General features: G+C 34.5%; 9 protein-coding genes and 4 pseudogenes across 9 annotated transcripts in view; 4 read left to right on the top strand and 9 right to left on the bottom strand.

Annotated features, from left to right (window-relative positions):
- The window catches only part of LOC131395827 (olfactory receptor 8J3-like), a 27,228-nt gene extending 3,294 nt beyond the window's left edge, over positions 1 to 23,934 (top strand). Inside the window, exon 3 of the mRNA XM_058527642.1 lies at positions 22,445 to 23,934. Within this exon, the coding sequence (XP_058383625.1) occupies positions 22,465 to 23,412 (948 nt within the window). The 5' untranslated portion in view covers positions 22,445 to 22,464 and the 3' untranslated portion in view covers positions 23,413 to 23,934. The remainder of the gene's footprint in view (positions 1 to 22,444) is intronic.
- On the bottom strand, positions 4,459 to 5,391 carry LOC131395828 (olfactory receptor 5T7-like). The gene has a single exon (XM_058527643.1). It carries the CDS (start codon positions 5,389 to 5,391, stop codon positions 4,459 to 4,461), a length of 933 nt encoding a protein of 310 aa, XP_058383626.1.
- Positions 23,935 to 32,983: 9,049 nt separating the features above from the next.
- Positions 32,984 to 33,955, bottom strand: LOC131395826 (olfactory receptor 8K1-like; annotated as a pseudogene).
- A 4,285-nt stretch (positions 33,956 to 38,240) lies between these two features.
- On the bottom strand, positions 38,241 to 39,416 carry LOC131395824 (olfactory receptor 8K5-like). The gene has a single exon (XM_058527641.1). The coding sequence runs from the start codon at positions 39,216 to 39,218 to the stop codon at positions 38,277 to 38,279; it is 942 nt and encodes a 313-aa protein (XP_058383624.1). The 5' UTR covers positions 39,219 to 39,416; the 3' UTR covers positions 38,241 to 38,276.
- A 10,387-nt stretch (positions 39,417 to 49,803) lies between these two features.
- On the top strand, positions 49,804 to 50,782 carry LOC131395823 (olfactory receptor 1052-like; annotated as a pseudogene).
- An 8,382-nt stretch (positions 50,783 to 59,164) lies between these two features.
- On the bottom strand, positions 59,165 to 60,106 carry LOC131395822 (olfactory receptor 8K3-like). Its single transcript, XM_058527640.1, has one exon. The coding sequence runs from the start codon at positions 60,104 to 60,106 to the stop codon at positions 59,165 to 59,167; it is 942 nt and encodes a 313-aa protein (XP_058383623.1).
- A 9,128-nt stretch (positions 60,107 to 69,234) lies between these two features.
- On the bottom strand, positions 69,235 to 70,176 carry LOC131395821 (olfactory receptor 8K3-like). Its single transcript, XM_058527639.1, has one exon. It carries the CDS (start codon positions 70,174 to 70,176, stop codon positions 69,235 to 69,237), a length of 942 nt encoding a protein of 313 aa, XP_058383622.1.
- A 12,326-nt stretch (positions 70,177 to 82,502) lies between these two features.
- On the bottom strand, positions 82,503 to 83,442 carry LOC131395820 (olfactory receptor 8K3-like; annotated as a pseudogene).
- Positions 83,443 to 92,131: 8,689 nt separating this feature from the next.
- Positions 92,132 to 93,067, bottom strand: LOC131395819 (olfactory receptor 8K3-like). The gene has a single exon (XM_058527638.1). It carries the CDS (start codon positions 93,065 to 93,067, stop codon positions 92,132 to 92,134), a length of 936 nt encoding a protein of 311 aa, XP_058383621.1.
- Positions 93,068 to 98,547: 5,480 nt separating this feature from the next.
- On the bottom strand, positions 98,548 to 99,475 carry LOC131395451 (olfactory receptor 8J2-like; annotated as a pseudogene).
- Positions 99,476 to 104,225: 4,750 nt separating this feature from the next.
- On the bottom strand, positions 104,226 to 105,158 carry LOC131395818 (olfactory receptor 5T2-like). Its single transcript, XM_058527637.1, has one exon. The coding sequence runs from the start codon at positions 105,156 to 105,158 to the stop codon at positions 104,226 to 104,228; it is 933 nt and encodes a 310-aa protein (XP_058383620.1).
- Positions 105,159 to 120,633: 15,475 nt separating this feature from the next.
- Positions 120,634 to 121,620, top strand: LOC131395450 (olfactory receptor 5T1-like). Its single transcript, XM_058527321.1, has one exon. It carries the CDS (start codon positions 120,643 to 120,645, stop codon positions 121,618 to 121,620), a length of 978 nt encoding a protein of 325 aa, XP_058383304.1. The 5' UTR covers positions 120,634 to 120,642.
- Positions 121,621 to 143,809: 22,189 nt separating this feature from the next.
- Positions 143,810 to 144,179, top strand: part of LOC131395817 (olfactory receptor 5T2-like) — a 966-nt gene continuing 596 nt past the window's right edge. Inside the window, exon 1 of the mRNA XM_058527635.1 lies at positions 143,810 to 144,179. This exon is cut by the window's right edge and continues 596 nt beyond it. Within this exon, the coding sequence (XP_058383618.1) occupies positions 143,825 to 144,179 (355 nt within the window). The 5' untranslated portion in view covers positions 143,810 to 143,824.

Here is a 144,179-nt window from a genome sequence, read left to right as displayed (position 1 = left end):
AAGAGATAATCATAATATCATATTACTGGATAATCAGAAACCCTATCAGAAACTATCACTCTCTGAGGCATAGATGCTCATGAGGCATCAATAACCCCGACCTGATGAACAACATTTTTACTTAGACAACATTCTTGGTGGAGCTTTCAAAAAATACTTAGTCCCCCTTCAGAATGTTTATTGTCTAGAATCCCAGTGTAAGTATAGAAATAATAATGAATAGAAACAAGGCCCCTTACTACCCTCAAGCAACATAATAATAGTGGTAAAAACATATCATAACTACAGGAAGTATAGTTATGAAAAGAGATTATTAATATGTAGTATATAATATATTGAGTCTGGCACTGGTGACTATGCTTATATCTACAATTTAAATTGAAGACAAGTGTCAATAAAAGTCATTTAGTAATCTGCTCACCTAAAATGAGGATGAGTCTGGTTCCCTCAAGTGATTAACAGCTGAACTGCAGCAGAAGAATTTATGAGCGTCTCTTCCCTTTGGACACTCCTTTGGGGGCTTGACTGTCCCTTGAGAGCCTGAATGTAATTTCTTGCTTATTCCCAAAGCGTGTGAGAACAGGAAACAGCTCTTTCACCTCTTAGGTTAAGTTTATTCCTAGGTATTTTATTCTTTTTGTTGCAATTGTAAATGGGATGGTATTCTTTATTTCTCTTTCTGCTACTTCGTTGTTAGTGTACAGAAATGCAACTGATTTTTGTATGTTGATTTTGTATCCTGCAACTTTACCATATTTTTTTTATTACTTCTAAAAGTTTTCTGGTGGATTCTTTAGGGTTTTCTATATATAAAATCATGTCATCTGTAAATAGGGAGAGTTTCACTTCTTCCTTTCCAATTTGGATCCCTTTTATTTCTTTCTCTTGCCTGATTGCTCTGGCTAGGACTTCCAGTACTATGTTAAATAGCAGTGGTGACAGTGGGCATCCTTGTCTGGTTCCTGTTCTTAGAGGGATAGCTTTCAGTTTTTCACCATTGAGGATGGTATTAGCTGTGGGTTTCTCATATATGGTCTTTATTACGTTGAGGTACTTTCTTTCTATACCCATTTTATTCAGAGTTTTTATCATAAATGGATGCTGTATCTTGTCAAATGCTTTCTCTGCATCTATTGCGATGATCATGTGATTTTTATTCTTCATTTTATTAATGTGGTGTATCATGTTGATTGATTTGTGAATGTTGAACCATCCCTGAATACCTGGAATAAATCCCACTTGATCGTGGTGTATACTCTTTTTAACGTATTGTTGTATGCGATTTGCTAGTATTTTGTTGAGGATTTTTGCATCCATGTTCATCAGTGATATTGGCCTGTAGTTTTCTTTTTTTGTCTTGTCCTTGTCTGGTTTTGGTATCAGGGTAATGTTGGCTTCATAGAATGAGTTAGGGAGCTTCCCCACCTCCTCAATTTTTTCGAAGAGTTTGAGAAGGATAGGTATTAAGTCTTCTTTGAATGTTTGGTAGAATTCACCAGGGAAGCCGTCTGGTCCTGGACTTTTATTTTTGAGGAGGTTTGTGATTACTGTTTCGGTCTCCTTACTGGTGATTGGTCTATTCAAATTCTCTACTTCTTCTTGATCCAGTTTTGGAAGGTTGTATGATTCTAAAAATGTATCCATTTCTTCCAGATTGTCAAATTGCTTGGCATATAGCTTTTCATAGTATTCTCTTATAATTTTTTGTATTTCTGAGGTGTCTGTTGTAATTTCTCCTCTTTCATTTCTGATTTTACTTATTTGTGCCTGCTCTCTTTTTTTCTTGGTGAGTCTAGCTAAAGGTTGGTCAATATTGTTTATCTTTTCTAAGAACCAGCTCTCGGTTTTATTAATTTTTTCTTAATTTTTAAATAGTTTATGAAATAATTTTGAGAGTATGTTCCATTAGTCTGTAACTGTAGAATTTGTCTGAAACTTATTTAAATGTGGATTGTGTTAGGGACAAACTGTATCTCGATATGAGTTCTCAGTGTCCACCAGCAATATAGAGACTGACAGTTGACACCAGGAATCCTTCTATCAGGATCTATCACCCTGGGCAAAATAATTACTTGCTTTTACTGATGTTAAGTCATTTATTAGTTCTTGGGGACAGTATATCTTATATTTTAAAGAAACTTAGGAAGCTTCTTATCTGGCCTAAAACATCCATCAATTCTTCCAGTTTGAAGGCAGGAAACATTCCTTTTTGTACTAAGATGAAATATACTCCCTGTACTGATGCCTCATTATTCTATATAAATGTTCAAGCAGTCTAATTGATCCATAGGGATGCTGGACACAATTGTTTAACTCGTGTCATCATCACTTCTTCTTTACCAGAAGTAAACCCTGTCTACAATTTGTCACTATAATTTTGCAGATATTTTAATCAATTTATATTATATACTGAATATTTTATTCTGTAAAGTTTTTTTTTATTCAGATGCCTGGTTTTGGTCTCACCCATGTTAACTTGTTTAGCTATAGATTGTTCCCTGATTTTGCTGGGGATGTGAACTTATTAGACATTTAAAAATTGTTTCCCAAAGTGGTTGTAACTTTTATACTCCTACAGCAGATTAGGAATATTTCCTTTACTCCATCTCCTCATCATCACTTGGTAGTCCCAGACTGTTCAATTTCTGTCAGTGTTATGAGTATTAAAGAGTGTTTTATGTCATTTTACATTCACATTTTCCAGATCGTTATTAAAGCAAAGTGCATGCATTGGCCTAAAGAGGTATATTCTTTTGTGAATATTCTGTGTGTATTCTTTGTCCATAGTTCTATATAATTTTACCGTATTATTTATTGTTTCAAAAGATGTGTAATTATATCTATTTTCTCTAGTCTAAGGCTATTTCTTCTACTACATTAGGAATTATTTTTTTCATTCAAAGCCTTAAAATTTTAGAGCATAAAATTTATCTATCTTAGTGATTTTAAGTTGTGTTTAAGGATCTTTTCAATGCTGAATCATACACACGGACACACACGCAGACACACACACACACACACACACACACACAGGTTCAGTCCTCGTTTGCATGGTTTGGTATGCAAGGATAGTGAATCAGTGACCAGGGTTTCATTTTGAGATTTGAAGGAAGGAATCATTTGAACAGTAGTGGGAAGAACCTTTCAAACTGGAGAAAATAAAGGCAGAGAAATTGTGGTAGGAATATATGATGGTAAGAAATGTTCTGAATAAGAACTCTTGAGTTATTATTTAAATTTAATAATCCCAAATTAGGGAAATATCCTTAGGTTGGATCTAATTTTGAGGAGATTGTCTCATTGGAATTAAATAATGATACCCCTTGAGGGAGAGAATGAGTTTTCACTAATAAGCAATAAAAATTAATAAATAAAAATGAAGGAGGGAAGGGTGAACACTACAACTTAAAATTTTCTTTGAGGGAGACATCTTTGCAATGAACATGAGGTCTGATGGATGCGAGGCTTAAACATGCACATAGGAGAGAGTCTCCTCTCTGTCTTGGTTCTTGGCTGGGGCACCGAGGACTGTGGGATCCGCAAGGGCATCAGAGATGGGTAGGGATCAAAGGAAAAGAGAGCTAAAAGCTGAGTCAGGGCTGGATCTTAAGGAACCCCATAAAGATGGGCCAGGGCTTAGTTGTGGGAAGACCTCAATCTGCCTGACAATTACGGCTTTTTCTCTGAATTGTGCTTTACTTTTGTTATACTTGAGTTTAAGTATGATATTCATAAATGCTAATGCCTACACTTTGTTTTCCATGAGAAACTAAAGATGGGTTTATTGCCTATGCTCTGGATGAAATAACAAAATGAGGAGAAATGCACCCTCACAAATCAGCATGGTAGTGACGCCAAGAATTTGAACACATTCTCTGTGATCCTCAAACCACTGTCTGTGATTAGATGGGTGTCAAAGTATAAATCTAAGGATGGAGGCAGAGTGCTTTGAAGTGGAGTCAGAGAGCAATGACTCAATGGAAAGTGGTCTCTGATTATGTGAGCTATGATTTTCCTATTGATTAGGTGGTATTTGATCAAGCTAGTCAGATATAATTATAATGCTATTTATAATTGCAACTACGGGAGCATATACATTTGAATTATCTGGAGATGAAAGAAAATAACACACAACACTCTAAAGTAAAGATTACATACATATATGCCTGGGTGTGCGTATTTGTGTTATCTACATCAGTATAGCTTCTCATACATATATGTGTGTATACATATATCAGTAGAAACATATTAAGAAGCAAATGGATGATACAGTTTTTTTCTGCATATAAAAACAGCATAGGTAGACTGTTAACGCTGATCTTTATTTTAAAATATCCAGGGAAACAGAAAGACATGAATAAATTAAAACAAAAGATGTTCATCACATCCTCTTGATATTGAGACACAGAATATCACTCTCAATTTTTTTAAGTTCAATTTTTACTGTGAACATTTACTTTATTGATAAACTATTTTTTTCCTAAACAACTTTTGCATTGCCTCTTTTACATCTTTGTTCCTCAAACTATAGATGATGGGATTCAGCATGGGAATCACAATGCTGTAAAATATTGACACTATCATGTCATGATCAAAAGTGTAGCTGGAACTTGGTCTCACATACATGAAGATAAGTGTACCGTGAAAAATTGACACCCCAGTTAGGTGAGAGCCACAGGTAGAAAAGACTTTTTGTCTCCCTTCAGCAGAATGCATCCTCAGAATCACCACCAGAATGAAGCCATAGGAGATGAGGACGATCAGGATAGTGACTATCTCAATAAATCCCGCAAAGTAAAAGAGTAGAAGCTGGTTTGTGTGAGTGTCAGAACAAGAAATAGCGAGGAGAGGAGGGATGTCACAAAAGACATGTTTAATTTCATTGGATGCACAGAAGGATAGACTAAAAGTAGCCACTGAGTGTAAAGTAGCATGCAAGATGCCACCAACATAGGAAGCAATGATGAGTGGCACATAGACTCTGGGCGACATGCTAAGTAAATACAGGAGAGGGTTGTAGATTGCCACATAGCGATCATATGCCATTGCAGCCAGGAGAAAGCATTCTGTGGTCCCAAAAGTAATAGCAAGAAACATCTGTGTTGCACATCCAAGGAATGAAGTGACTTTACTCTTTGACATAAAATCTACTAACATATTCTGAGTAACTACTGAGGAAAAGCAGGCATCCACAGATGATAACACACTCAGAAAATAGTACATGGGGTTGTGGAGCCGGGAATCCCCAATGACCAATACAATCAGTCCCAAATTTCCCATTAGAGTAAACAGGTAGATGGCTAGAAACAGGAAGAATAAGATGCTCTGCAGTTCAAGATTGTCTGTGAAGCCTTTCAGTACAAATATAGTAACATCAGTGACATTCTTCATGTTGACACCTCATGGAACAAGTTGAAAATATTCATAAAATTAAAATGTATTTCCTACAAAAAAAATAAACAATATTGTGACTCAAAAGATGGTGAGCTATGTCTTCATGTTTATTTTACAGCAATGTGTAATTTCCCGGTTGCAGATCAGGAAACAGTGACAAGACAGTGGGTCAAGTGTTCATGCCACTCATTGCAGAATCAAAAGGAAAATATGGGTGTTCACTTCCTGGCTGATTTCATGTAATTTTTAAAACCATCAGGTCAATTGGTTAATTTACCACTCTATTCTGTTAGCTGTTTTCATATTAAATCACATTAAAATACCAAGTGATTGGCTAAAATATAATTTCCTTCTGACATCCAAACGTTTCAGATAGTATATCAGTGTACAGAGCATTAGAATAGACTATAAGCAGTCTAGACCTCTCACTAATTGTGTAAAATGATTTGTGATAATCTCCTCACCTGTAGAATTTGAACATTAATATTTATTGTACAATATTGGAGTAAATTATGAAAGACAAAGTGTTCTAATTAAATTGAATTTTTACAAATACATTAAATATAAAATGGTCTGAATTAAGTTAGTTCTACAGAGCAGCAGCGTCTTGGATTGTAATATTTTATGAGCTAATCTCTAAACATTTTCTAACTCTGATAGGTCTTCTTGGGTGTATCTGAAAGAACTAATCAAGATTTTTTCAGGACGATGGGCCATGATTGAGTTAAGCAATTTTTTGACAACTTATATTTCATTCAAATTTATTTCTCAAATACTAAGAATTACATTATCCTTTTGTTGACTAAATAATTGGTCATATTAATTACTTTTGGATATCTAAATTCTATATGCTTTTCAACTCCCTTAAAAACTGTGGTTAAAAAGGGAAAAATTATTCTGAAAAATATATGATTTTTTCAAGGCATTATACTTGTTTAGGTATTTTTTATTATGGATTCAGTGAAATAAATATATAATTATTATTTGAGGCACAAAGTCATTCATAAAAAACAGTAATTAAAATATAACAACAAAAGTAAACAGTGCTTACATCAAGACATAAAACTTAATATTTAAGAGCAAAAGAGTAAACAGAAATAAAAGAAGAAATTGCATAAATATTTCCTGGATAATCTCATTGTTAAACAAATTAGGAGTCAAACTTATACTTGAATCCAAATTCTCAATTATTAGCCCATAATATAGCACAAGGTGAAGAATAGATTTTATTCAAGTTATTATTATTTTTTATTTTTTTTTATATAACCACCACAGGAAATTTAAGTCAGTCTTGAGGGCACACAATCTGCTGCAAATAATATTGTGCACATTATTTAAATTCATAATAGAAGTCAGGCTCCAGCTTCAACACGTTGACATGGATCCCATCAGTAAGAGAAAGAGCCATTTGGATTAGAAATAATGATGGAAGGAGAAGAAAGCACAGACCAACAATCTTCTGGGAAAGACAAAGTCAGGATTCCCTAGAAGAATTGTCAACATAAGGAGAAATTATTTTCATAGAATTATTGGAAAGAAAAAAGGCAGAGAACACAGGAAATACTCACATGCAACATCAGAGAAGGCAGAATTTAGGTTGAATCCTATGCATTGGAAATAAATTTACAGAAAAAGAAATTAGGGCTCTCAAACCACCTACTATAAGTAACTGAATAATTTGCATAACTGTAACACTATAAGATGCTTTTAAATATACCATTTAATTAAAATTGTGTTAATAATTTGATTGGAAACCTCCAAATATGTGTTTTTGCTTATTTTAAAGAGCCATGGGAAGAGTGACATGAATATTACTGAACAGAGGTGAGACTAGTGTTTATACGGGGCAAAAATGTTTATGGACATGAGACACAAAAGCAGACACAAAAGAAGTAAAATACTAAATTTGATGGGTATGATGAAATCTGTCTTTTCAAAATGTGACTGGGAGTCACAAGAAAACGGTCAGCCCCAACTCAATTCTTGACATCAGTTCAATGATATGCCTTGTTCAAGACAAATAGCATAGGATTTAGCATCTGAAAGTATGTGTTTACCAGCCAAGTTTATGATTAAAATCTATGTGTGATGTTAGAGTTTCTCTTCAAAGGTTAATCCTCTTTAAATAGTAGTATATTTGAATGACCAAGCAGAAAAAATAATATACAGCCACATAGACTAAATACATGTATAAAACTATTTCCTTTAAATATGCCCATTTCCAGTTACAAATTTAAGATGACCATAAAATTGAACTTTTGTCATTTGATGTCCATATTTTTAAAACATTAGCAGCTATTGGGTCACAAAGTTAATATTATAACTAACCATTGAAAAACATTTGTGACCAGAGCCTTGAGCCAGATATTTCATTCTTTAGCTACCTGTAATATATCTGTTTTGAAATTATTAATACACACAAAAACCAATGAATTAAATAAGGATTAAATCCAATGAATCATATTTTAGGATTTTTTCCCTATACTCAGTCTTTATGTTTCTGGACTATGCTTTAGAGAAGAAAGAAATTTTGTGAATTGTGTGATCTGTTGATACCAAAAACACTCACAGGTCACCACAAGTTCATTTGTTACATTACAGTGAGCTTAAATTGACTTGGGTAAATAAGATAGTGAAAGATGACATGTTCTACTTCTGCTAAATTTCTCTTGAAGCAGGCATTTCTACTAGAAGCCAAATAAATCTTATACGGGGTATAACGAAGTCAATATTAGAATATATTGAAAAGACTCAGAGGTATAAAGAGAAAATGACTATGATTCTTGAAGTATTTACTAGTATAGCATCAACTTTTTAAAATAATGTAAAGCCACTTGTAAAAATACAATTTTAATAGAAGGTAGAAAATTCCAAATATCTTTGGCTCAGCATTAAAACAGTGTTTACAAAGGAGAAAAATAATTACAGCCATATATTGAGCACATGCAGCAGGACTGGACTTTTATGCACTTTACTTTATTTCAGGTTTATAGCAACTCTCACAGCTAATATGGACCAGAGCCAAGATTCAATCCCAGGTCCCCCTCACAAGGATGCACTTTCACTATCTTGCACTGCCTCCTGTAATACCACAACTTCATTCTGTAAATGACTTCCCCACTTGTCACCCCCAATAAAATAAAAGATGATTCTTGATATATATTAAAATATTTTTTTAAACATTCTGACTAGAGAAACATTATGAAATAGTGGTAATCTGAAGTGGCTTCTACATTGCAAAATGAGCAAAATAAAAAGATAATTATAGTCATTATCGTTATAGCAAAACTATAGCAAAATATAAGCCCCCAGATAGTTGAATAATCAAATGTTTCTTGCCCTCCATTGAGAAGTTTTTCTTGTTGCTCTTGCTTTACTCTGATCTGCCCTCTTATATCAGGAAATGAAAGCACACACTCAATCTGGAGCACTCTCACTTAACTCTACAGACATAAAGCCCATAGTTTCTATTTTCTCTGTTATATTTATTCACCTGCAATAAGCACCAACTAAAGGGTTTAGTACTGGGGATTTTGTAACATATTTGATGTTGATATTTTAGGATCTGTCTCCTAAAATATTCTGCTAATGATCTGAAATTTTCTCTTACCTGTGAAACAGCAAAAGTAGGTTTAGATAAACTATGACTATGATTAATTTAAATTGTTTATATCTACTTACTCAACTGTTGATGAAACCCACAGGAGATGCTTCAAGGGGAATATGCCCCAATTCTCTTCTGATTCAAAACTGCAATATGATAATTTACTCAATAATAAAAAAGAAAATGGTTCTGGAATGATTCACTACACGTTGATACTTATTGAATAAATAGAACCTTTTATTTATTCAATTTATTCATATTTTATGTCCTCTGATTTATAATGATGCTTCAGATTTGCATTTTCCTAATGATTCATGATGTTAAGTGTTTTTTTCATATTGACATGTTGAACATTTGTCTGTCTTGTTTGGAGAAAAGTCTATCCAAGTGGTTTGGATTTTCTTCCACTCCATAGGTTGCATTTTCACTTGTTTGATTTTGCCTTTGCTTACAGTGTCATACTCATGATCATTGCCAAACTCAATGTCATAAAGCTTTTCCCTTATGTTTTCTCCCAGGAGTTTTACAGTTTCAGGTGTTATGTTTAATTCTTTGAGTTGAATTTTGTACATAGCATAAGAAGAGAATTGAATTTTATTCTTTTGCATGTGAATATCCAGTTTTCCAAACACAATTTGTTGATGTGACTATCCCTTCTCCATTGTGTATTATTGACACCCTTGTTGAAGACTAATTGACCATAAATGTGTGGGTTTATTTCTGGGCTCTTCGTTTTGTTCTATTGATCTATATGTCTTTTTTTTTTATTGCAATACCATACTCTTCAATTACTATAGCTTTGTAATATACTTTGAAATTAGGAAGTGCATTGACTCCAGCTTTGTTCTTCTTGCTCAAGATTTGTTTGGACATTTGAGGTCTTTTGTGGTATCACATGAATTTTCTACTTCTGTAAATAAAATAAAATACCATTGGCTTTTTGATAAGGATTGCGTTGATCATTTGGGTAATAAGGACACTTTAACAAATAAAAATTAACAAGAATTAGACATCACTTCTCACCTGTTAGGATGGCTATTATTAAAAAAATAAGATCACAAGTGTTGGTGAGTATATGGAGGAGTTGGAACCCTTGTGCACTGTTGCTGGGAGTGTAAAATGTGGCATTAATTATTGAAAACAGTATGGAGATTCCTCAAAAAATTTAATAACTATTTAATCCATCAATCCCATTTCTAGGTATCCTTCCAAAAGAACTGAAATAGGGATCTCAAAGACATATATGTAGTCCCATGATTATTGCAGCATTATTCACAATAATCAAGGTATGGAAACCATCTAAATGTCCTTTGAAAGATGAATAGATAAAGAAAACATTATATATATATATATATATACACACACACACATATATAATGGAATATTATTCAGCCTTAAAAAAGAAGAAAATCTTACCATATGTTGCAAGATGGATGAACCTGTAGAATATTCTGCTAAATAAAATAAGCCAATCACAGAAGGACACATACTGCAGAAGTCCACTTATATAAGGTATCGACCTTACATGTAAATTATATACCTCAATCAAGTGGTTTTACATATATATATATATATATATCTCAACACTTTTCTTTTTAATTACCATCCATCACCATACACAAGTGTCCTATCATCCCTTTTGCCATACTCCCTCCACCCTTCCCTTCTGGTAACCACCAATCTAATATTTGTATTTATGTATTTGTTTGTTATTGTTGTTGTTTTTATCTTCCACTTATGAGTGAAATCTTATGGTATTCGACTTTCTCCCTCTGACTTATTTTGCTTAGCATAATACCCTCAATGTAGATCCATGTTGTTGCAAAAGGCAAGATTTCATCTCTTTTATGGCTGAGTAGTATTCCATTGTGTATACATTCTTCTTTTTCCATTCATCCATTGATGGGCAATTAGGTTGTTTCCAAGTCTTGACTAGTGTGAATATTGCTGCAATGAACATGGGGGTGCAAATATCTTTTCACATTCATGCTTTGTGTACTTTGGGTAAATACCCAGAAGTGGAATAACTGGATCATATAGTAGTTCTATTCTTAATTTTTTTGAGGACTCTCTATATTGCTTTCCATACTGGCTGCACCAGTTTTCATTGCTATCAGCAGGGTGTGAGTCTTCTCTTTTCTCCACATCCTCTCCAACACTTGTTATTTCTTTTTTCCTTAATTATAGCCATTCTGATTGGCATGAGGTGATATCTCATTGTAGTTTTGTTTTGTGTTTTCCTGATAGTTAGTGATGTTGTACATATTTTCATGTTCCTGTTGGCCATCTGTATATCTTTTTTGGAAAAATATATTTTCAGATCCTCTGCCCATTTTTTAATTGGGCTGCTTTTTTGTTGTTAAGTTCTTTATATATTTTAGATATTAGCCCATTATCATACAAATGACTGGCAAATATTTTCTCTGAATTGTTAGCTTGTCTTTTCTTTTTGTTCATGATTTACTTTACCTAGCAGAAGCTTTTTAGTTTGATGTAGTTCCATTTGTTTATTTTTTCTTTTGTTTCCCTTGCCTGGTGAGACACGGTATTCGAAAATATACTGCTAAGACTGATGTTGAAGACCATGCTACTTGTGTTTTCTTTTAGGAATTTTATGGTTTCAGGTCTCACTTTCAAGTCTAATCCATTTTGAGTTAATTTTTGTGTATGGTATAGGATAATTGCCTACTTCCATTCTTTGCACATGGCTGTCCAGTTTTCCCAACACCACTGACTGGAGAGACTTTCATTTCTCCATTGTATGTTATTGGATCCTGTGTTGAAAGTTAGCTCTACACATATGTGTGGGTTTATTTCTGGGGTCTCCACTCTGTTTTACTGATCTGTGTGTCTGTTTTTGTGCCAGTGCCATGCTGTTTTGATTACTATAGCTTTGTAGTATATTTTGAAATCAGGGATTGTGATGCCTCAAGCTATGTTCTTTTTTCTCAATATTGCTTTGTCTATGGTGGTCTTTTGTTGTTCCATATATATTTTAGGATTCTTTGTTCTATATCTGTGAAAAATATGGTTTGGACTTGGATAAGGATTGTATCGAATATGTAGATTACTTTAGGAAGCATAAACATTTTGACTATGTTAATTCTTTCAATCCATGAGCATGGAATATCTTTCCATTTTCTTGTGTCTTCGATTTCTAACATCATTTTTTTTTTTTTTTTTTTTTTTTTTTGGTGTTCAGTGTACAAGTCTTTCAGGTTCTTGGTTAAAGAAGTTTATTTAAGTGGAAAACAAAATACCACAAATAAGAATAAGAAAATTATCAAAGAAAAAAATCACTGGTAAAGGCAAATATACAGTAAAGAGAGTGAATAAAACCCCTAGAAAGCTGGTATGAAGGTCAAATGACAAAAGTACTAAAAACATTTAATTTCATGATAAATGGTTAAGGAATGCACACACATACACACAAAAAGGCTACATATGATATCAAAAACATAATATGTGGGAGGAAAGGAGTGAAAGTGTAGGCTTTTAGTAAAATGTGAAACTGAAGAGACCACCAACTTAATACAGATTGCTATTTACATAGGTTATTATATAAGAACCTCATGGTAATCACAAACCAGAAACCTAGAATAAACACACACAAAAATATAGCAATTGGAATTCAAACATAATACCAAAGAAAGCCACCAAATCACAAGGGAATAGAGTAAGAGAAGAATTAAGAAGAACTACTAAAACACCCAGAAAAAAAGTAACAAAATGACAATAAGTACCTACTTATCATCTGCTACTTTAGATGTCAACAGACTAAATGCTCCAATAAAGACACACAGAGTGGCTGAATGGATTAAAAATAAGACCCATATATATGCTGCATCCAAGAGACACACTTCAGACCTAAAGACACTCACAAATTGGAAGTGAAGGGATGGAAAAAGATACTCCATGCAAATGGCAATGAAAAGAAAGCTGGTGCAGCAATACTTATATCAGACAAAGTAAACTTTAAAACAGAAACTGTACCAAGACACAAAGAAAGGCATTACATAAGGATAAGGAAACATTTCAACAGGAGGATATAACACAAGTAAATAACTATGGACCCAACGTAAGAGACCTAAATATATATAGCAATTAATAACAGACATAAAAGAAGAATTTGACAGCAACACAATAAGAGTAGGGGACTATATCATTCTACTTACATAAATGGATAGTTCATCCAAACAGAAGATCAATAAGGAAATATTGGCCCTAAATGATACATGAGAGCCAATGCACTTAGCAGATGTATACAGAACATTCCATTCAAAAACTACAGAATACACATTCTTTTCAAATGCACATACAGCATTCTCCAGGATAGATCACATATTAGGCCACAAAACAAGTCTCAATAAATTTAAGAAGTTTAAAATAATACCAAGAATCTTTTCTGACTACAACAGTATGAAACTAGAAATCAACTATAAGAAGGAAAATGGAAAAGCCACAAATGTGTGAGAATAAACAAAATAGTACTGAAAACTATTGTGTCAAAAAAGAAATGAAAAGGAAAATAAAAAAATACCTGGAAACAAATAAAAATGAAAATACGAAATGCCAAAATTTATGGGATACAGGAACAGAGCTATTAAGAGGGAAATTTATAGCAATACTGGCCTACCTCAAGAAACAAGAAAAAATCTTAAATAAACAATCTAACAATACACCTAAAGGAACTAGAAAAAGAAGAACAAAGAAAACTCAAAATCAGTAGAAAGAAGGAAATCATAAAAATCACAGTGGAAATAAATGAAATAGAGACTAAAAAAAGCAATAGATGAATTATTGAATAGATGAAATTGATGAAACTGGCTCTTTGGAAAGATAAACAAAATTGACAAACCTCTAACTAGACTCACCAATTATAAAAGAGAAAAGACTCAGATAAAATCAGAAATGAAAGAGCAGAAATTACAATGGACATCACAAAAATACAAAGGTCTATAAGAGAATACTACAAAAAGCTATATGTCAACACATTGGATAACCAAGAAGAAATGAATAAATTCTTAGAATCATGCAACCTTCCAAAACTGAATCAAGAAGAAATAGAGAATTTGAATAGATCAATTACTAGTAAGAAGACCAAAACAGTAATCAAAAAATTCCAGAAAAAAAAAAAAACAAAAGTCCAGGACCAGATGGCTTTTCCAGTGAATTCTACCAAACATTTAAAGAAGATTTAATACCTATCCATCTCAAACTCTTCCAAAAAATTGAAGAGGAAGAGCCAATTCCTAACTCATTCTATGAGGCCAACGTTACCTTGATACCAAAATCAGACAAGGAAAACACAATAAGAGAAAATTACAGGCCAATATCACTGATGAACGTAGACACAAAAATCCTCAACAAAATATTATCAAATTGAATACAATAATACATTAAAAAGATCATACATCATGATCAAGTGGGACTTATTCCAGGGATGCAGGGATGGTTCAACATATACAAATCAATCTACATGATATGCAACATTAACAAAATGAAGAATAAAAATCACAAGTTCATCTCAATAGATGCAGAGAAAACATTTGGCAAGATACAGCGTCCATTTATGACAAAAACTCTGAATAAAATAGATATAGAAGGAAAGTATCTCAACATACTAATGGCCATATATGGCAAACCCACAGCTAATATCATTCTCACTGGTGAAAAACTGAAAGCTATCTCTCTAAGAACAGGAACCAGACAAGGATGCCCACTTTCACCACTCTTATTTAACATAGTTTTAGAAGCCCTAGCCAGAGATATCAGGCAAGAAAAAGAAATAAAAATGATCCAAATTGGAAAGGAAGAAGAGAAACTGTCACTATTTACAGATGACATGATTTTATATAGAGAAAACCCTAAAGATACATCAAAAAACTTTTAAAAATAATAAATGAATATGGTAAAGTTGCAGGATACAAAATCAACATACAAAAACCAGTTGTGTTTCTATACACTAATAACAAAGTAGCAGAAAGAGAAATTAAGAATACAATCCCATTTACAATTGCAACAAAAAGAATAAAATACCTAAGAATAAACTTAACCAATAGGTGAAAGATCTGTACACTGAAAACTATAAAACATTGCTGAAAGAAATTTACAAAGACAGGAAGAAATGGAAAAACACACAGATCAACGGAACAGAATTGAGTGGACAGAAATGAACCCACACATCTATGCCCAGCTCATCCTCCACAAGGGAGCCAAGAACATACAATGGAGAAAGGAAAGTCTCTTCAATAGATGATGTTGGGAAAACTGGACAGCCACATGAAAAAGAATGAAAGTAGACCATTATCTTACACGATACACAAAAATTAACTTAAAATGGATTAAAGTCTTGAATGTAAGACCTGAAACCATAAAACTTCTAGAAGAAAACATAAGCAGTATGCTCTTCAACATCAGTCTTAGCAACATACTTTCAAATACCGTGCCTGACTGGGCAAGTGAAATAATAGAAAAAATAAACGAAAAGAACTATATCATAGTAAAAAGCTTCCGCACAGCAAAGGAAACCATCAACAAAATGAAAAGACAACCTAACAATTAGGAGAAGATATTTTCAAACCATATATCTGCTAAGTGCTTAATATCCAAAATGTGGAAAGAACTCATACATCTCAACAACAGCAAAACTAGCAACCCAATTAAAGTGAGCAAAAGACCTGAACAGACATTTCTCCAAAGATATGCAGATGGCCAACAAGCACATGAAAGGATGTTCAACATCATTAGCTATCAGGGCAATGCAAATCAAAACTACAATGAGCTATCACCTCACTCTCTTCAGAACAGCTACAATTAAGAAGACAGGAAACAACAAGTGTTGGAGAGGATGTGGAGAGAAGGGAACCCTCATACATTGCTTGTGAGAGTGCAAACTACTGCAGCCACTATGGAAAACAGCATGGAGATTCCTCAAAAAATGAAGACTAGAACTACCATACAATCTAGTTATTCCACTGCTGGGTATTTATTCAAAGAACGTGAAAATATAAAGACATACAAATACATGCACCCCTACGGTCATTGCAGCATTATTCACAATAGCCAAGACTTGAAAGCAACCTGGGTGCCCATCAAGGGACGAATGGATAAAGAAGATGTGGTATATATGCACAATGGAATACTACTCAGCCATAAGAAACAATGAAATCCAGCCATTTGTGACAACATTGGTGGACCTTGAGGGTATTATGCTAAGCGAAATAAGTCAGAGGGAGAAAGTCAAATATCATATGCTCTCACTCATAAGCCGAAGATAAAAACAACAGCAAACAATCACATAGAGACAGAGATTGGTTTGCTGGTTACCAGGGGGGAAGGGGAGAGGGAGGAGAGTGAAAGGTATAATTAGGCATGTGTGTGTGGTGACAGATTATAATTAGTCTTTGGGTGGTGAACATGATATAACCTATACAGAAATCGTAATATAATATTGTACACCTGAAATTTATATAATGTTTTAAACCAATGTTACCACAATAAAAAATAATAAAAATAAAAAATAAACCAGTGAACAATGAAAAGAAAAAAATTTTGTTGCAAAGAAGACTTAAGCCCCAAAGAAGAGAATTGTCCCAAGGCAATTTGCTTTTTACACAGTTCTGTTAGTCATAGGTTTGCTTTAGCAACACATATACTAAAATTGGAATAATATAAAATTCTATTCATCATTACACTCATAAAATATATATATCTAAAATATTCAATATTTAAAAATGCATATGCGGGGGCGGCCGGTGACGCAAGTGGTTAACGGCGCGCACTCCGCTGCGGCACCGGGGTTGGCCGGTTTGGATCCTGGGCGTGCACCAACACACCGCTTGGCAAGCCATGCTGTGGCGGCGTCCCATATAAAGTGGAGGAGGATGGGCACGGATGTTAGCCCAGGGCCAGTCTTCCTCAGAAAAAAAGAGGAGGATTGGCAGATGTTAGCACAGGGCTGATCTTCCTCAAGAAAAATAAATAAATAAAAAAAAAATAAAAATGCATTTGTGTGACAGGGAATTTATACACATGTTCAAATATAACAGAAGGGCTTGATTTTAAATATTCTGTTTGGCTCCTCTCTCGTAGGTATATTCTACCTATCTCAGCTGAAATATAATCATAAAAAAAGAGTAAAAATAATAATTTTATTACTTAGAGAATGGTTTCTTGAGAACACAACCTCCTTTTAAGATCCACTTTACCCCATTCCTTGAGATAATGACTATGCTAATTGTACAGTAAAAGTGGAAAGTGAAAGGGAAAAAACAAGAGAGTAGCATGATACATATACTATTTATAGATAGAGTTTGTCCTAATTTCACTGCTAGACCATTGGTTTCCAGCCCTTCAATATTACACTTTTGCAATAATTAATTTCTTAAAGCAAATGAGTTAATTTAAGAGACACACTTTAATCACCGTGCCCCTTAGCTGTCATAGAGTTGAACTCACTTCGATAATGTAGGCCCAAATTACAACAAAGACTCCTGGGGTATCTGGTTGAACTTCTAAAGGAAGACCTTGTTGAGAAACCAACCCCAGGTGGCATCTTCCCCAAGGACGTAAAAGGCAATTTGTGGATCCTTGACTCTCTTGTGCTTCAGAGTTTGGGTCTCAAAGGTTTATAAAGCCCCATAAACTCTCATGTCACAGCCACGTAGAGATTCTCGCTAAGAACCTGAAGCAGATTCTCCAGTACAGGTGTGTATACAATATTTGTCTTATTTTTGTATAATGGCTCATAAAAGATCCAAAATTCTACCTTTAAATAAACCACTTCACTTTTACTTTAGAAGGCATTGGGTGTTATATATAGCCAAATAATACAATGTTTCCACTAAGGTTTGTTTCCAAGATTTATAACTGTTTTGGGGAACACAGGGTGTCAAATATGATCCAGTTTTTATGTTTCCAAATTAGAACTGCTATCATTGTATCATATTTAATTAAATAAATTACATCACTGCTGAAACAGCGGGTTTTGCTCACTGAGATTGTTCATATCCTAGTTTTATTTCCACGATATTACCTAAAATGGGAAACAGTAACTCATAGAATATCTTGTGAAAGAAACCTGGATACATAACCACCCAAACTCCAAATGATGCTCCTTTTTAGAGAATATAACTCTGGATCACAAGTTTTCTCAGAAAAAAATTTTCTATTAACTCTGAAAACATACAGACAAGTGTATATAGAAGCATGATAAGTAATCAACGCAATAATGAAACACGTTTAGATAAACCATCTATCTAATAGTAAAATAATCTGCCAACATTTTAGGTGAGAAGATCTCAAAAAGAAGGACTGCTCCTTGAGGAAACTCACTGCATAAGCATGAGTAAGGCTTTAAGAAATGCAGACCTGTAGATTCCTGATTTGATAGAACAGAATCTCTATAACGTTCTCTAGAAGGAAATAAAACCCAGAAGAAAATGCTCATTTCCTGCATTGTTCTTCGTTCCACTGAACTAAAATAGGATGTTCAAAAATACATTTATTTTCTTTATATTCTGCCTTATCATTTTATAGTAAAAATAATTGTAAGTACATAGAAACTATTTCTACAAGCACTTTTTAATGCTACAATTATTCCTCATTAGACAGAAAACATTGATGCTAATTAAAAAGCAACTCATTTATCACTTTACCCTCCCTTTACCCATTAGTATTCAAAAAGAGATTGTAAATGCCTAGAGAATGATCAGGAATGACATTCTTAAATATGCCAAAATCAAGTTTGTTAGCCTCATTTGACACTATGTTCATTTCCAGTTTCTGATTGCATGGAGCCACTGCTACAAATGGTGAGTAGACTCCTTTGAAGATAATATGCCACTTCTCACAACAAAGTGGAGAAATCTCAGAGGAATTAATATGAGTAAGGACATGGAGGGTCAAGGTGAAAATATATGTTCAACATGTGCCTGAAAGTGTAGTATGACTAGAAAGGGATTTGGACATGATATGTGGAAAGCATTGAAAATGAGGCTAAAGCGTATTTCAATGATCCTAAAACATAGCTCAGATTTCGTTATCTTAATTACTCAAAATCTTTAATGACTGTCACTTGCCTATCAGCTAATGTGAGAGAATCATGACATGGAGACCAAGAAGGATACAATAGTCAACGACAGTGTTGATGAAAACTTGACCTGAGGAAGTAGAAGAGAAGGATGCTTAGGACAGTATAGTATTTATGGAAATTGGCAAATAATACCCTATGGAGTTTTGAAAGAGAAAATTAGAGGATGGATGCATGTTTGTTCTGAAAATTTTTTTTTGAAAAAAAAAAACTTTTGAAAGTTTTTGCTTTTGAAAGTTTATTATTGCAATTTAAAATAACGTATATAACCAGCAACACACTACATTCAGCTGAAATAGAGGAGCTGATATAATTTGGAAGCATTTCTTTTGGGTGATAGATGATATGTTTGCCAAGGGAGACAAAGGAGAGACTGAAGGCTGCAGACAAAATATTAAAAATTGTAAACACAGAGAAGGCAAGATGAGAAAGAGGCATGGGAGGGAACACAGAAGGAAAATTCTCTAGTGTAGTGTTTGGGGATAAAAGGAAAGCTACAATCTCAAAACAGAGGGTGGTCCCTCAGTGGAAAAAAATGCAGATTCATTGAGGAACATATTAGGAATTTTGTTAAAAATTTTTAAAAAGATTTTGAAATAGATGAAAAAAATATGGTACCATCATGTAAGTTGAGGTCTCTTAAGTTTGCAAGCCTAATCACCAATGTGCTCCAGATGTAAATATAAGCCTCAATGATTGTTTAAATGTCTCCTTAGCACAGATAGCTTTACTTGTTCAAAATATCACTTTGACCACTCCATCTTAAACCATATCCTCTGATATGCAAAAAATGTCACGGCCATTGACCTAAATGCAACAAAACGACTGACGTCTTTCTTGATCTACCCCCCACCTGTCATTCCTTCATATCTCTCTCATGTAATTTATCAATATGAATTATTTAAGATATCACGTTGTCTCTGCTCCTGACTGTTCAGTGTGTCTTCTCTCTATAACCAGCTTCTCCACTTTGGCCCAAGTCTGCATTATCTTACACTGGGAATCCTATAACAACTGCTTGACTCATTTTTTTTTTTATTTCCACTCATAATTTCTACCCCTTTAATCCTATAATTCATTTTCTTCATAACAGCAAGAGTAATCTTTTTAAAATTTAAAGCTGATCATATTCACCTTCCTTAAAACTTATCAATGCCTTACAATTCACTTAAAATGAAATCCAAATATTTATTGTGACCTACATTATCTGATTCTGCTAATTCTCCACTTCCTCATTATTTTCCAGTCACACTAGCCTACATTAAGTTTCCCCTCAAAAAGAAACAAAAAAATCCAACTTCTTTTCTACTTCACAGCAGCATTTTCAAGAAATACACTTCTGCCTGGAACCTTGGAATGTTCTTCCTGTGATTTGTTAAATAGTTGGTTCCGTCTCATTTTTAAGGTTTCAGTTCAAGTCACCCTTCAGAAAGGTCTTCCCTTAACATGCCATGTGAAACAATTCTCCCAAGTTATCATGATGCATCTTTTTGTTAAATTTTCTTATATTTACTACAATTTACAGTCATCTGTTTATATGTTCTGTTACCAGCTTTTTGTCTCTTTTATTACTGAAAAAAACATCCATGAGTTGAGGAACAAATAACCTATCTGAAGCTTGAGCATTGCCTGGCACAAGTAGGAAATCAACAAATACTTGGTAAATAAATAAATAGGAGGATGATTCAAAGAAACTGAGGGAAAGAATGATGTTTGGAGTCAGAAACAAACTGATATCATACACTCAACAATGTTAGAAGTTATTTTGGTTTTATTTCTCCAATTCTTTTTGCATTGTTGCTTCATTCTTTTTTCTCACAGCAGAGTAATTTTCTATTTTTCTTTCTGTTGTATCCTTTTTTTAAGAGAGATAATGTCAGTAACTTTGGGTTGTTACAATTCAGGCATTCATGATACATAATCTTTTTTTTTAAAAAAAGACATTATTGAGGTAAGATTGACATACAAAAAGCTATACATACTTAATGTATGCAACTCGATGAGTTTGGAAATAAGTATACATTCCTGAATCCTTCACCACAGCCACTGCTATAACCATATCCTTCATCTACAAAAATTTCTTCTTGCCCTTTTAATTTATTTTCATTATTATTGTTTTGTGTGTATGTATACTTCAGTTTTTGCTAAAGGTTAGACCTTACATTAAATGATGATGTAGTCTTGGCTCTCTGGAAGTGAACTCCAAATCCTCAGATAAGAGGCTAGGACAGGACTTTCTTTGGGCCAGGTGTCCTTCACGGGAAATATCAATTGTGACTGGAAAGAGACTCTAATTGGCTTAAATAAGAGCAGGTGACCATCTTTCCAACAAACATCCCCAGAAAAATACTCAATCATATTATAATAGCATAATGATTCTACTGCAAATATAGGCAAGGTAATTATCATAGAAACTCTATAAAATGAGGATGTTTAATATTGTGACAATAATGAAAAATATCAAAATGTGAAAAAATATCAAGAAAAGATCAACTAAAAATTAAGGCAGGATACATTTTATAAAGTTTTAAAATAATATAAAATTATATAAATAAAAAATACCGATCAAAAATAAAAACACAGTGGATAGAATGTTAAGAATTGGGTCAAATTTGGGGGCAAGAAGTAAAAGAATTATGAGAGTGAAGCAAAAGGAAGTTGAATCCAGTAAAGCATAGTGTGATGGAAATGCAAAAATGATAACATTTTCACAGATAGCATTTTCTCAAAGCTGAAAAGGGAATCAGCAAGCTGAAAAATATATATGAAGAGATATATTTGTGGAATATTTGTTTATTTCCAATAAAATTGAAAACTCGAAAAAAGCAGTTAACAGATATGCATGGTAGAATTTGCAAGTTCAATGTACATCGATTAGAAGTTATAGAAAAATTGAATGAAGAAAATAGACCAGGATTGTGGCTAAATCATCTATTCTTGAGATAAAGCAAGAAATATCAGATTGAGAAATCAGTAAACGATGTTGAATTGTTTGGGGCATACAATTCATCAAGCCTTGCTCACACTGAATGCAAGAGACATAAGAAATGAATCATGACTTCTATTGTTTGTGAACTTACAAGATATTCATAATTTAATAAAATTGTGATGAAGTAAATCTTCAAAATATGCGTGATGCTGAATCATCTAATTTACTGTACTTGCTTTTTCTCTCTCCCAAATGATTGCAAGATTTATTTATTAGACCTAGAACCTTGAGTTTAATCACTGAGTTAGATTACTACATGATTGCAGGAATTCTCACCCAAGGAATTGCCCTTGCCATCTAATGGCAGCCCTGGAAAATAATTCTTGACAGTTTCTAACCAATTCTCCTTTCCTTCCCCAAACAGATGAATTTCCAAGCTCTTGCATGGCTCCTGGAAATTTCACCAGGGTCACTGAATTTATTCTCACAGGCGTCTCAGAGCGTCCAGACCTCCAGATCCCACTCTTCTTTGTGTTCCTGCTCATCTATGGACTGACCGTGGCCGGGAACCTGAGCATCATCACTCTCACCAGTGTTGACTCTCAACTTCAGACCCCCATGTACTTTTTCCTCCGACATTTGGCTGTCATCAATCTTGGCAATTCTACTGTCATTGCCCCTAAAATGCTCATCAATTTTTTAGTAAAGAAGAAAACCACCTTCTACTATGAATGTGCCACCCAACTGGGAGTATTCTTGGTTTTCATTGTAGCTGAGGTTTTCATGTTAGCTGTGATGGCCTATGACCGCTATGTGGCCATCTGTAATCCCCTGCTCTACATGGTGGTGGTGTCTCGGCGGATCTGCCTTCTGCTGGTGTCCCTCACACACCTCTACAGCTTTTCAGTAGCTGTCGTGGCTTCATCTTCTGTATTCTCTGTGTCTTATTGCTCTTCCAATGTCATCAATCATTTTTTCTGTGATATTGCCCCACTATTAGCATTGTCCTGCTCTGATACCTATTTTCCAGAAACAGTGGTTTTTATCCTTGCAGCTACAGATTTGATTTTTTCCATTGTCATAGTTGCAGCATCTTATTTCAACATTGTTTTGTCCATTCTAAGGATACATTCATCAGAAGGAAGAAATAAAGCCTTTTCCACGTGTGCTTCACATATGATGGCAGTCACAGTTTTCTATGGGACAATGCTATTCATGTATGTGCAGCCTCAAACTAACCATTCAATGGATACTGATAAAATGGCTTCTGTGTTTTACACAGTGGTGATTCCAATGTTGAATCCCATGATCTACAGCCTGCGGAATAAGGACGTGAAGGCTGCCTTAAAGAGATTTCTGACAAATTCATGCCGTTATTTTAAATCCATGTGAACTCTGTAGGTAAATGAATAGAAGGTTAAGATAGGCTGCCGTTATGTCAGAGAAAGCAAAGAGTAGGCGGCTGACTTATTTGCTTTACAAGTACATAATCCTGGGAATTAAAAGGGGCTAGGATTCAGGAAGCAGTGAATTGAAAATTAAACTGAATTTCTAGCCGTTATGTGGTTAATAAAGAAACAAAGCATTATTCACTAATTTTGCCAAGAAATATGCCGGTAGCTAAATTGAAAGAAATATTTCCAAGAGTCAGGAAGGATATAAGTTAAAAAAAATTAAATAAGTTACAATGGAGCAACAAAATATGAACAAGAGAAGTCAATCCATCTTTCTTATTCTTTGGCCTCCTCTTCTGCTCCTGTCAATGCACCTTGAAAACCTGTATTTACAGTTGCCTAAAAACGTTCTTAAAGCTAAGTTAGCAAAATTAAACTGACATATTTGAAGGAAAACTCCCTCTTTCTTAATATCATTTGAATAAAAAATGTACACTACAGATGAATTGATGTTCTGAAAGCTAACCAAATATAATTGAATGTATTTTTATTTCAATTGATATAGTTTATATAATTTGTACTCTTTGAAAGACACAGAGCACCATCATTGAGTATGCTTTCCCGCTGGGCACTATTTGATTGATATACTTTGTGGATTCTGTGAAAGTTTTCCTTTCTTGTTATTCTAAGTATCAGTCTTCTTTAGTGTGTGTAATAAATGTACCATATTGTTGTATTATTAGGCATTCACTGGACCATATTTGTGAAAATTCTCACATCATTAGAGGAAAAGCTTAATTGATTTATAAAATTTTTATTCTGTTTCCTGATAGATTTTGATCAGGAAGTGTACACCAAAATCTACTGTACAAGTTTGAATATATAGAGGTGACCATATTACCTCTCAGACTTAGCAAATCAGAATTGGGTTAACCAATGTGATTATAGATTAATGGAGTACTATTTATATAGTACATGTAACAATGTCGGGCATTTCTGAAACAGAACAGTACTCCTTTGAAATTAATTTACTAGGGGCCAGCCCCGTGGTGTAGTGGTTAAATGCGTGCTCTCCACTGCTGGCGCTCCGCTGCTGGCGGCCTGGGTTCGGATCCCAGGCGTGCACTGATGCGTTGCTTGTCATGCCATGCTTTGGCCGCATCCCATATAAAGTAGAGGAAGATGAGCATGATATTAGCCCAGGGCCAGTCTTCCGCAGGGCTGATCTGTGTATTTATTATAGGTTTCTGGTTTGTGATTACCATGAGGTTCATATATATTAAGCTACATATATAGCAATCTATATTAAGTTGATAGTCTCTTTAGTTTGACCTCTTGCTAAAAGCTCTACTCTTTTACTCCCTTCCTCCTGTTTTTTATGTTTTTGATATCATATCTAACCCCTTTTTAATGCATATGTATCTGCTGCCCTCTTATCATGGAAATAGATATTTTTTTTTCCTATTTGTGGTCTCCACTTTCCCCCATAAATAGGTCCCTTTGTCATTTCTTGTAGAACTGGTTTCTTGGTGAGAAACTTCTTTAATTTTTGCTTGTCTGGGAAACTCTTTATCTCGCCTTCCATTCTGAATGATAACCTTGCTGGGTAGACTGTTCTTGGCTGTAGGTTTTCTCCTTTTAGCACTTGAGATATATCGTGCCACTATCTTCTAGCCTGTAAGGTTTCTGCTGAGAAGTCAGCTGATAGCCTTATGATGTTTCCTTTGTATGTAACTTGCCTTTCTCTTGTGGCTTTTAGGATTCTCTATTTTTAATTCTGGACATTTTAATTATGATGTGTCTTGGTGTGGGCCTCTTTGGGTTTATCTTTTTTGGTGCTCTCTGTGCTTCCTGTACCTGGATGTCTGTTTCCTTCCTTAGGTTAGGAAAATTTTCAGCTACTATTTCTTCAAATATATTCTCTGCTCCTTGGTCTCTCTCTTATCCTTCTAGGACACCTACGACATGGACGTTAGTGTGCTTGATGTTGTCCCAAAGGTCCCTTAGACTGTCATCACTCTTTTTATTTCTTTTTTTTCTTTTAGCTGTTCAGCTTGGGTGATTTCCTCTATTCTTTCATCCAGCTCACTGATCCATTCTTCTGTATCATCTACTCTGGTTTTGAGTCCATCTAGTGAATTTTTCATTTCCAGTATTGTACTCTTCATTTCTGATTGGTTCTTTTTTATATTTTCCAATTCTTTGTTGATGTTCTCAGTGTGCTCATCCATTCTTCTCCCAAGGTCAATAAGTATCCTTATGATTTTTTGTTTGAACTGTTCATCCGGTAGATTGCTCATTTCTGTTTCATTTAATTCTTTTCTAGAGTTTTCTCCCGTTCCTTTACTTAGAATGTATTCCTTTGCCTCCTCATTTTGCCTCTTTCTCTGTGCTTATATCTATGTAATATGTAGGTCACCTACATTTCCTGATCTTGGAGAGGTGGCTCTACATAAAAGATGCCTTATGAGGCCCTGCAGTGTTCTTACCTCTCATCACCAGTTCCAAATATTCTAGGAGTGACCTCTGTGTGGGCTACATGTGTCCTTCTGTTCTGGCAGGGTTGCTCTTGCTGCAGGTGCCCAGGAAGGCTAGGCTGTCCCCCTGGCTGGCTGGTTGTATTGCTCAGTGACATGTGGCTGCTATGGACCCTTCAGTCACTTTATTGGATGTTGGGTGCTCCAGCACAGTTAGCTGCATGGTCGAATAGCACAATCCTGTTGCAGTTTTTCTGTTAAGTGAGTAGGCCCCCAGCGTGGCTGGTTGTTAGGCTCCGGGGTTTACATTTGCTGTAGGCCTCTGGCCTACAACGATCTTTTCACTTCTCTCAGAATTGCAGTTGAGTGGGGCTGGCCCCAGGCATGGGAGCACTCAGTTGCTTCAGGCTTCAGAAGGTGGGCTGATGCCCTATGTGGCTGTTTTAGAAGCACAAGTCTTCTGCAGCTGACAAGCCCCACCACACACACAGCGTCACACATACCATCAACACAGTCCTGCCCCATGTATGCACCCTGACCCCCTGAAGTGGACCCAGTCACCCCACTGCAGAGGGCCTACACACTCCACCCACTCCTTGCACCTGCCGTACCCCTCAGAGGTGGGCCCATTTGCTTGGCTGTAGAGGATCCAGGCTCTCAGCCTATTCAGGCCTACCAGGTGCCAGAGGGCTTGCTTTTGGGTTAGGCCACTCCCTAGGGTGGGCTGCCTGCCCTGGATGAGCTGGATTAAATCTGTGCTCTAGTGGATGGTGCAGACTCTGGGTTAGCAGGCCAGGGGAAGAACTCCAGTGGTGTCTACCAGTGTCTGTGTCAGCACACTGGTGCTAGGTCACAATAATGGCTGTCACTAGTGTCTCAGTCCCTGGAGAGGCCTCATCTCTCACCAAGATGCACTGAAATCTTATCAGGTGAGTCTCCTTTCACCAAAGGACCGCGTACTTCTTTCTAGTGATTTTAGTTTGCTTTCCGAAATGGGTGAATTTGTACATGGGCCATTTAACAGGTTGCTTTGTTTTCCTTATGTCTGATAGCTTTTCTGAGGGTATTCTCCATTGTTGTTAGTAACCAGAAAAGCCAGATGTTATGATACTGATCTCGGTTGTGCTGGGACCAAAAGATGCTTATAGTGGTAATGCTCCGCCACTCAGGTCTCCCACTCCTCTAGTGGAGGCTGCGTACATTTGGATAGCTCCCAGGCGGCTGTGAAGCACTGTGGCTTGTGAAGGTGGATTGTTTTCTCTCCAGAAAGGAATTTCTGCCTCTCCCACCTCAGTTAGGACTGTCTCTTGTTGCGGGTTTTCTTTAACCCAGTTTTCAGTTCTCTCTCAGGGGTAATTGCTCCAAGAGTGGCTGTAAATTTTTTGTGTCTGTGGGAGGAAGTGAGTTCAGAGTCCACCTACATGGTCCTCTTGACACCAGCCACTCAGCAATACTCATTTTTTTGGCATAAGATATTCCTCTATAGGCTTTAAATTTAAAGCTGGAAGTTGAGATATACGGCAAAATGATGTTTATATAAACACATGCACATGGAAGTGTAATGCATATTTTGTAAGAACAGGGGAAAATAAACATTCACCTTAAATATATTGGGATGGTTACTGGTTGTGTTAGTGGGAGTGGTAAAGAAATAAAGAGCAAAGATGTATTAGTTTGCTAGTTCTGCCGTAACAAGATACTACAGTCAGAGTGGCTTCAATAATAGAAATATATTTTCTCAGTTGGAGCCTAGAAGGCCAAGATCAAAGAGTTGGCAGGTTTGGTTTCTTCTGAGGCCTCTCCTTTCAAGGGAGCCACGTGCAGAGGGCCACCTTCTTGCTTTGTCTTCACATGGTCATTGCTGGGTCTTTGTACATGTCTAGTGTCTCTCTCTGTGTCTTAATCTCCTCTTTGTATAAGAACATCAATCAGATTGGATTAGGTCCCGCCTAATGACCCCATTTTAATTAACTACCTTTTTTTGTGTGTGTGTGTGAGGAAGATCAGCCCTGAGCTAACATCCATGCCAATCTTCCTCTTTTGTTTGCTGACGAAGACTGGCCCTGAGCTAACATCTGTTGCCAATCCTCCTCCTATTTTTTTCTTCTTTTTCTCCCCAAAGCCTCAGTAGATAGTTGTATGTTATAGTTGCACATCCTGCTAGTTGTTGTATGTGGGATGCCACCTCAGCATGGCCTGGCAAGCAGTGCGTTGATGCGTACCCAGGATCCGAACCCAGGCTGCCAGTAGTGGAGCACACGCACTTAACTGCTAAGCCATGGGCCTGGCCCCGATTAACTACCTTTTTAAAGGCCCTATCTCCATTCTGAAATACTGCAGATTAGAGCTTCAACACATGAATTTTTGGTGGGATATAATTCAGTCCATAGCAAATTGGAACAAAAAATAAATTAAGAAATGAGTGGGCCTTTGCCTGGCCCAATAATGATAAAGTGTCATGAACTGAGCAATGTATTTATTCTAAACGTCTTGCCTTAGGTCCAAAAACAGTTAAAAACATGCATATCTTTATTAGATGGAAAACTTGCCCTTGGAAATCTGTTCTGCAGATGTAATACAAGTTATTAAAATATACAAAAATTTTATAACAGTCTTATTATTATGGTGAAATACTGGAAACTAAATATATAGGTTGGAAATTTATCAAGTAAATTATAGACGTATATTTTAGTATAATTTGATATGTCTTATAAAACATTGTCCACATGGATTATATAGAAATTCAAAAGCTTCTGAGAAACAAATTAAAAATAGCATTAAAAAGGTGATATTGCATTGGTTTCTTTTCAAACAGCAAATTATTAAGTTATATTTTAGGTACAATAATATGCCAAGCATGCACGGATGGCACTTGAAAAATGAGGTCACCTGTGTTACTACTGCTTTGAATAAGACAGTATTTCCAATACCTCAAAATGGTCTTCAATGTATCTTTGTAGTAAATTGCCCCACACTGTAACACAGGCCCCGTTTACTAGGATTTCTGTCATCATAGATTTATTTTACTTGTTTTAGATTTCATATAAATGAAATAATATAATATGTTTATGTCTGGTTTCTTTTGCTCACCTTAATGCTATTGAAATTCATCCACGCTATTGCATGAATGGGCAGTTCATTCCATTTTACTGATGGCAGTTTTCCATTCTATTTGTATATCACAATTCATCTTTTTATCTGTTGATGGATAGTTGAAATATTTCCGTTTAGTACTATTATAAATAAAGCCATCAGTAACAACTAATATACACATATTTTTCTGGATGTGTTTTCATTCATCATGACTTAGTATCTGTGAGGGGAATTCCTGGGTCATGTGGTAGTAATGTGTTTAATTTCTTTAAAACTGTTTTCCAAAGTGAAGTACATTTGTGCACTCCACTCAGCAATGTATGATAATTTCATGAGCTGAACATAGTAGCTGATATGATACTTTGTATTTGGTAATCTAGTATTTTTAATTTTATCCAGACTAGAGGGTGGGAAGTCGTATCCCATTGTTATTGTAATTTCACTTCCCTGGTGGCTAAGAATGTTAGGCATTTTTTATGTGTTTATTGACCATTCATGTTTTCTTCTGTGAAATGACTTTTCAGATCTTTTTCCCACTTTCATTAGGTTGTCTTTTTGTTATTGATTTGCGGACAATATTCGTATATATCTTGGATCCCATTGAATTACTTTGGCTTCTTAGCTGATAATCAATTGAACATACATATGTGAATGTGTTTTAGATTCTCTTCTTTTCCATTGTTCTATTTACTGTCTTTATAAAATAATGGTCTATCTTGATTACTATAGATTTATAGTTAGTCTTTAAATCAGTATTATAAGTTCCCCAATTTGGCTCTTTTTAAAGATGTCTTGACTATTCTGGATATTTTCTCTACTGTATAGAGGCAGGTGTAAAGCCAGACACAGGGAACTTTGGGTTGGCAAGGGGAAACCTTACCTCTCTATCCCTCTTGAATTCTTACGGCTGGACTAACAATAAAATTGACACAAGACCAGTTCAACAGGAGAAAAAACAATTTAATATGAGTGCATGGGAGATCATAAGAAATGATGCTCATAAAGTAAACAAAGCAGGTAGTTTATATACTTTTTTCACCCAAAGTAGCAATAAATTTGTGATGATTTGACAGGACAAATAAACTGAGATTTGAGTACTCAATTAGTAAGGAATTTCAGCAGAGTTTGAGTTTGGGGTAGTAAATTAGTAAAGAAATAATAGTGCTTGTTTGTATAGATTCGTTGGCCCTGATTCTCCCACTTTGGTGATAAAAATGTAGAGACAGCACCTTTCACGTTGGGGATTTATTTACTGCTTTCAGGAGGAAGAGAGAGAGAATAGTTAAAATGCCTCTTTTTTTTTGCATTAACTGCTTCTCAAGTAACTCTAATTCAAAATAATCAATAGGCCTTTGTGGGATATTTTAGAGTGGCCTGCCCTGGGCCGCCACAACTGTATACCATAAGCTTAGGTCCATACCTGTCTGCTCTGAGAATAATCACATTTGGTAATGGTTATTAAATGAATTGAATATTAAAATTTGATCTGTAACTTAAAAGTGTGTCTTGTTAAAAGTTTTACCTTGGCCTCAACACTACAGTGTTAAATATAGAGATGAGCCACTTGGAATCTTAGGATAAGATATTAAGAGAGATAATTCCTTTTTGAGCCATCTCTCTCCATCATCTTAAAGCCAGAAGGCTTCCTGTTCTCTGCGGGAAATTTGAAATCTTTGAGATAACCCCGTCAAGAAAGAGAGTATGTCTTGCCACCTTCATAAGGAAGTCATGAGATAGGAATTGAAGAAATCACTGCAGAATCCATGTAGGAAATGCACCTTGAGGCAGCATTATTTCTAAACTATTTATCATTATAGTGATGATGAGAAAATGTGCTTTGTGGCAATAAGGGACAACCGCCCTATGCAGGGAGGTGGGGAATACTATAAGCTTTCTGTAGAAAAGAAAGAAATGTTTTAGAACCCTTCATATTGTATCTATGATATGAAATAGGTGATGCTACCCACCTGTTATCACCATTTTGCAATTTTGTCATCACACAATGAAAACAATATTTCAGTAAATCTTAGTATCCTTTCTTTGAAAATAAAAAAAAGAGAAAATATTACTTGGCAAAAAATCATAATGCATAGAACTTTTTTTCAATGTTTTCTTTTTATTTAAAATTATTACGGATATTTGTAAAACATTGATCCAACAACGCATCATTAGCATATGGAAGAAATCTTATACATCTATTTTAGAAATAAAAAGCAGTGGTATATCATGTTATAAGCACAAGGCTACTTAACACAGCATTTTTCTATAGTGGCAAAATAAATAAAAAGCTGCCAACAATCAAATGTTCATCAGTCAAAGAATGGCCAAGTACCAAGTTTTTGATCTATACTCTACTGTATGTTGAAAAAGACATTTATGCTGATATTAAAATAATATTTAATGTTTATCGGCTAAGAAAGATGTTGACGATGGATTCTCACATAAGAAAATAAGTTGCAGGGAAGATGATGCATTATGATTTTTTTTAAAGCCTTTTCTATATGGATGTTCTTGGAAAATGCTGTTAATATTATTTTACTTTTGGTTTCTGAATAGTAATAGAAATGATAGAATCTGGGAAAAATATACTAATGTGGTAAACAAATTGATGTGACTGGAGAATGTAATTTTGTATTTCTTCTACTGTGTTCAATTTACATTTTATTTTATTTTTTGATTTAAAAAGTTTTTCCAGCTTTGCTGAGGTTACAGGCAATAAAAAAATTGTATATATTTAAGGTGTACAACATGATGTCTTGATATACGTATATATTGTGAAATGATTACCAAAATCAAGCTAATTAACATATCCATCACTTCATATAGCTAAAATTTTTTCTTTTTGTGGTAAGAACACCTAAAATCAACTCTCTTTAATAAAGTAAACTCCAATACATTAAAAAATGGAAAAAATAAATAAAATACATGTGTCAGGGATAAAGAGACTCTGGTTCATATTCTGATTTAATTCTCCACAATTTTCAATTTGAATACTAAGGTAGATTGAAACAAGCATGATTGGGGTAGTGTATATATTTTTAAAAAACTAAAAAATGCCTATTCAAATCAGGAGCATACTAAGACGTAAGGAATCCGTGCGTTTGCTGAATGAGTATACAACCTGAATGAAGCATTGTGTTAGCCCAGAATCCATGCAAAATATTGTCACTGTGTATAAAAGCTCACGAAGGAGTCAAATAGACACGAAAGAAAATGCAATTAACCCCTGAGTGTATCATTTATCTTTAATGTTTATCACTGCTATAGATTTTTCAAAATATTGATATCATTCCAGTAGGTGACCAGATAACTCGTTTATTTTGACTTTGCCAATCCAAAGTCAGCTTGTTTATCAAGAGCCTATCATAAACTGAAATTAGCTATAGCGAGGAGATCTGTCAAGGGGGACCCACAATTAGCCAATATTTTTCTCATGGTTCCTAATCAAAAATTTTCCCAAATGCCCACTCTATCCTTGAGATATAAAATATTAATTCAATCTGATTGAAAATCTCATTTTGAGGTGGCACAATTTATTTTCTATTTAGCCTAGATTCTTGGATCAGTATTTTCATGTTATGTTATAATCACATATTTACTTATTTTGTCTCCTATCAAGTCTACATAGCCTTTATATATTTTATAGTATACATTACTAATTTTCTGGTTAATTTTGCCCTATTGTGAGTATTTAAGACTTTTTTATCTCAGCAAGTATAAGTTCTACCAAAAATTTAGTATGATTTACCTTACTTCTAAATAAAATAAGTACCAATATGACCTTAAAAATCACTTGGGACTTATATTAACTGGCTACAATATTTATTTATTCTACTCAAGCAGAGATGAGTACATTGAGATATAAGAGGAAGTATTTTGTCTAGAAGGACAAAAGAGAAAGAGGAAAAAAATCTAGTAAAATCTTCCTACTTTTTGATGCCATAATTGGTCTGAAAAAGGATTAAACAAAGATTTTTGGACCCACCTTTGCAACTGGACATTAAGATTACATTAAAAGGGAATTTTGCATAGATTAGTTAAATTGGCCTTCAGAGCATCTTTTACTTCTTTGTTCCTTAGACTGTAAATCAATGGATTCAGCATAGGGATCATTAAGTGTAAAACACAGAGGCCATTTTATCAATATCAAAAGTATGGCTGGATTTGGGTTGCAGGTAAATAAACAATAATGTTCCATAGAACACAACCACCACTGTCAGATGGGAGCTACAAGTGGAGAAGGCTTTGTGTCTACTCTCAGTTGGGTTCGTTCTGAGAATGGCCGCAAGAATAAATATATAAGATACAAGAACAATCAAAAGAGAAGAGAGCAAGTAACAGCCCGAAAAGACCAAAATGATCAATTCTAATTCATGTGTGTCAGAACAGAGCAGGGATATCAGAGGGAGGTTGTCACAGTAAAAATAGTTGATGATGTTAGAGCCACAGAAGGACAAGTTAAATAACTTAATTGTGAGAAATAGTGACAAAAATGTGCCGTACAGATAGGGAGTAAGTGCCAGCCCCCAAGACGCTTTCTGTGCCATGATGACCACGTAGAGAAGAGGTTTGCACATGGCTACATAGCGATCATAGGCCATCGCTGATAGAATAAACAGTTCAGTGATGATGAAAATCTCAAAGAATGCCAGCTGGGTGGCACACCAATTGTAGGAAATTATATTTTTGTGTACCACAAAGTTTGCCATCATTTTTGGGCCAATGACAGTGGAGTAACCAAGATCAGTAATTGACAAATGTCTATGGAAGAAATACATGGGGGTATGTAGCTTGGAGTCCAAACAGGTCAAGATAACCATGGCCAGATTACCCATCACTGTCACCAAGTATATGATGAGGAAGACTCCAAAGAGAGGTGCCTGCAGCCCAGGGTTGTCAGTGATCCCCTGACTGAATAAATTCAGTCACTTTTGTCACTGCAGTATGATTCTGTTTCTCCATATAGTTCATCTTAGTAAACTATGCAAGGGTCAAATCAATAATTATTATATCTAAGATGCTATCTTCTCAGAGAATTTAAAACATACATACAATGATATATGAAATAGAGAGACATTTTGTCTCAAATTATAAATAGAGACTCCTCTTCCCATCAGGGCAAAGCTACACATGCCTGGACTCACATTGTAGTGTAAGTGCCTGAAAAATACCTTTTTGAATATAACATAAGTGCCTGTTATTAAGCTTCTGATTGCCATGGCACCCATTTCAAAGATATGCATCTCTAAGAAACATATTGCCAGCTACACAATTAGATAAAGAGGCAGGCTGCTGCACTCATGAACTTTCTCTTTTAGAAATCCCCGGGTGACCTAGATAACTGAGTGCTTGAATGGCCCTGCTCTTCCCTTCTCATGCATTAATTCCTGCTCTTATGTTTTAAATTCACTAATAAAAAGTAAACCCAGTGCAAAACCCTAGGTCCCCACCCTTAATCCTAATAAAGGCAGAACCCTAAGTTTGCACTCTCTCTCTCTCTACCTGCAACCCCACTGTGTGGCCCCAGTCATGCTGTGCACCCACCATGATCTGGGTAATAAATCTCGTTTGTTCACGGTTCCCTGATTGTTGTTGCTGAGGCATGTCTTATCATCATAAGAACCACTAGGGTCACCACATTGTCTAGTACACATTGTCTAGCCACGATATTGTATCTGGTTGGGGGTAATGCCTCTGGGGGCTCACCACAACTAGTACAGGGCTAGTTGAGTACCCCCAGGCATTCCTAGCTGATAGCATCACTTCCCATAGGCAGAGACTGATACAAAACACACATTCATTGAAACTTTGATAAAGTAGGCTTTAAAAGGGGCAAGATTGGCGGCCAGCCCTGTGGGATAGCAGTAAGTTCAGTGTGCTCCACCTCAATGGCCTGGATTTGGATCCGGACATGGACCCACACCACTCATCAGCCATGCTTTGGCAGTGACCCACATACAAAATAGAGAAAGATTGGCACAGATGATAGCTCAAGGCCAATCTTCCTCAAGCAAAAAATTGGAAGATTGGCAACACATGTTGGCTCAGAGTGAATCTTCCTGAGCAGAAAAAACATACAAACAAAATAAATAAAAGGGGCAAAATATTTTGAAGTGGTTGTTTTGATACAGCTACTATGATCTGTTCCATTTGATCCAAAAAAATTTTGAGTGTGTCAAAAGACCTATTATATTTCAGCTTTTTAAAATTTTCAAGTAATTTGTAAAACAAACATCTACACGTAAACTACAAACATTAAATAGTTGGCTATCATCAAATGTGTTTAAAAGCAGCAAGACATAAATAAAAAGACTTTCTAAACTGTTGGAGTGACCAATCAGGTGGTGATTAGGAAACCTCCAACCATTAAATAGATGTTTCTATACTTCTCACTATAAGTTCGGCTTGTTTACCCAACACAAAATCTAATGCTATAATATATTAACTTTAGAATTTTGTTATTAATATCTTGTCAACATTTGCCACAACGGTCATTTCTGCCTATTGAATCACTTCTAATGATCTTCCAATCATACATCCCTCTTCCGCATAAAAAGGACTTGGCCATTCTGATGATTTATGAACTCTCAGTGGAGATTCATGTAGAGGCGCAGCAGGAAGAATACAAATGACTGTCAAGCACCAATAAAGAACTCATTATATACCAGGCACTTTTCTGAGCACTTTACATGTATTAACTTATATGATCCACACAATAACTCTAGGAAGTAGATAATATTACCATCTCCTTTTGAGAGTAGAGTAAACTGAGGCACAAGGTGTTAAATAACTTAACCAAAGTCACTCAGATCGCAAGTGGTGGAGTAAGTAGTGGAGTCAAGATTCAAACAAAATCATTCTGTCTTCAAAATATGTTCTCATAAACATAAGACAGAGGTATGAGGCCTTTCCATTAAGGTCACCCTGAGTAGACAAGAAACGGAAAGTGGGACAGGAGATTCACCAGGTAAATAAGGATGGACAATGACCCTTGTTAGAATAGATGACTGAAGCTGTAAATGCATTTGAAAACTAAGATCTAAATGCACAGCACAGAGTATCAGGGACGCTCTCACAGGTCTGTCCCACACGTTAATCCTATTGATGACAGAACAGTATATCACAAAGGAAGAACCTGTTCTTCAGAGCATAATATCCTTCCAGATCTTTGGTGATGATCCAGTTTAAGACATATGCCCTGAGAAATTTTCAAAAACTGATCCTTCCTACTCACCTTAATAGAGAATCTGCTTTGTCTTGCTGCTGTTTTAGTCTTTATCAGTTGTTGCAGAATGGATTTAAGTTTTTCTATATCCCCTTGAGACTCATTTTGTGGAAACTTGAATCTGATTCAAGGATAAACAATCTGCACATAATTACCGGAGGGAGAGTACTTGGGTTAAATGTTAATTATGCTCAGACTGTCCCATTAGGAAAAACCAAAAGTATTTCATGCCTGAGTCTAACTGAATAAATAAATTATGTGATATCACTAAACACTGGAAATCATAAATATGTCTTCGTGGGCATCTCATTTGCACAATATCATTCACATATTAGGTATATTATACACACATACACACACACACAACATGTGAGTAAATGAAAGAATGACTTCCTAGAAAAAGATTATGCAGTATTTGATAATACAACATCCATTGACCAAGGATATTTTTGCTGGATGTACAACTATAAGTTGACATAAGACAATGCCTTATGACTTGTATTGTTTCTGCCAACAAATCAATGGTAAATCTTTTCTTCATCTGTTCATAAACTATTTTTTATCCCTTTTTTTAATGATTTCTCTTTGTCATTGGTTTTCAAAAAGTTGACTGGGATGTGTGTGCTTTGGCATAATTTCCTTTCTCCTTATTTTGCTTAGAATTATTTTAGATTCTTCTGTTTTTGGATTTATAGTTTGTTTCTTTTTAATAAATTTGGAAAAAATTCTGGTCAGCATTTCTTCCAATGTTTTTTTCTGCCCCATACAGTCTCTTCTTTCTACTTGGACCTACATTTAAATGTACAGTGTGTAGCTTGTCATTGTTCTACAGATCACTGAGACTATTTTCACAGTTTTTGTTCAGTATTTTGTTTTCTTTCTGGCTTCATTTTGGGTAATCTTTACTGTGATATGTTTAAGTGTAGTTATTTCCTTTCCAGTGTATAATCTGCTGTTACTTTCATTCAAAAAATATTTGTTCATATCTAACATTGTATTTTAATCTCTACAGGTCCCATCTGGTTATTTTTTAATCTTTCAATTGTCTCCTTAGAACGTTAGTGTTTTGTTAAATCATTCAGTATATTGAACATATTTATAGTCTGTTTTAAGGTCTTTAGCTGATAATTCTATCATCACTGTCTTTTAAGGATCTACTTTAATCATCTCCTGGGTGGCAGCACATGTTCTTGCTTTTAGGCATGTTTAGCATTTGTGGTTGGATGCTGAATATCATAAATTTTATGTTAATAAATGCTAGTTTCTGTCTTCCTAAAAGAATGTTAAATGTTTTAAACAAAGATCAATTTGCTCTTTTTGAGACTTGTTTTCAAACTATATGAGTAGGGGTCTGTGGTAGCTTTTACCTCTAAGATCTCTCCTGGATGCCCAAGTGTTGAACAAGGACTCTCTACTCTGGCTTTTTGGAACTCTAATGTCTTCCTGCTCTGTATGCTCTCTGGAATTGTTCAGCTTACAATTCCATGATCAGTCTTTTAATAGCCTTGTGGACCTGCACTGTAGACATGCCCAAGTTAGGGTTCAGACACCAACTCAAGGAGATCTTGTAATGTAATTACTTTCAATGCAAATGGATTAAATTCTCCAAAGGCAGAGATGGGCAGAACGCATTTAAAAAATCATGATCCAACTATATGCTGTCTGCAAGAGACTCACTTTGTTTACATTGTTGTTTTAGGTTCAGAAAATACAGTGAAAACAAGATTGTAAAGATATGTGATTTAAAAAAAAACTGACAGAAGCAAACATGTAGTTTACCGATGTAGAGCTTAATAAGTGTTTCCTTTGGGAGAAATGTGAGGTTCTATGGGATCACTAAAGGAAACACTGAATCAAAAATAAAGAATGTTGGGGAGGGAGTGACAGTTAATTGAGATCTAAAATATGAGAATTAACTTTGCTGAATATAAAGGGAAAAATATATTTGTACATTATAATTAGTTTTTGTTCTGGAACCAAAAACAATGTAATTATATCTATAAGAAACTTTATTAAATGACATTTGCCTTTATCATAGTTTATTAGAACAACATTCTATATTAAATATTAGATACAAAGTTTACACTGATTCTTAAAGACTCTGTGGAAGGCATTTATTACCTCTTTGTTCCTTAAGCTGTAGATCAATGGGTTCAGCATGGGGATCACTAAAGTGTAAAACACAGAGGCCATTTTATCAGTGTCAAAGGAATGAGTGGATTTGGGCTGCATGTACGTAAACAGTAGAGACCCATAGAATACAACTACCACTGTCAGATGAGAGCCACATGTAGAGAAAGCTTTTTTCCTGCCCTTTGCAGAATGCATTCGAAATATGGCTATCAGAATGAGTATGTAGGACACTAGGACTACCAGGAGGGAAGAGATCAAATTCAATGCTGAAAATAGTATGATCAACAATTCTATTTCTCTTGCATTTGAGCAGAGCATACGTAACAAGGGAACACTATCACAGTAAAAATGACTGATGACGTTAGAGCCACAGAAGGTCATTGTAAAAATCCTGGCAGTGAACATTAGAGCCTGCAAAGTGCTGTAGAGGTATGGAATGCCTACCAGCACATGACAAAGTCTCTGGGACATGATCACACTGTAGAGCAAAGGGTTACAGATCGCCAGATAACGGTCATAGGCCATGGCCGACAAGATGAAAAGTTCATTGATTACGAACGTAAGGAAGAAAACCAACTGTGTGGCACATGCACAATAGGAAATGGTATTTTGATCTACAACAAAATTTACCAGCATCTTGGGACAAATGACAGTAGCATTACCAAGGTCAATGAAAGCCAGGTGTTTGATAAAAAAATACATAGGTGTGTGTAGGCGGGAGTCCACCTGGGTCAAGATGATCATACCCAGATTGCCCACCACTGTGACTGTGTAGATGATGAGGAAGATCCAAAACAGGGGAACCTGCAGCTCAGGCCACCTTGTGACTCCCATCAGAATGAATTCTGTCAACAATGTTAGATTCTGTTGGCCCATTTAGTCCCGTTAAATCTTCAGGGAAGAAACAGAGAGGTTGTTATTAGCTTTCATGTAGTGCCATCTAAACACATTATATTTTGTAGACAGACTGGGGATTTTGCCTCACAATGGAGCAGAAAATTAATTCCCATCCCTTCTTTTAAAACTGAAATAAATGATAGAATATTCTACTTTCCAAGAGGATGGATCCAAATGAAACACATGTACCATTATGACAGATTAAACTCTAAGTAGACTCAGCAATGTTTGGAACATCTGCATTGATTTAAAAAGCCATATAGGTATTAATATAGAAATATTAGGCTTTATGTTTTCTACGCAATGGCATCACAAGTATTCTTTACTACACTTCCATTTTTGTCTGAGAATTCTTGTGGAATTTTGACATTCTTAAAGAGACAGGAAGAGATAATGTAAAGCTAATGAAGTTTAATATTTAGGGCCCTTCATTTGTACTTTCAAGGCCCTGGGTGGGGCCTTAGCAACAACCTCACAATGAGATATATCTTTGTAAAAGTTGCAAATATAAAATATTTTAACCTTGATCCATTAAGCCCACTTTCTCTTTCCATTTCAACTTTTGCTCCATCACACTTCAACTAATGTCAGGATGCACTGGTGTGTCTGCACTCATTTGTAGGGTCCAGCTAAGGGAAGATTGAGTTATTTGATATTTAGTGGGTATGTTTATACGATTCAAAATCATTGACATTTATCATTGAACAATGCTTTGTATTTTCGTGTAGGAATGGCTTCTAAGAACACTCCTGTCACCCAATATGCTGAGATGTGTCTGGAATTTCATTAGTAAAACTATTATATTTATAAATTTTATGATGTTTGTGAGTATTAGTTTCTTTAAAACTGAATCTTTAAAATTCTTTTTCCATTCTAAATAAATATTCACATTTATGCCTCAACTTATATGTACAATTTCATTTCTTTGTTTGAAAAGAAAATCCTCAAATTAGTATAAGCTTCAAGATGCATAAGATCTGGATCCACTCCTGCTAAAATATATGGTTTGTATCAATATTCAGCAATTTTGAATATTTAATTTTATATTCTTTAATTCCTTTAAATGCTTATTTATACGCATAAATTAATTCCTCCACTGTGGATATGATAGGTATATAAAGCATTTAAAATACTTATTTGAGCATTCATTACATCTTACATTATTTTCAACTTATTTCTCAAATTGTACAATGAAGTACATATAGAGTATAACACTACGATTTTCAAATTTTTCAGTGATAAATCCCGCTCTCTCCATTTCATAAAATTTACATGGTGAGTCAGTAAAACAAAGTGGAACTGCTCTGATTAAAGATAGTGAAGCTGCTTTAGCTTAATCCACTTGTATTTTACTTCTCTCACATTCAGTTTCTCCTCAACAAAAATATGGAACTCTGTGAGCATGATTTCTAATTGGAGGAGTAATTGGAGCTCAAAACACTGTCCGTTAAAATACAAGATAAAATTATTATAATGTAATGTAATGCTCAGCTTTAGTCTGCACTGCTGTCAAGTCGGAACATCTGGAAGCCTACCACAAGGTCCAGACCTACAGTCTGCAGCAGCTGAATCTGGTCCCACCCTGTGGCAGTTGGCAGAATTCTAGGATCTGCTAATTTTGGGTGTTGATTTAGCCAGTCCATCCAGGAAACGGGGGTGGCGAGGAAGGCTCTACTGGAGATTGGTGAGCCGCTGCTACCCCTCTTTCCTAGTTGACGTTGTCTGCTGTTTCTCCATTGAGTTCCACTCTGCTCTCAGGTCCCTTCCTCTTTCACAAACAAGAACCAAATGTTGCAAGGCCTGCTATCACGGGTTTTCCTGTAGAATACGAGATACACTGGATTAAGCAAAGAAATTCAGAATTCCGGTACCAATCCCACCACTTTGAAGTCTTCAGTGCTTTGCTAAGAATTATTCTAGTGTTTATTGACTTTTATTTCCATTTTCACTGTCAGTTATTATCTCCCTTCTCCCGTTCAAGATGTCTGGATTCTTTCCCCATGCTCACTCGTCTTTTTTTATTTCAATTTTTATCATATTGTGGTAAGAATGCTTAACATGAATCTACCCTGTTAACAGATTTTTAAGTGTACAATACAGCATTGTTAACTATAGGCACAATGTTGTACAGCAGATCTCTAGATCTTATTCATCTTACATAACTGAAACTTTATACTTGTTGATTAACAAATCCCCATAAGATTCAGCAATCCCGCTTCTGGATATTTATTGAAAAGAATTGTTATCAGGATCTTAAAAATATAGTAATACCCTGCATTTTCTTCTTATTTGGAAAAGGATATCTCTCATCAGTTTTGAACACCTTGATATAACATTTTAAATAGTTCCATTTAGGGGTAACCATTAGAGGAGACAAGATATAAGAAGCATGAAACAGGGTGAGTGACTTTTCAATCTTAAGACATGGTGATATCAGTTAGGAATTGTTTGAGGTTCAGGGCTTAAAAATCATTCTATTTATTGGTCAGTCTACTCAGTCTGTAAAGTTCATTCTGAAAAAACCAAACTGAGTAGTAAGAGACCAGTAGGGAAAATAAGCAAACAACTGAAAAATCTGTAAGTACAGTCATGAGAGTTTACCCTTATATAAGGATATGTATGTCCTTATATTAAAATTATTTGCAGTTTATAAAATTTTATGTGCATAATACATATCTTAAAGTATTCCTTTCCCAATATCGCACTGGATATATTTTTATAAAAGAATATTTATCAAATGTTACATAGGACATATACTAAAAAGTATTTGTTGTTTAGCTGAAATTCAAATGTAGCTGGGCATTCTGTATTTTATCTGCAAATCTTAATCATAATAGTTTCTAATAGATGAAATTGGTGATGATTTTTTCAGACATTTCTAACTTCCTCTTCACTTGCAATATCCAAATGCCACTGTTGACTCTCATAAATCAAATGAATCTATGACGTCTAGTGAATTCATAGGATTTAATGCCTTAAAAATTCCGTACTACTCCAGAGAACCCAGTTAACAAAGGAGATAGCGAATTTTTGTGGTGTAAAGTATCAACTGTCAGTGACCATAAGAGTGTCCATGGTCAGAAATCAGGAATCATGAAATTACCAACACCCAGGTGCTAACCTAAATCAACAACAATTCCTAGTCACTCACCTTTAATGAAGAATTGGATTTTCTTCTCCTGAACTACTCTTACTTTTTCTTTGGGTAGGGAGAATTTATGCTTCTCCTCTCTCTTTGTGATGCTCCCTGAGGAAGCAGCATGTAATTTATTCAGATGATTATGCTCAAATCATCTGAAAGATTTTTTAAAATTGCCTTTTGGTGCCTGCTAATAATACAAACTGTATATATTCCCTAGCGAGAAGATGTGAGGGACAATTCAAGGAATGAAACAAAACAACATAGACGATCTGTGCAGTTCTGTGGAGACCTACATGATGTAAAGGTACTCACATTTACACAGAGTCAGTGATTAAAGTAACAGTGGAAAATACTTTGACATCAGCTTTATCTCAGTGAAACTGGAGCAGTTGCAAAACTGTAAATGACATTATTATCATCACATAGAACTTTTCATTTGGATTTATTGTTCCAATAAAAATATGTAGTAATACTGGGTTTAAAACGTATCATTTAACTTTTGTGAGATAGATATTACTGTTCCCATATTCAGAGGACACCAATCTCAGGTAAATGATGTAATTTGCCCAAAGTCACATGATCAATAACTAGAAGATTTGATATTAATGTCTCATCTTTAAGTGAGTGATATATATATACGCCTTGTCCTTTCATATGGTGAACGCATAACAATTACTGTGTTACTATATGTATTACTATAATGAGTGTCTCAAATGTAGTGTCTCCTGACCTGAGATCCCATCACTCTTAAATATTGTTCAGTACAACTTCATTGGGAGCAAAATCTAAGATAAGATAGATAGTACATTCCATCTCTCATAAATTTTACCTACGTCTTCTTTTTCTATAACTTTATGTATAAGAATTGAGGAAAATTTACATGCAGTTAAACATGGATCTAAATTGTAGAAGTTAATAAGTTTTGAAAAATGCATTTCATTTGTTCCTAATACCTAAATCAAGATATAGAATATTTTCAACACCCAAGATTCCCTTTTGCTCTATAATCCACACACTTCAGGGGATTCCATTCCCACCATAAGGAAATTTTCCTCCTACTGTATCCCTCAAACAATACCTTCCTCCTACTCCCAGCAACCAGCACTCTGGCTTCTGCTCCTAGACATATTTTCCCTGTTTCTGAATTTCTTAAGTGGCCTCACACAATACTTACTCTTAATCTGGCTTCTTTTACTCAACCTAGTGATTTTGAAATTCATCATGTATTTATATTGCTGAATGATATTCCTCTGCATAAATATACTGCAATTTTTTAACTATTCTCCTATTGATGAAACATTTAGTACGAACACTCCTATTAAGTATATTTGCGGACATATGCATTAATATCTCTTTGTTATAGTTCTAGGAGTGGAATTACTAGATCATAGGGTAAATGTATGCTTCACTTTATAAGAAACTGCCAGCTTTCCAAACTTATTGTATCATTTTCCATTACCAATAGCTGGGTATGAGAGTTTCATTTTTTCCACATCCTTGCCAGTATTTGATGTGGAAATTTTTAAAATTTTTAAATTAATTTTATTATTATTTAATTTTTTTTAAATTTAGACATGGAAATTGGTGTAAAATTTTATCTCATTGTGATTTTAGTTTTTATTTACCTCATGACTAATGATAATGAACACTTTTCTATCTACTTGCTGGTCATTCATATATCTTTTCTGTCAAGTGTGTGAACTTTTGCCCATTTTCATTTGAGTTGTTATTTTTTATTAATTCTTTTAAAAATTTTATATGTGTTCTAGGTAAAACTGCTTTTCCACATTTTCTTCTAGAAATTTTATTGTTTTGATTATAATGTTTAGTTGTTTGGCCCAAGATCTTGCAGTGATACAAAGCAGAGTTGTACTATCACTAAGGAGGGCAGAAAACTTTCTCCTACCTGAGAGATCCACATATAAAAACAAATTTAGATGCAGGGATGGAGTGGGTAGGAGAGGCCAGAAAGCTGATAAGGTACACAGACCTCTCCTAAAATTGAAAAGAAAGTAGAACTAAGAACAGTATCTATTACCACTTCAAATCTTGCTCTAATTTTCTTGTACGTTTACATGTCAAGGAATTTTGGATTCTACCTTGGACATTGTGAATTAAGCTGTGAAGATGCCTGAATTCTGTTATACTCTTCTTAAGAGTGTTGATTTTGTATGTTCTCTTTTTATTTTAGTGGTAAATTAACATAGTTTGACTCAAACTGCAAACATTGTCTCATGGTTTGCAATACAAATTTGGTTCATATTTTTAGCCTTTTCTGGGCTACTGGAATCTGCCCCACACCTACATGGTTCAGGGTCAGTGAACACTGATTGTGGGTCTAAGTTTCCTTGGTTGTCTCCTTTCTGGAATTCATCCCTAATTTTCCCATAGCTGTGGTTGTCCCAAACTCTGTCTTCTTGTTCTTTAGATCAGAAAGGTTGTATATAAGGTTATATATAAGATTAGTATTTGAATGGTGCAGACTGGGGCAGTCCCTCAAAATAGAAGTTGAAAAATGGGAAAATCACCCATTCCTCTAGTGTCTAATGTCTTTCAGAATCTACCTAACTTCGGTTTCTCTCCTGTAATTTCAGATTTTTTTTTTTCTAAGATATTAGTTTTGAACTGTGAGGTGGTTTGTCTTAATGAAACTTACTTCGTCATTACCAGGAACAGATCAGGAAATCATATATTTATTTTGGTTTTTAAATTATGTTTTTACCTAATACAGAATTTTACTTCAATATTTTTTTAAAATGTTTTAAATAGGTTACTTAATTTTCTTCTGGCTCGCATTAGTTTTGTCATAAAGTCTGTGTTCTTTCTTATCTTTCTTTTTTCTGTACGTGATGTATTTTCCATAGGTCTTGCCTATTTCTAAATGTTTAATTTTTTTTTTTTTTGTCTTTTGGTACTTAAATGTGGATAGTTTCTATTGCCTTGTGTTTAAATTCATTATTTTTTCCCTGCACTGTCTTATCTGCTTTTTAACAAATGAACAATGAAATATCTGTTTCCAGCATTGCATTCAGCTTAGTAACTCAATTTGCTTCTCTGTTATAATTCCTATTTCTCTCTTTTTTTTTTTTAAAGATTTTTCTTTTTTTTTGCCCCAAAGTCCCAGTAGATAGTTGTACGTCATAGTTGCACATCCTTCTAGTTGCTGTATGTCGGACGCAGCCTCAGCATGGCCAGAGAAGCGGTGCGTCTGTGTGTGCCTGGGATCCGAACCCGGGCTGCCAGTAGCAGAGCACGCGCACTTAACCGCCAAGCCACGGGGCCAGCCCTCTATTTCTCTCTTTAATATCCATGCTTGCCTTTAAATTCCTCCAACTACTTATAACTGTTTTAAAGTTCTTATCTGCTAATTCCATTATCTCTATTATTCTTGTGTCTAGTACAGATGATTTATTTTTCTCATGGTTAGGGATAACATTTTCTATATCTTCTTCAATGTGAAAATAAATATTTCTTTGGATGCTGGACATGGAAGACATTCTGCAGTTGTCAGAATTTTTTAATTGTTTTTTAAACAGTGTTGAGTTTTGTTTGGCAGGCAGTTTGTTTACTTGCAAATCTGCTTAATCTTTTTGAGAGCTAATGTTGAGTTCTGTTAGAGGGGAGTCTAATAAATCCTTTCCTCTGAGGTAATTTCTTCTCTCTTCTGCTGTTTCCATTGAATGCTGTAAATATTCATTGAGTTTCCTCACTAATGTTTGACAGAAGTTGAACATATCCCAACCCTTTGTGGACCGGTAGTTTCATCATAGAAATCTCTGGTAGTTTCTCTTTCCCTGGTAGTTGTTCCTGATCTGGTCTTACGGAGTCTTACCCTTATACTTGCAGCTTAGGAATCATTCAAAGTCTCAGACAGACTTCATGCCAGCATCTTAACCACTTTGTCTGCTTAAGTCTCTCCATTCCAGTACTCAGCTCCACATATTCCAGGCACCTCAGCCCTGCCTCATCTAATTTTTTGCCTTCAGCTCAATATGCCTATTGTGTTCTCCATGTGCCCCACCACCACCCTGAGTCAGGGACCAGCAAATGTGTCCCTTCTCTCACAGATCATAGTCCTGTGCCACCAGTTGTCAAATACCTGAAAACATTTCTTACATGTGTGTTCTCCAATTTTCCAGTTGTTTTCAACAGGAGAATCATTAAAATCCAAGTTACAAAGATTGACAAAAGCCCTCAGGAAATGCATATTATAGATTTCCCCTTATCAGTCTAATTTTTATCATGTTTCTCATTTTTACCCATGATGATGATTTATTTTTGGAACAGATTTCTAGATATTCTGATATAAGTGTCTTTGGAAGTATATTTATTCTTCAATCTTTCTGAAAATGATATTCAATCATGTCTGATAACTCTTTTATCTCTAGTGTGTTACATAGTGCCTAGAATATGTCATCCATTAGTTTGATGAGTGTAATCTTTGAATCTAAACCAGATTTCTACCAAGATACTTCTCAACTCATTCTGCTTGTTAAATTAAGAATAAAGGTAGACATCCTCACTATCAGAAATTTGCTGTACTCTGTGTGTATGTTGCTTGTAAAGAAACCTTTAAAAGTAGCAGCATTTGTCAGGTTCCTTGTCTTGCATATCTACATAAAGACAAAGTTTGTAACATCTAAGCATTTATCACTTAGGTAATTCACTGTTCGATTGATCAAATTCTTTTGAATTATTGTTCCTATTATATTTTACTGAATTCAAGAATCCCCCCTATCTTTTGCTTGATGTTTTCTTAAATTGTTATAGCATTTTAGTTAATTATGTACTCTAGGGAGATATATGAGGGATGGGAAAATGTAAAATCCCTTAAGAAATAGAGTGTTTCCTAAGGTTTAATTTATTACTCTGTAATGTTTAAGCTGTGACAGAGCTCATTAAAGGCTGAGTTAAATGTATATATACAGCTGTCCCCTCTATCCAAGTCTGTCCTTTTAGATGAAAAAGAATAAATATGTTAAGACTTTATTTCTTAATTTGTTATTCTGCTTTCTGTGTATTAAAAGTTAAGATTTATCTTCAATTATTTTTCCTGGAGTTATCTTCAGCTACTTACTATTCATATATTTAATAATGTTGCATATTGTATAATCATTAACTGAAATTCTTTTTGAGTAAAGGTTAGGAAACCATGGAAAAGGATATGAAGTTTCTAAAGTTGAAATTTTAAAATATTTTCTTCTGGTAAGTTAAATTTATTTTGTTAAAGTTGATTTTTCCTTTTTGATTTTTCTCATATTTAATAGATCAGTTAGAAAGTTTGTTTTAAATCTAATAGAATCATATGAGTGATAAGAATATTAGAGGTCATTTGATCCAACTCCATATCCTATCATTCAAATTTGTTTACATCTCCTTAAATTTTGCAGAAAATGGACATCCCTGAATAAGTAATATAATTGAATTTCTAAATTCCATTTTGAAATCCTATTTCCCTAATTATGCTCGTAATGAAAACTATTTACAATAGATAATCTTTCTTGAGAAAATCTTATCCAATTGCTATTCTAAAAAGATGAGTCAGTGTTAGAAGAGAGCTCTAACCAGTGCAACTTTCTGCAGTGATGGAAATGTTTATAATCTCTGCTGTTAAATATAGTGGCTGTGAGTCACACATGGCTGTTAAGCACTTGAATTGGAACTAGTTCAAAGAAATACAATTTTAATTTTACGTAGTTTCAATTTCTGTATAAATATTCACATGTAGTTACTAGCTACTGTGTTGGACAGTTCAGATGTGATGAACTGATGTTATATTCTGTTTTGAAATGTTCTGGCTTAACATTATTTGTTGAAAGAACTCACGCATTTTAGCAAATATATGGTAGTTTCTAAGCAGCTGTGAAAAAATCGTGAAAATTTATAGACTAATAATTTATCAAAGAAAGTTGTAAACCATCCATCTGTATTTCCACTTAATTATCATTTTAAATAAAATGAACCAGAGATTTAAAATAGAGGAAAAGTAATTAGTTGTCTATAGTACCTTTTTTCATGATTTATATTCCTCTACACCCTCCCTAAAAAACCTCATGTATCAATTATTAATGAATATATTGTTTATCTACCTACTTATCTGCCTACTATCTTACTATCTATAATTTGAGTACTTATTATACACCAAAGCAACACTTAGCATTTTGCTTCCAATATCTCCTATTTTCTTTTCAATGAACACGAGATGTGGGTGTAATTATGCACAGGCTGAAAGAAGATAAAGAGATTTCCCAACATCAATAAGTCAAAAAGTCACAGCAACATATTTTAATCCCACGTTGGGCTACTGCTAACCACTTTCCTTTTGTGGTAAATTAAAACATTTTAATCCAAATAAATTGATAGAATTGAAATATATAGGCCAAATTTGATCATTGTTTTTATTTCTTTATTTCTAAAACTACACTCTCTTACCTAAATATAGAATATGGGAGAGAGAGTTTTATTATGGACATATCAATTCTTATAGAAATATAATGCAATAGAATAAAAAGCATAAGTAACCAAACTATCTAATGAAAACCATAGTAGTCATACATAAGTATCATCATATGAAGGATATGAGAAAGTATTCTAGGGCAATAGGTGATTTTGATTATCCCCATTTTACATTTTATCTTTTCTATATATGTGTGTATGTGAGTGTATAAATACATATACTTATATTTGTATATGCATGTACATAGCAAACAATTTAATATATAACATCTACACAGGAATTTATATGAAAACAAGTTAATAGCAAAAATAAATATGTAATTTATTTATTCAGGGCCTCAGATAACTTATAAACGCTTCTAATTGCTTCTTTTAAGCAAGACCTGGTTTTCTCTGATCTGAGTCTCATCACTGGGTAATTCCACTGAGGGTCTCCTTCCATGCTGCTGGTAAGGAGGTGTCAGAAGAGGCCAGAGATTTATGCACTTTACAGAGTATCATGGTATCATCTTTGGAGGTCAGGCTCATTGCCTCATAATCCTTGCCAATTCTCTCCTTACATCAGAGTGCTTTTGTGGATTAACTGCATAGTTAATAGTGCACCTGATTTTAGATCTTCTTGTAATTAATTCTTTTGTATCCAAAATGAAGAGTTCAAAAAGTGCTTAAATTTAATTTTGCAGATTCTTTTTACTCGCCATCACTGTCCCTCATGTCAGTATCACCTTCCTGTAGAAGCAGGCACTTTAGACACACTAAAATTTTTGAGAGTCAAAATGCTATTTCACATATTTCCTTATGGGATAGAATCATAACTAGCACTGAAGAAAAATTGAGACAATCTAGTCAACTCCTACTATTATAAATGAGGAAACTTAGGTTCAGCAAAAAAATGTATTTCTCCAAGTACCCAAGGCTATAAATGTTTCTGTTTGCTTTTAATAAATATCAGATTCTCCTGTGTCCATTCTAATCTCCTCATCTTTTTCACCTCTGATTTCTAGATAAGGAATAAACAAATGACTGAAGAGAATTTTACTGCTGTTACTGAGTTTATTCTCTTGGGGCTGACAGACTGTGTTGGACTGAAAGTAGTGCTTTTTGTGCTGTTCCTGCTGATTTAGGCCATTACCTTGGTGGGGAATCTAGGCATGATCTTCTTCATCCAAGTCACTCGCAAGCTCCACACACCCATGTGCTTTTTCCTCAGCTGCCTTTCATTTGTAGACGCCTGCTGCTCATCTGCTATTGCACCGAAAATGCTGATCAGCTTCTTGGTTGTGAGGGGAACCATCTCACTCTCTGCCTGCGTAGTGCAGCTTTTGTTTTTTGGGGTGTTCATCACCACAGAAGGCTTCCTGCTGTCGGTGATGGCATATGACCATTATGTGGCTATTGCCAAGACTTTGCTTTGCACTGCAGCCACGTCTAAGAGGAAGTGCGTAGGGCTGCTCATTGGGTCATTCACAGGTGGAATGATTAACTCATTGACACACACAATGAGCTTAGGGGGACTGTCCTTTTGTGGGTCCACTTCTTCTGTGATGCTCTGTGCCTCCTAAAGCTGTCATGTTCTCACACCTCCCTGAATGAGTTGTTGCTCTTAACCTTCTCTGGAGTCATTGCCATGGCCACCCTCTTGATTGTGGTCATTTCCTACATATTCATTGCTGTTGCTGTCCTGAAGATCTGCTCAGCATCAGGCAGACAGAGAGCCTTCTCCACCTGTGCCTCTCACCTGACTGCTGTGACCATATTCTATGGTATCTTAAGCTTCAATTACATTAAACCAAGTTCTCAGTATTCTGTAGAACAGGAGAAGGTGGTTTCTGTGTTCTGTACACTAGTGATTCCCATGTTAAACTCATTGATTTACAGTCTGAGAAACAAGGAGATAAAGGCTGCTGTGAGAAGGGCCATAGAAATGAAACATTTTCCCTGTTAACTACAAGTCCCTGTTAATCCTACAACATTTGATCAATTGGCTCTTATTTCCAGGAATTCCATAAATGATAAAGTTTCTAAGGCTTGTACAGATTTTTTCATTCTATACACTTATTTGTCATATGAGGAGGCAGCCAGAAAGGGAAAGCTGTTTAATTCATATATCTGCATCACAAAAACAATAGCCTGTCTCGTAGTTCTTCTGATATTCTAGGTTATGAATCTCTGAATCAATACAAAAGACAGTGTTACATTTATGTATTTCTGTTATTTGAAGAATATAATTGTGTAATAATATTTTATTTAAGGACATAGAAATAAGGTACTTTCTAAGAGAAAAATAATTGATTCTTAAGTTTCCAAGAACGTACATATAATTATATAGCTGAAATTTGCCTTCATTGACTTATATTTTAACTAGTCTAAAGAATGGTTGTGATATTACAATTCGTAAGAAGAAATACATGTTTAGTCTTTGTCTAGTTTCTGACACAGAGCTCCTACAACCCTTGGAATTTCCTAAGTGAAGAGAGTCATAAAGGTGTCTTTTGTTATGTTAATGAGATGACTTTTGCAAAACACTGAAGGATGTGGCTAGTTACCAGGGGAAGCAACCATGAATAGATGTTTGGGATTTTCAGTTCCTCAACCTGATTTCCAAAGAGGGGAGAGGGGCTGGAGGTTGAATGAATCATCAATGGCCAATGGTTTCATTAATCCTGCCTATGTAAGGAAGCCTCCCTAAAAACCCAAAAGGAATGGGTTCAGAGAGATTCGAGGTTGTTGAACCAGACTGCTTCCACATGCCTCTGTACTGGGCCCCAAATTCAATGAGGACAGAAGCTTCTTTGCTCAGTATCTGTTTCTATGTATCTCTTCATCTGACTGTTGATTTATATCATTTGACATCCTTTGTAATAAACCAGTAATCTAGTGAGTAACCTGATTTTCTGAGTTCTGTGAGCCACTGCAGCAAATGTATGGAACCCAAGGAGGGAGGTCATGGAAACCCTTGATTTATTCTCACAAGGTCAGAAGCACAAGCACAACCTTTGGACTTGTGATTTGCATCTGAAGTGGGGGGGGCAGCATTGTGGGACTGAGCCCTCAACCTGTGGAATCTGATGCTGTCTCCAGGTAGATAGTGTCAGAATTGGGTTGAATTGTAGGACTCCTGGCTGTTGTCCGAGAATTTCTTGCCGCTGACCTCAGCAGAACTGGGCTGACCCTCTGCTGCTGCCTGGATTGCAGCAGAAAGAGAACAGCCATGGAGGCTAAAAGGAAAAGAGTGAGAGACCTCTCAGGCTGCCAAGACCTATAACATTAATGCCAGAAGTGCTCATTTCTGACCACTAGTATGTGATGTTCTGGCTGCAGATTACATAAAGCCCTTAACTGTGAAAAAAATGTGGGAACCCCCCCCCACACACACATCAGAATTTAGGCGCAGAATCATTAGTGGTAGACCCACATACAAATATAATGAGAACTTTCAACTTCAGCCTTTCCTAAAACATATTATGTCATTAGTTTATTTTTTTCTAGGCCTTAATCTCTGAAAAACTAGGGTAGGTGTACCTATGATTACTTTTGAGGTTATAACAGAAGCCTCAAGCTTTAAACTTCAGATTTTAAAATTTTAGTTACATACGTAGGATGTCTTAAAGAGTAATTTTTGAGTACTTAAATTTCAAAACAAATTCCATCTCTCCTTTTAAGCATCTTCTTCCTCTTCAGGCAAGATTTAAAACAAAAAATTGCCAGGAAGATATTTCACATTCCGGAAATTTATCCTTACAGAAATTCCATTGAATACACTTAAAATCAGACTACATAAACTAATATCTACTTATTGACTTAGTTCTGTAAGTATTCACTCTATGATTCTATAATTTTTCTTCATTTAATAATGTCAACCTTTACCATTAACAAACAAAAGGAGGGAAGTATATTTGCATTAACACTAAATTTAATTAAATACATTTTTCTGTATTTTTGAGTTCCATTGCTATCAAGATTATTAGAGGCAATCTGAGATTCTTAAAGCCCATGAGACAGTTGAAGAAATATTCAAAGAACTTCACGGTTGCTAGTTTACAATTGACAGGTCATATTCAACTTGCTAACAATCTCTCTATATAAACAAGAAAAACTAGTTTTAGGTATTCCTATAATATAAAATACAATTGTAAAATGATTATTTTTGCAAATATATTTTGGAATGTATATGAGATGGATATGGATAAATTTAAAATATATATGACAGTCATTCATGAGGGGTAAGAAGCTAAGGCATAAAATTATTTCCAACAATAATAATGACAATCATATTTATAATATTATTAATAAAGCATAATGGCAATATACATACCAGAATAAAACACTTCAGATTTTGGTACTAACAATAAAATATCATTATGCTCTGATAGCCTTGCATCATGATGTTAGGTATAGCAACATATGTATAAAATTTGACCCTCAGATGACAAAATATCAATTTGCCTAATCTTTTTAGAAGTCTTATATTATATTCTATTTCAGTCACTATTTAACATCGCTATTTTTATTATGTTTTGAATAATTAGTTTCCATTTTGCCTTACTCTAAGTTTGTAACATACATACAGCAAGAAAAAAAGTAAAGGTAGTATGTGAGTTGTTCTACTTTGTTCTTATCTTTTTTCAAATTCTTTGGCCTATTCTAATTTCTTCACCCTTCCATCTACATTTTAGAATCAGCTTGTAGATTTCTCCCATTCAATTACTAGACGTTTCACATCTTAACAATATTGTGTCTTTCAATCCATGAGCAAAATATTATTCTAAATTTACATACCTTTGATTTATTTCATCAGTGTTTTGCCATGTTCAACATGTTAATTTTCACAAGTTTTGTTGGATTTATAAATCTAAATCTTTTGATTTTATTGTAATGAATTATACATTTATTGAAACTTCCAATTGCTTATTGCTTGTATACAAAAATACAGCGAAATTCTGTTTGTTGGCCTTGTATTCTGTGATTTTGCTATATTTAATTTTTAGTTCTAGTAACTTTTGCAGATTCATTTTCTACATAAACAATCATGTCATCTACAAATAGGGACAATTTTATTTATTTGTTTCAAATCTAAATGTCTTTTTATTAATTTCCTTCATCTTACTGCACAGGATGGTATCTCCATTATGGCCTAATAGTTGTAATGAGAGAAAATAGCTTTGCCTTTTTCGAATATTTAGTGGGAAAACATTGTTCCTTTCATTTATTTACAGAAAAACTGTAAGTTTTATAGTAGATGTCCCTTATTTTTTGAGGAAGTTCGTTTCTTTTTCCAGATAACAGAGTTTAATTTTATTTTATGCTATAAATGGATACTGAATTTTAACACATGGTTCTTCTGCATCAATTGAGAAATTCATATTTTTTCTTTTTTCTTTACATTTCCTGTAGGACCAGAAGCCTAGTTCAACATTCAAATATCGATAATGTAATATTATATCAACAGAATAAATATATAGATGATTAAATTTGCTAATATTTTTTGAGGATTTTTATGTCTATGATTATGAGAGACAGTGATCTGTAATATTCTTTTCTTGTGCTGTCTTTTTCTGGTTTGGGTCTCCGAATGATACTGACCTCAAAAAATTAGTTGGGAAGTGACCTCTCCTCTCCTACTTGTTAGACGAAAAAAATATGGATTTTTTTTCATTAAATGTTAGTAGAATTTTTTCAACGATACCCTATTGACCACTAGTTTCCTTTGAAAGTTTTTCTATTATGAATTCAATCCTTTTAATAGGTGAATAGCCCTTCAGTTTCTCTATAACAAATTAGTGCGTTTGGTAGTTTGAGTCATTCAAGGAATTTGCCCACTTCATCTATGGGCTTAAATTCATGGGCAAAAGTTTGTTCATAACATTCCCACATTATACTTTTAATATTTGTAAGGGAGTGATGTCAGCATTAAATTTACTTAATTTTAAGAAACTATAAAGGACAGACATAACAGCATGGATAGCCCCACAGCAGACCCCTGATTTCAGCCCCATTATTGGGTGTTAGTTGCACAACTCTGTGGCTATACTACAATCACTGAATTGTACACTTATAATGGGTGAAATGTATGGTCTGTGAATTATATCTCAATAAAATTGCTATAAAAATAAAATTAGCAATAGGAAAAAAGGTTAATTTACATGACTATTACTAGATCTGGAATCAAAGGTTTAATCTATGTACAATCCACCCTGTAAGCATCAGAAACCATGTTTATTCAATAGATATTAAACTCTTCACGGCTGGACAGAATATGTGAAAATTTAATAACTTTGTAAAAAATAAAACCTTGAAAGAAAACTTTATATTGTTCTATTTCTAAATCGATTTTTTTGAAAATACATCCATAATTTTTATACAATTGATGTTGACTGTGATAGCCAAGGAATAACTCCATTAAGAGGTTAAGTTTTAAAAACGTCAACTTATTCTATGACAACAAAAACTGAAATTTTACTCTGTCTGTTCTATGGTTGACTGATTTCCACTACTCTGAGTTATAAACCAATATATTGAGCTATGAATTATATAAATGATCAGATGCATCTGATCATATATTTTGCTATATTTCTTGTATTATGTTATGCATGTTTGTTGGGATTTAAAGAATATCAGAAAATATTTTATTCCTTATCATCAAGGAGCTAATAAAAGTAAGAGTAACTGTAAATACAATGTAAACTTCTGCTCAAATATGACACAGTAGGCAATGAGCGAAATACCACATGCCTTTTGGAAGGGCATGCCCCTCATAGTTCCAGGGCGTGCCATGCACATATAGAGGAAATTAGACTATAGCTCCTCCTGTTACGTGACTTCTGAGACCTCTCTCCCCCTGGCATCCCCATTCAGCTCTCCAGTGGTTACTCTGTCTCCAGGGAATCCCAAGATATATGTGGTAGCAATTTGTCATTTCCTGTACACCTCTCCTTTCCCAGGGGTACCTCTCTCCAATTAATAAACCCTATGCAGATGCAATTTGGCACTTGGGAATATTATGATTATTGCGGCTTATTAAACATTTAGTGAATCACAGATTATTTCTTATCCTAAAGATAATAATGTTTAACTTTTATACTCAAACTTTTTAATTAGTATTCTCTTTCATATTTTCAGGGTCTCTTTCAATGACAAACTGTGTAGGTTGATTAGTGAAGTTTCTTTTCATGAAGTTGATAGATATTCATGAGTTGTATGTTGTTGCTTTTATCTGTCTAATCACTGTGGTGGGTGTCCTTTTGGGTGTTCACATGAATCAGGGCGATATTTCAGATATTGTACATCTTTTGGGAGGTGTTTTTCACATCTTAGTCCATATGCATGACACACCCTAAAATAATATGGTGCCTCTTTCACAACTGCGTGTGGCACTCTGCCTTTCCCCATTGTATCATATAGGAATGCTTTTCTCATACATGTATGGAGTCACTCAACAAATATTGGCTCAAGGAAGAGGACAATTAAAAAAGAAAGTGACCACATGTTGGGGCTCATGGCTTTCATCGGTTTAGTAGCTCAACAATAATGGAGTCAATATATTCTCTTGTCCTTAAATTAATTTCCCAAATGTATGAAGCTCACATGAAAAGTTTCTTCAAACAAAAGCTTTTCCTTCTGAGAAGCAGAAGGTGATGGAGAAAGAATATTCCTCACACAGATCTCTCTTTTTTGGGAAAGAACATGCATCTCTTATGTTGTCCCTGGTAGAATTCCTCCTACAAATCATTAGCAATAGACATCTGGCTTTTTTGGAATCCTGCTTCTCCTCAATCTTCATGTCTCGGGGGCAAGTGAACTTCTTAGAACAGGAATCATTTCTTAAAATGGGAACCTTCTTGTCTATTTCTTTTTCAGCATGTTCCTGACAACCTAATGCTAACTCCTGCCCATCCTCCAATTTATTATGGAGCTACTCAGACTCTTTCTTACATTCACTTTGTTATGACTTTTTATTCGAGCAAATTACTCGTCCAAAATCAGACCAAAGTCTGATTTAATTTATATTTTTGTCAATTGATTTATTTTTAATTGACTAGTTATATCTTTCTAGAATTTAGTGTCTGTGCCAGACATGGCTTTCATTTTTCTTTTTTTAATCTTCTCGTCTTCTAGTCTGACATCTGCAAAAGTGAAGTTTTGCTCTCTGTCATCTCTGGGATGACAGAAGCAAAGCATAAAAGTGACGTTAAGAGACAATATAGGGTACTTGTTAAGAGCATGAATCCTCAAGCATGAACTGGACCACCTGGTTTACAAACCTGGTCCTAACACTTAGTACCTTTGTGGACACTGAGGATTTACTTACCCTCTCTGATTCACCATTTGATAGAGCAAAAAATGGAAATTTTAGTAGAACCTGTCTCACAGAGCTGTTGTGATGATTAGATTCATCAAGACATGAGGAATGCATGTCATATAGTACTCCAAAGTGTGAGAAATTATTACCCGGTAGTCTTTATGACTATTGTAAAGATACTTTTTAACTGCATCAACACTTTGATAATTCATCCTCCCATGACACTGTGTCATGCACTTTTTCTTGGATCTATAGACTTTTTAGAGAAGTTTAGCTTCACAGCAAAATTGAGAAGAAAGTACAGAGATTTTTCTTATACTCCCTGCTCCACACAGGCATAGCTTCCCCGACGCCATTATCCACATCCCCACCAGAGGGGGACGTTTGCTGTAATTGATGAACTGACATTGATACATCATTTTCACCAAAGCCCCATAGTTTACATTAGGGTTCACCCTTGGTGTTGTATATTCTATGGGTTTGAACAAATATATAATGACCTGTATCCACAATTATAGTTTCATACAAAATATTTTCACAGCCTTAAAAATCCTCTGTGCTCCTTCTATTCATCCCTTCCTCTGCCCCAGCTCCTGGCAACCACTGATCTTTTTAGTGTCTCCATAGTTCTACCTTTCCAGAATGTCATAGAGTTGGAATCATACAGTATGTAGCTTTTTCATATTGCCTTCTTTCACTTAGCAACATACATTTAAGGTTCCACTTTATCTTTTCATGGCTTAATAGCTCATTTATTTTTAGTGCTAAATAACATTCCATTGTCTGGATTACCATAGTTTATTTACCCATACACCTACTGAAGGACATCTTGATTGCTTTGTGTCATGTATTTCTTAAATTTTATTCTAATAAATTATTTTTATTAAGTGTTCATTGGTAAAACAGAGAATTTTATTGCATGGTGGTGAACAAAGCAAATATTGTAGACTAATAGTTTCAATAAAATCCTAGAAATATTAAGATAAATAAAAATAAGCAAAAGGAAATAAAAAGTAAAAATGAGCACATGGGAAAATGTGGAAAGTGAGTTGGAGCTATAGTTAAACAATGAAAGTGAATTAAAGTACAGTGCATAATCAATATTGATAAAAATTGGGAAACATCAACCCAAGGAAAGAGAGACAACACAATTAATTCTTCATAGAATAGTCCTCTTACCCAAAACAACTGCAACATAACTTTTAAACATGGACAAGTACTTTTTTTCAGAAAGATAAGTAAATGTTACAGTCTTCTGAACTAAATAGCCAGTATTAAGCAAGATAATCACTTTCAGGGAAAAGTACAAACCTGGGAGCTTCTGAGGGGCCTCAAAAATTTATCTTAATTTGAATATCCTCTGATGTCGACAAAATGGACTGATTCAGACAAAATCAGGCATCAGTCAGCACCCACAAATTTATGAATTCCAAAGTAAGTTCAGGTAACAGACTCATATATAGAAGTAAAGACATTGACGAGGAAAAAGAGGGATCCCAATGTTTAGGATAAAGGTATTTGAGCAAACTAATATGACTGAGTACTTACTTCAAATCATCAGATATTACAGAAACAACCAATATTAAGTATAATTCTAAAACATACTAGGGAAGAGTATGAAGGCTACAACAGAAGGAAAACAAAAGACTTACACACATACGGACACACAGGCTCACACACATACACACAGATGGTATAATTTTATTATAGTAGATGAGAAAAACACCAGCATCCTTGACAGCATTTTTTTGTCTATATTCATCTAACACAGCCTGCTGTACTGTAACATCTACTTATTTTATGTATGTAATCCGTCTTTCTTCCTCAAAGAAGGTAAACATTTTTACTATCTTGTGCATTAATCTATTTACAGAAACTAGAAGTGCCTGGCATAGAGAAAACAATCTACAAATATAGATTTGAACATGCATGTTGAACACATTTGTGCCTCCAGTTTCTTTTGGAGGCACTTAGAGCAAACTTGAAGTCCCATAACCTAATTTATGGAAATCATATGGTACACAAACTTTAAGAACAAAGATTGCATTGTTTTTTCCACATCCTTTGCAGTGCATATTTTACATCTTTGTTCCTCAAGCTATAGATCAAAGGATTCAACATGGGGATAATAAGGGTGTAAAATACGGAAGCCACTCTATCAGTGTCAAAGGAATGACTGGATTTGGGCTGAACATACATAAATATCAAAGCCCCATAAAATACTATGACCACAGTGAGGTGGGATCCACAGGTAGAAAAAGCCTTGTGCCTACCCTCGGCAGAGTTCATCCTGAGAATGGCTACAAGAATGAACAGGTAAGAAACAAGAACTATCAGAAGGGATGAAATCAAATTAAAACTGGCTAAAATCAGAATAATCATCTCAGTTTCATGTGTGTTTGAGCAGAGCAAAGATAACAAAGGGAAACAGTCACAGTAAAAATGATGAACAACATTGTAGCCACAGAAGAATAAATTAAAAATCTTTACAGTGACTAGAAGAGAAACAAATGTGCTGTAGAGATAGGAGATTGCCACCAGCACCTGACAAACCCTTTGTGACATGATAACTGGGTAGAGCAGAGGGTTACAGATGGCCACATAGCGGTCATAGGACATTGCCGACAGAATAAAGTGTTCACTAATAATGAACATAAGGAAGACAGCTAGTTGTATAGCACAAAAGTAATAGGAGATTGTATTTTGATCCACAACAAAATTTACTAACATTTTAGGTCCCACAGTTGTTGAATAACTGAGATCAGTAAAAGCCAAGTGTCTGAGAAAGAAGTACATGGGTGTTTGCAGCCTGGAGTCCATTTTGGTGAGGATGACCAGGCCCAAGTTGCCCGCCACTGAGATCACGTAGATGATGAGAAAGAACACAAATAATGGAGCCTGCAGCTCAGGGCGGTCTGTGATTCCCATGAGAATGAATTCATTTGGCATTGTTAGATTTGGTGTTTCCATGCAGGTTTATCTGTTAGGTAAAAAAAAACAAGTGTTCTTTTCCTCACAAACTTTAGCATTCTGCAGAAAGAACCAGATCGCTTTTTTACAGTTTAACATCTTTGTAGAATGCCGATTGCTGTTTTTTTAGAGCTATACTCTTTGAGATAATTATATCTGCTTTCTGTCAAATACCATTTGAAATTGAAGAATGTGCTGAACATTGTACCATTACTGTAAAACTGGGTACTTAAAGTCTATCAATATCCAAGTAATGCTTTCACATTTCAATGTGAAATGAAAATCCTCTTTTGCCTCATCAAGATATATGGAAAGAATCATATTTATAGATTTATTTAAATAATCATGAAATATTAAATTTAATTGAGAGAGTCACAAAAGAGAGCCTAGAGTTCCTAAATAACTAAGAATTTGGAAGAATCTCAAAAGGAAAGCCTGAATACCTGCAGCTTCTTAATTTAGTCAATTAAAAAAATTCATGTCTCTTTAATTATGTTTCATTAGTTCTCAGTTTTGGCCTGCATTAAAGATATAATTATTTATATGAAACAAATATTTTATAAGCAATGGCATGATGACTTTTCAAAGATGCTTTTGAGCATTTAGTCTGTCAACCCATGTGAAAATACTCAAAAATTTAGTATGAAGAGAAAAGGAGAGGGGTCCTCTTCCTGCTCAGGCGTTATGGAGGAGAGGAAGGCAAAGAGAACTGAATCAGAAGTGGTCACAATTGGCTAGGGCTTTGCCATTGAATTAAAGTGGAACTTTGCATATGTCACTGAAACATTGTCGATATTGGTAACATAAGATGTGAAATATTCTATTTTTTACCTGTAATGGAGCCTCTGTCTTGACTCCCTCCTGTGTTTCTTTCGTGGCGTAGTGAGAACAACTTATGGGTTTTCTTCACCTTTTGAGACTCTCCCTGAGGAGATACCAAGCAATTTGTTGATTATCCCTAAAGTATTCCCGTGCACAAGGAAATGCCTGGAGGCTGTCCTTGAATCATCAGGAACAATTTGTATCCACTGTCTTTTCTTTCTGTTTTTCTTTCATTTCTTCCTTCCTGACTTTCTTCCTCCCTCCCTCTCTCTCTTTCTTCCTTCCTGCCTTTCTTCCTTCCTTCCAGTTTTTACTCTTGATGAACTTTTGTCCCACACAAGACTCATGATTTGAATATTGTACCTACGGGCGTGCCCATCAGGAGTCTGCATTTCCACAGTGGTCTCCTCCAATGAGTGACACAGTGTAGAAATGTTTAAACAATGTTTAGGGAATTAAAATACTGCATTATGCAAATATGAGGTGTTACTTCCTTGATTTGCTGCTCATGTTTTTGTTTGTACTTTTCCCTCAGGGACAGAAATTACTTACTGTAACTTCTCTTTTCACTCTGAGTTTCCATCATCTGTTTACTGCTTCTTGTTTGATTTTGTTTTTTTCCTTTCCTGCATATGGCGCCATTTCATTTATCCCACTCTGTGCTTCCTCCACTCCAATACACGTCTATTCCATCACTAGAAAGTTCCCTTTGGCTATCCTTTCATAGCCTCACCCACTTCATCCTCCTCTGATACTCTTCCTAATCACTAACCACTAATCTGCTTTCCATCATTATACTTTTTGTGATTTGAAAACTGTCTTATAAATAATATTATACCATTTGCAAACTTTTGGGATTGGCTTTTTTCACTCAACATAATTCTTTTGAGATTCATTTGTGGTTTTGTGTGTATAAATCATTTATTCCTTTATTGTTGTTGAGTAGTATTCCATGGTATTGATGATAACATTTGTTTAAACATTCAATGATGGAAAGGCATTTGGATTCTTTCCAGTTTTCAGCTATGATGAATAAAACTTCCAGAAACATTCACTAGAATATGATTGCATGAACATAAGTTTTCACTCCCTTGTGATGAGTGTCTAAGAGTGTGATTGGCGAGTTGTTTTAATTTTGATGAAGTCCAGTTATCAATGTTTATGTGTTATAGGTTGTGCTTTTGATGTCATATGTGTACACTCTTCACTAGCCCTTGGTCCTGGATATAGATTTCCCCCTATGTTTTCATCTAAATATTTTATAGTTTAGCATTTTACATTTAAGTTATTATTCATTTTCAGTTAATTTTTGTATAAGGTTTTGGTCAACATTATTTGTTTGTTTACTCTTTTTCCTCTGTACTCCAAATTACATCAGTGCCATATTTTTAAAGCCTATCTTCTTTCTATTGAATTACTTTTGGACCTTTATGAGGAATTAGTTGAACTACCTCAAAGGTCTATTTCTACACCATCTATTCTGTTCTGTTGACTTATGTGTTTGTATCTCCACCAACATCCCACAGTCTTGATTATTGTGGCTATATTGTAAATCTCAACATAGAATATTTTCTTATTGTTAATTTTAAATGTGTTTTGTCTATGCTAGGTCCTTGGCCCTTTGTATAAATTTCAGTAAAAAGTAGCCTGTATAAAAAATCTTGCTGGGATTTTATTTGAATTTGCATTAAATCTATAGATCAGTTTGGAAAGAATTGATATCTTTAGTATGTTGAGTCTTCTAATCTATGAACTCAATGTGTCTACTAATTTATTCAGATCATCTTTAATTTCTTTAATAAGTATTTTGTACTTTTTGGCGTACAGATCTTATACCTGTTTTTTTGGTTTCTACCTACATATTATAGTATATATTGGGTGAACATAAAGGGTTTTATTTTTTAGTTGTTTTTTACATGTCTCTCCATATATCTGATTAATATTTGTTTGTTAATCATGTATCATGTCACCTTGCTGAACTCACATTTTTGTTCCAGATATTTTCTTCAGATTACTGGAATTTTTTTATTAGATAATACATCATTTGCATATAAGGAAGCTTTCATTTCTTTCTTTTCAAGCAAGCTGTATGTATTTTATGTCCTTTTCTTGCACTTTCTGGGAAATCCTATTTGATCTGCTTTGTGTAACTGTAGATGATTTTGCATTTTTAGACTTTTTTTGAATATGTAGTTATAAATTATTTAATCTTTTTGTTCTGATGTCCTTCACTCAAGTGTAATTATTTTGAGAGCATCTATATATTTGTGTGTACCCATAATTCATTACTTTTCATTGCTGGTGACATTCATTTGCTTGTATATCCTGCAATCTGTTTTTGTATTCTCAAGTGGATGAACGTTTAGACTGTTTCTGGTTTTTGGCCATTACAAATAAACATTCAATAAAGCTGAAAGGGAAGAAAAGTTTCTACTTTTTACACTCTTAAGGGTTCTAACTGGGCGTAAGAATTAAACTAACATAAAACAGATAAACAAGACAAAAGCATCCATACTTTATTTACAAATTTGTACATGTATGTGGGAGTCCTCATAAGAAGAATGAAGACCCAAAGAAGTGGCTAAGCCTAAGTGCTTATATATGAGGTTGAAACAAGAGTGACAATTGTAGAAAAGTAGCTAAAATATATGGGAAAACTACAGGCATATAAGATATTTTAACCATGTGTTTGCACAGATTTCTCTTGGCCTCAAGTATCCATCTCTGGTGCAATGTTTCTTCTCTCCTGATAGAAGGAGCGTACCTCTGACATGAGAGTTTCATCTCTTGCTTTCAGAAGAAAAGGGAGTTCAGAGTGTCCCTCTTGCTCCTGCTGTATTAGCTCAAAATAATCAGTATGACAAAATATATATTTTGACGTGACAGGTCCTGTACTCCTTTAGTTACTATAGACATCTGTATACCAGTCTTATATGGAAATATGCTGCCATTTTTTGTGGGTAAATACATGGGAATGGAATGGCAAAATATTATATTAAATGTACGTTTAATTTTTAAGACACTGATGTTTATAAAAAATTGTTTTCAAAATATTTATACCATTTTACTTTTCCACCACCAATGTATGAAAGTTCGTGTTCCTCTGGGTGTGTGTGTGTGTGTGTGTGTGTGTATATATATATATATATATATATACACGTTATCATACATGCATTATATGGTATATAGTGTTATCTCATTGAGGTTTTAAATTGAATTTCATTAATGAATAATGATGCTGAGCAACTTTTTATGTGCATATTTACCACCTTTATGTGTTATTTGGTACAGAGATTATTCAAATGTTTTGCCCATTCTTTATTATTATTATTATTATTATCGACTTGTGAGACCTCTGTACATATTGTGGAGCAAGACCTTTCTGAGATGCATTGTTTGAAAATATTGTCTCCCAGAATATACATTGGTTTTACATCCTCCAAAGAGTCTTTTGAAAAGTTAAAGATTTAATTTTGATGTTGTCAAATGCATCAGATTTTAATTTTATAAGTTTTACTTCTGGTGTTGTATCTAAGAAAACTTTACACAACCTAAGGCCATGAATATATTCCATTATGTTTTTTTCTGAAATTTTTAGACTTTTAGGTATTACATTTACATCTGTGATCCATTTTCTGTGAATCTTTGCATGAGTTATGGGTAAATATTCAAATATTTGTGTTTGGATGTCTAATTAGTTCATCATTATTTGTTAAGAAGTCTTTTTCTTGACCAAATGACCTTTTTTCTCTTGCTTTGTGGAAAATCCATTTTTCACATATACATGAGTCTATTTCTGGTCTATGAATATTGTTTCATTGACGTGCACTCTTTTGATAACTGTAGCTTGGGATAAAACTGGAAATCAGTGTTTGTCAGTGTCCGTATTACAACTTTGTTCCTCTTTATAAAGTTAATTCTGCTATACTAGATCGTTTCTGTTTATTTAAATATTTTACTTTCTGCTTCCCAATTCCTACCAAAAAAACATATCTGCTCGTATTTTTCCTGGAGTTGCATTGAATTTATAGATACATTTGAGGAAGTTTGATATTTTAACAATATTGAATATTCCAGCAAATGAATATGGTGTATCCTTCGTTTATGTACTGTCTTTAATGTCTTTCAAAAATGTTTTTTTTTTTTTTTTCTATTGTTTCTTTTGCCCGGTCAGACATGGTGTTTGAAAAGATGTTGCTAAGACTGATGTCGAAGAGCGTACTGCCTATGTTTTCTTCTAGAAGTTTCACAGTTTCAGGTCTTACATTCAAGTCTTTAATCCATTTGGAGTTAATTTTTGTGTATGGTGTAAGGTAAGGGTCTACTTTCATTTTTTTGCATGTGGCTATCCAGTTTTCCCAACACCATTTATTGAAGAGACTTTCTTTTCCACATTGTCTGTTCTTGGCTCCTTTGTCAAAGATTAGCTGTCCATAGATGTGTGGGTTTATTTCTGGGATTTCGATTCTATTCCATTGATCTGTGTGTCTGTTTTTGTGCCAGTATCATGCTGTTTTGGTTACTATAGCTTTGTAATATATTTTGAAGTCAGGGAGTGTGATACCTCCAGCTTTGTTCTTTTTTCTCAGGATTCCTTTAGCTATTCGGGTTTTTTGTTGTTCCATATAAATTTTAGGATTCTTTGTTCTATTTCTGTGAAATGTTGTTGGAACTTTGATAAGGATTGCATTGAATCTATAGATGGCTTTAGGAAGTATGAACATCTTAACTATGTTAATTCTTCCAATCCAGGAGCACGGAATATCTTTCCATTTCTTTGTGTCTTCTTCAATGTTTCTTAATTTTTATTGTACAGGCTTGTTTATATATTGTTTCAGATTTATTTTTAAATATTTTATAATTTTTATGCATTGGAACAGGTATTTTAGAATTTCACTTCTAATTTTTTATAGGCAGTGTATGGAAATAAAAATTATTTTGTATACTGGTCTTACTAAATTCACTTTTTAGTTTAATCAATTTTTTCTATAGATTCCACTAGATTTCTAGGTGCACAATCTTGTCATCTACTAATAAATACAATTTTACTTCCTCCTTTCCAACTGGATACTTTCTATTACTTTTTTTTCTTGCCATATTGTGTTGGATACAACCTCCACTACAATGTGGAATAGAATTAGAAAGAAGATACTACTTGTCTTGTTCCTAATCTTAGTAGAAATGTATTTGATTTTTTGATATGGTATATGATATTTGTTGTCGGTTTTTTATTGGTGCTCTTTATCAATTTTATCAAGTCCCATTTCATAATTGTCTAGTCAAAATTTTTATTATTAATGGATATTGAAACTTTAAAATGTTCTGTCTGCTGCATTTATTGAGATGTCAGAAAACTTTTCCTTTTTAGTTTCTTAATATGATGCTTTTGTGTGTGTGTGTGTGATGAAGATTAGCCCTTAGCAAGCATCTGTGCCAATGTTCCTCTTCTGTGTATGTGGGTTACCACCACAGCATGGCTGACAAGTGATGTAGGTCCACCCTCGGGATCTGAACCTGCAAACCTTGGGTCGCTGAAGCAGAGTGTGCTGAACTTAACCACTACACTCAGGGGCCCAGCCTGACGATTTTATTTTTGAATATTAAACCAACTGTACATTTCTGAGGTAAACCTAACATGGTGCATTATTGTTTTTACATATTGCTAGATTAAATTTACTAAAATTTTTATTAGAATTGCTGCATAAATGGTCATGACTGATATTGTTCTGTTGATTTCTTTTCTTCTAATGCCTTTGTCTGCTTTTGATATCAGGGGAAATCTCTCCTCATAAAGAAAGTTGGGATATACAACTCCACTTCAGTTTTCTAGAGGAAAATGCATAGAATTGGTTACTTCGTTTTCCCTAAATATTTAGTAGAGTTCCCCAGTCAAGATACCTGGAACAATTTTGAATTAGTGAGGATTAGTTATCTTACATATTTCCACATTGAGATTCTTTTCATCATACATTTTTTATACTGTATTTCTAAGTGTCCATATACATGAAAATACATAGTACACCCATTCTTATGATCCTAACCGAAAATACAGATTGTTTTTTTATAGATGTTTGTAGCATCTCTAAATTCTCTGTACTTTTCTTATTCTGTTTTATTAATCTCTCTGAATGATTATTGCATAATATATTAAATTCTTATAGTCTTCATAATGTCATATCAAAAATTTCCGTTATGTACCAATTCCTGATTTTTTGAATTTTTTATATGCTATGGAAAAATATAAAACTTTCTGAAATAACTTATATGTGGAATTAATAATGAAATAAAGACTAGCTTTTAAAATGCATATAATATGTTATCAAAATTATATAGAAGGCATACCAATATATTTTTAGATGTGAGATATTTTTTTAGATGTGACTAAATATATTCCAATATGTTTGGAACATGTTGGAATATGTTTAGTCACAGTTTATTTTCTCAAATCCAGATTATTGAGACTTTTACCATTTCCTATTATAAAAGTCATAATTATTCACTGAAGATAATTTGGGAAAACATATAACCAAAAAATATTAATTTAAACATTTTTGTAATCTTAGTGGTCACTAATAACTAATGTAATATTTCACTGTATCTCTGTCCAACATACATTTTCTAGAAAGCAAAACTATTTTCTTATATTTATATTTGCAAGTTCATACATATTTTCAGTAGAATTTTTTTCTTAATTAAAAAAATCAACTGTATGATTTTAGTAATATTTATCCACACATGAAAATATACATTTTTTATTCCAATGAATTATTTTTATTTAAATTTGATTGACTACATAGAAAATTTTATTCTATTATGGAGGACAAAGAAAACAGTCCAATATTTCTATGATGTAAATAAAGTTGCATGAATGTTGAAAATATTAAAAATAAACAAAAAAGTGGAAATTAAGAGGGTTAAGAGGAAGTTTGTCCCGAAGACATAGCATATATATAAATTGCTACATATCTTACTACTTTCACTAGGAATATAGAATAGACCAAATCATGCAATTGTCTCCTCTTGCTTTCTACAAGAGAGATTATCAAATCCATGCAGTCAAACAGTGAATCCTCCTAAAAATATATTACACTCATACGAACAAATATTGAGGAAAGTCACCCCATGAAAGAGGCAAAAATTTAATTCAACATAGAGTAGACCTTTTATGCAAAGATACAAAAACAATTAGAATATGAATTTTGAACAAGAAGTATTCTAGGTTTTCAGAAAAATAAAGAAGCATAAGAATCCCATTAGACAACAACAAACAGTTACAACTAAGATCTCAATAAAATATAAAAAAAAAAAAAAAATTGGAAGCTTCCATGGGAGACTCAAGAAATTTTTTTTCTCCAGCTTTATTGAGATATAACTGACATATAGGATTGTGTAAGTTTAAGTTATACAGTGTGTTGATTTGGTACACATATACTACAGTATGATCACAACTTAGCACTGTCTAACATCTCCATCAATTCACGTTTACCATTTTGTTGTTCTTGTAGTGAGAACATTTAAGATTCACTCCCTTAGTAACTTTCAAGGATACAGTACAGTATTGTTAACTATAATCAAGGAAATTTATCTTAATTGGTATATCCACTGGTATAGAGAAATTGATTGATTCAGAAAAATAGGACATTGCACTGATCTTGTGTGTTACTGAATTGTTAAGTATGTTGACAATATACTTTCTACAGCTCATATATTAAAGCAATTGCACTGATGAGAAAGGAGCAGGATCCTAAGTTTGGCCACATGGTGTGGGAGAAAATTGATATGACTTATGACTTCAAATCATAGTACTACACTGAGCCTCCTTAAAACCGCAATGAGTTTGATTTTACTGCATGCCATGGAAGAGTATGAAGCCTAAAACAGAAGGATGCTTACACAAAAACACATGCACATACACAAACACACACGTAGACACTGGGAGTTTAATTCTAACAGTTGAGAATAACCCACAAGTCATTTTAATGCCCTTTCTGTATCTACTATTCTTGCTCAATCTCACACAGCATACCCACTCTCTTTACCTTTTCTTATGTGTCATAAACCATTCTACTGTGCCATAAAATGTACTTAATTATTGTGCTTATATTTCATCTCTTCCCCTAAAAGAATGCAAAGATTTTTACTGTTCTGCTCAATAATGTATTTATAGCACGTATAAGTGTGACTGGCACACAGAAGACATTATCTAAATATATGATGAGATTATTTGTGTTTGCTTTGCCTCTGAAGGCACACACAAGTCTTAAAGTCATAAGCTGATTTATAAGAATCACGTTGGACAGTGAGCTTTAAGAAAAGATATTGCATAGTTTTTTCCATATCCTTTGTAGTGCATATTTTACGTCTTTGTTCCTCAAGCTATAGATCAAGGGATTCAACATGGGGATAATGAGGGTGTAAAATAGGGAAGCCACGTTATCAGTGTCAAAGGAATGACCAGACTTGGGCTGCACATACAAAAATATCAGAGTCCCGTAGAACACTGTGACCACTGTCAGGTGGGATCCACAGGTAGAAAAAGCCTTGCATTTACCCTCAGCAGAGTTCATCCTGAGAATGGCTACAAGGATGAGCAGGTAAGACAAAAGAACTATCAGAAGGGATGAAATCAAATTAAAAGCTGAGAAAATCAGAATAATCAGTTCAGTTACATGTGTGTTTGAGCAGAGCAAAGATAACAAGGGAAGAGCGTCACAGTAGAAATGTCTGATGACATTATAACCACAGAAGGATAAATTAAAAATCTTGACAGTGATTAGAAGAGAAACAAATATGCTGTAGAGATAGGGGATTACCACCAACGCCTGACACACCCTTTGGGACATGATGACTGTGTAGAGCAGAGGGTTACAGATGGCCACATAGCGGTCGTAAGACATTGCTGACAGAATAAAAAGTTCATTAATAATGAACATGATGAAAAAAGCCAGCTGTGTGGCACAAAAATAATAGGAGATTGGATTTTGATCCACAACAAAATTTACTAACATTTTAGGTCCCACGGTTGTTGAATAATCAAGATCAGTAAAAGCCAGGTGTCTGAGAAAGAAGTACATGGGTGTTTGTAGCCTGGAGTCCATCTTGGTGAGGATGACCATGCCCAGGTTGCCCGCCACTGAGATCAGGTAGATGATGAGGAAGAGCCCAAATAACGCAGCCTGCAGCTCTGGGTGGTCTGTGATTCCCATGAGAATGAATTCATTCAGCACTGTTACATTGTGTTTTTCCATCCAGGTTGATCAGAAAACCTACTCTGGATAGAGAAACCAGGATAGTCAATAGCTTTCATGTACTAAAATCTGGTGGCTTTTTAGTATACAAAGCTGGTATAAATAAATCCCAGTTGAGAATTTAGGCTCTATTAAAATAATCTACCCCTGCAAATAAAACATACACGTTTAAAAATAGAAACAGAGATGATAGAGATAGAGATAGAGCTGGAGACAGAGAGAGATTTGTAGTTTTCCATTGGTGAAGATTAGTATCCCAAAGAACATTGGATAATGTTTTGAGTCATTTTGGTTGTCACAGCTGGAGATGGGGTGTTACTGGCATCTAATGGTTAGAGTCTAGTGAGTCTGCCAATTATCCTACTATATTACGTAGCACCCCGTAAGAATGACTTTTACAGTCCAAAATGTCAATAGGGCCAAGGTCAGCAAACTCTGATGTATGTATAGATATAGATATAGACATAGATAAATATACATATAGAAGGAGAAAGTAAAATGAAAAAATGGTATAAATTGTAAGTGGTAGTTTTAGGGGTGATAAATTTTTCTTTTGTCTTTTATATAAAGGCAATCACATAAATACAATTACAAAATTAGAATCACATAATATGACATACTAAATATGTAAATTACACAAAATTTTAAAATCCAAATTACAATCATGTGTGTAAATATTTAGAAGCCCCTGCTTAAAATACATTCATGTGAAAGCCCTTATGCCTACAGATGGTACAGTATGAAATTAATATGTTGACTGTTATTGGATAGAGGTGTAAAAGTAAGAAAATTCAGGCATATTATAAAAGATTATTTTTCTTTATATAGGGAAACATCTCATGAAATATAGGTTGATAAAGTCACTGCTAACCCTATATTTTTGTTGTATACAAAGGAGTACTTTGGGCAAATGGTCTAAGTTATCTTGATCTCTTTGTTCACACCAGCAAAATAAACTGTTTCTTGCAGGGTTGTTGGGAAGATAAGTGAAAATTATATGTTTCAGTGTGTTTATGGTACCTGGAAATATCCCTCAATATCCAGTACATAGGATTCTTTGTGTATGTGTGTTTTAATTTCTTAGTGGAGACAGTGTTTTACCTGAAATGGATTATTTTACATATGTACATGTAAATTCTTTTTGTGTGACTTAACTTCTTTGTCAGGGGCGTGATGATGGATAGATGGCGTAGTGTGTTATCCAGGTAACTGTCCCCTGTGCCCCCCCACCATGACCCAACTCCATGACTACAACTTGACTATCAATGTGCTCTTCTTTTGGATACTTTATCTTCTACCTTACTTAAGATATTTAATATATAATTACATTAAAACTAACACATTTCCAGAGCTCTGGAAGCCCAGCCAGAGGCAGTGCCCCTTCACAGAGATTCAGCACTAAACTTTTGACTGAAGGGCTAAGGTTTGGAACTTACCCTCTTGGAGAAGTGCTGTTGGAATGGCTGGGATGCCTTGGTAAATCGCTCCTGCCACTTCATCCACAGGCTGTGGCAAAGGGTGAAGAGTCATGCCCCTTCCCCCTGGCTACTATGGATTTTGCTGACACAAAGGATATCCTCTCTCTGGTGTTGGGCAGATTCTAGGAACTTGCGTTTTTCCTGCATTAACTTGATGAACAGCTGTCAACATGTTGGGGAAAAATTGCCTAAAAATTTTGGGACATTTAAACATCAGTTACACAGGTCTCACTTCTTAACTTTGTCTTAATCAAGTACTTGATTTTATCAAAAGGATTCCAATAAAATACTTTAAAGCACATAAAAAACTAACATATTTCCTCTTCCCAGGTGCTTTATTATTATAACTGATGTATACTAAGTTGTTTGTAACACATAAGATATACATCGTCATGGATGAACCTTGGATAGTATGAGAAAATAAGCAAATTAAGCAAAAGTGAAGTCACTGGAATTGGTTTTGTATAATAAAGTTTCACATAAATCCTCTTTGGATAAAGAGATTTTCTACTTTAAAAAAATATGTTAAAAATCACTGTATTACATAATAGCATACTGGAAGATAAAATGCACAGACCATAAACCCTGGGATGATTTTTAGGTCTGTCTGCACATTAAGGCCACAAAGAACTTCACTACACACTTAATTTAATGTGGACATACATAAGTATAATGAAATAAAGATGTATATGAATATCCCTAATAAACCACCAAGTTTAAAACATAGCAGAGTAGAATGAGGTTGACAGGCTAAGGTAAAGGCATTAGTGTTTTAAAAAATTGTGAGTATAAATGTTTCCTTAGATAGAGAGATAGATGATAGATAGATAGATAGACAGACAGACAGACATGTAGATAGAATTGATCCTGATCACAAGGAAAAGAGCAGTGTCAGGAGTCTCTGAGTGAGCTCTAAGAAAGCAAATAGAAAAATACAGCATTTATAACATTGTATTATAAAGACGTTTACAGGAAATCCACACTTTCTCACATAAATCATTGCTTATAAAATTGTGAGCTTCTGATATCCTACCCTGTCCCCATGTACTTTCTTTTCTTATGTCAGAAATACTGAACTACAGTTAGGAAAAAATATTGTCTATGAACGGAATAAGAGGCAATATAAATGTTGGTTAGGTGCAATGATGAAAACCTGAAGAAAATAGATTTCATTCACAAGTGCTGATTTCCTATAAGATGAGGGAGGATGGAAGGGCTTTCTCTCACCAGCTTTAGGGTTCTATGAAAAGCATCCAATTACCTTTCATTGTTTACTATCTGTGTTATCAGATTATTATTTTTTAAAGCTACAGTCTTTGAGAAAATTATATCAGCTGTCTGCCAGACTCCACTGTAAACTGAACATGCTGTTCATTGTACTATTACCATAAGACTGGGTATTTGAAAGTCTCCTAACCTCCAAATATTGCTTTTCACACCTCAGTGTAAGGTGCAAATTTCCTTTTCATTCATCAAGAGATCAGAAAACAATTCACATTTATACATTAAATTATATATATATTAATTATTACAAAATTTTTGAGAAGGGAATAAGAAAAGCCTAGTGTCACTAAATGACTAAGGATTTGGAAGTTCATCAGACTAGAAACTGAATACTGACAGTTTCATAATTCTGCCATACATATACATTTTTTTCTATCCCTGACTCTTCAGTTAGGCTTGACTGTCTCTCAATTTTGACCTCTATAATTCATGTGATTAAGTATTTGATTAAACATAAATATTACATATGAAATATAGCACTAAAATTTCAAATACTCTTAATAGTATTTCTGAAAATATTTTAACAATCTGAAGAGAAAGGAGAACACTCTTATTCTGCTGATGCATTATCAATAGCAGAATGCAAACAGAAGTGAATCAGAAATCCTAATGTTTCATTATGCTTTGCCATAGAATAAAAGTGTCCTTGCGAATGTCACCTAAACTATTCAGATATTCGTAAAATATGGCACCACATGAGATAGTCTGTTTACCTGTAATGAAACCCCTGTCTTGGCTCCCACGTGTGTCTCATCACAGGACACGGTGAGAACAATTTATGGATTCTTTTTCACCCTCTGTGACAATCCCTGAGGAGAGGACAAGCAATTCCATGACTGTCCCCGAAGCATTTGAAAGCTCAAAAGAGTGCAAGGGGCTAATGAGTGTTTATTAATAGTCTAGAACAATTTGTATTTACAAGCGAGTTAGATTTATTTGTTTGTGTATTGCATTTCTACCTTTCTACTCTTCATTAATGTAATTTTTATTTAATCTTTGATGATTTTGATTTAATCTTTGATGATTAAATTTTTGTCCATGTGGCTAGGCTTGGTGCCAGCTGTTTGGTCAAACATCAGTTTAGATATTGCTATGAAGGTGTTTTTCAGATATGATTATCATTTAAATCAGTAGATTATGAATACATTCAACTACCCTCCTTAATGTGGGTAGGCCTCATCCAATCAACTGAAGGCCTTAAAGAGCAAAAACTGAGATCCTCAAAGAAAAAGGAATTGTGACTCCAGACAGCAATATAGAAATTTCTACCTTATTTTCCCACCTTTGTATTCAAGACATCAACATCAGCGATTCTAGTGCCAGCTTCCGGCAGACTTCTGCCTCGTCAGGTCTGACAATCACTAGCCTATTCCTTAAAATCTCATCTCCCTCTCTTGCTCTCACTCTCTCTCTCTCTCTCTCTATACATATATACACACACACACACGTGTGTGTGTGTGTGTGCATTCTCCTTTTGGTTCTCTGAATCTGGAGTACACTTACTAAAACAACCATATAAGGAAAGGGATTAATATGTTTTCTCTATATGATGAGATTGTTGGTATTCTTCTAGTTCTACAATGACCTCCTCAAATGGATGACACAATGGAGATGTATTTAAACACTGTCCTATTGCATTATTTAAAATATAAGTGAACTAAACTAATAAAGTATTTTGTATATAAGATGTTGTTTGTTTCCTTCTCTCTCTTTTTTTTTTGATTGTTCTTTTTTCTTTCTTTCTTTTGGAACATTGGGAGAGGAATTAGCTTCTCCTATTTCTCATTCTCCTTGTATGATGAATCATCACCACCTGTCAGTTTAGGACATCTGTTCTTTATATTTGCCTTTATTACATTTCGATGTTTCTTGTTTTTCCGTCACGTCCCACATCCACTCCGATTCTTCTTGTTCACCTCCACACACGTCCTGCTGTGCGTGATATACGCCCACAAGAGCAATCTATTCTGCAGAAAATCTAATATTTTGATTACATATGTTTACCGCGTTATTTTGATGTAAATTGTATTGTTGAATTTGATTCACTTTAATTATTTGTGATGAAGCCATGTTGTAACTTTTTTTTGCTTCATTACAGTAAATAACATAAAAATGTCGTGGGTCTGTACTTTATTGATAGATATTTTGTTGTCTGTAACCTCAGCTACCACCAACACTACAATGAACAGTCCAACAAAAAGCCTTGAGTTCGCGGTGTTAATATGTTGTGGACAAATTCTCCATGAGATACATATCAAATATCTGCTTCTGTGTGTGTCTATGTGGATATAGATATTGATACATCTATACTTACATCTAGATATAAACCCGCACTATGTACACACACAGTAATGAGACGTCTTGGTAAGAGAAGATATAATACATCAATTAATTTTGTTAAATATTTCAAAAGGGTTGTACCAACACACTCTTCCACTAGCAAATACATGGTTTCCTGGATCTTCACATCTATGACATGAGCCTAAATTATGTTCTGACTTGTTAATTGAGTATTATTATAAGATGTGTGTTTCTATTGTGACTTTTACCCTTGTTTTTTATTTGATTTCCTGGCAGGTTTAGTAATTTAACAAAATGCTTTATTAACATATCATTGAAAATAATAAACTGCACACATATAAAGTCTACAATTTGATTAGTTTTGACATATGTATGCACTGAAAAACAATTAAAATGATCACGATAATGAACATATCTGCACCCCCCGAAGTTCGTCAGTGTCTTCGTAATACTTCCGTTCTACTCCTTCTTGCCCTGCACTGTCCCAGGCAGCCTTTGCTTTACTTTTTTTTTAAGTAATTATAGATTCACTGGAAATTAAAAAAAAAAAAAACACACAGAGAGTTCCTGTGTCCCACTTAGATGCCTCAAGTGGTAATAAATGTAATAAACACTACATAAATGCAGTATAATATAATGATTACGAAATTAACATTGGTACAATCCATTAACTTTGTTCAGATTCCACCAGTTTTCCATGCACTCATTTGCGTGTTTCTGTATATATTGTTCTATGCAATTTTAGTGTATGTGTACCTATGTAACCACCACAAGAGTCAACATACAGACCTGTTCCATCACCACAGAGATCCTTTAAGCCCTTCCTTTGCAGCTACATCCCTTTCCATTCTCTCAGTCACATGTGTTTAGTCAACCACTAATCTGTTTTCCATCTTCATACTTTTATCTTTTGAAGAGTGTTTTATAAAGGAAATACCGTTTGTAGCCTTCTGCAATAACATGTTTTCACTCAACTTAATTCTCTTGAGGTCCATCCATGCTTTTGTGGGTATCAATTGTTTGTTCCTTTATTATTGCTGTGTAGTATTTGATGGTATTCATGATACAGTATATTCAACCATTCACCCAGTGAAAGACATTTGGGTTGTTTCCAGTTTTCAATTGTCACAAATAAATCTTTTACAAACATTTTGTAAAGGTGATTCTCTAAACAGAAGTTTTCGTTTCCCTGGCGTGAGTGTCCAAGGGTGTGATTGGCAGGTTGTTTTAATCCTGATGCAGTCCAGCTTATCAATGTTTACCTTTATAGGTTGTGCCTGTAAACTCTTTACTAGCTCCACATCCCAGATACAGATATTCCCCTATGGTTTTGCGTAAATGTTTTATAGTGTCACGTTTTGCATTTGATTTCTAATTTGAGTTACTTTAATTAGTTTAAGTTGTATCAGGTTTAGATCAACATTATTTGTTTGTTTGTTTTTCCTATGGACATCCAATTACTCCAACACCATTTTTTAAAAGGCTATCCTTCTTTTATAGAATTACCTTTGTGCTATTATGAGTTTATCAAACTTTTCAAAGGTCTATTTCTGGGTTCTCAATTCTGTTCTGTTGATTTATGTTTCAATCTCTCCATCTATACCACACAGTTTTAATTACTGTTGCTATATAGTAATCTTAACATGGAATAGAGTGTTTCCTTCCTTATTATTCCACATTTTCAAATGCGTTTTAGCTATGCTAGGTCCTTGACATTTCATATAAATTTTACTATAAACTTGGCTATATCTACAAAAAATCTTACTGGGTTTTTAATTAGCTTTGCATTAAACCTGTAGATCATTTTGAGAAGAACTGATATCTTTTCTACATGTAGTCTTCTAATTTATGAACTCAGTATGTCTACCCATTCATTCAGATAATTTTTGATTTCTTTAATCAGTATTTTGTACTTTTCAGCATACAGATCCTGTACATCTTTTCTTAGTTTCTACCTAAGTATTTCATTATACTTGAGGTGATTTTAAATTTTTTAATATTTTTGGTTATTAAGGTATATATCTGATGGATATTTGTTTGTTGAACTTGTATCCTGTCACCTTGTCACCTTACTGAACTTACATGTTTATTCTAGGTTGCTTAATTTGTGTGTGTATAATCCTTGAGATTTTCTATTAGATACCACATTATTTACAAATAAGGACAGCTTAGTTTCTTCCTTTCTGAGCTGTATGTCTTTATGCCCTTCTCTTGGACTTTCTGGAACTTCTAGCTTGATCTACTTAGTGTAATTATAGATTAGTTTGAATTTTTTTTGTAAATGTAATTATAGATTATTCACTCTTTTATTTTTCTGCCTTTTACTCAGCATAGTTATTTTGAAAGTCATCCCTATTTTTGTGTGTGCCAGTAATTCATTACTTTTTATTGCTGAGTTGTATTCACTTGTTTGGAAATCCCAAAATTTGTTTATTTGTGCTCAAGTGGATAACCATTTGGGTTGTTTCTAGTTTTAGGCTATTACAAAGAAAATTGCTATGGGCATTTGCTCGTAAACACATGTAATGAAACGTGGTGTCATTTCTTGGGTAAATACATGGGAGTGGAATGGCTAAATATTATGTTGATGCATGTTTAATTTTTGACAGTGATGCGTAAACAAAATGGTTTTTCTAATATTTACACCGTTCTCCTTCTCCGTCAGCAGTGTGTGAAAGTGTCAGTTCTTCCACATGCTCATCAACTAGATGTTCTGACGGACAGCGCCACCTCACTGAGCTTCTCTCCCGCTTTATTGAGGTGTAGTTGACGTATTATATTGGGTAAGTTTAAGGCAAACAATGTGGTGACTTGATATGTGTACCTATTGAGAAATGATTACCAAGAGAGGTTAATTAACACCTCCATCACTTCACATAATTATCATTGTTTCATTGTGGAGAGAACACTTATGATCTACTTTCTTAGCATCTTTCAAATATACAATAGAGTATTGTTAACTATAGTCAACATGCATTGAGATTTTAAACCTAATCATTAATGAATAATGATGTTGAGCAGCATTTTATGTTTTCGCCTTCCTCCTATGTTATTTGGTGAAGTGATTTATAATTGTTTTGCCCCTTCTTGGGGTCTTTTTTTAATTATTGTGTTTTGAGACTTCTGATTATTGTGGGATCCATTACTTGAATATACTGTCGCCAAGAATATAACTTGGTTTTACACACTGTTAGAGAGTCTTCTGAAGAGCTGAAGATTCAAATTTTGATGTTGTCAAATGTATCAAATTTTCATTTTATCAGACAGATTTATTTTTGGTGTTGTTTCTAAGAAATCTTTGCATGACCATGTCACAAATATTTTCTGTTTTCTCCTAGAATTTTTAGACTTTTAGGTATGACGTTTAGATCTATGATCCATTGTTTTTGAATCTTTGAATGGGTTATGGATCCACATTCATTATTTTGCACATGTATATCAATTATTCCAAGACCATTTGTTGATAAATCTATCTTTCCTCCACTGAATTACTTTTTTTTCCCTTTGCTGTTGTGGAAAATTGGCTGTTCATATATGCATGGGTCTATTTCTGGACAATCAATATTTTTTCTTGATCTATTTGCCAATTTTTATGGCAGTACCACACTGTCTTGATAACTGTAGCTTTGGAATACCACTGGAAATTGATTAATGTCTTCTCAGTATGTATAGTGCAAGGGTTTTCCTTTGATTCAGCTATTCTAGGTCTTTTGCATTTCTTTATATGTTTTTGTTTTCGTTGCTCTACTTGTATGAAAATAAATGCCTACTTGGATTTTGATTGGAGTTGCACTGATACATTTGAGGAAATCAGCTCTCCTGACAATATTGAATATTTAAGCAAATAAACATGGTATATCTCTCATTTATTTAGATTTTTTTTAGTTTCTTTTACCAGTATTTCCTAAGTTTTAGAGTACAGGATTCCATATACTTATTCAGATTTATCTTTAAGCATTTTGTAAAATAGATATTTTAAATTTTGATTTCTAATTATTCATTGCTCGTATGTGGAAATATACATTATTTTGTATATTGATCTTTCATTCTGAAACTGTGTTAAGTTCACTTGTTGTTCTCCCAATGCTTTTTGGATTTTATTAGATTTTCTATGTGCATAATCATGTCATCTACTAACAAAACTAGTTTCACTTTTGCCTTTCCAATTTGGATGCTTTCTATTCCTTTTTTTCCCTTGCCCTGTAGAGTTGGAGACAACCTTGAGTACAGTGTTGAATAGAATTAAAAAGACCAATCCTACTTGCCTTGTTCCTGATCTTGATGGAACTGTATGTCATCTTTTACTGTTGTGTACGATGTTAGCTATAGATTTTTCATCAATGCACTATATCGGTTTTTGGAAGAATAATTTTAATACTAGTTTGGTCAAAGTTTTTATTCTTAATGGAAATTAGAACTTCAAAACATTTTTCTGCATCTATTGAGATGTCAGATAATTTTTATTTTTTAGTTTCTTAATAAGATGAATGACATGAATTGAATTTGAACGCTAAACCAACCATACATTTCTGGGTTAAACCCATCGTACATTATTGTTTCTAAATGTTTCTAGATTCAATTTTCTAAAATTTTCTTTAGAATTTTTGAATATATGTTCATGATTGACATTGCTATGTTGCTTTCTTTTCTTATAGTGGCTTTGTCTGCTTTTGACGTCAGGGGAAAGCTCTCCTCAAAGAGAATGTTGGGATACACACCTCCTCTTTAGTTTTTTGAAAGAATATATAGAAAATTTGTTACTTCTTTGTCCCTAAAGAGAGTTCCTAGTCAAGGAAATGTAGGTTTGACTAAGCCATCTGGACCTGATTTTGGGGTAGAGGAGAGTTATTTATAATGCAAATTCTCTATTTGAGATCCTCTCATTCTTGAATTTTTTCTATAGTGTTTCTTAGTGTCCATATACATGAATATGTACATATACATATACACACACACCCCTTCTTGTCTTGTTATCATCCTGACCTAAAGCACAGATTGGTTTTTCACTCACAATTTTAGTGTAAGTAAAATTTCTTTTGTATTTGTCTTATACTAATTATTATTGACCTTTCAAAATCATTTTTGTATTATACATTAAATTTTATTGTTCTTCAAAATATTCCACCAAAAATTTCAGTAAGTATCAATTCCTAATTTTTTGATTTTTAATTTCCATAGAAACTATAAAACTTTCTGAAATAACATATGTCTACTTAATGAAAAAGAGAGTAACTTTTAAAATGAATGAAATATATTATCCACATTTGTAAATCTCAATACATTTTCTTCTCTCTTTGGTTCATTATTTGAGGGACTATTAAAAAGAACATGAAGACTTATTTTACTAGTGGACTATTGGGTCATGTTCAGTCAGTTTATTTTTTCAAACCCAGATATAAGAGACTTTTACCTTCTTCTATTGTAAAAATCATAGTTATTCACTGAATGTATTTTGAGGATAACAGGTAGGCAAAAATATTAAATTAAACATTTTAATAATATCAGCAGCCACCAATAACTAATATTAACATTTCATTGTATCTCTGTCCAACATATATTTTCTAGGAAACAAAAATAGTTTCTTATACGTATATGTGCATAGTTCAGACTTAGGTATATAATTTTTCTTAATAATTAAAATAATCAAGTATATAAGCTTTTTAGAAATATTTATCCCCACATGACAATGTGCATATAATCTTTTTTTAATTTCAAAGTTGTAATTTTATTCAAATTCGATTGACTACACAGAAAATTTTATTCCTTGGTGGTAGACAAAGAAACAGTACAGTCATTCTATGATACAAATAAAGACCCATGAATGTTAAAAATACTAAAAATAAACAAAAAAAAATGGATGAATTTAGAGAGGGTTAGGAGGACATTTGTTCAGAAGACATAACATGTACATAAATTCTACATACCACACTACACTTTTACTAGAAATATAGCATAGACCAAATCATGGGATTATTTCATTTTACTTCCTAAAAGAGGAATTATCAAAACAGTGCTGTCAAAAAATGAATCCTAATGAAAATATAATACACATCCATGTGAATCAAATTAGCAGAAAGTTAGAAGCATGAAAGACAGGCAACAAACCTAATTCACCATAGAGTAGACTCCCTGTGCAAAATTATAAAAACATTTAGAACTTGACTTTTAAACAAGAGTTATTCTCATTTTTCAGGAAAATGGGAAAAGTAATATCCATTAGACAAAAACAGACATTTAAGACTCAAGATCAGGGCCAGCCTCGATGACCTAGTGGTTAAGTTTGGCGTGCCCCACTTCATCAGCCCAGGTTCGGGTCTCAGGTGCAGAACTACACCACTCATCTATCAGTGGTCATGATGTGGTGGAGGCTCAGATAAAAATAAAAAAGAGGAAGATAGGCAACAGATGTTAGATCAGGGCGATTCTTCTTCAGCAAAAAAAAAAAAGAAAAAAGAATCAAGATCAAGCCGGAAAAAAAAAATTGTAAAAAACAGGAAATTTCCATGGGAGACCTCAAGAAATTAGCTTTAATTGATATGTCCACTACTATAGATAAAAGACCTGATTTAGACAAAATGAGATGCAGTGCAAACCTTCTGAGTTGCTGAAATGCCAAGTGTGTTGAGTTAACAGATTCTCTAGGGCTCATATGTGAAATAATGGCACCAACGAGATAAGAACAGGACCCTAAGATCCCCACATGAAATGGGAACATTTGAGCAATCTCAGATGACTGTTGACTTCAAGTCATCACACTACAATGAGCCTCCTCAAAACCACAGTCAAGTGTGATCTTAACACACCACATAGAAGAGTATGAAGGCCAAAACAGAAGAAATATGCTTGCACAAACACACACCCATGCACAAACACACACATAGACACTAGAAAGTTTATTCTAAAGGTTGAGAAGAACAGCAAAGTCATGTGAAATTCCCTTCTATAACTACTATTCTTCCTCACTCCCACACAGCATACCCACTCTCCTTGCCTGCTCTTATGGTCTATAGTCCCCAACCCATTCTACTGTACTATAGGATTTACTTAGTTATTATGTTTACATTTCATCTGTGCCCCTTGAAGAAGGCAAAGGTTTTTACTGGTTTGTTCACCTATGTATTGATCGCACTTACAGGTGTGACTGGAACATAGAAGGCAACCTCTAAATATATAATGAACTTATTTGTATTTGGTTTTTCTTCTGAAGGCACACACAGTAAGGCTAAAGCCATAATCTAATTTATAGGAATCACATTAGACAGTTTAAGAAAAGCTATTGCATAATTTTTTTGACAGCTTATGTAGGGCATATTTAACATCTGTGTTCCTCAAGCTGTAGATCAAGGGATTTAACATGGGGATAACCAGGGTGTAAAATATGGAAGCCACTTTATCAGCGTCAAAGGAATGAGTGGACTTGGGCCACACATACATAAACATTAAAGTCCCATAGAACACTGTGACCACTGTCAGGTGGGATCCACAGGTGGAAAAAACCTTGCGCCTACACTCAGCAGAATTCATCCTGAGAATGGCTCTGAGAATGAGCAGGTAAGACACAAGCACTATCAGAAGGGATGACAAATTAAAACTCGCCAATATCAGAATAATTATTTCAATTCCTTGTGTGTTTGAGCAGAGCAAAGATAACAAGAGGAGATAGTCACAGTAGAAATGATGGATGACATTGTACCCACAGAAGGACAAATTAAAAATCTTTATGGTGATTAAAAGAGAAGCAAATGTACTATAAAGACATGGAAGTGCCACCAGCACCCCACATACGCTTTGGGACATGATGACTGTGTAGAGCAGAGGGTTACAGATGGCCACATAACGGTCATAGGACATTGCCGATAGAATAAAAAGTTCACTAACAATGAACACAAGAAAGAATGCCAGCTGTGAGGCACAAAAGTAATAAAGATATTGTATTTTGATCCACGACAAAATTTACTAACATTTTGGGGCCCACAGTCGTTGAATAACCAATATCGGTAAAAGCCAGGTGTCTGAGAAAGAAGTACATGGGTGTTTGTAGCCTGGAGTCCATCTTGCTGAGGATGACGATGCCCACGTTGCCCACCACTGAGATGACATAGATGATGAGGAAGAGCCCAAATAATGGAGCCTGCAGCTCTGGGTGGTTTGTGATTCCCATGAGAATGAATTCATTTAGCACTGTTCGATTGTGCGTTTCCATCCAGATTTAACAGAAAACCTATTCTGGATAGAGAAATCAGCATAGTCAATAGCTTTCATGTGGTATAACATGGTAATTTTTTAGCATACTAAGTTGGAATACATAAAATAAATCTAAATTTACCGTTTAGACTCTAATAAAATAAACCACTTTCTGCAACTGAAACATGCATTTAGTAATAGAAACCGAGATAGAGATAGGGACAGAGTTGAAGACACAGGGAAAATTTGTCCCCCAATAGACATTTGACAATATTCGGAGGAATTTTAGTTGCTACAACCGGAAGACGGATGCTACTGGCATTTAGTGATTAGAGTCTAGTGATGCTGCTAATTATCCTGCTATATTTGGGAATCCTCCCACAACAAAGAATTATACACCCCTAAACGCCAATAGTGCCAAGGTTGGCAAACCCTGATATATGTTTAGATATACATATAGATATATGTATAGCTATAGATACAGACAGATATAAATGTAGGTAAAGGAAGCAAAAATTAAAAATTGTAAAAACTTTAGGCATTAGGTTACAGGTGTTTGCTAAACTTTTTGGTTTTTTATATAATGACAATTACGTAATTACATTTACTGAGTTATGATCACATAACTTGACAATACATATATTAATTACATAATAGATTTTTTAAAATCAAAATTTCAATTATGTGTGGAAACATTTAGAAGCCTCTACTTTAATAAACATTCCTCTGAAAGCCATTATGCCTACAGGTGGTACAGGATGAAACAACACACAACTGATATTTGATAGAGGTGTGTAAACGAGGAAACTCTAAAAGGTGATAGTAGAGATTATTTGTCTTTATATAGGGAAGTATAGATAAGTAGATATAGTCTCTGCTATACCTATATTTGTGATATATACAAAGGTGTACTTTGGGCAAATGATGAAAAGTTTCTTAATATCTATACACAATAGCAAAATCAACTCTTTCTGGTAGTGTTGTTGGAAAGATAATTGAGAATTACATGTTTCAATGTGTTTATGGTGCCTGGAAATATGACTCAAATATCAAGTACATATGGGTTATTTTGTGTTTGTTTTTATTTATTTATGTGGAGACAATATGTTTCCTGAAATGGATTATCTTTACATATGTATATATGCATTTTTTGTGTGTAACTTAACTTCTTTGTCATGAGTATGAAGATGAATAGATGGAGTAGTGTGTTATCCAGGTAAGTGTCCCCAGTGCGTCCCCCTCACTGTATTCTACAACATCATACTGACAAGATAAAATACACAAATATATATATGGACTCCACAATGTTATTTTAAGTCTATCTGCACGTTACCACCATAAAGAACTCCTCCATAGTATGTTATAACATTTAATGCAGACCTGAGTAAGTATAATGAAATAAAGATGCATATAAATATCCTCAATAAGCCATCAATTAAAAAAAAATACCAGAGTAATACCAGAGTAAAATGAGGATGGCAGGCTAAGGTAAAAGATTTAGTAGTTCGAAAAATTGTATCTATGCTTCCTTAAAAAAAAAGAGAAAGAAATAGAATTGATCTTGACTACAGTGAAAGTAGCAGTGTCAGGAGTCTCTGTGTGAGCTCTAAGAAAACAAATAGAAAAATACAGCATTTATAACACTGTATCATAAATGTGTTTGCAGGAAATCCACACTTTCTCACATAAAACATTGTTTATAAGATTGTGAGCTTCTGATTTCCTACCCTGTCCCCGCGTACACACCCTTCTACGTCAGAAATACTGAACTACGGTTAGGAAAAAGTGTTTAAATCAATGGAATAAGAAACAACATAAATTTTGCAGGGTGTAATGATGGAAAGCTAAAGAAAACAAATCTCATTGGTAAATGCTGATTTCCTATAAGATGAGGGAGGATAGAAGGGCTAAGGGCTTTCTCTCACCAGCTTTAGAGTTCTATGGAAAGCATCAAATTACTTTTTCATTGGTTACTCTCTGTGTTGATTATCAGATTATTATTTTTTAAAACTATACTCTTCAAGAAAATTATATCTGCTTTCTGTCACATTCCACTGGAAACTGAACATGCCGTACATTGTACAATCACTATAAAACTTGGGACTTAAAATCTCCTAACGTCCGAAAATTGCTTTCCACATCTCAATGTAAGGTGGAAAACCCCATTTTGCTCATCAAGAGATCAGAAAAATACACATTTATGCATTGATTTAAATTAATTATTACAATATTTTTGAGCAGGGAATAAGAAAAGCCTAAAGTCACTAAATGACTAAGGATTTGGAAAGACATCCAATTAGAAACTAAATACCTGCAGTTTTATAATTCTGCCATAATTTTTACTCTTTTGTTAGGCTTTCTTGTCTCTTGGTTTTGTTTTCTATCATTCACATGAATAATTACTTATATGAAATATAAATACTACATAAGCAATATGGTACTGACATTTCAAAGATGCTTATTAGCATTTGTGAAAATATTTGAACAATTAATCTGAAGAAATGAAGAGCAGTTCTATTCTGCTCATGCATTATCAAAAGCAGAATGCACACAGAAGTGAATCAGAAATCCTAATATTTTGCCATGCTTTGCCATAGAATAAAGGTGTTCTTGCAAATGTCACCAAAACTATTCAGTTACTAGAGGAGTGTTGTATAATTGTCTAAAACAAATTGTATTTGCCAGCAAGTGAGGAAGATTTATTCATTTGTGTATTACATTCCTACCTGTTACTCTTGATTAACTTTCTTCTTTTTTCCACTTTGATGGTTAATTTTTGCGTCTATTTGGCTAGGCTTGGTGCCCAGCTGTTTGGTCAATCACAATCTAGATGTTATTATGAAGATTTCTTTTTAGATATCATTAACATTTAAATAAATAGACCTTGAGTAAAGTCAATTACCCTCCGGAATGTGGGTGGGCCTCATCCAAACAGTTGAAGCCTTAAAGAGCAAACACTGAGGTCCCCCAAAGAAAAGGAAATTCTGCTGCAGACTGCAATATGGAAATTCTACCTTAGTTTCCCACCTTTGCGCTCGAGCCTGCAGTATCGACTCCTGCAGCGCCAGCCTGCTCACAGACTCCTGCCTTGCCAGTCCCGACAACCACGAGTCAATTGCTTAAAAATCTCTGTCTTTATAAACATGTACAAATATAATCTCCTTTTGCTTCTGTTTCTCTGAAGTATCCTTACTAATACAACCACATGGGGAACTGGATTCCTACATTTTATCTTCACAACAAGCTTGTCAGTATTCGTCCACTTCTACAATGGTCTCCTCAAATGGGTGACACAGTGGAGACGTTTTTAAACGCTGTCCTACTGCGTTATTGAAATGATTAGATGAACTAAACATAATAATATATTGTGCATATAACATCTCGTTTCCGTAATTTTGGGGGGATTATTATTTTTTTCTTCTTTTCTTTTTGACCATGGGGTGAGAAATTAGCTACCCCTACTTCTCATCCTCATTTTGTAGTAAGTTGTCATCGTCTCTTAAGGTCTTCTCTTTCATCGTATTTGCCTGTATTATATTTCAAGATTTCCTATTTTTCCATAATGTCCATTACTCACTCCAATTCTTCTTGTCTACTTTAACACATACTCTACTGGGTTTGCTAAATAGCCTGCATGATCAATATATTCTGCAACAATGTATTATTTTGTATCTATATGTTTTGCTGTGTTATTTTGCTATAATAAATTGCATTATTGCATTTAAATCACTTTAATTATTTGTGATGTATCCATGTTGTGACTTTTTTTGCTTCTTTCTTCATTGTAGTCAATAACATATAACAAATTTCACGGATCTATTCATTATTGGTAGATATCTGTTTGTCTCCAACCTCAGTTACCACCAACACTACTGCCACACACAGTTCAATGAAAAGCCTTGAGCTCGCCAGGTGACTACGTTGTGAACACAATTATCCATGCTGATTATTTTACATATCTGCCTCTGTGTGTGTGTTGATATGCATACACAACACCTACATCTTTATGTACACCTACATATAAGCACACACTCAAAATGAGACCTGTCAATAAGAGAAAATATAATGAGATTTAATTTTGTTAAATATTTCAGCTTGTTTGTACCAATACCCTCTTCCACCACTAAATAGATGAGTTTCTTAGATCTTCACATCTATGATAGATGCCTGAATTACGTTCTCTCTTGTTAATTGAATGTGTTGTAAAATGTATGTTTCTATTATTGACTTTTGCCTTATTTTTGGTTTGATTTATTGGCATGTTTGGTAATTGTGTAAAACAACTTTATACAGTTGTCATTAAAAAAATTGCACAAATATAAAATGTAAAATTTCGTTAGTTTTGACATAAGTATGCATCTGAAAAATCATCAAAACAATCAAGATAATGAACATATCCATCACTGCCAGAGTTTCTTTGTGTCTCTCTTATGTAATATTTCCATTCTACCCTTTCTTACCCCATATTGTCCCAGATGACCTTAGATTTAATTAGTTTTTACTTTTTGTTTTGGGATAGTTATACAATTACAAGAAGTTCCAAAAAAGAGCACAAAAAATTGTAAAAACTTGTATAAATACAGTATGATATTATGATCATGAAATTAACATTGATATAATCCACTGACTTTGTTCGGATTTCACTAGTTTTGCATGCACTCATTTGTGTGTGTGTGTGTGTGTCTATATATATATTTCTATGTGATTTTATCATATGCGTATGTTTGTGTAACCACCACAACAGTCATTTGCAGACCTAGTCCATAACTACAAAGGTCCTTCATGCCCCTCCTTTATAGCCACACCCTCGTCCTTTCTCTCATTCTCATGTCCTTAACCCTTGTCAATTACTAATTCATTTTCCAGCACTATAATTTTATCATTTGACCAATATTGTGTAAATGAAATACTCTTTGTAACTTTTTGTAATTAACTTTCTTAGGTCAACATAATTCTCTTGAGGTCCTTTGTGTTTTTGTGTATCAATCATTTGTTCCTCTATCATTGTTTTATTATTGTTGTTTCTTTATTATTTCATGTGAATCATGATAAAGTATGTTCAATTGTTCACCCATTTACGGGGGCCAGCCCCGTGGATTAGCGGTTAAGTGTGCGCGCTCCGCTACTGGCGGCCTGGGTTTGGATCCCAGGCGCGCACCGATGCACCGCTTGTCGGGCCATGCTGAGGCGGTGTTCCACATACAGCAGCTAGAAGGATGTACAACTATGACATACAAGTATCTACTGGGGCTTTGGGGAGAAAAAGGGAAAAAAAAAAAGGAGGAGGATCGGCAATAGATGTTGGCTCAGGGCCGGTCTTCCTCAGCAAAAAGAGGAGGATTGGCATGGATGTTAGCTCAGGGCTGAACTTCCTCACAAAAAAAAAAAAAAAAATAGATGGAAAGACATTTACGTTGTTTCCAATTTTCAACTATTATAAATAAAACTCCTATGAACTTTTGTGCAAAGGTCATTGTATGAACATAAGTTTTCATTTCTCTGGGCTGAATGTCTGAGAGTGAGACTGATGGTTTGATTTAATTTTGAAGTTCAATTTACCAATTTTCACTTTTATGGATCATATTTTTAATGTCATGCTGATGAACTGTTCACCTGGTATTATAGATAGATTTTCTCTAATGTTTTTGTCTAAACTTTTATAGTTTTATATTTAAGTCACAATTTATCTTGAGTTAATTTTTGTGTAAAGTTTAGGTCAACATTCTAATTTCTTTTCTTTCTTTATCAATTTTTTTTGCCTATGGACATCTAATTGTTCCAGCACAATTTTTTAAATGGTTATCCTTCTTTCATTGAATTATCTTTGTACCTCATGAAAAATTAGTTGGACTTTTTCACAAGTGTCTTTTTCTGGCTTCTCTCTTCTATTTTAGAGATATATTTATCGGTCCCTCTGAAAATACAACCCAGTCATGATAACTGTAACTATATACTAAATGTTAGCTGACTGATTCTTTCCACAGTATTTCAATTTAAAAATGTGTTTTAGCTATTCCAAGTCTTTGGCATTTCATATAAATTTTAGTATAAACTCATGTACTATCTACAAAAAATATTGCAGAGATATTATTTTCATTTTCATTAAACCTATAGATCAATTTGGGAAAAATGTATACCCTTACTATATTTAGTCTTATAATCTATGAATACAAAATGTCTCCCATTTGTTTATATCTTCTTTGATTTCTTTTCTTTCTTTTTTTTTTTTTTGCTATGAAAGATTTGCCCTGAGCTAACTTCTGTTGCCAAACTTCCTCTCTTTTTTTTTTTCCTCTCCAAAGCCCTGGTACATAGTTGTATATTCTAGTTGTAAGTCCTTCTAGTTCTTCTATATGAGCTGTCACCACAGCATTGTCAGCATGGCTACTGACAGATGAGTGGTGTGGTTCCACACCCAGGAACAAAACCCTGGCCACTGAGGCAGAGCACACCATACTTTTTAACCACTAGGCCTCAGGGATGACTATCTTCTTTGATTTCTTTATTCAGCACTTTGTACGTTTCAGCAAACAGATCCTGTACATATTTTGTTAGTTTCTACCTAAGTATTCATTACCCTTGGGGTGATTGTTGTGTTTTTTATTTCTGTTTCATTGTTAGTATGTAGAAACCTGATTGATATTTTCTTGTTGATCTTGTATCCTCTTACCTTGCTGAACTCACCTTTTAGGTCTAGAGTTTTTGTTTTTTGTTTCTTTTTTGTAGATTCCTTGAGACTTTTAATATTGTGGTTACTGATATTGTTAGGTTTTAGTCTATCACATTGTTATTTGCTTTCTATTTTTCCCATTTTTTTTTTATTTTTCTGTTCTATATTTTTATTGTGGACTAAAAAGCTATAAGATTTTTGCTGTTATTTTAGTGTTTACTTTAGGGTATGTGGTATAGATATTTTACTTGTCACAGTCCACCTTCAAGTGTAATCATACTCCTTCACGTACAACACAACAACATTACAATATCTATCCTTTCCCAGCATGTCCTTTATACAATTTGTGCTGTGTATTTTTATTATTTTTAAACAATTAATTGTCTTTGAGATTTAAATTTTTAGAAATCTTATATGTGTTTATTAGTTCTGGTGTTCTTCATTCATTTGTCTAGATTCAGGTTTTCACCAGGTATCATTTTCCTTTCGGCTGAAGGGCGTCTTGATCATTTCTTACAGTGCTGGTCTGCTGTTGATGGATTCTTTCAGCATTTGTACATCTGAAAGTCTTTATTATGTGTTCCTTTGTGAAAGATCTTTTTCCAGATACAGAATTTTAGGTTGGCAGGCATTTTGTTTGTACTTTAATGACATTTCTCCTATGACTTTTCACCTGCAGTGCTTTTGATGACAAATATAATATTATTATTTTCTTTGTTTCTCTGTTTACAAAATACATTCTTTCTTTGACTGTTTAAGGCTTTTATTTATCACTGACTTTGAGCAATTTGATTATGATGTGCCTTCAAGTAGTAGTCTATATGTTTCTTGTATCTCGGTTTTGTTAATCTTGAATCTGAAAATTTTTTATTATAACCATATTTATTTTTTAAAGTATATTTTCTGAATAATTGTAATGCCCTTCTTTTTTGGGGAGTTCAATTACTTGCATACTTGGTTGCTTGAAGTTCTCTCCCAGCTTATTGATGTTTTTTCCCTGTTTTTGTTTTTTTCACTCTTTGTGTTTCATTTTGGATGGTTTCTATTGCTGTATCTACAGATTCACTAATCTTTTCTTCTGTAATGTCTAATCTGTTGTGAATAGAGAGAACTGACCTGGTCACAGAATTTGTTTCTTCCAACCAATGGACATGATATATTGCTACGTTTGTGTAGTCTTTAATAACTCAGTAATGTTTTTGTAGTTTCTAGCAATGAAGTCACGCAAATTGTTCATTAGATTATTCCCAAGTACTTTACAGATGTTTTTCTAGTGTAATTGATAGTTTAAATTTTATTTTTACCTTTTTTGTTAGTATATAGCAAAATAATTGATCTTTTATATGCTGACAATATATCCACTAACCTTGCAAAATTTACTTATTATTTATAACATGTTAGCTTGAAGATTCCTTTGAATTTTTAATGCACAGAATTATGCCACTCAAAATAATTACACCTTTATCTCTGCTTGCTCGAGCATTTACATGTGTACATATCATAATTTAACAGAAATCTGAGATGCCACCCACCACAAGGGAGCTAGAGTGAAAGTATCATTAAGGCAGACATTTCGATGTCTTCTTCATTGCTGTGTATCTGCCCAGCACATAGAAGAGTAACTGCCATCGTCTATATGTCAGTATGCCAGTGTGATGCACGCTGGTATTTAAATGGTGCATGAGACACAAAAAAAATATTTTATTGAAAGATACAACAATGCCTTTAAAAAAAGATTATCTAATGGGAGATGCACTAAGCAAGACTTCCCTTCAGTTGTAACATAAGCACTTGGCAATATGACAACAGTGATCCAGATTTCAGTCTCTTGCACTGAAAATTGAGGACAAGATCAAAGTTGATACCAGAAGGATGATCACTGCTTGAACATTTATAACTGGAAAATTAGAAAAACATTTCTAGTTTCCCATGCTTTTTACACATTACTGCTTTCTAAAGGCCTATTATACATAATAAATTGTTGTCTATGACCTAATTATTGTATATATGTTCTATACTGAACTTTATATAGGGAGTTTCACAGATTTTTCCATATCCTATGAAGGGCACCTTTTACCTCTTTGTTCCTCAAGCTGTAGATCATGGGATTCAGCATCGGTATTACCAAAGTGTAAAATACAGAGGCCATTTTATCAGTATCAAAGGAATGACTGGACTTGGGCTGCACGTACATAAAGGATAGAGTCACATATAATACAACTACCACTGTCAGGTGAGACCCACAGGTGGAGAAGGCCTTGTGCCTGCCCTCTGCAGAGTTCATCCTGAGGATGGCCTTAAGGATCAGGATGTAGGATACAAGGACTGTCAGAAGAGATGAAACTAAATTAAATGCTGAGAAGATCAGTATTATCAACTCAATTTCACGTGTGCTTGAGCACAGCAAAGTTAACAAGGGAAGACTGTCGCAGTAGAAATGACTAATGACATTATAGCCACAGAAGGAGGAAATAAAAATCTTTATGGTGGTTATCAGAGAGATTAAGGCACTGTAGACATACGAGACTGCTACCAGCACCCAGCATACCCTTTGTGGCATGACGACTGTGTAGAGCAGAGGGTTACAGATGGCCACATACCTGTCATAGGCCATTGCTGACAGAATGAAAAGTTCACTAAAGATAAACAAGATGAAGAAAGCTAGCGGTGTAGCACACCAATTATAGGGGATTGTATTTTGATTAACTACAAAATTTACCAACATTTTGGGTCCCACAGCTGTTGAATAACCAAGATCAATGAAAGCCAGATGTCTGAGAAAAAAGTACATGGGTGTTTGTAGCCTGGAGTCCATCTTGGTGAGGATGACCATGCCCAAGATGCCCACCACTGAGATGATGTAGATGATGAGGAAGAGCACAAATAATGGAGCCTGCAGCTCATGGCGGTCTGTGATTCCCATGAGAATGAATTCTTTCAGCACTGTGTGATTGTGGTTGTCCATCCAGGCCATTATGGAAAATTACTGTGGGAAGAACCATCAGAAGAGTCATTGGGTTTCAGGAGCTATTGTGGTTAAACTTTTACTATGCAAAGCCGTTATGTGTAAGGTAAATCTAATCATTTTTAGATACAGTGATATCAAACAAGACCTACCGCCATCATTAAACCTAGAAAACTTGCTCAGAACATATGCAAGGCAGTTTGGAAGTGCCTGAAATTTAATGCGTCAAGGAGGGGTACTCAACTGGTAAGGGACAGGCGTCAATGGATAAACACCCAAGCTTTTCTAGCCTTCTTTTGGACAATTCCTAGAAGAGCTCTGAAGGATACTTCAAAGCGTCCTGAGTGATGGAACCTTAGCACAGCAGCTAAGGTTAGTATAGATGACGGCAGTCATCTATACTTTACTGCACACTTTATTAACTTTCTCCCTTCTTTGTCTCACATTCCCTATTCCCTCATTTTAGATTCCCGAAATCATCTACCAAATAAGCATCATATACCAAATAATCATTCACCAAATAAACATCAAGTCCTTGCCTCAGGATGTGCTCTTGGGGGAATTTACACTCTGACAATCTCAGTCTCTTGTACGGTATTAGCAAAATGAGGCCACACATCTGTAGCACAAATGACACTCTATGGATGCATGGTAATAAGAGATAATCATAATATGATATTACTGGACAACTGGAAGCCCTATCAGAAACTATTACTCTCTGAGGCATAGACACTCACTAGGCATCAATAACCCTGACCTGATGAGCAGCATCTTTGCTTAGACAACATTCTTGGAGGAGCTTTCAAAAAATACTTACTCCCCCTTCATGATGTTTACTGTGTAGAATCCCAGCATCTGTACAGAAATAATAATGAATAGAAACAAGATAACTACTACCCTCAAAGAACATAATAATAGTGGTAAAAACATATCATAACTCCAGAAAATATAGTTATGAAAAGAGACTATTAATATGCATTATATAATGTATTGAGTCTGGCATTGGTGACTATACTTATATCTAGAATTTAAATTGAAGACAGGTGTCAAAAATAGTCATCTATTAATCATGATAATCAGTGCCATCTACTCACCTAAAATGAGGATGAGTCTGGTTCCCTCAAGTGATTAACAATTGAACTGCAATCAGAAGAATTTATGAGTGTCTCTTTCCTTTGAGACACTCCTTTGGGGGCTTAACTGCCCCTTGGGAACTTGAAGGTAATTTCTTGCTTATTCCCAAAGCATGTGAGAACAGGAAATGATGCTGCTGTCTTTGTTAATTATACAAGGTTCTTTTGATTTTCCTATTGAGGAAATGTTCTTTTACATACAATTTACCTGCTTTCCTTTGCTATTATTTTTGCCTCATCCACTCAAATATTTGGATGTAAGTATACTATTTGTTGGATATGTGATTTAATCACCCACAAATTACTTCAACATTCAGCATGTTCCACAATGGCTTCTTCCCAAGTTTTATGCCTCAGGATGAAGACAAAGCTCTTCAAACATGTTCTCAAGTGTTTTAAAAGATTCATAAGGAATAAATATGAATACATGTATAACTCTTATTTTTTTTTCTTTTTGTGACTTGAGGCACTAAATTGAGTTAATGATACCCTAATTCCATATCCCATAATCATCATCAGTGCTCATTCTCCATCCACACCTCAATTTCCCTTTCCCACTTGGGTACCTCCTCTACAAAATTGATATACGCCCTTAAAAAGGAATACAGCCTTATAAAGTAAATATACTGTATGTCTTATTGTGCACACATATGTTGTTGTGTAACCCATTTTGATACATGAATGTTCTCACTCAACTATATTTTTTTAAAGATTTTTATTTATTTATTTTTTCTGCCCAAAGCCCCAGTAGATAGTTGTATGTCATAGCTGCACATCCTTCTAGTTGCTGTATGTGGGACGCGGCCTCAGCATGGCTGGAGAAGCGGTGCGTCGGTGCGCGCCTGGGATCCGAACCCTGGCCACCAGCAGCGGAGGGCGCGCACCCAACCGCTAAGCCATGGGGCCGGCCCTATTTTTTTGAAGTATGTTCATTTTGCTACATGCACACTAATATTTTGCTGACTTCTGTTGTTATAATCTGGGTCTACTTTCATTTAATATATGTTTATTCCATGGTAATAGACATTTAGTTAGTTACCAACTCTTGGTCCCCACTGATCCATAAATGAAACTCTCTGTGAAATATCTCCTGGAGTGGGTCTCTGATATGGAAAAAATAAGTACATTTAATTTATTTAAATAAGTATGGATCTAGATTTCTTTTATCCATATACATTCACCATCAAAACACAAGGATTTCATACTCTAGACGTCCAACTTATGAATATATACTGTTTATACCTATAGTAAGGGATTGTAATAAGTAATTAAATCAGATTTAACTTTATAGAGCTAAAATTATTTTACTTGTCTTAATACACTACTAAAAAAAGTAATTCAAGTATTGGTCTGTATTTGAAATAGAAAGCTGCACTAAGCAAAATCCATGTCAACCAAGGAGTTCAGAGATTATAACGGATAAACAGATGATCTTAATTTAGTTTTAGTATTTGAATGTCTATGATAGCGATATGATTGACAGTTTTAAATAATACTGATGGAGTAGCTACTGAAGTGACATAAAATTCTGACACACACCCTGCAGCCGAGGCAGATTGACACACACAGCGAGACTACTTCTCATCCTCCCCGCAGTAGATGTGGTATCACAGCCTCTTCCTCTCTGTGAGACATTCTCTTACGGCTGTGTGCTTGTCCTGAAAGGCTTTCCACAGACCCTTTCTGTTTTAGAGCTTGTAGTTTCCTGTTGTTGAACCATAAAATGTTGATGAAATGTTGAAAAATTTGAGAGAGAAAGCAAACAATGAGAAAACTGATTACAACAGAAGTGAAAATGCCGCCAGAGTCAAGGAACTCTCTGTTTGTAGCCATATTGATTATTCAATGATCAAGAAGCAATATTTTAAGCCTCCATATCCTAATAGGAAAGTTTCTAACTTAGATTTTTCATAAGGCATTTTAAATTAATATAATATAATCACATAAATCTATGTCTTAAATTAATCACTTTTTATGATTGTGTAAACATTAATAACCTTCATCATTCACTAATATATTCTATAGATCTTTGAAATATACATTTTAGGAAGTCTATTTTTTTTTTGTAATCATTAGTAACCTCATCTCACCATTATAGCTAAAAAAGCTTTTGTGGTTAGAATTGCTTTTAAGAAGTAGATATTTTGAGATTTAGCTATTATTTTATCCAGTATTATATATTTTAATATTTTGTTTGCTATTTTAGTTAACTCGAATTCACATACATTTTGTGAGATGAGGTGAAGAGTTTGTTATCTCAACTGTTTTTGTCAATAAAATTGCTCCAACTCAGATAATGTTTGTTGTTTACAAAAATGCTTTTGTAAGTATTGAAAGAGTAAAAGTATCCTGGGCAGAAGCTTGGAATAGAAGCTGACAACTAGGGGCATAATTTATGAAAGGATCTTAGATTTTAATAAAAGGAAAGAAAAATTTCATAGCCTTTAATTGAGATGCAGAGAGAAAAGAAAGGAGAGGCAGGAAGGAGTTAGAGAAGTCAGTGTAATGGTTTAAAGCTGGGGGAATATATAAGAAGGGCAAGTGAGAAATTCTTTTGTGGTGCAGAGTTAACTCACCCTAAGAATAAGGAGGCCTGATGCTATAGTATAAACCTCTGTTTTGCCTTCTTCCATGCACATATGCAGTGAAGTTTACTTCTCTTTTGAATTACTTCTTTGAAAGAACATTTTCGTTTCCATGGAGGTGGCTTGTGGAAATAGCCCTTCAGAAAGCAGAGATGATAGGTATGACCAATGACAATGCAGACAACTGGAGTGAAGGCCTGTGGACTTCCAGGGAGACGGCATTATCTGCTCAAACCAATCTTAGCTAGACCATAAGAGACAAGAAAATCTTCATTGGAAACCTTAAAATTCCTCAATTTTACTTTTGAATTTAAAAAATTCTGAAATGATGCCAATGTCTACCTTTACTTTGCATGTCATGCCCACTCTCCCTCACACCATTGTATGTTAGTAGTATTTTACATGTATAGACAGCGCTATGGCACATAATGACTGTTAACTTTTTTTTTTTTTGGCCGTGAGTGTCCTTGAGAATTGGTGTCACTTTGAGGACAATGACTTTATTTTTTGTCTAATAACTTTTCCCTCCAAAAAGACAATAAATAAAAATGTTGAAAGAAGTGATTGTTGTTGTAATTTCATAACAAAGACAATTAACTCTACACAACAGTTTTTAGTATGAGAATATGATATGGAAAAAATTAATTATACATTATATTTGGATAAATATTACCATTTTGTTTTGTGTACATGCACCGAGTAAGAGGGATAAAAAGATAGAATCCCATTCTATGTATGTTTTTTCTGTTTAGCCACGTCTTATTTCCATGTATATCAAAGCATTTTTTCTTTAGTTTTTATTTTTCCCTAAAGGATTATTTTTTCTGTGATATAAATTTATTTCAAGTGCAAGATAAAATGGGTCCCAAAAGGTTGATAAATTGGATAAAATGCTGCAAAATATAATAAAACTTTTAATAGTTGAGCAAAACCTATCTGCAGCAAGGAAGATGATCTGACCCTTGACCACCTTCCAGGAAGTGATTCTCACATATCTCCACCACCAGCTACCAGCCTTTCTTTCTTTGTTTAGAAATTATAACAACCCTTTAGTAACTTATGTTTTACTTTAAAATGTGTTTATTTTCAAATTGTTGTTTATTACTTATATAAGTGTATTTTCTTTGGTCAATTAATGACTTTTTCTGCAGGGAAAATTGGGTTTCAGAAGGTTGAAATAAAAAGGATTAAGATTTTTCCCACTGAAATGAATGAAATTTTTAACTCTTTATTCCCTCTTCAGTAGGATGTTCAGGGGCAAATGAAAACCCTTAAATGAAGACAGTGGTAGTTTTATTAATTTTTTTTAATTTTTATGTTTTGAGGAAGATAGACCCTGAGCTAACATCTGTTGCCAATCTTCCTCCTTTTTTCCTTTTTTCACCCCAAAGATCCAGTAGATAGTTGTATGTCATCATTGTACCACCTTCTAGTTGCTCTATGTGGGAAGTCACCTCAGCATGACTTGATGAGTGGTGCATAGGTGCACCCCCAGGATCCGAACTGGCAACCCCAGACCACCGAAGCAGAGCACATGAACTTAACTGCTACACCACTGGCAAGCCCCAATAGTTGTAGTTTTAAATTTACATTAGTTTGAATCCTCCTTCTAGTTGCTCTATGTGGGAAGTCACCTCAGCATGACTTGATGAGTGGTGCATAGGTGCACCCCCAGGATCCGAACTGGCAACCCCAGACCACCGAAGCAGAGCACATGAACTTAACTGCTACACCACTGGCAAGCCCCAATAGTTGTAGTTTTAAATTTACATTAGTTTGAATGATTAACATGAGTTATGGAGAATCTCTTCAATGCATCCTTCACGTCCTTGTTCCTTAGGCTGTAAAGGAGGGGATTCAGCATTGGTATCACCAGGGCGTAGAATACCGAGGCCATTTTATTAGTATCTAATGAGTGGTTGGTCCTTGGTTGCAAATACATGAAGAGAAGAGTCCCGTAGAAGACAGTGACAGCCATCATGTGAGAAGGACAGGTGGCAAAGGCTTTTTGTCGCCCCTCTGAGGAAGATATCCTCAAAATGGCAAGGCCGATGTTGAAGTAGAACATTAGAACAATAATCACAGAGAAAAACAAATTGGTTCCCAAAAAGGCAAACACAGCTGTTTCTGGAATGTAGGTATCAGAACAGGGTAATGCTAACAAAGGGACATTATCACAGTAAAAATGGTTGATTACGTTGGAAGAGTAATATGACACAGAGAAGACACAGGAAGAGACAGTCAGTGCCGTGGTCAGACTGTAGGGGTAAGTGAGGGATACCCACAGAAGGCAGATCTGTGGGGACACCGCCACCATGTACAGCAGCGGGGTTGCAATTAGCCACATAGCCGTCATAGGCCATTGCAGCCAGTGTGAAAATCTCAGCCACAATAAAAAAACGAATCCACCCAGTTGGGCTGCACATCCATAGTAGGTTATGGTTAGAAGCTAACCAGCATTTTAGGGGCTATGACAATGGAATTGCCAAGATTGATGACAGCCAAGTACTGGAGGAAAAAATATATGGAAGTTTCAAGTTGAGAATCAACAGTTGTGAAAGTGATGATGCCCAGGTTCCCTTCATGGTCAGCCTGTAGGCGACCAGGAACATAAGGAAGAGTGGCATCTGGAGGTCTGAACGGTCTGAGACTCCTGTGAGGATGAACTCAGTCACCCAAGTGAGATTCCGTGGAGCCATTTATGTTATTGCTTTCCTCTTTTAATGGGCAAAATGGAAAGAGATGAATAGATGGTAAAATTGCTTTTTCTATTAGATGCTAGATTGTTAAATGTTTCCTTTAAAATCAATTTATTTTTGTTCACAGACACTTAAAACTTTCAGATCTTAATTGCTTTTCTCTCCATTCTTTCACAAAATTCAGAAATACAAACTCTCCAGAGACCAATTTCAGAATCTTAGAACTGTTTGACCAAGCTACTGTTTTCTTTGTTCACTGTTGGATATATTTTATATTGGATGAATATGCATCAATGTATTATATTAGTATATGCCTGAATATTAATATGAATATTAATATTATTATTAATATATGGTATTGCATGAATTTATATACATGTGTGTATATATGCGTATGATACACACACACATGCCTCTGTGTGTATGTTTTCAATGATGAAAGAGAGCTACCTATTAGAAATTGATGACTCAGAATGACTTCTAGTGTTTTTTCTTGGCTGTCACAGGCTTTCTCTCCAGTCTATACATTGTCATCTTTCTTGAGAATTTCAGTACTTCCTGGGAAAAACTCTTAGTATCCTAGGTTTTTCCTTATCAGTTTCCACCACGCCAGTCTGCTTCAGCCTCAGCTGCCCACAGAGAGCCTACCCCTCAATACTCTTTCTTCTTAGTATCACTCAGAAACTCTGAATCCTCTTTATTTAGTCAATTTCCTTTCTTCTGCCAAATAAGCCAGTCCTGTCCTATCAGCCTGACTTCTACTTGCTTAGCTCTCCTCTCTGTTATTTTGTTCTGGCATTCCTCCCTTCCCTTTCCAACTCACACCTCTTTCTTTTAAAGTGCTTAATGCCTGTTTTGATTTTTTTAAATTAATACTTATAGTTTTTATTTGTTAAAGTTTGATCACTTTGTTTTACTTGGGTAGAGAAATGAGTGGAGGAAAATGCTAACATTATTTAGTGTTGTCTGTTCTCAGAACTATGCTAGGCATTTTGAAATAATGGCCTCATTATTCTGCAAGAATGTCCAAGAAGATGGATATAATTACTTCTGTGTCTGATCAGACAATTGGGACTCAATGTGATTGCTACTGAAAGGATGTTGGTTAATGGTATGGTTTTATGGTTTTGTTAGCTTGTTTGGATGGTTAGTTGGTTGGTTGGTTATTAGTCCATCAATTACTAGCTGTGTCATTTCTATCAAGTATTTATATTCTTGTGTTGTGTGAATTAAATGAGAAAAGGCACCTACCTATACAGGTTAGTTAGTACAGAGCCTGGTAACAATGGATGCAAAATAGTTGGTACCAGTAGTTAGTGTTATTAGCATATTTTGAATGATTTAATGTGGTTTCTTATTTCAGTCCCAGTAATTCATTCTACCTTACTGAGGGCTTTTATAGTTGAAATAGAAATAGCAAGTGAATTATAATTTTGCATATTCAGAAATCTGGGTCACGTGATATCTAGCTATATATTTAACAAACGAATCAAGTTCTGCTCTCCCACAATCTGATTCTCTCTTAAATCCGTGGTGTGTGTTTGTTTTAATTTAGAGATGCTTTATTCCATACGTCAAATATATCTGGAGCTGATCTGATGATGTTGCATCAGCTATCCCTTATCTCTTGTCTCCTACCGCTGCATCTAAAAAGAATTGCACTGGCATACACAGTATGAAAACCAGCAGATGGGTGGTGTGGTTCCCTGACAGGGAGATGAACTAGGCCACAACAGTGAGAGCTCCGAATCTTAGCCACTAGACCACCAGGGCTGAATCTAATTGCATATGTCCTTGCGTAGTAAAAATTCCCTCTTTTACTGAAATATAATTGATGGCAAAGCTAGGGTTGCTTTTTATTTCACTAATTTTATGTCACTGAAATAAAGTTTCTGTAGAATAGTCCCAGTTTTCTCCCGTTTCTTTAGAATCTTGTTTGATTTTACATTTGTTCCTGGTAAGAGTTATTTAAGTTTTCTACATATAGTTCTTTTCAAGTTTGTTTTTGAAAAAAACATTGTATAGGCTTACTAAAATAATAAATTCTCAGTAAATAAAACTGTAAAAATCACCTAATGTTAATCATTTTATGTTACAATGTGGATGAGAAATAATGTTTCAAATTAATTTTTAAGTAGCTTCTGAAATGATTTTGAGAGTATGTTCTATTAGTCTATAACTGTAGAATTTGTCTGAAACTTATTTAAATGTGGATTGAATTAGGGACAAACTGCATCTCGATATGAGTTCTCAGTGTCCGCCAGCAACATAGAGACTGACTGTTGACACCAGGAATCTTTCTATTTTAGGATTTATCACCCTGGGCAAAACAAATACTTGCTTTTATTGATGTTAAGTCATTTATTAGGTCTTGTGGACATAAAATCTTATATTTTAAAGAAACTTAAGAAGCTTTTTATCTGGTCTAAAACATCCATCAATTCTTCCAGTTTGAAGGCAGAAAACATTCTTTTTTGTACTAAGAGGAAATATATTCCCTGTAATCACACTTCATTATCCTGTATAAATGCTTAAGCAGTCTAATTTGTCAATAGGGATGCTAGACACAATTGTTTAAGTCATGTCACCAACACTTCTTTTTTACCAGAGGTAAACCCTGTCTACGATTTGTCATTCATATGTAACCTGTAATTGGTTAACTATATATTTATGTACTCATTAATAAAACACTATAATTTTGCAGCTATTTTAATTAATTTATATTATATACTGCATATCTTCTTCAGCAAAGTTCTTTTTTTATTCAGATGCATGATTTTGGTCTCGCCCATGTTAATTCATTTAGCTATACATTGTTCCCTGATTTTGCTGGGGATGTAAATTTCTTAGACATTTAAAAATTGTTTCCCAAAGTGATTGTGACTTTTATATACCCAACAGCAGAGTGGGAGTGTTGCCTTTACTCCATATCCTTGCCATCCCTTGGTAGTCCCAGACTTTTCAATTTTTATCAGTGTTATGATTGTGAGTGTTTTATAACATTTTACATTCATCTCTTCCAGATCATTATTAAAGCAAAGTGCATGCATTGGCCTAAAGAGGTTTCTTCTTTTGTGAATTGTGTATTCTTTGTCCATAGTTCTATATAATTTTAGTGCTTTATTAATTAATTCAACAGATGTTTAATTATATCTATTTTCTTGAGTCTATGGCAATTTCTTTTACTATATTTGTAATTATTTTTTTCATTTAGATTTCTAAAATTTTAAAGCATAACATTTTTATCTATCTTTGTGATTTTAAGTTGTGTTTAAGGATCTCTTCAATGCTGAATCACACACACACACACACACACACACACACACACAAGGTCAGTCCCCGTTTGCATGGTTTGGTATGCAAAGATAATGAATCAGTGACCAAGGTTTGATTTTGACATTTGAAGGAAGGAATCATTTGAACAGCAGTGGGAAGAACTTTTCAAACTGGAGAAAATAAAGGCAGAGAAATTGTGGTAGGAATATATGATGGTAAGAGATGTTCTACACAAGAACTCTTGAGTTGTTATTTAAATTTAATAATCCCATATTGGGGAAATATCCTTAGGTTGGACTCTAATTTTAAGGATATTGTCTAATTGGAATTAAAAAATAATACCCCTTGAGGAAGAGAATGAGTTTTCACAAAAAAAGAATTAATAAACTAATAAATAAAAATGAAGGATCAAAGAGTGAACACTACAACATAAAATTATCTTTGAAGGAGACAGATCTTTGCAATGAACATGAGGACTGCGGAATCAGGACTTACACATTCACATAGGGGAGACTCTCTTCTGTGCCTTGGCTCTTGCCGGGGGCACTGAGGAGTGTGAGATCTGCAAGGGCATCAGAGAGTGATAGGGATCAAGGAAAAGAAAGCTAACAGTTGAGCCAGGGCCAGGTCTTAAGGAACCCCATAAAGATGGGCCAGGGCTTAGTGGCAGGAAGAGCTCAATCTGCCTGACAGCTGTACCTTATTCTCTGAATTGTGCGTTTCTTTTGTTATTCTTAATTTTAAGCATTATCTTCATAAATGTTAATGCCTAGACTTAGTTTTCTGAGAGAAATTAAGGTGTGTTTAATGTCCATGCTCTGGATGAAATAACAAAATAGGGAGAAGTGCACCTTCACAAATCAGCGTGGTAATGATGCCAGGAATTTGAACAAGTTTTCTGTGGTTCTCAAACCACTGTCTGTGATTAGACTGGTGTCAAAGCATAAATCTAATGATGGAGGCAGAGTGCTTTGAACTGAAGTCAGAGAGCAATGACTCCTTGGAAAGTGGTCTGAGATTATGTGAGCTGTGCTTTTGCTATTGATTAGGTGGTATTTGATCAAGCTAGTCAGATATAATTATACTGCTATTTATAATTGCAACTATGGGAGCATATACATTTGAATTATGTGGAGATGAAGGGAAACAACACACAACATTCTAAAGTAAAGGTTACGTATATATACGTCTGGGTGTGCACATTTCTATCTACATCAGTGTAGTTTCTACATACATATATGTGTATATACATATATCAGTAGAAACATATTAAGCAAATGGATGATACAGTTTTTTCTGCATATAAAAACAGCATAGGTAGACTGTTAATTATGATCTTTATTTTAAAATATCCAGTAAAACAGAAATACATTAATAAATTAAGACAAACAATTTTCATCATATCCTCTTGATATTGAGACACAGAATATCACTCTCAATTTTTTAAATTCAATTTTTACTATGAACATTTGCTTTATTGATAAACTATTTTTTTCCTAAACATATTTTGCATTGCCTCTTTTACATCTTTGTTCCTCAAACTGTAGATGACGGGATTCAACATGGGAATCACAATGGTGTAAAATATTGACACTATCATGTCGTGATCAAAAGCATAGCTGGAACTTGGTCTCACATACATGAAGATAAGTGTACCGTGAAAAATTGACACTCCAGTTAGGTGAGAGCCACAGGTAGAAAAGACTTTTCGTCTCCCTTCAGCAGAATGCATCCTCAGAATCACCACCAGAATGAAGCCATAGGAGATGAGGACGATCAGGATAGTGACTATCTCAATAAAGCCCGCGGAGTAAAAGAGTAGAAGCTGGTTTGTGTGAGTGTCAGAACAAGAAATAGCGAGGAGAGGAGGGATGTCACAAAAGACATGTTTAATTTCATTGAATGCACAGAAGGATAGACTAAAAGTAGCCACTGTGTGTAAAGTAGCATGCAAGATGCCACCAACATAGGAAGCAATGATCAGTGGCACATAGACTCTGGGTGACATGCTAAGTAAATACAGGAGAGGGTTGTAGATTGCCACATAGCGATCATATGCCATTGCAGCCAGGAGAAAGCATTCTGTGGTCCCAAAAGTAGTAGCGAGAAACATCTGTGTTGCACATCCAAGGAATGAAATGACTTTACTCTTTGATATAAAATCTACTAACATATTCGGAGTAACTACTGAGGAAAAGCAGGCATCCACAGATGATAACACACTCAGAAAATAGTACATGGGACTGTGGAGCCGGGAATCCCCAATGACCAATACAATCAGTCCCAAATTTCCTATCAGAGTAAACAGGTAGATGGCTAGAAAGAGGAAGAATAAGATGCTCTGCAGTTCAAGATTGTCTGTGAAGCCTTTCAGTACAAATATAGTAACTTCAGTGACATTCTTCATGTTGACACCTCATGGAACAAGTTGAAAATATTCATAAAATTAAAATTCATTTACTGCAAATAGAACAAATAATATTGTGACCCAGGGTGGTGAGCTATGTCTTCATATTTATTTTTTGCGATGTATAATTCCCCAGTTGCAGATCAGGAAATAGTGACAAGACAGTGGGTCAAGTGTTCATGTCACTCACTGCAGAATCAAATGGCTCAGTCACTGGCTGAATTCATATAATTTTTAATACCATCAGGTCAACCGGTTAATTTACCACTGTATTCTGTTAGCTGTTTTCATATTAAATCACATTAAAACACCAAGCGATTGGCTAAAAAATAATTTCCTTCTGACATCCAAACGTGAGATAGTACATCAGCACACAGAGCATTGGAATAGAATATCAGCGCTCTAGACCTTTCAGTCATTGTGTAAAGTGATTTGCTATAATCTATTCACCTGTACAGTTAATATTTATTGTACAATATTGGAGTAAATATTGAAAGACAAAATGTGTTAACGAAATTGAATCTTTACAATTATGTTAAATATAAAATGTTCTGAATTAAGTTGATTCTACAGAGAAGCAGCCTCCTGGATTGTAACATTTTATGAGCTAATCTCTAAACATTTTCTAACTCTTTTAAATCTTCTTGGGCATTTCTGAAAGAACTAATCAAGGTTTTTTCAGGATGATGGGCCACAATTGAATTAAGCAATTATATGACAACTTATATTTCATTCAAATTTATTTCTCAAATACTAAGAATTACGTTGTCCTTTTTTTGACTAAATAATTGGTCATATTTATTACTTTTGGATATCCAAATTACATATGCTTTTCAACTCCCTCAAAAACTGTGGTGAAAAGAGAAAAATTATTCTGAAAATATATGTGATTTTTTCAAGATATTATACTTGTTTAGGTATTGTTTATTATGGATTCATGAAATAACTAGATAATTGTTATTTGAGTCACAAAGTCATTCATAAAAACAGTAAATAAACTATAACAACAAAAATAAATAATGCTTACAACAAGATATAAAACTTAATATTTAAGATCAAAAAAGTAGAAAAGAAAGAAGGCATAGCAGAAATCTTTCTTGGATGATCCCATTGTTAAACAAATTAGGAGTCAAACCTATACCTGAATCAAAATTTTCAATTATTAGCCCATAATATAGCACAGAGTGAAGGAAAGATTTTATTCAAGTTATTATTATTATTTTAGTATTTTATATAACCAACTACAGGAAATTTGAGTCAATCTTATAGGCAAATAATATTCTGTACATTATTTAAATTCTAATGCAAGTCAGGCTCCAATTTCAATACTTTGACATGGATCTCATCAGAAAGAGAAAGAGCCATTTGGATTAAAAAAGTGATGGAAGGAGAAGAAAGTATAGATCAACAGTCTTCCTGGAAAGACAAAGTCAGGATTCCCTAGAAGAATTGTCAAGACCAAGAGAAAAAATTTTTGTAGAATTATTGGAAAGATAAAAGGCAGAGAAAACAAGAAATATTCATATAAGACATCAGAGAAGGCAGAATTTAGTTTGAATCCTACGCAGTGGAAATAAATTTACAACAAAACAAATTAGGGCGATCAAGCCACTTAACTGAATATTTTTTAGTGACTCTAATACTATAGGATACTTTTAAGTGTGTTAATTTCAAGTGTGTTAATAATTTCATTAGAACACCTCCAAATATGTGGAGTTTTTTATTATTTTAAAGAGTCATGGGAAAGTTGACAGGGATATTAACCAAACAGAGGTTGAGACAAGTGTTTATACAGAGGCAAAAGAGATTATGGACATGAGGGGTAAAAGGTGAAATAAAAGAAATAAAATACAAATTTGATGAATATGATGAAATCTATTTTTTTTAAATGTGACCAGGAGTCACAAGAAAAGGATCAGCCCCAATACAATTCTTGACATCAGTTCAATGATATGCCTTATTCAAGACAAATAGCATTGGATTTAGAATTTGAAAGTATGGGTTCATTGGCCAAGTTCATGATTAAAATCCTTGTGTAATATTAGACTTTCTCTCCAAAGTTTACTCCTCTTTAAATAGTAGTATATTTGAGTGACCATGAAGATAAAATAATATACAGAACTGTAGACTAATTAAACTGTATAAGACAATAAATATATAAAGCAATTCGCTTTAAATATGCCCATTTTTAGTTACAAATTTAAGATGACCTTATAATTGAACTTTGTCATCAGATGTACTTATTTTTAAAACATTTGCAAATATTAGGTCACAAAATTAATATAACTAATCATTGAAAAATACATGTGACCAGACCCTTGAGCCAGGTATTTCCTTCTTTAGCTACATGTAATAAGTTTTGTGATTATTAGGACATACAAAAACAAACAAATTAAACAAGGATTAAATCCAATGAATTGCATTTTGATTATGATTTTTTTTCTTCTACTCACTCTTTATGTCTCTCGACTATTCTTTAGAGAGTAAAGAAGTTTTTTGAATTATGTGATCTGTTGATACCAAAAATACTCACACATCACCGCAATTCAATGTGCTACATTACAATGACCTTAAGTTTACTTGGGTAAATAGGATAGTGAAAGACTACAATATTAAGTACCTCCGCTAAATTTCTCTTGAAACTGGTATTTCTACTAGATGCCAAAATAAAATTTATACTGGGTGTAGATAAGTCAATATTAGAATACATTGAAAGGACTCAGAGTTATAAGAAGAAGATGACCATGATTCTTGAAGAATTTAATAGTATAACATCAACTTTTAAAATCAATGTAATGCCACTTCTAAAAATACAATTTTAATAGAAGGCAGAAAATTCCAAATATCTTTGGCTCAACATTGAAGCACTGTTTGCAAAGGCAGGGAAAGTAATAACAGCCACGTATTGACCACATGCAACTGGAACAGACTTTTATGCGTGTTACATTATTTCACCTTTATAGCAACTCTCACAGCTCATAAGTACCAGAGCCAAGATTCAATATCGTGTCTCCCTCACAGCGCATGCACTTTCACCATTTTATAGTGCGTCCTGTAATACCACAACTTCATTCTGTAACTGACTTCCCCACTTGTCATCCTCAGTAAAATAAAACATGATTCTTGATGCGTACTTAGATTTTTTTAAACAATGAGACTAGAGAAATATTATGAAATATGAGTAATCTGAAGTGGCTTCCACATCACAAAATGAGCAAAATAAAAGAATAATTATAGCAATTACCATTATAGCAAAATATAAGCTCTCAGATAGTTGAGTAATCAAATGTTTTCTTGCCCTTCATTGGTAATTTTTTCTTATTGTTCTCGCTTTATTCTGATCTGTCTTCCTCTATCAGGAAATGAAAGCACACACTCAATCCGGAGCACTCTCACTTAACTCTGCAAATGTAAATTCAATAGTTTCCATTTTCTCTGCTGTATTTATTCACCTGCAATAAGCACCAGCTAAGGGTTTATTACTGGGAATTTCATAATAACATATTTGACCTTGATATTTTAGGTTCTATCTCCTAAAATATTCTGCAAATGACCTGAAATTTTTCTTACCTCTGGAACAGCAAAAGCAGGTTTAAATACACTATGGATCTGATTAATTTAAATTGTTTATAAGTACTTACTCAACTGTTGATGAAACCCACAGGAAATTCCCCAAGGGGAATCTGACCCAATTATCTTCTGGTTCAAAACAGCAACATGATAATTGACTCAATAATAAAAAAGAAAATGGTTCTGGAATAATTCACTGCATGTTGACATTTATTGAATAAATAGGATCTTTTGGCCTCTGACTTCCAAAGATGCTAAAGATTTGCATTTTCCTAATGATTCATGATGTTAAGTGTTTTTTCATATTGACCTGTTGGCGATTTGTATGTCTTCTTTGTAGAAATGTCTATCTACATTTTCTGGAAATATTTGCTTCCCTTCCATAGGTTGCATTTTCACTTGGTTGATCATTTCCTTTGCTGTGCAGATTTTTAGTTTGATGTGTCCCCAGTTATCTAATTTTGCTTTTGTTGCCTGTGCTTATGGTGTCATATTCATGATCATTGCTAAGCCCAATGTCATGAAGTTTTTCCTTTATATTTTCTTCAAGGAGTTTTACAGTTTCAGGTGTTAAGTTTAAGCCGTTAAGTTGACTTTTGTGCATGGTGTAAGATAAAGATGGAATTTCATGCTTATGCATATGAATAGCCCATTTTTCAAACACAATTTATTGAAGTGACTATCCCTTCCCAATTGTATATTATTGATACCCTTGTTGAAGACCAATTGACCACATATGGGTGGGTTTATTTCTGGGCTCTTTGTTCTGTTACATTGGCTTATGTGTCTATTTTTATTCCAATACCCAACTGTTCAATTACTACAGCTTTTCAATATATTTTGAAATCAGGAACTGTGATGTTCTTGTTCTTCTTGCTCAAGATTTCTTTGGACATTTGAGGTCTTCGGACATTTGAGATCACATGAATTTTCCATTTCTGTAAAAATAAATACACTTGGTTTTTTGATAAGGATTGCATTGAATCTTTAGATCAATTTGGATAGTATGGACATTTTAACAAATGCAAATTAAAACCAGAATTGGATATCATCTTGCACCTGTTAGGATGACTATTATTACAAAAAATATGATAATAAGTGTTGGTGAGTATGTGGAGGAGTTAAAACCCTTGTGCACTCTTGGTGGGAATGCAAAATGTTGCATTAATTATTGAAAACTGTATGGAGATTCCCTCCAAAAATTAAAATTTAATTACCATATAATCCAGCAATCCTATTTCTGGGTATATTTCCAAAAGAACTGAAGTCTAGATTTCAAACAGATATATGTACTCCCATGTTTATTGTGGAATTATTCACAATAATCAAGACACAAAACAACCTAGATGTTCATTGAAAGATGAATAAAGAAAATGTTATATATATATGTATATATATAACAGAATATTATTCAGCCTTAAAAAAGGAGGAAATCTTATCATATGCTACAATATGGATGAACCTGTAGAACATTATGCTAAATGAAATAAGCCAATCACAGAAGGAACAATACTGCAGAAGTCTACTTATATAAGGTATCTACCTTACACATCAATTATACCTCAATAAAGTGGTTATATATATATACGTTTTACACTAGATAAGAACTCTTTTTTTTAATTGCCCTCCATCACCATACACATGTGTCTTATCATCCCTTTTGCCATCCTCCCTCCACCCTTCCCCTCTGGTAACCACCAGTCTAATCTCTGTATTGATGTATTTCTTTGTTGATGTTGTTTTTATCTTCAACTTATGAGTGAAATCATGTGGCATTTGACTTTCTCCATCTGACTTACTTTGCTTAATATAATACTCTCAAGGTCCATCCATCTTGTCTCTAATGGCAAGATTTCATCTCTTTTATGGCTGAGTAGTATTCCATTTTGTATATATACCACATCTTCTTTATCTATTTATCCATTGATGGAAACTTAGGTTGCTTCCAAGTCTTAGCTAGTGTTAATAATGATGCAATGAACATAGAGGTGCAAATATATTTTCACACATGTTTTCATGTACTTTGGATAAGTACCCAGAAGTGGAATAGCTGGATCATGTAGTAGTTCTATTCTTAATTTTTTTGAGGAATCTGTATACTGTTTTCCATAGTGGCTGCACCAGTTTACATTCCCACCAGCAGTGTATGAGGTTTCCCTTTTCTCCACACCCTCTCCAACACTTGTTGTTTATTTTCTTGCTAATTATAGCAATTCTGAATAGCATGAGGTGATATATCATTGCAGTTTACATTTGCACTTTCCTAGTAATTAGTGATGTTGAACATCTTCTCGTGTGCCTGTTGACCATCTGTATATCTTCTTTGGAAAAATATCTGTTCAGATCCTCTGCCCACTTTTTAATTGGGTTGATTTTTGTAGTCGAGTTGTATGAGTTATTCATATATTTTGGATATTAACCCCTTATCAGATATCTGATTTGCAAAATATTCTCCCAATTTTTAGGTTGTCTTTTCATTTTGTGGATGGTTTCATTTGCTGTGCAGAAGCTTTCTAATTTGATGTAGTTCCATTTGTTTATTTTCTCTTTTGTTTCCTTTGCCTGGTGAGACACAACATTCAAAAAGATACTGCTAAGACTGATGTCAAAGACTACATTGACTATATTTTCTTCTAGGAGTTTTATGGTTTCAGGTCTTACATTAAAGTCTTTAATCCATTTTGAGTTAATTTTTCTGTATGGTGTAACGTAATGGTCTACTTTCATTCTTTGCATGTGGCTGTCCAGTTTTCCCCAACAGAATTTATTGAAGAAACTTCTTTCTCCATCGTATGTTCTTGGATCTTTTGTCAAAAATTAGCTGTCTATAGATGTATGAGTGTATTTCTGGGCTTTCAATTCTGTTTCATTTATCTGTGTGTCTGTTTCTGTGCCAGTACCATGCTATTTTGGATACCATAGCTCTGTAGTATATTTTGAAATCAGGGAGTGTGATACCTCCAGCTTTGTTCTTTGTTCTCAGGGTTGCTTTGGCTTTTCAAGGTCTTTGTTGTTCCATATAAATTCTAGGTTTCTTTGTTCTATGTCTGTGAAAACTATCATTGGGACTATGATAGGTATTGCATTTAATCATCAAATCACAAGGGAAGGGGGCAAGAGAAGAATTAAGGAACAGAGAAGAACTACTTCAAACACCCAGAAAAAAAGGAAAGAAATGGCGATAAATACATACTTGTCAATAGCCACTTTAAATGTCAATGGACTAAATGCTCTCATCCAAAGACATAGAGCGTCTGGAGGCAGGCCTGGTGGTACAGTGGTTAATTGCGCACCCTCTGCTGTGGCAGCCCGATGTTTGCAGGCAAAATTGTGGAAAGAGTAGAATAGTCACTGGTTGCCAGGGGTTTTGGGGGTGAGAGGATGAAAAGGCAGAGCACAGAGGATTTTTATGGCAATAAAAATATTCTGCATAATACTATAATGATGGATTCATATCATTATACATTTTTCCAAACTCATAGAGTATACAACAACGAGTGAAACCTAAGGTAAGCTATGGACTTTGGGTGATTATGAAATGTCAATGTAGGCTTATTAATTATAAAAAATGTACCACTCTGGTGGAGGATATTAATAATGGGGAAGGTTATGCACAACATGGGGGCAGAGAGTGTATGGGAAATCTCTGTACCATCCTCTTAATTTTATTGTGAACCTAAAACTGCTCTAAAGAAAATAAAGTAAAAAAAAAGGAAAATTGAGTAAAATTGAGACAAGGCAGGAAGAAGAAAATTCTCATTAATTAACCCAGAATTTCCCCCAAAACATTTCCTAAATATGAAACATACAAGTAGCAACAAACAAATTAAAAATGAGCAAAGAACAAAGAGAAAGAAAAATAAATAGAGGACTACTTTGACAAAATTATATCACAGAAACTTCTATTAACCCCAAAGTAAAATTTTTTAAAGTGTCAAGGCACCCAAAAGCAGCAGAATCTTGTTGGAATCAGCACTTTTTTGCCAAGCACAGGGTGAAAAAGGAAAGGGAAGTATTAACTGGATCTATGATCCTTGGGACCTAGAAACTGAAAAAAAAAAGAAGCACTACTACAAGGAGAGGACAACTTACAGAGTGGGGATCTCAGCTCAATCAGGCTGGGAAAATGGAAAAGCCCTTACGTGCTCCAAGTGGCAGGTGAATGACTCCCCCTCACACCAGACCCAGGCTCAGTGAGGGATTCACAAAGAAACTGTAGGAGACCAAAATGCTTGGTTATTCAGGTCACCGGAGATCTCAGAAATATACAGCACATACTCTCTTCCAAAAGGACAAGGCTTCACCTTGAGGAAACTAATGCTAAGAGATGAATGCCAATGAATAGGGCAGAAACACTGGGAAGGAGTGTTTGAAATAAGGAAGGGGGTCTGAAAGACATAGGTCTCAGAAAGTACTGTTACAGCAACATATAATGTCTAAAGTGCAGAATATCATTTTGGAAGGTAAGGTCTATCCAGCTATGGGACTCAAGGAACTCAGGTAGAAGTGGCAATGAGTTAGGCTTAGCTCGGAGAGCCTAAACAGTTATATAAGACAATATTTAAAGGCTATGAAAACATGTTAGTGATTCCTTGAGCAAGAAACTGGAGAAGCTACCTTGATCTATCTCCAACCTACGTTAAGTATCTTCTTATGATAGTCAGAATGCCCATCACATTTAAACATGGGGCAGGTGGATAAAAGGATTAATGTATTCTCATAGTAAGTAACTTGCAAATAAATAAAAATAACAAAACAGTGTTCCAAAAGTTACTAAAATCATCTAATGAAGTGAGGACATATAGCAAGCAAACTAGTATGATAATTTAATGTCTTAATATCAAATAAAATTGAAAATAATAACTAAAGTTTTACCAAAATCATGGAGTATATTAGTGTATTAGAAATGAGATGGGTAGACATTAGGAGGATTTGAAAACGTGATTAAGAGAATAGAGAAATTAACTAGAAAGAAAACAAAATATCATAAATAAAAAATAATTTAGTAAAATACAAGAGTAAGTAGTAACTCTTGAAGCAGTTAGGGAAGATAGAAAAGAGAGATATGAAAAAAAATCAACTTGAAATAGCGAAAAATAGGTAAGAGTTTGAGAGAAACTGACAGATAGATGCTAAACTATAATTTTCATATGTTAAAAACGTGACTAATATCAACATAAATTGGCGAATAGCAAAATTTATTAACTTTCTCAATAATGGAGGAATCAGTAAGAAGATAAGACATTCAAAGAGTGTTTACACATCGGGGCTTATTGATTTACTACAAAATGTGCAACAAAATAAGAGTGTTTCCTTTCTAGTTTTTATTGAAGAAAATATACACATGGAAAAGTACTAATATCATAAATGTTCAGCTTGATTAATTTTCACAGTCTGGACATAACCCTATAAAGAAGACCAAGACTAAGAAGTGGAACATTGCCAACACCCTAGATGCCTCCCTTACACTGTCTTCACGTCCCCATCTCCTGTACAACAAAAGTCTCCCTTCTGAACCAAAGACTGATTTATGCAATAGCTAGTTTTTAAAGTTAGGGTAATTATGTTTTAATATAAATTGATAAAAACCCACCATTTTTAGGTTACAGTGATGTGAATTTTGTCAAACTCGCATAATTGTGTAACTGTAATCAATGTACAGAACATTTTCATCCCTCTAAAAAGTCTCATCACACCACTTTACAGTCAATCACCTGCCCTGACCATACAGGTCTGGCACCAACAGCTGTGTTCTCCATTTTTATATTTTTGCTTTGTTCAGAATGTGATATAAGCAGAATCACATTGTCTGCAACCTTTAGAATTTGGCTTCTTCCACTCAGCCCAATATATTTGAGATCCATTCGTGTACTTGAATATATCAATAGTGTTATCCCTATTAATTGCTGAGTAGTATTCCATTCCATGGATGAAACAGTTTATCCATCCTCTAATTGATGGAGATTTGGATTGTTTCCACTTTGGGAATACGGTTAATACAGCTACTGTAAACATTGGAATCCAGGTCTTTGTGTGCATCTATGTTTTCATTTCTCTTGGGTAAATAAAGAGTTAGATTGCAGAGTAATATGGTCAGGGTATGTTTCACTTCATAAGAAACTGCCAGATTATTTTCTAAACTGGCTGCACCATTTACATTCCTACCAGCGGTGGAGGAGAGTTCCAGCTCTCCATCCACGTGAGCGAGCACTTTGTATTGTCAGTTATTATTATACTTTTAATCTTGACTCATTCTGATAGATGTATGGGATTACATTGTTATTTTAAATTGCACTTCTTTCCCTAACATTAGATGGTGTTTAACACTTTGTCATGGGCTTAGTTATTGTCTGTGGTGAAATGTTTGTTCAAGTTTATGCTCTTTTTTATTGTTTTTCTTTTATTTTGTTTTTGAGTTCTTTATATATTCTGGATATGTGTCCTTTATTGGACAAATATTTAGAAAATATTTTGTACAAGTCTGTGGTTTGTTTATTCTCTCTACAATGTCTTTCTCAGAGCAGAAGATTTTAATTGTGATGAAGTACAATTTATCACTTTTTTCTCCTATGGTTCATGTGTTTTGAGATTTATCTAAAAATTTATAACTAAACCGTGGTCACACAGATGCCCTGTGTTTTCTCTAGAAGGACTTATATTAAGCTTTAAGATTCATTTTGAGAAATGTTTTATATATGGTGAAAACAGTGAGTCAGTGTTTCATTTTTTGTGGCATAAAGCTATTCTACAAATTAAATATCATTTTTTAGAAATACTATCCTTCCCTTATTTTTCTTAGAAATTTTGTCAAAAATCAATTGATAATATTGACCACAGATGTGTAAATCTATTGCTAAAGTCTCTAGTCTGTTGCACTGATCCAAGTGTCTATCTTTTCACCAGTACCTCACTCTGATTGTTTTAGCTTTATGGTAAGTCCTGAAATCAGATTATGTGAATATTCCAACTTCTTCTTTTTCAAAAATTATTTTTTCAAGATTCTTTGCTTTTTCATATAAATTATAGAATCAGAGTGTAAATTTCTGCAAAAATACTTATTCACTTTTAATTGCGGTCGCTTGGAATCTGTAGATCAATCTAGGATTGCATTTCATTAATAGATCAATTTTTCATAGTTGGGGTCCCTGCTAGTATCATCTTTTTTCTCTTTTTGTTTACATTAGGATTCCATAACCAGCATTCCCTATCTACTAACTTACAATTCTGAGTGTGGAGCTTGGGCATCCATCTATTTTCCACAATTCTTCCAGGAATTTCTTGTGTACATAGCCAGGTACTAGTCTATAGATTTGAATATAGGATCCCCAATACAAGATCCTATACAACTCAAAATTTGTGACCTCTTTCTCTGCCATTTCTCTAACATTCTAATGTTCTGTTACACAGAATATTACAGTTATCTGTACACTGTTCATTCTCTCCTGTCAATGATTCCTATTCATGTATTCATATCTTATCTCCCCATTAAACTCTCAATGAGCATAAATCGATTTCTCTTACCACTTCAAAGTGTAGTATTTTAAAATTTAAAAAAGTATAGTGATCTTTGTTAAAGGATTATAAATTCTGTCATAGGTTATGCTTTCATATTATGTTTCATTATGTCCATGTTTACAGGATTTTCAGAGAATTAATAAGGTTATATTCCAAGGAAAATAAAACTGCATTTTAGAGAACTTGAATCATCAAGCTAATGGCATATAGCCATTTAGTATCAGATCTAAGAATATGCCCCATATATTATATTTCTTTTCCACTGAGGGATCATTTTTTAACCAGAGGCCAAAGTGCATTCATGTAATCATTTTCATCATGTGGCTCATTATCCAGAACCATTCACTTGTTTACTATGAAAAAACAATCACCTGGATGCTTTTCTGTCCCAGAAAAGACTTAGTGTGTTTTCCTCTTGGGGCATCGTTTCAAATTTAAGAAGCTGGTATCAGAATCCAAATGCATAACATTCATAGTGGACCATAATTGAGTGAACAGTTCATTTTCACTGGTAAGAGGAAAATTTTTTCATAACTTAAAAAAATACTTTAGAAACTATACCCTTGAATTTGAAACTAGAATAAATGCCTTACTATTTGTATTTATGAGAGAAGATTCTAGTTAACTCAAAATTGTATTAAAATTGAATCATATGCCTTTCAGAAAACATAGCAGGGAAAATAGGAAGGATTATCTACTTTTTTTGGTCAATAGAGCTATAAATTATGAATTTGCTTTAATTTCCTTGATGAAAGACAACTGTCAGAATAGGGGCAGTAGAATCAAGGGGTTATCTTTAAAGTTTAGGAAAATCATGTAATGGAGAAAAATTTAACTATCAAGCAGCCATTGGGTCTATGCCACTTTGGTATCATAATTTTTTGTGTGTGATAGAGGAATACAAACTAGTTTTGTATTTATTTTATTAATTAGCTAATTGATCTAAAGCAATTTTAGTTGTTTTCTAAATTTTATGATCTATTTAAGCTCAATTGCTTAAAAAAAACAATTCTGATGTGTAAAGATGTTATATCACGTTGTTTCTAGGTGATAACATTTCCAGAATATGGCATGTCACAATGTGATTGTAATACAGTCAAGTAGAAACATGTAGAATCTGAAATCAGAAATCTAGGCTTAAATCCCAGCTTTCTTACAAACTATGTGACGTTGGTCAAGTTATGTGTCTAGTTGGGCCTGTTTTCTAATCCACAGAAGGACACTGAATTATTTCATTTGTAGGTTGCTATGTAGATTACATTAGATAAAGTACGCAAAATTCCTAACCCCTAGTAGCTGCTTAATGATATATTCTCATGAATGTCTGGTACTTTATATTTTTTCACCAAGAGAGTTGAGGGGCTGATTTTATTTTTGTCTTGCAGGTTATTTTTAAAAAATTCAGGGTCTATTTTTTTTTTGTCTTTCTAGCCTCTATCTGTTACAGTGAAATAGCTAGAGATAAACACAACCAGTTCTGATTTCCTTAAATATCTGTAAACAGAAATGTTGTGTGAGAGCAGTTTGGATGAAGTAGCTCAACCTCATCTTTCTTCTCTGTCATGTCTCCACTTCCCTACAATGATGTAGATAGATGCTCTAATGGGACATGATGTGGAATAAAATATACTTTCATTCATTGATCACCTTCTTGCTGTGCAGGCAACATCAGAGACGTCAAGGATTACTAGAAAATTATGTTGATGAGAATATCTGGGAAATTTACATAAACACACTATTATTTTACTAACATGCCCACAGGCAGAATGCAGTGACAGAAATACATTTTTAAAGTTTCTTACAGCATAGAATATTGAGATTCACCAGGTTTAATCTCAATAGAATAGTATTTTACTGTATACTTTGTGTCATACAACAAATACACACAGAATTTAAAGAAGAATATTTTGCATTTATTTAGGACTCATTAATTGCTCAAAGCTTTTATTTAAAATTTTTGATTTTGTAATTCCATATTTATTTTGTGGGAGTTAAATAAAATTTCAGGTCATATTTCATGTGACATGTTATATTTCACATAATTAACACTTTAATAAAATATATTTTAATGCATCTCATAAATAAACACTCTGCAATCACACCATGTTCATGTAGTTGAACAAGATGTACTTAAAATTTTGCTCAATCTTAGTTAGATTTCAAACCAAATCTTTGGTTTGAAAGGAAAAGTAACTTATCCTAACTCACACTGTCATGAGGTGTTAAATCTGAGATTTTAATACAGGATTTTAAAGTCTAAATATAATGTTAAATCTTCCACAATTGTCTTATCTCAGACATATCAGTTAAGTGAAGGTTACAATTGTAATGACGCTGAAATTTCTCCTGTGTATAACAGTGAACATCTATTTTGTACCAGATACCTTTAGTTGACTACTTATTGGTATATTTTTGAAACTTTGCTTGTATATTTTTATTTGTTTTCACTGTACTTCTTCCCATATGCCTGCTTCCTGTTTTGTCCCTCACTCTCTTCAGTAAATATTTTTGTATGTAATCCATGGATTCTTGAAAGAGAGAGAGAGAGAGAGGAGAGGGTTGGGTGAGAAAGAGAGAGAATGGGAATTTATTAAACATAAATGTATTTTTGGTGATGCCCAAACATACATGAAAACATATTTATACTATTAATTGATGTCTTGATTAGCTATTTTTTTACTATAACAATTTAAACCAAATTACATATTATTAGAAGATATTTGTGTGTTTGTTCTCATGAGTAATATGTAAATTGTCTGGATTCACATACAAATTAGAATTTAACTTAATTATATATTTCTTTACCCTAGAATTTTCTAAGACTCAAATGAGCACATTTTTTTGTTTTGTATCCTCACATTTAAGAAGTTATTTCTTCTGTGCTTTAGAAATTTGTCCATAGATCTATGGGGACATTTCTGGTAAAACAAAGACATGTGGCCTTTCTCTCTTTCTATCAGTGATTTTATGCTTATTCATTTATGCTCTTCTTGACATGTGGGCACCTCAATATAATAAAACTATACCACGTTTCACGCCATAAATATGAATAACTTGTAGGTCACTGAATTCAGCCTGGCTCTATGTATGGCAAGTTTTTCACTCCTTTTACGTATTTTTGGTTATGGCATACCGAAGGAAAAATGAAAGTCAACATGCCGAAATCCTCCCCCTAAATGTGGTGGACCCAGTATTTAATAGTGTTCCAATAACCGAGATTTCAGTCCAGATAAAAGTGACTCTCTAACTTTTTTTAAACCATGCATTTTTTAATTCATACTTCACTGAATGAGAATCAGAGTAAAAAGAGAAAAGAAAAACAGAAATCAGACAATATTTTAGTGCAAATAGAGTGATCTTATTCTTTTTGCAAAAATTTTAAAAAACAATTTTATTATCTATTATCAGGTGACTTTAATTTCACAATTACTTTAGAAACTCAATAAGCAACTATAATACATTAAATGAATGGCCATGATTTACTTTTGACCAGAATATATCTCAAAAATACATCCAGGATTTTTAAGGTATAATATGCAGATGAATTGTGAAACATCTCACATTGTTATTAAGATAAAATTTGAAAAACAATAACAATACAATAAGCTTTAGATGCCAAAAATGAACAACTTACTAATAGATATTTTGAGAAAAGAAAACTGAAAAAAAAGACATTGCAATGTTTTTGTTTTCAATGAAGGTGCATCTATCTCCGGAATACTGTCTGCTCTTCTGTTCACCACTAATCTAGAATGGTAACTAAAGGAAAAGGAAAATTGCCAGAAAAAAGGATGTAAAATGTGTTTCTTGGGAAAGGTGTCTCTCCATGAAAAGTTGAAATGTAAGTGTAACTTATCCCATTTTCTAGTCATATGGAAACATTTTAAAATTAAGTAATTTCTGTATTGCTTTTCTCACTTAAATTCAACTCAATATTGTGATGTATGTGTGCTTACTCCCATACTAACGAATGTGAACATTAAGGAAAAGTATTTCATGCACATTGTAGCAATCTAGAACTAGTACTCAGGTGAGTACTTTCCACTATAATATGTTTGGACTGAAATATTCCTATATTCATTTGTCTTTGTGAAGTTTAAAATGATGTAATGTGATAACAGGTGAGGAAAAATTTAACAGAAAATAAATTGGAAAAGAAACCACTTAAGTTGACAGAGTATTTTTAACGTGATAAAGTTAGTCAATTACTGAGTGAAATCATATCTTCCTTTTACTTAACAGCAGCATGCATCCACTTGGGTCCAAGATCTTCATCTCTGCCAATCTCATCACATCCAAAGAAATTATTATGCCCTGCTAAGAAACAAATGTGAGGATACAAATGAGTAGACTCTATTTTCATAAGACATTGCTTTTAGAACCTAAAATAAAAACTAAAATGTCAGGGTTCCCATCAGATTTAGATTTATACCAGATTCAGTTGAAAAATATGACAGAAGTCGCCATGTTTATATTGATGAGCTTCACAGATGATTCTGAGGTACAAGTCTTCCTGTTTTTGCTCTTTCTAGCAATCTATCTTTTTACTCTGATAGGAAATTTGGGACTGGTTGTATTGGTCATTGAGGATTCATGGCTCCACAACCCCATGTACTATTTTCTGAGTGTGTTATCATTTTTGGATGTCTGCTATTCTTCAGTTGTCACCCCAAAAATGCTGATAAATTTCCTGTCAGAGAATAAAGCCATTTCACTCCCTGGATGTGCAGCCCAGATGTTTCTGTTTGTTACTTTTGGGACCACAGAATGCTTTCTCTTGGCTGCAATGGCATATGATCGCTATGTAGCAATCTACAACCCTCTGCTGTATTCAGTTAGCATGTCACCAAGGATCTATGTGCCACTCATCATTACTTCCTATCTTTGTGGCATTTTATATGCTTCTGTACACACTGTGGCCACTTTTACTCTGTCTTTCTGTGCATCCAATAAAATTCAACACGTTTTTTGTGACATCCCTCCTCTCCTCGCTATTTCTTATTCTGACACTCACACAAACCAGCTTCTACTCTTCTACTTGGTGGGCTCTATTGAGATAGTCACTATCCTGATTGTCCTGATCTCTTATGCTTTCATTCTGGTGGCCTTTCTGAAGATGCATTTTGTTGAAGGGAGACGAAAAGTCTTTTCTACGTGTGCTTCTCACCTAACTGGAGTGACAATTTATCATGGAACAATCCTCTTTATATATGTGAGACCAAGTTCCAGCTACTCTTTAGACCATGACATGATAGTGTCAACATTTTACACTATTGTGATTCCCATGCTGAATCCCATCATCTACAGTTTAAGAAACAAAGATGTAAAAGAAGCAATGAAAAAATTGCTTAAGAAAATTTGTTTCATAAGGTTTTAGGATTGAGTAAAATTGCAAAAAATGTTGGGTGTCAATCCATATCTCTATGCTCAGAAACTAGAGAAGAAAATATCTTGGTTTCAGTCAATAATGTTTGTACATCCTAGGTTATTTCCAAATAAGCATTAGTCAGCCCTCGAATGCAGCATTTTACAAATATTGATCATTTGTATCATCTATATACTGATTACTATGTTCAAATTGATCCATATTAAATACTCATTGATGTAAGTATATCACTGTTGTCAGTCATTGTGTAATTTGTTTTTCACTCACTATAACTATAGCCTATTTCCTCAGGATTCTATGGATTGATGTATCTTCACATTGTTTATAGTACATCTTCAGCACTCATCTTGAAGTTACGTCGCCACTGGAGTCCTTGTGAGGGAACTCCCAAATGTTATTCATTTACCCTCCACGTGTTCTCACACAGTAGGATCCATCCAGGCTTATGGACATGCCTTTTTCATTGTTTGGCTCAAAACCATATATTTTTATTCCATTATCAAAATCTTTCCTTGCTTCTATCCAATCACAGAAATTGATTAGATCTATTCCAAAACTTCAAAAATTATACTGAAACAAGATGGTAATATTTATTGAGAGTGTACTTAAGGTTCAGGAAAGACAAATAAAAGTATAGCTTAGATAAAAGCAACACATGGTTGCTTAGTATACACATCATCTATAAGTATATCATATATACATGCATTCTATATGTATATGTGTATATATATTTCTGGTTTGTGCAAGTGTCAGAACAAGAAATATCAAGGAGAGGAGGGAAGTCACAAAAAACATGTCTAATTTCATTAGATACACAGAATGGTAAACTTAACGTGGCCCCTGTGTGTACAGAAGCATGTAAAATGTCACCAACATAGTAAGCAGTGATGAGTGGCACGTAGACTCTCGGTGACATGCTAACTGAATACAGCAGAGGGTTGTAGATTGCTACATAGCGATCATATACCATTGCAACCAAGAGAAAGCATTCTGTGGCCCCAAAAGTAACAAAGAGAAGCATCTGTGCTGCACATTCCAGATATAAAATGGCTTTATTCTCTGATAGGAAACTGATCAACATTTTTGGGGTGATAACTGAGGAATAGCAGGCATCCAAGCAGGATAACACACCCAGAAAATAGTACAGAAGGTTGTGGAGCCAAGAATCCCTAATGACCAATAAAGCCAGTCCCAAAACACTGCCCTAACCATGGTAGATGCAGTTCTATGTAAACAATCCGCCACAAGGTAGCTGGCTGACCACCTCAGGTAATGGTGACATTGCTGGCTGATTGGGGGCTCAGCAATGGGTTTAGCTGGGTCACCCTTGGTGAGTGGAAGTCTATGTTGCTGAGCCTACATGTAACCCCCATTCCTGCCAACACAGTTACTCCATCAGCCCATTAGTTGATAAGAGTGGTGGGAGAAATAAATTGACTAGTCTCCATGGAACAAGTCACCCTATCCACCTGATTATGAAAATCTTCCTCTACTGAAGTCAACCTTTGATGGCATTGAAATGGAAAACAAATATCCTCAACATGTTTAATACACAGAGAGAGGTCTATCCACTTACCTCTTAATTAGACTTCCTTGTTAACAATTTTTCAATCATGTATCTTCCAAGTCACTAACTATACAGCCAAACGATTGGCCATGGGACATGAATCAGTATATAATTGTGCATCTGGCCACCTCTCCTTCCAAACAAAATGAACAGTGATGCTGCTCGAGGTTCTCCCCACTGGGAGGATTTCCCTTCACTACGGTCTTTCAGTGATGTCCTGGAAAGGGGCTATAGTTCTGTAACTGTCCAGTTTTGGATGGTGCCTGTGTATGATGCAGAATGATCTCTAAACTATACCTGAGTCTTCTCTAACTTTGTCAAACTGTCACAGAGATGTGCCCAGAGGCCATAGATTCAGGCTAGGGGAGAGAAGGAGGGTGGATCATGGACATTTGGGCCACTTCTTCATGTAACTTACTTGGACCTTCAGGGCCTGCTCAGGCCCAGTCCCATATATAACACTTCCATTTCATGATGGAGTGCTGCTGTGCATGCTGAAATTTATGACTTTTTGGATCAGAAAATACCCAGCTCATGATGAGAAGCTCAGCTGGCATGGTAACTTGGTGGACATGGTAAACTGTTCAGTCTCTGGTAAGGCCAAGTGCTGTTTTCCAAAAGAAAAGTAGTTATCTATGGAGGATGGTAGGCCTTTGCTCCAAAATACTAAGAGCTTATGCTGTGATTCCACTATAGGGACCAACCAAAGGCACCAAACAGCATCTGTATCTGCTACTGACACTTAAGCACCACTAGACCTGCTGGATCATATGGTCCAAGTGGAAAAGAAGCTTGCACAGCAGCCTGGACCTTTACAGAGCCTTCTATTGTGAACCCCATAAGAGCTATCAGCTTTGTAGGTCACTTTGGAAATGGGCTGGAGTAACACAGCTAAATGAGGAATATACTGCTCTAAAATTCAAAGAGGTCCACTAGTGTTGTTTATTTTGTTGTTGTTGTAGACAGGGCCAGATGCAGCAAATTTTCCTTCACCTTAGAAGGGATCTCTCTACATGCCCCATCCAACTGGACTCCTAGAAATTTCACTGAGGTAGAAAGTCCCTACATTTTTGTCACATTAATTTCCCAACCCATGGCACATAAATGTCTTACCAATAAATCTAAAGTAGTTGCTACTTCTTGCTCACTAAGTCCAATCAGCAGAATGGTATCAATGTAATGAATGGATCAGAATGACATCTTGTAAGGGAAAGGTGATCAAATACCTGTGAATCAAATTATGACATAGGCTGGAGAATTGTTATGCCCCTGAGGTAGGACAGTGAGGTTATTTTACTGGCTTTGCTAGCTGAGAGCGAACTGCTTTGGATGGACCTTATGGAAATGGAAGGAGAAAAAAGCACTTGCCCAATCAATAACTGCATATCAGGTGCCAGAGGACATATTCATTTGCTCAAGCAACGAGACCACATCTGGTCCAGCAGCAACAATGGAAGTAACTACCTAGTTAAGCTTGAATAATTCGCTGTCATTCTCAAAGACCCATCAGTCTTCTGCACAGGACAAACAGGAGAGTTGAAAGGAGATGTGTTGGGAATCACTACCCTTGAGTCCTTCAAAGCCTTGATGGTGGCACTAATCTCTTATTTCCCTCCAAGAGTGCAGTATTAATTTGGGTTTACTATTTTCCTTGGTAGAGGCAGTTCTAGTTGCTCCAACTTGGCTTTTCCCATCATAATAGCCCTCATTGCACAGGTCAGGGAACCAGTCTGGGGATTCTGCCAGGTGCTGAGTTGATCTATTCTAATTATGCATTCTGGAACTGGGGAAGTAACAACATGATGGGGTCAGGGACACACTGGGCTCACCATAAGATGGACCAGAGATAAAACTGCATTGACTACCTGGCCTCTATAAGCACCTACTCTGACTGTTGGGCCACAGTGATATTTTGGGTCTTCTGGAATTGGTATCAGTTCAGAGCTAGTGTCCAGTAGTCCCCAAAGATCTGATTATTTCCTTTTCACTAATTCACAGTTCCCCAAGTAAGGGACCGAAGGTCCTTTTGGAGAAATCTTGGAGAAAGATTAACAGTTTAAATTTCTGGTAGTATACCAGGGTCCTTCCTCAAGGGTATCCAACCTCCCCTTCATTAGAGGGTTTTAGAGCTTGCTCAGTTCAGAAATTGATTGAGGGACTATAACTCTGTTTTTGTGATTCAAGACTTTCATTCACTTAACTTAGAACTTTTCTGCTTACGCAGATCAAGTCAGAATTTAGTGAACTTCCTATGTATTTCACTTCTAGGAACAGCATGATGGACTAGTTAATGCCATTCTTGTTTGTGCTTCAGACTATTCTGGTTGATTCTTTGAGTCACTTGTCCTAGAGGGTAACCATTTCTCCTTGTCTCTGAGGTTAAGTACCTCCCATTAGCCTTTTCTACCCCAGGATCTAATTACTACCATCACATTTAGGATTCCCAATTCGATGACTGCAGTTCCCATCGTAGGGTCTGGCCTACAGAGGAGTGATCACAGAGTTCTTCAAGGATGCTGGAACTCTCCTCACAAATTTCTTTCTAATAATATGCTGGTGAAAGGTATGTCTTTTGCACACTCACAATGTGGATCTTAAATGATAAATCCACTCTAAATTCAAATCTCCTACATACATTAGAGACTTTTAGTCTCTACCTGAGACTTTAAATCCCCTTCCCTACATTAAACCAAGGTGGCTCAGACATTACCAGTTTGCTTGGTATTGGCCACCTTTGCTTCACGTTTCAATCAACTAACCAAAGTCCTTTCTAAGTCCCTGATCTACAACATGATATGCAGGATCTCTGCTTATTAGGCCCATATCAATAAATTTGGCCAGATCCAACTTTATATTCCTTCCACTATTATCCCACACCCTTAGTATCCATTCCCACATACATTCCCCCAGATTTCTGCTTGTATAAATTAAAAATTCCTGTAATTCTTTTGGAGTGCAGTGCACTGACTCATGGGTAATACTTTGATCCTCACCTTAAGGGGCCTGCTGGAACTAGTGTCTAGTTCTAGGTCTCTCTAGGAGGGGAGAGGAGGGTGAGTCTTGAAGAGAATCAACATTGTATTGCATAATAACTACCTGAGGGGAGGCCACTACTGTTTCCTCAGGCAATGCAGGGTTAATCCCCTCAGATGAAAATGATAAACTACTTCTATTGGTCAAGTAGATATCAGAATTTAGGGGATCAATGTCCCCAGCTTGATCAGACTCTTCTCACACATTCCCATTAAAATTTTCACATCCCATTTTTCCAAATCATCATCCTCACTTTAACAGTAGACACCACCCAAGGTTGAGAATTCAATTTGTGGTGTAAATCAGCCACTTGCAGGGTGGGATTAAGGGTTTTATATTTGACAACCTCAGCTCTGCAGCTACAGGAGATAAGAGTCTCTTTCAGGAAGACATAGAAAACTTGAGGTTGGGCCGGCCCCGTGGCTTAGCGGTTAAGTGCGCGCGCTCCGCTGCTGGTGGCCCAGGTTCGGATCCCGGGTGCACACAGACGCACTGCTTCTCTGGCCGTGCTGAGGCCGCGTCCCACATACAGCAACTAGAAGGATGTGCAGCTATAACATACAACTATCTACTGGGGCTTTGGGGGGAAAAATAAATAAATAAAAAACAAACAAAAAAAAAGAAAACGAGGTCATTTATACGGCACTTGAGATGGAAATTACTCAAAACTTATAGCCAGCAGGCTTGTACTTCAATAAGTTTCCAGGAAGAAGGAGTGTGACAACAGGAGGAAACTCGGCCTACACAGAGAGAGAAAAAAACAGCAAAATGTAAAAATGAAGGTCAATATAACATACATTGGGTTTTTAATTTTAATTACCTCAAAAAATAAATGACTGAAGCAAAACTATGTTGATGAGTGTAGGTTTAAACAATACATAAAAGTAAAATTGACCACAAAATAGGACGAAGAATGGGAGAGAAGAATTGCATCTCTATTACTTTAAGGTTCTTATATTATAAGTTATGGTGTATCTTATTTAAGGTATATTATTTAAGGTTTAATTTAGTGATAAATTAAACTTGCATATTATAATTACTAGGCCACTACTGTGAAAAGAGAAAAGACACATATTACCAATATCAGGAATAATAGAAAGAATATCACTATGAGTTCCACAAATTTTGAAATAAAAATAAGAAATATTATAAACAGTCTTTGCTAATACACTTGATAAATACATAAAAAGTATAATTCATTAAAGACACTCATATCAAAAGACGTGGGTAATCTGAACAGTACTATGTCTATTAAATGAATGGGATTATTCCTAAAAAAAACATCCATATGAACAAAAATTTGGGAATTGTTATTCCAAGATGAAAAATCTCATCTCTCCCTCAGACTGGAATGTTGACAGACTGCTGGATGAACCCTCTCTAACCATGCAGAATCAAATGACATCTGAGAGATAGAGAGCAGCATAGCTTGCTCCCAGGATTATTTCATGAAAAAGAGGCACCCACAAACTCTAGTCAACTAAACTCTGCACAGTTAAATCCAAGTTTTCTTTGTTGAGACACTCTGTTTCTGAATCCCTTTGTTACTCCAGGATAGCCTGTGCCTCAAGTCACACAGATTCTCTCCCTGATACCATCCCATCATCTGGTAAATTGTTCTCTCCGTTACTGAGTTCTTTTTTTTGCAAATAGGACTGTACCATTATGTTTGAGAAGATTTAGCTGGTATTGTCAAAGTCACACTGTCTTCTATCAGCAGCTCTAGAGAATGTCTGCCAGCACCAAACACCTTTCAATGGCCCGTGATATTTTATTTAATGCTTTATTTAATATAATAAAGTAATAAATTATCTTTTTTTTTTTTTTTTTGTGAGGAGATCAGCCCTGAGCTAACATCCGCCAATCCTCCTCTTTTTTTTTTGCTGAGGAAGATGGCCCTGGGCTAACATCGGTGCCCATCTTCCTCCACTTTATATGGGACGCCGCCACAGCATGGCTTACCAAGCAGTGCGTCGGTGCGCACCCGGGATCCGAACCAGCGAACCCCGGGGCGGCGCAGCGGAGCGCGCGCACTTCACCGCTTGCGCCACCGGGCCGGCCCCTAAATTATCTTTTTTCAACCATGATAATAGTAGTATACATTTATAGAAAGAATCATATCATGGAGTGGTGATTAAGAAGTGTGAGGAAGGAGATCAAACACCTCTACAACTCCTTTCTAGGACTGAGACCCAGCTGGGAATGCAATACAATTAGTACAGGGATGTACAATTTGTACATGGAAAAAAGAATGTTGAGGAATGTGTAGGTTCCAGAGGAGATAGATTTCAGAATGTGAAGGATAAAAAAGAGTGTCCTTAAAAATATACAAGCAACAACATGGAAAAAAAACAACAATCAATTATGTTAACAACACAGATGCAAGCCTTCTAGGTGTAAAGCTATGAAAGATAGACTGGCACAACCTTAAGTACCTCCCCAACCCCAACACACACAAATCTTCCCAAGTGTATTGTAAATTTATTTCCTTGAAACACGAGGGAGAGAACAGTTACAAACTGGTCTCACCCATTAAAAATTATTATGTGAGTAAAAGAAAAATATGTTCTAATTATTACCTTGGTAGATAATTAAAGTATGAAAGAAAAATATACCACAAAGCAAAAATGGACGGATACACACCATACATGCACTCATACATACAAACAAATTAAGAAAAATCTAAAATATATTAATAACAGAATATATAAAATATAGACAAAATTCACAAATGTATGTTTAAAAAATGAGAGTTAATAAAAAGAGTTGTGTTCAGGAAAGATTTGGGGAAAAAATCACTATAGACATCACAACGAATCTAGAAGGAAAATAAGACTCAGTAGACTCCTCAATTCTCTTTTTCCTATATTGCAAACTTGATTTGCCAGTATTTTCTTGAGAATTTTTACATCTATCTAAAAGAGTTATTATTCCATTTACTTTTTTTCTCCTTGTGATGTCTTTGGTTTGGGCATCAGGGTGATACTGACACCATATAACGAGTGTTCCTCCTCTTCTATATTCTGGAAGAGTGTGGAAAGGATTGGTATTGATTCTTCTTTTAATGTTTGGTAGAATTCACCAGTGAAACCATCTGGGCCTGATCCCACTTCTCTGTATCCACCCAAGAAAATTGAAAACAAATGTTCACTTAACCACTTGCATGAAAATGTTCATAAGTATTAAGAATGATAGGCAAAGAGTGGAAACAACCCAAATTTCTATCAATTGATGCATGAATAAAAAATGTCGTACATTCAGACAATGGATATTGTTTGGCAAAAAAATTAAATGAAGTACTGATAGAGGCTACAACCTGGATGAACCTTAAAAGTTTTATTCTAAGAAAACAAGTTAGTCACAAAAGACCACATATCATATAAAATTTATATGAAATGTCTAGAATAGGCAAATCTATAGAAACAGATGTTAGAATAGTGCTTCCTAGGTTTGGGCATGGGAGTATGGAGAATGTTAGCTGCTATGAAGTTTCTTTTTGGAGTGATGAAAATGCACATCTCTTTAAACATACTAAAAATTATATTATAGCCCTTAGATATCTCTAAATATCATCTTCATTAAGAAAAAAGGATCATGTGAAACTCAAAAAATAAAAGTGAACGGAGTCCATAAAAATACAGTAGGAGAAAGAGAAGATAGGAAGAATGTGTGCACAAAGAAGATAAAACATGCATATAATTTGATCCTGTAAAGTAGAAATGAAGTCAAAGAAACAGAAACAGACATCACAAGCTACAATCAAGAATTTTTTTTCCTGAAATGAGAGAAGTTTTGAAACTTCCTATTGAAAGGACACCATGTGTTCTAAGTCAGCAAGAAATGATGAGTACTAAATTATGTATATTAAAGTTAATGTTTCCTATACAGAATCCAGATCAAAAGACTGTCACTTTTAGGGCTGGCAAAAGAGATTAACATCACATTTTTCAATAGCAATCCTTCATGCCAAGACAAAATAAGAATGTGGAAACAATGAAAGATAAACATGAATAGAGGATCAAAGGTCACCAAATGAACTTCAACTATTCATTGTTAATGTCAGTATTTCTCACAGTAGGAAACCAACAAGTTGTATCTAAAAAAGGGATGGGCTGGCCCACTGAATAAGTTTGCACGCTCCACTTCGGTGGCCCAGGGTTCACGGTTAGGATCTTGGGTACAGGCCTACACATCACTCATTAAGCCATGCTGTGGTGGCATTCCACATACAAACCAGAGAAAGATTGGCATAGATGTTAGTTCAGAGACAATCTTCCTCAAGCAAAAAGAGGAAGATTGGCAATAGATGTTAGCTCAAGGCCAATCTTCCTCATCCAAAAAAAAAAAAAGAAGGGGGCCGGCCCGGTGGCGCAAGCGGTTAAGTGCGCGCGCTCCGCTGCGGCGGCCCGGGCTTCGCTGGTTCGGATCCCGGGCGCGCACCGAAGTACTGCTTGGTGAGCCATGCTGTGGCGGCGTCCCATATAAAGTGGAGGAAGATAGGCACCGATGTTAGCCCAGGGCCGTCTTCCTCAGCAAAAAAAGAGGAGGATTGGCGGATGTTAGCTCAGGGCTGATCTCCTCACAAAAAAAAAAAAAAAAAAAAAAAAAAAAAAAAAGAAGGGACAACACAGCTAATGTAAAGAGAATTTATAAAATGTTATAAAAGTTTTTTAAAGCTTTTATAAAGTTACAAAAAAAGATTAAAGTTTTAAAACAATTATAAAATTTATAAATATATTCCTAAGAAATAAAAACATTCTAAAATAAATAATTAATGACACAGAAAGTAATGAAGACAGACCACAAAGGGAAAGACTTCGCATATGTTTGTGTGTACATGTGTGACTGTGTGTTATGTATGCCTGTATAAGTCTGTGTGTGTGACACATATTTGTAAAATGAATATTATGATAAAGCCAAGACTAAATATATGTTTAGCTATAATTTTAAATGCATATAATATACCTTTAAAAAGAAAGACTTTCAGTATAGTTTTATAAAAGCCAAATATATTATAACGTATTTCAAAAGGGTAAAAATAAAAGCTTGGGTAAGTATACATTTCGGCAATACACAAGGAAAGAAGCATTGGTTGTAATTTTAGCAGTAAGGAATATAGAATGCAGGAAAGGTCTCAAAATAAAAAAAGATGCTTTATAATTATGCAGTTTGATTCACAATGAAGACTTAGCAATGAATGCAATCTATGCAAATAGCAATGTAGCCACAAATATCTTAAAGCAGGAAACTTCTCATAAAGAAGATGCAAAGACTGAAATAAAAGCATTCTAACATTAGGAAAACCTATTACACATCTACTAAACATTTTCAGTCAAGAAAACATTAATTAGGATGAAAAGATTAAACTACACATTCAATAAGATTATTTTTATAAGTATGTATGAAGCTTTGACCGCAACTAGGAGAAAATTCTCTCTTTTCAAGTGTATGTGCAGCATTTATGAAAACTTCCATGTTAGTGACAACTGAATTCTGAATAAAGATAATTTAAAAATTGCATTCTGTTTAGAAATGAGTAACACATTTCTAAAAACTGTCAAACTCTTTCATTTAGGCATTTAAATATAAGTTATTAAACCACTCCTAGGTCACAGAGAATTGTGGAAAAAATCAGAAATATTGAGAACGAAAGTATGACATAAAATATGTGGGATGCCACTGACACAGTGTTTATTGGAAAATTCACATTCAATTCAGAAAACTAGAAAAAAAGAGTAAAATAGACCCATAGAAAGAAGAGGAAAACTTTAAAAGGGAAAAAATTAAACTAGGAAATCTAAACAATAACTAATATTTAAATAAATAAAATTATCTCTGTTTCACATGTCCCTTAACTGAATTAAGTAAAATGTTTTTGATGGTTACCTCCCTAAAATATCCACTAATTTAGAGTGTATTATTGAGCAACAATATATGTCAGACATTGTACTAAACTCTGGAAAATAGATTAGACAATAAATGATATAAAAATTAAAGTATACTATGTGAAATAATGATAAGTGCAATAGATGCATCTAAGAAAGAAGAAATAGGAGGAGATGCAAAGTAGGTAAATTGCAATTATCATAATGTTGTCAGTGAGATCCTCACTAAGAAGAGGCATTAAGTGGAAGGAATGATGTGAATAGCAGTGTGGAGAGCCTTCCCAACAGGAAAAAATAAATTCAGAAAAACTGTGAAAGTAATATATTATGTAAGAGGTGCTCTATATTGTATTGTTGAGGTATAATTTAAACTTAATAATCCCCAAATGGGATTCCCTAAAAATAACTCCTTAAAATAGGAAATATCCTGAGGTTATACTCTGTTTTAAGGAGATTGTCCTATTGCAAGTAAGGGGATTTTACACACAAAAATAGTAATGATAATGAGAAGAAGGAATGAAGGATGGAAACAGAACCACACATCATTAACTTTGAAGGAGACATGACATGTCTTCGCCATGAAAATGAGGTCTGCTGGAAGCAGGGCTAAACATGAGCATAGGAGAGACTCTCTTCTGTACCCTGGTCCTTGGGCCTGGGCACTGAGGACAGGTGGCATCTTCAAGGGCATCACAGAGGGATAGAAGTTAAATAAAACCAGAACCCAAGCTGAGTCAGAACCAGGCCTGTAGGGAGACCCATAAAGACGGCTGGGGCTTTGTTGTGGGAAGAGCCCAATCTGCCAGAGAACTGTGCCTTATTCTCTGAAGTGTGCTTGTCTTTTCACATACTTACGTTTAAGTGTAATCTTGATAAATGCTAACGCCTAGTCTCTGTATTCTGCGAGGAAATAAAGCATGGGTTCAGTGTCCAGGCTTTGGATGAAATAATGAAACAATAAAAGGGGAAGAAATGCACCCTCACAACCAGCATGGTAATGATATCAGGAATTTGAACATATTCTCTGTGGTCTCCAAACCATGGGCTGGGATTAGATTGGTGCCAATGCATAGATCTGAGGATGGAGCAAAGTTCTTGAACCGGAGTCCAAACCAATGATTCCGTGGAAAGTGGTCTGAGGTTATGTGAGCTGTGGTTTTGGTATAGATTAGGTGGTATTTGACTAAACTAGTCAGGTATAATTATAAAGTTACTAATAATTGATACTATTGAAACTTAAAAAATTTGAGTCATATGAGATAAAAGTTAATACTATACATTTTAAAGTAGAGATTATGTGCATATGTGACTCTGTGTGTATATATAAACATATAATATATACCAATATTCATATGTTAAAAATAGTAGCATGTTTGCTTAAATTCCCCGGATAATTTTGTATGCAATAATTTTCTCATAACTCCTGTTTTCTCTAATTTTATCTGTAGTATAAGACAGTAATCTATGAATGAAGATATATTTTATTCTCAGTCTTGTCCCATTAGAGCAATTATTCCCTTCACTCTAGGGAACGGAGGAAGGATAGACAAAAAGTATGGGATTTATTTACTTCATTCGAGGTGTTCTTCAAATAGGTGTTTTTGTTAACTAATATGTAAGATAATTAGAATTGATTATATTTATGTCTGATTTATTTCACTTTAAGAGATACAGGCTAGAAAGACAAAAATATAGATGTTGAATTTTTAACAAAACATAACCATTCTGGAAAACTAAAATCAAATCAGTTCCTCAACTCTCATACATTAAGAAAACATGAAGTACCAGGCATCCTTGAGAACACTACCACAAGCACTAAGCTTGTGAAGAAGGAAAGCTAAGACAGAAGCTACCACATGTTGTTAAGTGGCTACTAGAGAGTAGAAGTTTTGCATACATTCTCTTATGTAATCTACACAGCAACCTGCAAGCTAACTAATTCACTGTCCTATAGATGAGAAAAATGAGAACAGGCCTGAGCTATACAACTTTATCAAGGTCACACAGCAATTTACTAGCAGAACCAGGATTCAAGTCTAGGTTTCTCTGTCTCCAAATTTTAACTTATTTCCTCTTGACCATATTGCAGCCTCATTGTGATATGCCATGATTCTGGAAGTGTTATCCCCTAGAAACAACACAAAATACCATCGTCATGTATTTGAATTATTTTATAAAGCCGCAAGCTTAAGCAGAACATGACATTAAAAAAATAAACAAAAAACTGAAGTGGCTTTTAGATCAATTAGCTAACTAGTAAAATATATTTAAAATTAATTTATATCCCACCATGAGAAAGATAAAATTATGATGTCAAAATGGTATATACTCAATGTTTGGTTAATAGTTAATTTTTTCTCCATTTAATAATTTTCCTAATTTGAAATATAGCCCCTTATGTCTACTACCTCTATTCTGACTGTTTACTTCTGTCAAGCAAATTAAATCAAGTTTCTAACTTACAAATATATTAACCCAAATCTGTAAAGAGTCTTTTCTATTATCCCTGCTATGTTCCCTGGAATTCTGTCAATTTTTAATTCAACTCTGAGTTAACTAGAAATTTCTATCCCAGATTTAAATATTAAAACATATAATCTAGTTTGAGATTCAAGTTTATCACTTCCAAAATATTTTGTAAGTGATGAAAAACCTTTCTTTTTACCTGTGAAAATGAATTGCTCGCTCAGTTAAGGTGTGCTATGAATACTAAGCATCTGGACTCTTGTATCAGGTTCTTAAGCTCTCCACAAAGTCCACAGGGATGCTTCAGGGAGAAAACAAAATAATTCTCTGCTGGGACAGAAAAGTAACAAGATGATTTTGTTTTTTTTTTTTTCCTTGTCTGTAGTAAACAAGAGAATGGTTCTGGAGCAATGAACTACGTGATAAAAATGATTACATGAATGCACTCTGACCTCTAGTATAAAATGTGTGTTCACTGGAAAAAGAATCTCATGATACAGAACATAGACCTAGCTGTGATACTAAATAGCTATGTGCCATTGGGCTGATGACTTAAATTCCTTGTAATTCAATTTCCTCTTCAGGGGAAAATAACCTGTTTACTTCTCTTAAAATCCTGTAAACCTTTAGATAATGAAACAATGTGAGGGCATAAGCTATGACAGAATTCACAACCATTTAATAAACATTACTATACTTATTTAACTTTTAATGTGCTATACTTCTGAGTGGTATGAGAGATACATTTAAGTTCATTGAGTATTTAATAGAGGAGATAAGATAAAACACATGGATGGGAAGTATTGACAGCAGAGATGGGACAGTATAGAGGTAACTGAAATATTCTGTGTAATAGAACATTAGAATATTAGAGATCTGGCAGAGATAAAGGTCAAAATTTGAGTTGTACGGGGTCTTGTCCTTTCTTGGTGACCCTATATAGTAATCTATAGACTAGTACTAGGCTATGTACTTAAAAAAATTCTTCAAAAAATTATGAAAAATACGTAGATGCTTCAGCTCTACACCCAGATATTCTAAATTAGTTGATAGGTAATGTTGGCCATGGAATCTGAATTTTTTTTTTTTAAAGATTTTATTTATTTATTTATTTTCCCCACAAAGCCCCAGTAGATAGTTGTATGTCATAGCTGTACATCCTTCTAGTTGCTGTATGTGGGATGCGGCCCCAGCATGGCCGGAGAAGCAGTGCGACGGTGCGTTCCCAGGATCCGAACCCGGGCCGCCAGCAGCGGAGTGCGCGCACCTAACCGCTAAGCCACTGGGCCAGCTCTGGAATCTGAATTTTAAAAGAAAGAAGGAAGGAAAGAAAGACAGACAGATGATACTGATAAACAGCAAAATTGTGAACAAAGGATCCATTAATTAAATACAATCTCAAATTATCTGTATATTCAATGCAACCCTAGTTAAAATTAAATAAGTATTTTTTGTAGAAATTGACAAAGTAATTCTGCAATTTACAAAAAAAGCAAAGGAACTAAGATAGTCAAAGCAATTTTGAAAAAGAAGAACAAAGTAGGACCTACATAATTTGATTTCAAGATTTAAGACAAAGCTAAAATAATCAAGAGAGTGTGGCGTTGGCGAAAAGATAGACATCTTGATCAATGAAATAGAATAGACTCTTCAGCAATAGACTCAGGCAATATAGTCCATTGATTTGTGACAAAGTTGCTAAGGAAAATCCGTGGAAGACGGATAGTTTTGTTTTGTTTTTTTTTAATGATGCTGAATATGTTGAGTAGCCTGAAACCACAACAAAGAGACATTGACTCACTCTTTGCATCATATATAAAAGTTGTCTAGAAATTAATCTTAGACCTTAATATAAAACCTAATACTCTAACATTTCTGGAGAAAAAATATAACATTTGTGTTACCATGGGTGAGTCACTAATTTTTGTACAAAACAGAAGATGCAACGAGCCATTGGAGCAAAAAATAATAAATTGTGCTTCATCACATTTAAAATCTGCTTTGTGAAAGACACTGTTGAAGGAATGAACAGACAAACCACAGACTTGTACAAAATATTGGCTAAAGAGCTATTTAATAGAGAACATGAATGTAGAATATATAAAGAACTCCAAAAACTCAACAATATGAAAACAAAAGGAAATATAAACAATAAAAAATGGAAACAAACTTGAACAGACACTTCAACAGAGAGGATACACAGACTGCAACTAAGCACATTAAAAAAATGTTCGACACCGTTTGCAATTAGTGAAATACAATTTAAAACCACAATCTGATCCCATGCATCAGAATGACTGCAGTTTTAAAAGTATAATAATAAATGACAATACAAAGTGCTCACGAGAGTGCAGAACAACTGGAGCGCTCATCCCTCGCTGGTAGGAAAACAAAATAGTGCAGCTGACCCAGCAATCTCACTCTGTGTCATTGCCCCAGATAAAAGCAAGCATACATCTACACAAGGACCTGTGTGCCAGTATTTATAACAGCTCCACTCACTATATTCTAAAACTAAAAGTAATGCAACAATCCTTCAACTGCTGAGTGGATAGACTAACTGTGGTACATCTTTACGATGGAACTATTCAGCAATTAATAAGAACAAATGCTGGTATTTTCAACTACAAAGATGGATCTCAAATACATCCTAAGTGGAAGAAGGCAAACTCAAAAGCTCACCTGCAATGTGATTCCACCTATATCACATTCTGGATGAGGCAGAATTGTAACAATGGAGAACACATCTGACACACCTGTTGTTGCCAGAGCTGGAGGTAAGGGAGGTGACAGACTACAAAGGGATGAGAGGGTTTTTTTTTAGGGTAATAGAAATGTTTTATAATATGATTGTGGTTGAACAATTGTATGTGTTACTAAAATTCATATACTGGTACCTATAGATGGTAGATTTTCTGTATTTATATTAAAATCCAATAGCCCTGACTTTAAAAAACTATTACCTAAATTAATCTCTGCTTCAGAATAGGGTGACCTTTGCAGGGGAGATAGCGATTAGAAGACAGAATGAGGGAGGCTCTGAGTGCCGCCAAGGTTCTACTTGTTAGTCTGGATTTTGTTTACAGGGTTCTGTTCAGTTGAAAATTCATCAAGATGTACAATTATGAAATATGTGCTTTTCTTTATGTATATTCTCTTCAATAAAATTAAAAAGGAATCAAATCTTATTTCGTTTTGACTTCTGATACACTCTGTAGGCCCCTGTTACTTCGATGTTCTTTATATCAGTCTGTCCTTTTGCTGATAGACTTATTAATGAGATAGTTATAAATTACTGGCATGTGTTAATTTTATGTTTGTATAAGTTATGTTTTTAACATTTTGAAAATTGTTTGATACTTTTAGGTGTGTCAGTTTCTATGAAATCTTAATTTTCTTTCTTTACTTGAAATTGATTTGTTTTCATATCTCTCTATCTTCTCTTTCCTTAAGTATACTTCCTATAGTGACTACTCACTCTTGTATTTTACTAAATTACTCTTGACTTCTGAATTTTTATTTTATTTCTATTTTTTGGTTTATTATTTTGAGTTCTCTGAATCATCTTTTCACATCCTCCTGATGTCTAGTCAGCTCATTTCTGACATTTGATTTTCTTGAAGATTTAGTCATTTAAAAATTTTTTAATTTATATGGTTTTAAAATATATTTAATACATTCGTTTGATTGCTTTATGGCCTTATTTTATGCACTAATTCCAATAATATTTGGAACATTATTTGGTTATTTTTTTGCAATTTAAACATCACGCAATGGAGTCCAATAGTAATCTTTTTGTTCATTCCATGTGTAAATATGATGGGGATTTTGACTATCAGAAGGAGGTACATATGTAGCTGGAGATATATCAAGGTCGCTTTTCCAGTTTCATGCTCAAGGAATCACTCTCATGTTGTTTTGATGGCCTTAGAATATGATCCACTAGCTACTTTAACTCTCAGAGCTAAGCTTGACTCAAGAGTACTTTCTACCTGCTGTTTCCTGTGTCTAAACAGATCCCCCCTTCCAAAGAGGACTCTGCACCTTAGACATTATATGTCGCTATAACAGTACTTTCTGAGTCCTACATGTTCCAGAAACCCCCTCCCTGTTGAAACTGTCCTTCCTAGTGTATCTGCCCTACTCCTCTGACATTCTTCTCAGCATTTTCTTCCTCTAGGTGAAGCCCTGTTTTTCAGGGGACTACATGCTGCATATTTCTGAGATCCTCAGTGACCCATAGCACCATCTCAGTCTCTCACAGTCCCTGTGACATTCTGATGGAGTCTGAGTGGGGGTAGGGAGTATCTGGAAAACTGAAGAAAAATTAAACTTCTACTGGGCCTCCATTTTCTACCAATGTTAAATTTCTCTATTTTGGTCCCAGGCGTGTGTGTGTGTGTTTATTGTGTGTGTGTATATCCATCTATCAGTCAATTGATTGATAGATATTTTTCATTTAATCTCAGTTGTCTTCAGGATTCACAAAATTACATGATTTATAAAGTCCTACAGAGCTTTAAACTTTTGATGAGTCCTCCATGTTTCTGGGACCTTTTTGGACTTTTCTAATTACCTTGAATAATAATCTTCCAATAAACTCAAAATGTATACTTTATTCACTTAAACCGCACATTTTATAATTTGAATAGAGTAAAAGTGTAATGAATTTGATTGACTATAAATCCATTCTGCTAGATTCTGCAAGAGATATATCATGGTTTTACATTATTATAGTTTGCCATACTTACTGACTTGTTGCAATATAAAATGGCATATATTACCAGAATGAGGACATCGATTCTCAGAAAAGTTAGTGCTAACCCAGTGTCAGAGCCATGATGTAAAAGTATCTCTCATATCCTAAGATTTCTTATGTAGTGTCAAAACACATATTTTTTAAGGCATCATTTTAAACCAGAGGCCAAACAACTTTATTCATTTTATAAATATCAACATGTAGTACAGTATTCCAGAAACATTTACTTTTTTATTATTGAGTAAATCATCATGTTGCTATTGTGAACCAGAAGATAATTGGGGCATATTCCCATTTGGGCATCTCCTTTGGGTTTTATCAAGAGTTGAGTAGGTGAATATAAACAATTTAAATTAGTCGTACTCATAGTGTGTCTAAACCTGCCTTTGCCATTCCACAGGTAAGAGAAAATTTCAGATCATTGTCGGAATATTTTAGGACATGGGACCTAAATATCAAGGTCAAATGTGTCATGAAATCCTCAGTACTAACCCCTTTAGTTGTTGCCCGTTGCGTAGGTGAATAGAATGTATCCATCACAATCTGATTTATGCAGAGTCTAAGAATTGAAAAACAATACTTCCTGGGATAAAACAAAGAAAATAGAAAACATCAAATGTATGTTTGTAGAAGTAAGGAGAATGCACCAAACAGAGTGTATGTTTTCATTTTTCTGATGGAAGAAGACAGAGCAATTCAAAGTAAAACAATCAGGATATTTATCAGTAGAGGGCAAGACAATATTTGACCAATTCAACTATCTGGGGGCTTATATTTGGTATAATGAAAAACTAATCAATAATACTTTTAAGTTTATTTTGCTAGCTATGTAATGTAGAAGCAACTTCAGATTACTACTTATTTCATAATGTTTCTAGTATTAATGGCTTAAAAAATATCCAAATACAACAAAGATTATGTTTTGCTGTATTTTAGTGAGGGGGTAAGGGGGCAAGTCTGTTTCAGGATGAGGCATTATTATAAGAGGCAGTAAAAACTGGTGAAAAGTGCACGCACCATGAGAGAGAACTAGCATTGAATCTCGGCTGTGGCACTTCCTAGCTGTGGGAGTCACTACAAAGGTGAAGAAAAATAACGTGAGCAGAAGTCCATCCCTACAGCTCCAGAAGCGGCTGTTATCTCTCTCGTCCTTTGCAAACTTAACGTTTCAATATGGAGCCCAAGATATTTGGAGTACTCTACCTTCTGTTAAAGTTATAGAAGTGGCTTTCCATTAATTCTAAAAGATAATTCTGTATTATTAAATTCTTCAAGAATCGTAGTCATTTTCTCTTTTTAATTCTAAGTCCTTTCAATATGTACTAATGTTGATTTAGTCACGTCCATCTAACAGAAATGACGGTTTCAAGAGAAATTTAATTGAAGTATTTAACATTGTAATTTTTCATTATCTTATTTATCCAATGTAAAATTAATCCCTCTGCAATGTGGCAAATGGAATTGTGGTGATCTGTGTGTGTTTTTGTGTTTTTCGTTTTGTTTTTACATTTACAGATCATACAATTCACAAAACTCCTTTATTCTCTAATCCAGACACTTAAAGACTGCACAGAGGAAAAATCATAATCACAGTTTAATTCATTAGTTTTAATCTGACAGAAGAATGTTTAAGTGCATATTAATAATCACAAAATATTTATTACATGTAGCTAAAGAATGAAATATCTAGTTCAAGTCTCTGGTTAACTATGTTTTTCAATAATTTAGTTATAATATTAGTGTTGTGGCCCAATATTTGCTAGATTTAAAAGTAAATACATGTGATGACAAAAGTTCCAATTATATGGGCATCTTACATCATTTATACCAAAAATGGACATGTTTAAAGGATATTGCTTTAAATATTCATTGTTGCACGTATTTAATTAGTCTGCTTGCCTGTGTCTTATTGTGTCTGCTCTGTCATTTAAATTTATTGCTATTTGAAAGAGGAGTAAACTTTGGAGGGAAAGTCTAATCTTACAGGTGGCTTTTAATTATGTATTAGTATTAGAAACTTTCAGATTCTAAATCCTATACAATTTTCCTTGTACCAGGTTATCACTGAACTGGTGCCGAGAATTATACTGGGCTTGTTGACACAATCCATAACCAATCTATAAGCCAAAATTGGGGTGAGTTTTTTATGAGCCAGATCTGAGGACTAGCCTGAGGCCTTCCTTCCTGAAGGAAGGAAGGGCATCAAAGAAGTGGGGTATACAGAGTGGTTATATACTGTCTTGGAACAAAGAGCATACATCACATACAATAGGAATGTCCCTTTTACAATAGTCCCAAGCTTGCTTTGCTGGAACAGCAGATTGGTGAATACAGCAAGCTGGTGGTCACAAGATGAGTGGTCACAAGGTGAGCACAGCAGGTCAGCAATTAATCCTTCATATAGAGAGAGATGCTTATCCTAAAGAAAATGCCGATATGGAGGAGGTTATATCCCTATCTTTAGGGGCATCATTCTTGCCTTTTGGACACTAAATATTTAAAAGCAAATGTACAAGGCACACTCAACAGGCCACATCAGGCCCTTTTGGAAAAACAAGGTCAGGCTGAACTAGTTTTAAATCACATGGCTTCCTCATATATATGTATACCCTATTGCTTTTCATTTATTTATCAGGTTTGAACTTTTTCTTGTGACTCCTAATTGCATTAAAACAGAGATTGATTTCACTATATCCATCAAAGTTTGTTTTTTATTTCTTTTATTTCTCTTTTGATCTTGTCTACATAAACTCTTGTGTGAAGCTCCCATTGGTTGATATTCATGCCATCCATCCCCATGGCATTTTTAAAATAAGAAAAATATATTGGGGGTTTTCCAATCAATTCATTAAGGATTTTTCTAATTAAATGATATATTTAAAAGCATCTTATAGTATTAGAGCCACTCAAAAATATTCAGTTATTTAGAATAAGTGGTTTGAGCACCCTAATTTGTTTTGTTGTAACTTGTTTCCAATACATAAGATTCAACTAAATTCTGCCTTCTCTGGTGTCTCATATACGTATTTCTTGTTTTCTCTGCCTTTAATCTTTCCAAAAATTCTGTGAAAATATTTTCTCCTGATATTGGTGATGCCTCTAGGGAATCCTGACTTTGTGTTTCCCAGAAGATTGTTGGTCTGTGCTTTCTTCTCCTTCCATCACTATTTCCAATCCAAATCACTCTTTCTCTTACCGGTAGGTTCCATGTCAATGTATTGAAGCTGGAGCTTGACTTGCATTATGGATTTAAATAATAGAGTATTTAATATTATTTGCAGCAGATTATGTGCCCTCAAGACTGACTCACATTTTCTATGGGTGTATATATAAAAAATAAAATAAATAGCTGTTATAAATAATTGAATAAAATTTATCCTCCAGCTAGTGTTATATTATATTATATATAATGGAATTTTGAATTCGGGTTCAGCTAACACTGTGACTCCTAATTTGGTTAACCATGGGACTGTGCAGGAATGATTTTTTCTGTACCTTCTAATTTTAATTTTTTGCTATTTATTTACTATTAAATGATTAAATGCTAAGTTTTATGTCTAGAAGCAAAGATTGTTTTTTGTTGTTATATTTTTAATTACTGATCTCTATGATCTTATTTGTTACTTTTAGATAATAGTTACTTGTTATTTCACTGAATCCAAAATATAACAATATATAATCAAGTGTAATACTCTGAAAGAAAAATCATATTTTTTATTTTTTTCTATAATTCTCTCATTTTTAGCACAGAATCTTGAGAAAGTAGAAAAATATAAATCAAGAGTTAGGCTTCCAAAAACAATACTAATGACAAAATATTTACCCCAAAAGGATAAAATGATGCTAAGTATTTGTAAACAAATTAAATGAAACAAAAGCGGTCATATAATTTTGTAATTAATCATGGTCCATCTTAAAAATATCTTAATTAGTTCTTTTCAGAATAACCTAATGGAGTTGGAAAATTTTTAGACAAATTAACTCGTAAAATGTTATAGTTCGCTGGGGTGTTTGTCAAATCTATACAGCACATTCAATATTTGAGGGTATTTTAAAAATAAATTTTAATATAATTTGCCCTTCAATGTTTATTTTATTGTATTGAGATACACATTAATGTCACAATTACATAAGAAAAATTTTTTTAGCTGTTCACTTTGTGTTTTAATGTGATTTAAAAGGAAAATAGCTAATAAAATTCAGTGTTAAATTAACCATTTGACTTGATGGTTTTAGAAATGACATGAGTCAAGCCAGCAAGTGAAAACTCAAATCTTCCATTTGATTCTGTAGTGAGAGGCATCAACCTTTGACCCAGCTTCCTGTTACTGTGTCCTGATATGCTGCTGGGAAATTATGCATTGCCAAGAAATAAATATGAGGACATAGTTCTCTTTCTCTGAGTCACAATATTATTTATTCTTTTTGTAGTAAATGAATTATAATTTTAGGAATATTTTCAAGTTTGTTACATGAGGTGTCAACATGAAGAATGGCACTGAAGTTACTGTATTTGTACTGAAGGGCTTCACGGACAAGTTTGAACTGCCAATCATCTTATTCTCTGTGTTTCTGGCAATTTACATGTTTACTCTGATGGGAAATTTGGGACTGGTTGTATTGGTCATTGGGGATTCCCATCTTCACAACCCCATGTACTATTTTCTGAGTGTGTTATCATCTGTGGATGCCTGCCTCTCCTCAGTAGTTACTCCAAATATGTTAGTAGATTTTATGTCAAAGAATAAAGCTATTTTATTCCTGGGATGTGCAGCACAGATGTTTCTCGCTGTTACTTTTGGGACCACAGAATGCTTTCTCTTGTCCGCAATGGCATACG

This window comes from Diceros bicornis, chromosome 31, assembly GCF_020826845.1.
Source record: "Diceros bicornis minor isolate mBicDic1 chromosome 31, mDicBic1.mat.cur, whole genome shotgun sequence".
Taxonomy (NCBI): domain Eukaryota; kingdom Metazoa; phylum Chordata; class Mammalia; order Perissodactyla; family Rhinocerotidae; genus Diceros; species Diceros bicornis.
This window is presented reverse-complemented; position numbering and strand designations above follow the sequence as displayed.

Bases quoted from the DNA above. Each gene is read 5' to 3' on its own strand.
- LOC131395828 (XM_058527643.1), bottom strand. From the start codon at position 5,391: ATGAAGAATGTCACTGATGTTACTATATTTGTACTGAAAGGCTTCACA.
- LOC131395824 (XM_058527641.1), bottom strand. From the start codon at position 39,218: ATGGGCCAACAGAATCTAACATTGTTGACAGAATTCATTCTGATGGGA.
- LOC131395822 (XM_058527640.1), bottom strand. From the start codon at position 60,106: ATGGAAACACCAAATCTAACAATGCCAAATGAATTCATTCTCATGGGA.
- LOC131395821 (XM_058527639.1), bottom strand. From the start codon at position 70,176: ATGGAAAAACACAATGTAACAGTGCTGAATGAATTCATTCTCATGGGA.
- LOC131395819 (XM_058527638.1), bottom strand. From the start codon at position 93,067: ATGGCCTGGATGGACAACCACAATCACACAGTGCTGAAAGAATTCATT.
- LOC131395818 (XM_058527637.1), bottom strand. From the start codon at position 105,158: ATGAAGAATGTCACTGAAGTTACTATATTTGTACTGAAAGGCTTCACA.
- LOC131395450 (XM_058527321.1), top strand. From the start codon at position 120,643: ATGTCAGGGTTCCCATCAGATTTAGATTTATACCAGATTCAGTTGAAA.